This window comes from Hemicordylus capensis, chromosome 7, assembly GCF_027244095.1.
Source record: "Hemicordylus capensis ecotype Gifberg chromosome 7, rHemCap1.1.pri, whole genome shotgun sequence".
Taxonomy (NCBI): domain Eukaryota; kingdom Metazoa; phylum Chordata; class Lepidosauria; order Squamata; family Cordylidae; genus Hemicordylus; species Hemicordylus capensis.
This window is the reverse complement of record NC_069663.1, coordinates 10,086,666-10,229,812: the sequence shown is the minus strand read 5'-3', so window position 1 is coordinate 10,229,812 and position 143,147 is coordinate 10,086,666. Positions and strand designations below refer to the sequence as shown.

Sequence of the window (143,147 nt, the reverse complement as noted above, 5' to 3'; positions counted from 1 at the left end):
ATTCTCATGTAAACAAAACAAAACTCATTGCAATGCGGTGAAGTCTGTCTCCAAAATGGGTCTGATCCATGCGTATCCTCATCAAGGCAGATGTGTTAACTAGAACCAGCCCATTCTTTTTTACTGGTCCATTCAGAATTTTATTATCTTCTTGGCCAGTTCCCTGCATTGAAATATTCTCTCTCTCTCTCTCTCTCAATCTCTCTCTCTCTCTCTCTCTCTCTCTCAAATATTTACCATTTCATAGCAAACAGTACTATAGCAAACGCTTGTGCTTTGAACACCATGCCTTGTGAATGCAAAAAGACTGGCCATTAGCACAATTTCAGCATTACTTATCTGTGTCACGCAATAGGAAACAGAAGACCAAAGTACTGATAGCAAACATTAGTGTTCTCCAGCTCTGATTATTATAATGCATGCATTAGAGGATTCCTTCAGCTGTGCTGCTAAAAGCCTTCTTTATGGGCACAGTCCAGAAACATCCTTGCATACCTTTATCTTGTAAGACTGAGATAAAAGAAGATAACGATAGAAAATGTGGCGCAGAAATGGAGTTATTGGGCAGGCGACAAGCCTGACAGGTCACATGCTTGAGGAAGCTTTTAAGCAGAGAAAAGCTTTACATACAGATTTTGTCACTCTTAAACTTCCTTGGAACTGCAAATGTGTGTCTTGTGTCTTTATACAAACAGGAGCTGAACAGCCACAAGAATGTATACAGCAGGCTCAGAAATGACTGCAAGGGAAGGAGAGCTGGTCTTGTGATAAGTAAGCATTAATTAGCTTCTTTGCCAAGCAGAGTCCACTCTGGATTGTGTTTGGATGGGTGACTATACGTGAATGCTGTTTGCTGTAAGGTATTGGGGCTGTAGCTCTATGATAGAGAGCATCTGCTTGCTTGTAGAAGGTCCCAAACTCGCTCCTTGGCATCTCCAGGTAGGGCTGGGAGAAACTCTTGCTTGTAACCTTGGAGAACCACTGCCAGTCCATGTAGACCAGAGATTCTCAACGTTGGGTCCCCAGATGTTTTTGGACTCCAACTCCCATAATCCCCAACCAAAGGCCACTGGGGCTAGGGATTATGGGAGTTGAAGTCCAATAACATCTAAGGACCCAACATTGAGAATCCCTGATGTAGACAACACTCAGCTAGATGGACAAATGGTCTGATTTGCTAGAAGGCAATTTCCCATATTCCTATCTCAGACTGTTTGATGTATTTGGTTGGATGCAGTATCTAGTGGAGATGGCCACTTTCCATTAAAACTGACGCCCTAGATATCTGAGGGACTGTCTTCTCCCAAATGTTTCTGCCCACTGAACAAGGCCACAAATGATTAAAGAGGCTTGGTTGGCTTGTATGCAGAACAAGGCCTTCTTGGTGGCTGCAGCCAGATTCTGGAACACCCTTCCTAGGGTTGTTTATTCATAGCCCTCCCTTATTTCCTTCAGGAGCTGAGTGAAGACTATTTTGGTTGCCTCAGCTTTCAGCCCTTAGGAGGTTGTTTTTATTTGTTTGTTTATATTCATTTTTACATGTATATCCTGCTTTTCCTCAAGGAGCCCAGAGTGATGCACATGGTTATGTTTATCCTCACAACAACCCTGTGAGGTAGGTTCAACTGAGAGAGAAGTGACTGGCCCAGAGTCACCCAATGATCTTCATGGCCGGATGGGGATTTGAATTCGGGTCCCCCTGGTCCTAGTCCAGCACTCGAATCACTACACCACTGTTGTACTACTGCTGGTTCTGCTTGATTTCATGTAATGGTGTTTCCATCATGCAGTCACTCGCTTACAGACAGCAAGTGTAGGATTGATCTCCCAAATGAGTGCTTTGCTAACCAGACAGAGGTGCTCATTTGAATCAAAGAAGCTATACTGGTAGCTATTTCCCGCTACCATAAATCAATATTGCAAATGAACTTGCTGACACGGCATACCGTTTAAGAGCAATGCCCATGTTAAGAACTCTTCCTCTTGCAGTCAGGTAGGCTGATCAACTGAATATATGTTTAGCCACCTTATCGCAGGAAAGTATTAATAGTACAAAGACTTTTGCTGAGCCTGTTATGCCAGCCTGATCTTACTTTTTGAATCCCAATGACTAATTAGAGGCTAGGGACTCATTAGTGCCTCCCCCAACCTCTTTAGCCCATTCTATTTCAGTTTCAAAGAGCCAAAGCAACTGCCTTATCGGAAGGCTTTTTTCTCTGCATATTGAATATTTGATCGTTCTTCCGCATTGCAATGCTATGCCTTGGGCTGTCAAAAAATCACATTTGTCTCTGCTCTAGATCCAAGGTGAGGGAGCTGTTGATGACACTTCTGAAATCTAATTAGTGCCTTTCATGTCAGCTATGATAACAGCAGGGTGGGGGTGGAGAATGCACCTCATAGCAGCTGTTTGGTTACTAGACAGCAGCCGCCTGATGCACAAGGAGCAGATCAGTTATTTTGGGACCTAGAACAGTTGTTTTCTGTGCCTGGCCTAGAAACTTCATGGGACTCTCTGGAGGAAATGATACTGGCAAGCGAAGGGTAAATGACAGGTGGCCGCCAGACAACAGGAGGACCAGCTCCGCACCTTTAATGTCATGCACATTTTGCAGAGAGCAGCCTAGTAAAGATTCCAGTTTACATAAGTCCCTCTTCTGTGGCAAAGATGGGAGGGAGTCCTCTAGGTTCTCTGCATTTGAGAAGGATCTGTGATTACATAAACCTACTTCTTAAGGGACCAATATTCCCCAGAACAGCTGCCCTACAAGCTGGAAAATGAATTGCATTATTGCTCCAGCCCTGCCTCACCAAAAGCACAAAAGCTAATACACTGGACGTGGAAAGAAGGCCAGCTTTTATGCAGATTGAATGTGGCATGGAGGTTACAGAGAAGAAGACACAGACCATTAAGGTCCGTGGTGTCTTCCAGTTCTCTCTATAGCCCTGGCTATGCTGAGCACCGGTCGCATGGCCACCACTGGACAAGGGAGGACAAAGGTCCCTGGGCTGCTGGAGTTTAGGGAGCTGCCATAGTGCTCCCTTGTCCTTTCTTTCCCAGCAGGCTTAGGGTTAGGCACCCAGTCGGTCCTTCGTTCTGGAAAGGAGCAGGAGAGGGGCCACATGGCCCCGCTTCTGGGTGCTGGTCATGCCTCCTGTGTCGGCATCATCTTGCTGTGCTGACACAGGGGATGTGGCCAGCTGTTGTGCCAGGGGCACAGTCCCTTCTTGGGGCCAAGGCATTGAAACACACATAGGCAGAAGATGAAATAGATGGTGTCTTAATCAAAGAAAGACAAAGAGAGATAAGGCTTCTTACATCCCTCTAAGCCATAACTACCAGGGTCCTCTTGCGGTAGGGGATGTGCTCCAGCCGGGGTGAGATTGTGGTCCACACTGGTCCACGGTGAGATCCAGCTAGCATTCTAAGAAGGCTGTCTCTTTATACATGACTTTAAATAAAGCACGTTACATAATACAGTTTTCTTGGCTTACTTGTCTATAATGAGCAAAGAGCAGGTGCTTAGTGAGATGCGATTTGTTGCTTGAAGTTTTCAATGGCAGCAACGATAAGGAGCTGCAGCCTCTGATAAGAAGCCGAGCTTGTTGAAATTGACCCACGGATGAACTTCTGAGACAGGCACTAGAATTTTCCACGCCTTGCAATACAATGGTCTTCCAGTGAGTAAAGCTGTCCCTGTCAGTATACCAGGCCCCATTAGAGGGGCCACGCAGCTCTTCCAGGTGCTGTTTGGCCACGCCCCTGTGTCACCTGCGGGGGGCATGGACGGTGTGCGTGCACACGAGCATGCAGATTAGTGGGAGGAGCCACTGGCTGAGGCCTGTCACCAGGCCACCAGCTCTCCTCCATAACGCTCTAGTTTTCTGTAGAAAGTACACTTTTGATATTAGGAAGCAAGCACTCACACAAGTAATCCTCTACCTGGATTCTGAGGGAACAGCTGTACTTGTAGTAGTTCTGTAGTTTGGCTCTAATATGTGTGTGTGTGTGTGTATGCAGGATTTAATTCTTTGGGTGGGCCAAAGGGTTAGAGTTACAAATAACACAATGTTGAATAAATGCAGGGTGAGGCTGTAGACCTGGGGTGTATTACCAAGGGAAGCAGAGCTGCTCGTGGTAGCAGGCATTAATTGCCCTGTTTCCTAAGCAGGGTCTTTCTTGGTTTGCATTTGGATTGCTGACTACATCCAGAGTCACCTGCCCGTAATCTCCTTGGAGACTCCCGCCCTCTGTGTACTGTTAGAAAGCACAGCAATGCTTTGAGTGCTGGGAGATTCTAAACAGAGTAATTTTCTCCAGAGTTATGCAGAAATCTTTGGGGATGCTACTTTAAGATTACTAGTCATCATTGCTTCCCCTCCAGTCAGGGGCGTGGCTATAATTGAGCGAAAGGGTTCAAAGAACACAGGCCCCCAGCTCCTGAGGCCCTCCAGATCCACCCCTCCCTATTTTCCTCATTATCTCCCACACTCTGGGGGGCCACCAGAGAGAGGGATTAACACAGGCCCCCTCTCCCCTACCTACGCTCCTGCCTCCAGCAGGGGGCGTCTCAAGGCTTCTAAAAACCATACCACAGAGTGCCATCGTAGTAAAAAAGAAGCAACACCCCTATGGTGTCAATGTCCCAACTACTACCACAAATATTTATATACTGCTCTTCAACCAAAAGTTCTCAAAGTGGTTTCCATAGGGAAATAATACATAAATAAGATGGCCCGCTGTCCCCAAAGGGCTCACAATCTAAAAAGAAACACAAGACAGATACCAGCAACAGCCACTAGATTCCTAACACCAATCTCTGCTTATATGCATGGGATCTTGTGGCCATCATGTCTGAGAATCCCCCTACTTCAGAAATAACAATCGGTGCTAGGAACATACACAATGATCTTGGCTGGTCAGATCAGAAAAAGGTTTCTCTCTCTGATATACCCTCTATTAAAAGGCATTTTCAAATCAATATACCTATAGTTCACTGGGATTAAAAGGCTTGGGTTGTGTTAAAAAACCCCAAACAGAAGCCGCTTCTTGAGCAAAGAGTGCAAGCAGAAAGTGGGGCAAATACTCAGGTGCTCCACCTACAAGGTACAAAGTAAATCCTGTGGCTGCTTAGACAGACACAAAAACCTTGCAGCAGAGCAAAAAGTAGATTGTAACTGTGTAAGAAATGTGGGCATTACGTAGAGTTAAACCATGAAGAGAAAAACATAGATGACTGTGTAAGAAATGTGGGCATTACATAGAGTTAAACCATGAAGAGAAACGTGAATGCTAGGGAAAACATTTCAGAGTCTGTTGGAATGATTCTGAGGATCTTTTGAGGATGAGTGCTACATGGGAAAAATGCAGAAACCTGAAATTTCTGTAAAATATGTCTTTTATGACTTTGAATGTGCACAGGAGGCTGGGACTGGGACATACATTCCAAATTACATTTTTGCAAAAGCATTCCAAATGAACAGTCACAAACAGTCACAATACTTCAAAACTATAGCAAGAAATCATGCCCCCCAGCTGGAAAAAGTTGGGAATTTCGTGGGCAGTCATGCATGGCAGATTTCATCTACTAGTTAGCAACATACATTTTAAGAAGTGTTCCTTTATTGGTCACAATGCCTGAAGCTATGATGGAATTCTGGTTTGGAAACAGCTGATAAAAGCAAAGTTTGAGGCTGAATTGATTACCCAAGGAGCAAAATTGTTGTGTATCACTGTCAAGGGTTAGATATAAAATGTATAGATTCCCTCTGTCATTTACCAAAGGCACTAGCAAAATTGCCTAAATTTTGGCAAGAGGCCAAAGGGTATTTTCCCAATTTCTTTAACACAAAAGAAAATTGGAATTATATGAGGGGGGTGCCCAATGTAAAATACAATGGTATTAAATCTATGACGCCCACTGGAAAGGCAGAGTTCCCGGAATGGCATGAACAGAACAATTGAAAAAATTTTGACATGCAGAAAGATTTAAATATTTGTGAAGGAACGAGGCCTAGACCTCTTGGGTTTCTGTAAAGAAGCCCCTGTGTTATTAATAATCCCAAAATTCTTCTTGTAAATAAGCCCTGATAAATGAATTGTATTATATTATATTCCCCAAAATTCATTATTGTAAATAGATTCTGTGGTTGAAAATCCCTGTGCATGCAGAAGGCTGGCAGGGTCAAAGGTTCATTCTTGTTTCACTGTTGGTTTAGCATTTTGACAATTGATTTTTGGAGGGGAAAGAGGTTTTAAAAAAATGGAGGGATTTTTGTTGTTGCTGCTGGAGGTCTGAGAAGTCAAAGAGAATCTGCTGGAACAAGTCAGAGCTGGAGGTTGCAGAAGGAAGAGAGTCTGGAAGTCTGCTAGAGTGAATCCCGTGAATCCTTGCAGAAAGTGAGCAGCCAGTAAGAAGAGAAGCCTTCCAGCTGAAATCACTGGAAGAAAAGGAAGAACCAGGCTGGACTGAGTCCTAGACCTATGCCGTAATCAGAAGAATCTGCTCAGCAAGCCCGAAACTGAGAAGTAAGAAAGTACAAGAGGACTCTGAGTAGGGACCAGTATAGAGCCAGGTAGTGGTCACCACCCAACCACTTCCCTAGAAGATGGGATGTTTTTATGAGGACATGGCTGAATGTTCCAACTTCTGTAGCAGGAAATCGTACCTCCAGCGATGCTTTAGAATATCTACAAAATCCTAGTGGTGTGGCTCTGACACCTAGCACTTCTCACTGGGTTTCTTAAAAACAGAGGAAAACTAGCTGGGTAAAAATTTAATGTTATGTTTTTCAGATGTAAAATAAAGCTGATTGCATCAAATTTCAGGGTGCCAATTGCTGCTTTGAGGGTAACAGGGGAAAGCACACACACACATATACATTATTTTAGAGCCCTCTTGGGTGCTTTATTGGGTTTTGAAAATCCACACGCTTAGATGTTTTGAAAACAACATGAAAACAACATGTTTGGTCATGCACTTCTTTTTTCACAAACTGTTCAACCATTTAATCATTTCTTTCTAAATTACAATACAATTTTTGAATCTGCTTAAATGTTAACCCCTTGCCCCTCTATTATGGGGGGGGGGAACCACAATGGTAACCACAAGTCACAGAATCAGAAGCTTGTAGCTAGAGGGGTTGAAAAACCATCTTGTTAGCATTTTCCCCCTCTAAAAATGCACCATAGTTCTGGGAAATGGGGTGATTTGGGGGGTATCCATAAGAATAAAAAAATATCCCCTACTGTCCTGTCAAGTAGATGGCCTCTTCTGGGAGGAAGAGAGTGGGTGTTAACCACAAGACCAACCAGTCTTTGTAGCAGTCTCTTTCTAGGCACCCAGTCACTAGGATAAACTCCAGAGTACTTCAGGTGCAGGGCTTGCAGACAGCACATGTGTTATCTGTACACTATCCATGTCACATATAGTCAAAAAGGAAATTCCTCCAAAGATTTATCTCAATGAGATTATCAAATACAGTGCACACAATCATATTGATTGTTACTTGGAGGAGCTTGGCAAAACGTGTTTCAGCAATCAGGTTCCCTGTTTTAGGGAACCTGAGAATCAGGGAATAGTGACCCCCACATTCTTGGTCTGGAGTCAGATCAAATGCAAGCAGCGTGTAGTCATCCCCTTATTCTTCCCTATTAATTATCAGAGCACTCTCTTCCAAATGTTTGCCTGTGCCAGTCCCATATACTCATGGACAAAATTATGAGATTAAAAGTCAGGCTGGTAAGGCTTCATGGGACTTACCATAAAGAGGCATGTAAAGTTAATGTCATAATACTTGAAATTAAAGGGTTTTTTAGAGGAAGATTATGACAGGTTTTGGTAATTGCCTTAAATATAAATTTTCCTGATTGCTATGACACAGCTATCAGCCAAGATGCTAAACACTTTCATACCTGCACAGTCCGCTGGATATTTCACATTAGCTGTGAGCACAACTTCACAGCAGGTTTTAGGGAACATTTCTTGATAAAGAGGGAGGCTGACAAGATCTGCAACTTGAATGCACCCTTGTTGCACAATCGCTTAATTTTCACATCTACACCATATTAAAAGTGGTTTTTCTTGGGGGGAAACAGGACTATGTGAAGTTGCCCCAGCAGGTCTACCTTTTGGCTGTAAAGGCAGCTCTGCTAACAAGGCCAAGGTTAACGCCATCCAGGGCTGTTACTTCATGATGACATGCAGTATCCTTATAAAACAAGCCTGCTGAGAACTGGGTGGATAGAGTGTTCTCACTGTAATTCCTCATCACTTCAATTAATGCCCTGTAGGGATAGGTGCTGCTGTTCTGGCTGACAAACCAGTCTCCCAGGGTTACATCCACTTGAATAAACATGGCTGCAATAGGGTAATTCACCAGGCCCACTGTGGCATCCTGTGCAAGGTTGTTTCCATCTTTGTTGACCATTTTACAGCATACATATAAAAGGGTGTTAATCAAGTCCAGGTAAAAATCCACAGTCCCGGCAATGTGGAAATGCAGGGGGGCAGTGTCTGTCAGAGTAGTCTGGGGAGGCACTTCAACATACAAGTTTCTCTCAATACTGATCTGCACAGGGGCAATTTGGAGCAGATCCAGTTCAGATTTAGTGCACTCTTCAGAGCTGCAGTGTATAAAAGCCATAATGGCTTAAAATATATTGCCTGCAGAGTGCTTCCTTTTCCTCTTAGACCTTCTCTTGTGCTTCTGAGGCTTCTGCTGGCTCACAACCTTTCTTTGAAGAGGACATGGAGGTCCTGTTAGCTGCACATGTGATGCCTCCCCCCCCTTTTGATATACATCAGACCCGATCCTCCTTGTGTCAATGAGGCCTGGCCCATCTTATTCATAACAGCATGAGAAATGTGGCCCACCATGTCTTTAGCGATGCCCCGAGCTGGTGTTTTAACATGTGGCTTAAGGATCTGTAATCCCCATCTCAAAAGCGTGACTGCTTTCTGGAAAAGGCTCCTGAATATACCCCCAATTCATGCAGCATACATGAACGGTGCTCCTGTGTAAAAGGCAAGGGCACTTCCTGCCTGGGCATTGTAATAATTCTTGTAAAGGATAGAGTTGCCATAACTTTTCAGAATTGGCATTTAAAAAAAAAAAAAAGCCGTATACCTTCTGGGGGTGAAAGTGTAGCTTCACAATCACCTTGCCAAAACAGAATGGCACATTTTTGTTCTGGTCTGTCTTTATCTCCAAAGTGATTATGTCAATGTGGCGCTTGATCATAGGAATATAGTGGGGCTTGTCATAAACACTTGTCATGCTCACCGTTCTGCCCGTGAACTGGAATGTTTCACAAAAGGAGGACATAATGGTCTCCCACTATCTGATGCTCTACAATGTCCGTATAAACAAACAGAGTGTTGAACCCACCAGTTATGTCTGCAGTGAAAGGGAACAGTTTGGTGTGTGTGTTAGTATGGAGTCCTACTATGTGCACTAGTTCAGCTTCAGCAGAAAAGGTGACGGTGCTGTCACGACTCAGAAACTGAATACATGTACTCACAGGGTCATAAAGCAAGGTTGCTCCCTCTACGGTGCTGTTAATTTCATTAATATCATCCAACAAATCTGTCATGCTGGAGTAATACCCCTTTTTAAAGTTGAAGGTCTGCTTCTTCAGCCCCTTGACATATTCAAAGGGGGTGTCTTTTGTAATAGTGTTCCAGCTGTTTGAGTATATTTCAACCAAGCCCACTTCCTACTCCCCAGGAAGATCCAGGGCCTTTGCTAACTGGATATTGAAGACTGAACTAGTGTTCTGTGGGAAAGCCTTCTTGTTAGCATTACTGGGGAGAGTAACATAAAATGCTCTGTCAGCCATTCTATACCTGTTCGTTAAGGACTGAAGTAGGTACCCAGCTGTTGAACTTGTCAGGCCATCCCAGCCACTTCACTAAATGTTGTTTAACTTTGTCACATTTTTCCAACTCTGTACACCTTGTCCTCTTCCACTGTAACTCTTCAGGATAGAAGCTGCAAAGAACTGCCTCACCCATGTAATCTTTTAACAGACAGGCCTATCAGTTCTTCTGACGACTTGGTCCACTATAAACAATTCTGTGGTGTAGTTCTGTTCAAAACCTTTCTCAAAAACTTGAATCTTTGAAATCCTTACGTGTTCTCATTTTCTTAGCACAGGAGGCTTGGCTTTTTTATGGATCATGCTACTGTAAACTGTTTTCCAAACAGTCAGATCATTGGTAGGGTTGACATCCACAGGCCTGGTTTGAACGGTTCTGTGAAAGCTGTGGTTTCACAGCTGTGATAGCTCTCTTTTGTTCAGGCAAAACATTGATATACCTGGAGGTGTTTTGAGCTGTAAAATACCTCCACATTCTTGTTTTTAAAGTTAAATTAAAATGTTCCGCCACCCCTGCTTTGACATCATTGTTTGTGACAAAATGGTGAGTCCCTTGCTCCTTTAACAGGTCACCTACTGGCTTCTTTAAAAACTCCCTCCCTCTGTTGGTCTGGAGCTTGCTGGACTTCCAGCCTTCTCTGAAAATAGCTTTAAAAGCCATTGCCACTTCCCTGCCTGTTTTGTCTTTTAGAGGCACACCTCAAGAGCATTTAAACAGAATATCCACCATGGTCAAAACGTACTTGTAGCCTCTGTTGTATTTAGAAGACTGTTGCATGTCCTCTAGATCTGCCTGCCATTCTACATAAGCCCCTGAAACAAGTCTTGTTTCTTTTAAAATGAATCCTTGCAGGCTTGTGCAGAGTGAAAGCATCCTGCTCTGAAAGCCATGCCTCAACTTGTCTTTTCCTATGTTCTTTACTGTGCTGCCTGGCGTCGTGAAATAGTGGATTTACACCTCAGAAGCTCCCCACTCTTACTGGGGTGTAATATATTTCCTTTAGGATCTCTTATGCTCTGACATGGTGTTGCTTAACACAGGTATGAACACGTTTTTTAAAAAACAAAATTATTTTATGGGTCACCATCAGTACAAACACATGAGATGCAAGATACGCTGACATCCTCAAAGTGTATGTTCTCAAAGGCACGGGCCTGAACTCATGCTTCTGTTTCTTGAGTCAGTAGCTGGAGGCTCTCCGGCTTCAGTTTCCATAGCGGAAGTAGGATTAGTGCTACAGCTCCCACAGTCATCATACTGGTTCACTGGGAAGGCTGTTTCTGGATCCAGAACCTGACCAGCGGTAAAAACAGCTATCTGTAGTGGTAAGGATAGGCCCACAGGATGCAGTGGGAGCATAGGATCCTCCATGGCCCCTGCAGACCTCCTCTAAGCACTCTGTCATAGAGCATGTTCGCAGAGGGGCCATTAAGCCTTTCTGAAATTTGCTCCTATTGGTCCAGGTTAGCGGGGCGTGTTCATAGACAGGTCACATATCCACCTTCAGGGCATGCCTGGACATGTTCTGGGGTAGGGGCAGAACATCCAAGGTAAGACCGTAAGCCTGCTTCTGACCATTTCTGCTGATATAGGCCCACCTCCGACCATTTCCTGTGATGTTAGCATGCACATCACTTCTGGTGACATAAGCCCATGTGCTCTAGGGGGCAGGACCTCTGGTATGCAAATGGAAGTCCCACCTTGATGGGGAAATTAGATATAAGGTATGTAATGCTATACTACTACTGACATGCTAGTTTTCTACATGTAGGAATCTACCCCACCCCCATGGAAAAGCATTGCATCTCATGCACTCTCACCTGCATTCTGACATGTGCAGTCCAGGTCAAAGTTTACCATCTTGACTGCTGTTAATAAGAATGTTAAGAATTCGGGTTGTATGTTGAGACAGCAACGATTTCCAATATGCTGCTGGATTCTCATTTTTGCACATTCTCATTTTCTCTCTCTCTCTCTCTTCTCATGCACCCTGTTCTCACTCCCAGAGTAATTTGGTTTGTGATGAGTGTTATTTTTACTTTGGTTTAAAATGAAAGTCCTTCTGTGCCAGAATTACACACGTTTTTGTGTTTCTGTGTGTGTTGCAACATTATTTTGCTTGCTCTTGGTCACAGCATTGGGGATCAATCTGTGTGTTTGTTTCTTCTCTGTCGTCAATCATCACCATCACCATGTCACAGTTAGTTTTCAAAAGCTCTGAATACTCAGGTATTCACCTGAAGTCCATAGATGTTACTGGGTGCATCTTGATATACCTTTGAAATGCAAGGTTTTCCCAAACATTTGAGAAAAAGGAACTCAAAATGATGAGTGTGCTCCCTCTTCTCCAGACGTTGAAATGAGGAAGACGAAACAAGGCAGGAGGACCTCACATGAATTAATCACCCAGCCTGACCTAGCTGGCACTCTGATCCAACTGGAGTCACAGGCGTGCAGGAGGATACTTTTAGCCCATTTCCTTAGGTAGGAGAGGAAAATACAAATGCAAAGGGGTTCCAGTGTGTGTGGTCTGTTGAGCACTAACAATAGAATCCAGGCTCTATGCAGGTGTTGGTAATATGCAGTTTCCTGGCAGGGCTCCTAACTCAGGGCTGTAGCAGGGCTACTTCTGGATTGCTTTGACACTTACCCTTTCCTCTGGAATTGCTAACTTTTTTTTCACTCTCTCTTTATGGAGAATCCAGACGATGTAACATTTTAGTGTTCTTTTGTGTTCGTTCTCTCTCTCTCTCTCTCTTTTTTTTTTTTAATGAAGGAACTGATTTGTGGGATTTTAATTTTTTCCCCCAATAGTCTAGAACAACAAGGAGTGGGGAGGCCAGGTGGTCCTTAAGGGGACCTGTGCCCCTTGTACATACACTGTGTTTCTCCTTTAGGACTGACAACTTTGACTGAAGTGATTCCTGGAGATATTTTTCTCCAATATTTTTTTCCAAGCATTTTTCACCATATTAAGCAATTCAGATCTCTGGGATTGCTTTCAAGAATCACCTGGAGATTGATGCCAATTTCGGGAGGGTCGGCAACCCTATTCTCCTTGCATCCACATATGTTCCTCCTACAAAGTCAGAGTACATTATACTTCAGGTCATTAAAAAACCCAATGGAGTCTAACCATCTGCTCCTACCTAAATCTGCCTCCCCATGAAGATACTTAGAAGCTCTTCTCCAGGTGCTACTCCCTTACATCCTACCCAGGGCCCTTGGAGTATCCTACCCATTGCCTTTGGAGGTCAGATGAGTAACTACTAAAGTGAGGTTCTTTTCTGTTATGGCACTCAGATTTACAAGGTAGGGGGCATGGGCAGTGATTGTCTGCTAGTTTCCCACTGGGTGGGAGGACTCAGTCCTATCCAGCAGTGGTACCCAGCTGCTGAATGAGGGAGGAGAAAAAGCTCTGTTATCCAGTGGAAAGCCAGCAGACAATAGGCTCTTTCACACAACCATGTGTGGGTGGGCTGCCCCAGTTGCGTTTACTTACCCTCACAAGATCAGGCTGCCATGTGCTCGGGGGGGGGGGAGGGGTACGTCCTCCAGTATCCCAGAATGCATCATGTGAGCAGTGGAGAGGCAGCCCTCAGTACTGCAGCAGCTCCATTCTGCCTGGCCTTACAAGCCATAGGACCCTTTGAAAAAGATTGCCACCGACAGCCAGAGCTGCACTTATTGCCAATCATGCATGCGGATGACCGAACTCAAGAGAGGAGCTGTTTTCCTCCTACATCAGTTTGGAACTGAGTAATAAAACCAGGTTACTTAGGTCCGAACAGGGCAGGTGAGAGGGAGTTCCATGCACCTAGACGACTAAAACAAGCTGGGCTTGCTCTCTCCTACCGTACTTTTATGGTCATGAGAACACCCCTAATCATTGCCCCTGCCTTGTATTTTTACTAGCATATGAGCTAGTGGGCCTTGAATTGCATTCTATTATGTATCACTTGTCTTATATAATTAATGTTGTTTTATTTGGTTTTTTAAATTACGGATTCATTGCTTGTTATCTGCTGTTTTATTCTGCTGCTCTATTGTTTATAGTATGTATTTAGATCTTATTGTGAAGCTCGGGACTTCACATCCTCCGTGATGACCATAGACCTGCCTGAACTGATATCTGGTCCCACACCTGTGGCAAATCATACACTTGATTTGGTCTTTGTGTCATTGGTGGACAGTGGTGCTTTATGGATTGTTCGGAAGGTTTTGATACCATTGTCTAGTTCATCACTATCTGGTGAAGATTGGACTGAGGGTAGACTCAGCACACCTCTGCAAGGGTGGGGGACCAGTTAGGATGGTCTGCCCCTGAAGGCTTATGGATCCTAATGGATTTCTGATGGCTCTGTGGGATTTTCCTGCTGAGAGAGCAGAGGATCTCGTCGATGCCCTGGTCTCTCTCTGGTATGATGACATGAGTCGAGTGTTTGATACAATTGCATCTAGGCGCCCTCTTGTGACTCGCTGAGCCCAAGTGGCCTCTTGGTTGCCACTTGGCAACCAGGAGAGTTGTGGGTGATGAAGCAGACCAGTAGATGGCTTGAGTGCTGTTGGCAGAAAACTCAGAATGAACATGTTCAGACACAGGCTAGAGAGCCCATCTTAGAGTCTATTCTGTGACAGTGATGGCGGCAAAGAAATCTTATTTCTCTGCCACCATTGCATCCACTCAGTGTTGTCCAGTGGAGCTTTCTCGAGTCGTTCAGGGGCTACTCAGTGAGGGCCCTAAAGACCATCAAATTGAACCTTTGTCAGTCTTCTCTGTCCAATTTGCGTTACATTTTGTGAATAAAATTGCTCATATCCAGGCCCACTTGGATGTTAAGATTTTTGCCGAACCAGAACTGAATGTTGCTGATGTACCATCTTGTCCTATTTGATTGGATACCTTTCAGATTGTGTTACCTGATGGACCGGCTGCTTGGAAGTCTGAAACCTACATGTGTGCTCAATCGTTGCCCTTCATGGGTACTGAAGGCAGTCAGAGAGGGGCTGGGTCCATGGGTGGCAAGGGTGGTAAATGCCTCCCTGAATCAGGGGGTAGAGGCAGTAATTAGACCACTCCTGAAAAAAACCCTCTTTGAAACTGACTATCTTAAACAACTTCCGGCCAGTTTCTAACCTTCTATTCTTAGGCAAGGTATTGGAGTACATAATGGCATCTTAGCTCCAGGCAGTCTTGGATGAAACTGATTACTTGGATCCTTTCCATTCTGGCTTCTGGCTTGAATATGGGACAGAAACTGCCTTGGCTGCCCTAGTGGGCGACCTATGTCGGGAGATAGACAGGGAGAGTGTTGATTCGCCTAGCTCTCTCAGTGACTTTCAATATCATTGACCATGACATTCTTTTGGGCCTGTTGGAACTGTTCCTCCAGGTTGGAACTTGGGGACACGGAGATACAGTGGCTCTGGTCTTACTTTGAGGGTTGCACCCAGAAGGTGTCATGATGCTTGAAGATGCCTGCTCTACCCCTTGGCCATTGGCCTATAGGGTGCTGCAGGGTCTATTTGGGGGGGCCTCCTGCTGCCACCCTGCACCCACCCCGTCGAACCAGGGTTATCTTTAGTGACTCTACCTTAGCCGCCAATGTGTGGGGTAGGCGGTGAGCCAAGCAGGCCTCCCCCCACCCCGTGGTGGAAGTGGCTGGACCAGCTGCTGGGCCTGCCTGTCCTTGCAAACTGCAAGGCACTCCATTCTGCGCAGGTGTGCTGGAGCTCAAGGCCCGGGGGCTAGAGCACCTCTGAAAATAACATCAATAACCATTTATAGGCAGCATTCAGATATTACAGATGCCGGTGGAATGTCGATAATAACGACGAACCACTGTGCGAAGCACGATGGCCATTTCAACTACAGACGTTAACATGCAAACCCTGCATAGGAGCCTCGAGGTTTCTTTGAAGATCATAACAATTATTCCCAACACCATGTCCTCGTCGGGGGTCAAGTAGCTGAATTGCATCAGAAATACTACAAAGTTCATTGGGTTGTAAACAGCTGCTGGGGGTGGGGAGGGAGGGATGGCTGTTAACAATGATTCAGTCTGAAAATTCTAAGAGTTTGGCTGCCGGGTGCTGTTTCCATGGAAACAGACATCCAATTGGAAAGGGGAAAAACGAAGAGCTTTCAAGTAATATGTGTTTTGAAGGTTCCGTTGTTTCTTGTCACAATATTAACCTTCTCTAATACAGGAATGTGTGTGCAAAATGCTTTGCATTGTATAGAAAAGAATATACAGTATATCAGGATTCTCTAGATCAAGCTCACGTCTATGGATAATATAAGCGCAAAACCACTGAAATTAAGGGCTTGAATTTATAACACACCAGCGCAGCTCCTCGGTGGTCATTTGTCCCTGACAAATGACACATATATTGATTTCTGCTGTAATTTAAATGAAAATATCATAAAAGCGATCCATTAGCTGGGGGAGAAACCGCTGAGGTCTACAGCTTTCTCTTCTCCCATATATCTCATGCTTAATGAAATAGCGAGGGGTGAACAGCAGTCAGGTGCCGAGTGGTTCCTTAAGTTTAGAGTGTGCAGGTCAAATATTCCCTTTATCCAGTAGGTGGGTTGGGCTAGATTAACCCTCCACATAAACCAAATGCTTGTCTTGAAGCCAATTTAGTCCTGTCTGGGCTGCGGAATTTTAAGAAGGCTTAGGAGGAGTTGGCTCCTAGAATAAACTGTGAATGAACTGATCATCTCTTGGCGATTCTGCCTTTTCTCCATCTCTCTTTATCCCCCGCCCCAAGTGAGAACAGCCTAATCCAGGCTGCTTGCAGCCCAAGCACACACAGAGATGGGGCCTAGAGCGCCTGTCTCCCAGGGGTATCCCCAATGCACCATGCTCGACGTGCAGGGCATTGTAGGATACATGGAGGTCAGGACACATTGTCCCAGCCTCCAGAGATCTGCGCTGCATGAGGCAGTGCGGGTCATGTAGGAGCATGGTCTGCGCTCCCACCAACGCTGCAGGATTGTCTGGGGGGGGGGAGGTAGGTTTTGCGTAGGCTTCCTCCTCCCCCGCCCTTTCCACTGTGTGAACAGCCTTATTATATATTTGCTGAACCCGCACAGAGCATCTGTGTGCTAGGACATTGTTGCTTTCTTTGCCCCCCCCCCCACCATAGCCCCTGCTTTATTGCTCAGTGTCAGCCATCCACAATCAGCCGCTCACCCCCTCGTCCCTACCCACCGCTCCCTTGCTCCCTCCCTGCTGCTTGCCCACTCCCTTGCCCCTCCCCACTCATTCTCCCCTTCTCCACCATTCACTCACCCACTCCCCCCGCTCCGTTACCCAGTGCCCACTCACTCGCCCCACTGCCACTCATGCATGCTCTCTCACTCTCTAAATGTAGATTCTTCTCTCCTCTCCAATCTTCCCAGCAATAACTGCTGCATTCCAACTGACTTTAACTATAACTGCTGCATTCCAACTGACCTTAACCATCACAGGCTCCTCTTCCTTATCTGCATATGGAATTCCCACTGCCCAATCACCACAGTGCACCTGCTCTGTCACCTCTGACTGGTAAAGCACTGTGTGGGCGGAGCTTGCCACACACCGTTTGCCACGGACCACCTTAGTGTTTTATATAGAGAGATTTGTAGGGGGGGTCAGTTCAGACGAGGGCAGATTACTGCATAGGCAATAGAAGCAATTGCCTACGGTGGCAAATCAGTGGGGGTGTTAATTTTAAAAAAGAAAAACCCTTTTAAAACTGCTGCACAGTGGTGGCTCAGTGGAGACGGCAGCAAGAGCTCTGCCCACCTCCCAAACCATGTCAGGTGAGGTCAAGCACTGGATGGCGAGCGAAAGAGTTCCTCATACAGGCTGTCCTTCCTTCCAAACGACACAGCTTGGGCCCATTTTCAGCTTTTGCGTGCACACGCGAATCCTATACATACAGCATACATAGAATCCTATGTATGCTGGAGGACTTACTTCCTACATACAGGGCCAGTTCAGATATGAAGCAGAACCATGGTTAAATCTTGGTTCAGTGCAACCTCCCTGAAACTTGCAAGCCTAGCCAAATGGTTAAACTCTCCAATTAAAACTGAGTTAAATAGAGGTGAAAAGAGATGATGTTCTAACTAAACTGTCTTTAAAAATTAAAAAATCATCAGGGCCAGACAGCATCCACCTGAGGGCTCCTGAAGAACTCACATGTGAAATTACTGATCTTCCAGCAAAACTATGTAACTTGACCCTACAGCCAGGCACAGTAGCCAATGTAACACTGATTTTCAAAAAGGGATCCAGGAAATTACAGGCCAGTTAGCTTAACTACTGTGCCAGGAAAACTGATGGAAAGCATAGTTAAGGACAAAATTGTTCAACTCATAGAAGAACGGATCTAGCTGAAGGAGCATACTTGGGCTTCCAAAAGGCTTTTGATAAGTTCCTCACCAAAGGCTCTTGAGAAAACTTAGCAGGCATGGGATAAGGGGGCAAGTTCATGTGTGGATTGATAACTGGTTGAAGGACAGGAAACAGAAAGTCGGAATAAATTGAGAGTTTTAATGGCACAGCGGGGAAATGACTTGATTAGCAAGCCAGAGGTTGCCGGTTTGAATCCCCGCTGGTATGTTTCTCAGACCTATATCAGGCAGCAGCGATAGAGGAAGATGCTGAAAGGCATCATCTCATACTGTGCAGGAGATGGCAATGGTCAACCCCTCCTGTATTCTACCAAAGACAACCACAGGGCTCTATGGTTGTCAGGAGTTGACACTTACTCGATGGCACACTACCTTTACCTTTTACAATGGATGGAAGAGGAAGTGGGTTCCCCCAGGGAGCTACCTGTATACTGGGACCAGAGTGTTTTAAATTATCCATAAATGATCTAGAAGTTGGGATAAGTAGCAAGGTGGCCAAATTTGCAGATGACACCAAACTATTTAGGATAGTGAAATCCAAAACAAATTGTGAGGAGCTCCAAAAGGATCTCTGCAAACTAGGTGAGTGGGCAACAAAATGGCAAATGTGGTTCAATGTAAATAAGTAGGACTGTGCGCATCGGTAATTTTGGATCTCCAACATCGGAAATCCTGGGTAGTGCAATGGTGGTCATGGTCCTTTTTTCTGTCCATCCAGCCTGCCTTGGGGGCAGCTGGGCGACACAGCAATTCGCGGGAGTTGGGGGAGGGGCAGGTAGGGAGTGACACAGGGCAGCCTGGGAAGCCCAAGTGGCTGCTGGGAGAATGTGCGGGCATCTGGGGGTCAGAGTTCCACTCAGAGCTTCTCCACTCAGTGGGCCACTGTGTGCAATAGGATGCTAGATTAGATGATCCAGCAGGGCTGTTCTTATGCATTAAGGACTTTAAAGTCCTTAATGTTAGCTGAATTATGCCTTTTTCTGATATCCAAGAGTTAGCAGATTAACAGTTATCTGTTCAGATGTTTTGTAGATGTTTGTGGGACAGTTATTTAATGTTATTCTTTGATGTCTGTGTATATTTCACAGTGTGCCCTGAGAGGAAGGCAAGAAAGGAGGCATCCCTGGTGGTGCAGTGGTAAAACTGCCGCCCTGTAACCAGGAGGGAGGGAAAGGAGGGAGCCCCTGGTGGCGCAGTGGTAAAACTGCCGCCCTGTAACAAGAAGGTTACAAGTTCGATCCTGACCAAGGGCTCAAGGTTGACTCAGCCTTCCATCCTTCCGAGGTCGGTAAAATGAGTACCCAGAATGTTGGGGGCAATATGCTAAATCATTGTAAACCACTTAGAGAGCTCCGGCTATAAAGCGGTATATAAATGTAAGTGCTATTGCTATTGCTATCCCAGGCCAGGGAGCTCTTGTCCTCAGCTGCTAAAAAGACCAAAAACTTGAGACAATGTTTTATTAATCTTCTGTAATTTGTTTCTTTTAATATTGTAAACCGCTTTGGGTGCCTTTGTCAAGGCAGAAAGGCGGTATAAAAATGTAGTTAATAATAATAATAACAACAACCACCCCCAGTGAGGCACTACCTTGGCGTGGTTGTGGGGCTTGCGTGCTCTGATGGAGGTGAGAGCTATGCCAGAGGTCCAACCATACTGGACAGGTCTCACCAGAGGAGCCAGACAAAGAGTGCCTCTCCCATCAACAATATGGTGAGACGTAACTTTAATAAATCTATACCGGATCGGTCGTCGCCCAGGTCAACAAGGACCGCGCCAGATGCTATAGTCCCTGGACATCTGGTGGCAAGTGGGCAACAGGACTCAGGGTCTTCAGTTGAGCAACCAGGGCTAGAGACAGCAAAGTTACTGGAAGAAACGTCGCTTAACCGAAAAAATATATACAAAAAATGCCAACAAGGAAATAATGATCTGCTATTACAAGTCTAGTCCAACTAGAAGAGGTTATTTAAAAAGAATGTACCAAATTTGGAAAGAGAAGCATCCAGACACAGAAATAACAGAACAAAGGCTAGCAGACCAGAGAAGATTCATAATAAGAAATAAAGTATTCACAGGAGTTGAGCTGGAAGAACTGCAAAGAGCAACACAGGCTCAAGATATGGAAGAAGAATTATCACCAGTTGAAGAAGTTGCTCAGGCGCAGGAGGAGGAGGTGTTGGAAATAGAGGATGCCACTATTGCTGAACAGTTTCAAAATCAAAACCAGGCAACCTCCCCTTTGCCTTCACCTCAAAAACCCGAATGCCATCTAACAGAAAAGCAACAAGAACTAAAGCAAAAAATAACTGAGCACATGAACCAAACAACCACTAGGGTTCGACTTTCAGCTCTAAAAACAGTTGCCAAAAAACAACTTGCTCAGGCATTAAAAGATGTCAATGCTGCACTTGCAGAAATAACAACCAATAATTTGCAAGAAACAAACCAACTAATGTACAGTGCAGCAACAATAACAACACAAGAGCTCGGATATAAGATCAGTGGACCTGTCAAAAAAGAAAGCAGTACATCACCTAAATGGAAGATTAGATTAGAAAATAAAATCTCCAGGCTCAGATCAGATGCTAGTAAATTGAAAGATATGAAAGACAAGAAGCTGAAGAATGAAAACACCAAACAGTATCTGATCCAAAAATACCACCTAGATTCAAGGAAAATTAGAGAAGTCCTGGAAATAATAAAGCAGCAAATAACAGCAGTGTCAAAGAAGATTAGCAGATATGAAGCCAGAATTACACAACACAGGCAGAATCTCCAATGCCAGTCGAATCAGAGACGTTTCTACCAAAGCATAGAAGAAGAAACTGCAAGAAACCTAGAAACACTAAATAAAGAAGAAACAGTGCAATTCTGGTGGAAATTATGGGACAATCCAATAGATTATAATAAAAAAGCAGGCTGGATGAAGGAGGTCAAAAAATGTAACCAACAAATGCAAGATCTAATAATAACACCAGAATTAATAAGTGAAAGAGCAAAGAAAATTAAAAATTGGACTGCGCCAGGCGACGATGAACTGCATGGCTTTTGGCTTAAACACCTAACAAGCCTTCATAAACAACTATCAAAACAGTTCAATCACATTATGAAAGGCGGTGATATTGAACAATGGCTAACAACTGGGAAAACTCATCTCATCATGAAAGACCCAGCAAAAGGTGCAGTTCCAAGTAATTATAGACCGATCACCTGCCTGCCAACCATGTTCAAATTATTAACTGGAATAATAGCAGATTATTCTGCTATTATTATAATAGCATTATTATAATAGCAGATGAAGCGATGCAACACTTAATAACTAACAAACAGCTTCCAGTTGAACAGAAAGGAAATTGCCCGAACACCAGAGGCACAAAAGACCAGCTGCTGATTGACAAAATGATTTTAGAAAACTGCAAGAGAAGAAAAACAAATCTAAGTGTTGCATGGATTGACTACAAGAAAGCCTTCGATTCATTGCCTCACACATGGATACTAAAATGTTTAGAAACAACTGGTGTCAGCAAAAACATTCAGATATTTATTTTAAAAGCAATGAGCATGTGCAGTACACAGTTAAAAATAAATGGCGAGGCACTTGGACAGGTTAGCATTAGAAGAGGCATTTTCCAAGGGGACTCACTATCCCCTCTATTGTTTGTAATCGCCATGACCCCACTTTCACAAATACTAAACAAAACAGGCCTCAGATACCAAACATCTAAAACATCAAGTCAAATCAACCATCTGCTGTACATGGACGATCTGAAGTTGTATGGAAAGTCCCAGTCAGAAATCGAATCACTGCTAAACACTGTCTGTATATTCAGTAACGATATAGCAATGGAGTTTGGACTAGACAAGTGTGCTGCATTAATAATGAAAAGAGGAAAAATAACAAAAACAGAAGGAATAGAACTGCCCAATGGAAGCAAGATCAAGAACCTGGAAGAGAAAGAATGTTACAAATACTTGGGCATTCTCCAGGCTGATAACATCACACACACTGAAGTGAAAAGAAAAATTGGAAGTGAATACATCAGGAGAGTTAGAAAAATCCTCAAGTCCAAACTCAATGGCGGGAACACCATACAAGCCATAAACACCTGGGCTATACCTGTTATCAGATACACTGCAGGAATAATAGACTGGACCCAGGCAGAGCTAGAGACGCTAGATCGTAAGACCAGGAAAAGACCATCAATCATGCTCTGCACCCCCGCAGTGATATAGATAGGCTCTACCTCCCTCGCAGCTCAGGTGGAAGAGGAATGCTGCAAGTCCATCAAACAGCAGAGGAGGAGAAAAGAGGCCTTGAAGAATATATCAAGGACAGTGAAGAAGATGCACTTCAAATGGTCAAGAACGAGAAACTATTCAACACCAATGAAACAAAGCAGGCCTACAAGAAAGAACAAGTCAAGAACCGAGCAGAAAAATGGAGAAATAAGCCCCTGCATGGTCAATATTTGCACAATATAAGTGGAAAAGCAGACATCACCAAGACCTGGCAATGGCTTAAGAATGGCAACTTGAAGAAAGAAACAGAGGGTTTAATACTGGCTGCACAAGAACAGGCACTAAGAACAAATGCAATAAGAGCAAAAGTCAAAAAATCCGCAACAAACAGCAAGTGCCGCCTTTGTAAAGAAGCAGATGAAACAGTGGACCACCTGATCAGCTGTTGTAAGAAGATCGCACAGACTGACTACAAACAAAGGCATGACAAGGTAGCAGGATGATACACTGGAACATCTGCAAAAAATACAAGCTACCTGTAGCCAAGAATTGGTGGGACCATAAAATTGAAGAAGTTGAAGAAAATGAAGATGTAAAATTATTATGGGACTTCCAACTGCAAACAGACAAACATCTGCCACACAATACACCAGATATAACTGTAGTCGAGAAGAAAGAAAAACAAGTCAAAATAATCGACATAGCAATACCAGGGGATAGCAGAATAGAAGAAAAAGAAATAGAAAAAAATCACCAAATACAAAGATCTACAAATTGAAATTGAAAGGCTGTGGCAGAAAAAGACCCAAATAATCCCAGTGGTAATTGGCACCCTGGGTGCAGTTCCAAAAGACCTTGAAGAGCACCTCAACACCATAGGGGCCACAGAAATCACCATCAGCCAATTACAAAAAGCAGCTTTACTGGGAACAGCCTATATTTTGCGATGATATCTATAATAACCTACAGTACTGATGATAAAATTCAGCCATCCAAGGTCCTTGGGAAGGACTCGATGTCTGGATAAAACAAACCAATCAATAACACCTATCTGACTGTGTAAACAAGAAATAATAATAATATTCATTCTCATTAAAGCAACAGCACAAATTATGGTAACCCGTGTGCATGGTTTTCAGTTCATAATTAGACTTTTTAACAGCATCTTCCACCAAAGCATCTGCTAGCATTTTGCAAACATTAGTAAATGAACCCAACAATACTCCTTTGAATTAGCCATGATTTTTGAATTTCTATCAAGGAAGGGAAGGTACAAAAAGAAGAACAGCCAATACAAAGAAGGCTTCCCAGTTGTGATGAAGAAGCCTCACGCCTTAATTTTGTGGGCATCTGAATGTGCTGTGCACCTGCTGAAAAACAAGGAGGGAGTGACTCCCCAGGAACACCACTCACACATGCACACAGACAGTGCAAGGCAAAATTAGTGCAGTTTTGGGGCACCAACCCATCTCTATGTCCATAAGACCCAAGACCCATTGAACTCAGTGGGACTGACTTACTTCTGAGTAAAGATGCTTAGGATAGAATGGAATGCAAATGAAGGAGGCACTGCAGAAGCCATAAGAACAAAGGAGCCCTGTTGGATCAATTAAAGATCTATTCAGTCTGGCTTGCTGTTTGCTACAACGTCCCACCGGCTGCTTCTTTGAAGCACCCAAGCAAGCAGGGCAACGGTTCTGTCGCTGATTGCTGGGAGACAATCAGAAGATAGGATCTTCAGAGCCACTGCCTCTGACCATGGAGGCTCCATTAAGCAATTCATTTCCGTTATTTTATCTGTACCTGCCTCCCAAAGCGGCGTACAATAATGGCTAGTAGGTTTTGATAGATTTGCCCTCCATGATCAAATTGCCTAATACGGCCATCGAAACTCCTAGCCATCACTGCGGCTTGTTCTATCCTGGAAGGATGTTCCAGAGGCGAGCTTTGGAAGCGACAACCAACCAAGACGGAAGCAGAGAGAATAGGAAGAACAAAGGGACTTTCACGACGACTAGTCTACGCTCCTCCTGGCAAAGGTACTGATAATGAGCTGCGACACTCAAGGCTGCACAGAGTTTAAGACGGGCAGCCTACCCTGCTTTGCTGTACTTCACCTGTGCACCTACCCCGCCCCCGCCATCCACCCCACCCAGGTCCTTTTCTTCCTTGTGCCCCGTTCCGAACTACATTTCCCATCATGCCGACACCAGAGCCAGGAGAGTGTGCACGCGAAGACCACCCCCCGCGCCCGGCACGTGCCGCCTTTCTCGGCCAGCAGGGGCGTGGCCGTCGCGGGTCACGTGCCTCTGTTTGGCGCTTTTGTAGAGCGGGCAGGGCAGTTGGTCGCCCAGTCTTGGTGTCGCGGCTGCGGTAGGAGGAGCAGGTGGGTCGCGGGCAGAGGGAAAGAAAAGCCCCCTTCAAGCCGAGGCGGGGCCGCGGGTGGCAAAGCGAATGGTCGGTTCGTCTGTGTGTGAGGAGCGGGTTGCTGGGTCTTGTTTGTGGGGCGGGGGGCGCTTTCTTTCTTTACGGTGGTGGGGTAGCCCGCTCGCAGTTGTGGGGCGGCGGTTCGCTTTGTCTTGCTTTCGGCTTATCCGCTTCGGTCTCTGGTCACCTGGGCGGGCATGAAGGAGGGGGACCAGGCGGCTGTGGCTCGGGGAAGCCCTGCCGACGAGAGTGAGGAGACGCCGAGCCCGGGCACTGCTATTGTTCCCCGTTAAGCGCCCCCCCCCCGTCCCATTTCTCGGCGGGCAGGCAGACAGTGCCTCGTCGCCCGTGGTCGGTGCCGAGGAATAACAGCAGCATCCTCCCGCCTCTCCTCATCCCCCCCCCCCCGCAACTCCCGGCCAGAGGAGCAGCCCCTCGGCCATTGTTCAAGGGGAAGGGGCGGTGCCGCGGACGAGATGAAAGGGAGGGGCCGCCCTACGTGCTCCGCAGGGGGCTTCAAAGCTCCTCTAATGCGGAGGGCGGCGGGAGAGCGGCCAAAGAAACCAAACAAATAACCCCACGTGTGGCGCCTTCGGAACTGGGCGGGGATGGCGGACAGCGTGGCGTTGGCGCGGCTGCTGAGGTGTTCGTGTCGCCCTGCCGCGAGACTGTTTTGGCGGGACGGGGAGGGGGAAAGGTGGGGGGCGCGCAGCCTCTCCCGGCGGGCGCCTAGCGAAGAAGAGGGGGAGGGGGCGCGCTTCGCAGGTGCCCGGATGTTACCGTTAGCCCAGCCCTCCTGCCCCGCGCGCTCCCCCGCTAAGGGTGCTGCTCAGCGCGCGCGCGCGCGCTCTCAGGCCGTTTGAATTCGGTGCGGTTCTAGAACGGCCGGCGCGTGGGTGGGCGGGGCTTCGGCGGCGGGCGGCTTTCGAGCTCGTCTCCACTCCTCCCTTTGAGTTAATATTCCTCCTTATTGGCTGGGGATTGGCCTGTCTCCCCCCCACCCCCGTAGTATGTAAAGTGGGGCGGGGGGGCGCTGCTTCTCTTCGAAAGCCTATTTGGGGCGTTGTTTTTTCCCTCCTATTGTGTGTGCGTTTTTCTCCAGCCAGCTGCTTTGTCTGTCTGTACCGATAGCGAAAATGCACGCATTTACTCCTCTCCCCTCCCCATATTTTTGTAAATGTTCCTTTATCTAAAGAAGTCGCGTGTAGTTGAGGCAGGGATAACACTAGGCATAGCTTATTTGTTGGTTTTGACGCCGCCTCGCTTTGCTCTTGTGGTAGAGAAAGCGATTCTCTGTCGCCACCTTAACGAACCTCCCTTTGTGCCTTGCGCCTTCAACAAAGGTAATAAGAACAATAGCGTTTGCCTATCTTAGGCTGACAGCTCAAAGGGAATGCGTTGTCCTCCTGAGGATCCTAATTTAGGGAGGGCTTCTGCGAATTTGGTAGATTGTTCATAGGCTCTGATCGCTTTTAATCATCAACGTGGGAAGGGCAGATACACAAATGTGCTCTAGTAGCGAAGCATTTATGGCTGGAAATTAGTTTAAAGTTGTTGGGTACCAGCATCTTAATTTTAGGTGCTGCCTGCTGCAACTGAGCAGAAAAAAACTAAAATCCCCAGGTGCAAACATGAAACTTCTAGGTGCCCAAGCAACCTGCCCTCCTGAGACTTTTTCCAGCCCTCTGTATGCATTCATTTAAGTAAGTGAGGGGAAACTAGTCTGATTTTATTACAAATTACTTGTATTTTCAGAGATGCCTGCTTTGTTCTGGATAACTGTAGGTATTTAGAGATGCTGCTGTATTGGTTCCAAACAAAGAGGCTGTTAATGCACGCACAGATTTATTGTATGACATGGGCAAATGTGTGTTCAATTAAAACCATATCATATTAAACTAATGTAATCAAATGTCCATCTCCTATTTTTTATATTTTTAGTCTGACATAAGGCTGATTATGCATTTTATGCTGAGTAACAAATGGAATTGCTTGCCTCTGTCACTCGGTAAATGGGAACACATTGCCTTTGTAGTAGTATCTCTTAGTAATATGGCTTTACTTATAAAGGCATGTAGCAGGGAATCTTCCCATTAACACTGGGTTAGGCCTGAGGTAGAAAACAGGCCCTTGCTTAATCAAGAATATTCTGGTTTGATTACATTATTGGTTGTCTTTTTTGAAGAGATGTGAGGCACTACATCTTCTAAACCTGAAAGACAAAGGGTTTGAATGAAACATCAACTACATGAGACTTTAAAAGCCCAGCATTTTGAATGAGCTGTGATTTTCCTTGATATTCTTAGTGTCAAAGGAAAATGCTCAGTCCCAAGTAACTTTAATGTATTGCTTTTTTGTATATGGTTACTTCAATTTATCTGATGTTTCCATTTTCTCAGTACCCACTTACTGGAGTTCCTGGAGCATATTATTTTGAGGTCTACCTTCACCATGGCTTCTTCTGGTAAGTATTACCAGGTCATAAAGGGCACTATTCTACTAGTAGTGCTTTGACAACACTGTCAGATACAGGCATTGTTGATGGATGAACAATTCTAAGCTTATTTTAGTGGGATTTATTGATGTCAGTACTTTGGGGTTGTACCTTCTGAAAGAAATAGGCCAAATGAATAATGTATACCACCTATGTTCTCAGTGTTTTTGGACAAATTATAACGCTTTTTTGTCAGAGGTGGATCCTATGAAGATCAAATCTATAGTTGCCCTGGGAAGAATTACTTGAGGCCAAATTAGGCATGGTAAACATGTTTGTCCTTGTATATGGGGATATTGGGGGGATTTAACCCTTTGCTCCACTGCCATTCAGTGAAGTGGATTTTCCAGAAACTTTGAAAAATTTCTGGAAAGGGGTTGAAAACATTTTCAGGGAATTTTTCCATGCAATTTCTAGATGCCCTAAATAGATTGTGATATGATTTGACATGTTATATGTTAAAAATTTACTTTCTGTTCACAAATCAATAAAACATAAGTACTCACACATTTCCTAGAGATGGTTTTTTTGAAAGCCAGTAAGTACAACTTTGAAATTGTCAAGCTTGCCTGATATTGCATTGGTATCAATTAATTGTTACCAATGCATTTTATGAAGTACTGAACTTCTAGAAATGGAAAATTTCTAACCCTACACCTCTGCTGTCATTCTAATGAAGATTGGCAGTGCTCCAACATGGTACTGCTGATATTTAGCACAGAAAGAACCCATAAGAAAAGCCCTGCTGGATCAGGCCCAAGGCCCATCTAGTCCAGCATCCTGCTTCACACAGTGGCCTACCAGATGCTTCTGGGAAGCCCACATGCAAGAGCTGAAGGCATGCCCTCTCTCCTACTGCTGCCGCCCTGGAACTGGTATCGAGAGGCATCTTGCCTCTGAGGCTGGAGGTGGCCTACAGCCATCAGACTAGTAACCACTCATAGACCTGTGCTCCATGAGGACAAAATGCACAGAGCCAAATTATGTGTTAAAGTGATGTCTAATTTTATCCTTAGATTTGTCTTTACATGTAAGTGTTTCTGTCTAGTTTAACTGAAATTTTCCTGAAAGTGCACAGCATTTAAGATAGCTATGCAGAAATTGAGTCTTACTTCAGCAAATATCTGTGCTAAACTTAAACAAATCTTAACTGATTTATTTTCATAGTTTCTTTCTTGGTACTGTAGCTTTTGTGATGTTTGGAATAGTTCACTGTTAAGGTCCCTTGCAAGGGACTTCCAGGATACTATGCGTGGGGAGAGCTATGACTAACCTGTAAGTCTGTAGTGCTGCTATAGAGTTTATTTTGGTATAATGTCTCTAACGAGAATTGGCTTTGTCAACATGTGACTTGGAATACTTACTGTTCCTATGCAATGTCTCTATTAGACATACAGGTTAAAGAACTAGAAAAACGTGCTTCCGGGCAGGCATTTGAATTAATACTTAGCCCTCCTTCAAAAGAAGCTGTTACAGAGTTTCCGCTCTCCCCTCCAAAGAAGAAAGATCTCTCTCTGGAAGAAATTCAGAGGAAATTAGAAGCTGCAGAAGAAAGGCGTAAGGTAGATACTTATTATCATGATTTCTAAGTAATTATGGGTATATTTGTAGGTCTATGCAGTTTGTCTATGTGGTTGACAACACCCTCAGGCAATATTGTTGCACATGCAAAATATTTCCAACTGTGGTTATTCCAGCACTTCCTATTTATTGAATGTCAAGGGACAAAACTGTAGAAGGTGGTCAGTATTTCAAATAGAATTGCAGTAATTCCACTTTGAACTGCTCAGTTCTGTTAGGTATATTCACACACAAAATGGAACAAGAGCCCTAAATGATCTTCATATACTCTGGAAATGAGGAAGGACTTGAAGGGGATAGTTCCCAGGGAGTAGGAAGTAAGGGGGTGGTGGAGAGAAGGACTTGCCTATAGGCCAGGCCAGTGTATGCCTTGAATGGAGCTAGCCTTGCTGCTAGTTGACTGAGAGACCCATCAATGACTTGAATAATACTTAACAGTGCCAACAACTGTAATTGCATACAGACCACTCAACTAAACATGGAATGGATCTGTATTCTAGTCCCATGAAGCTGAGGTGTTGAAGCAACTGGCTGAGAAACGAGAGCATGAAAAAGAGGTGCTGCAGAAGGCAATTGAAGAAAATAACAACTTCAGCAAAATGGCAGAGGAGAAGTTGACCCACAAAATGGAAGCTATCAAAGAGAACAGAGAAGCACAAATTGCTGCTAAACTGGAGCGCTTGAGAGAGAAAGTAAGTCTGGAGTCCAAGCTTTCAAATAAAGAACAAAATATGAATTTATCAGTTCAGTTGAATAACTGGCCCTCTAACTTATATAGACCTTGATAATCTAGGTTAGGTATTAACTTTAGGTGCAGGAGAGTTCTTTATGATTTAAATCCTACAAAGGCATTGGACTTGCTAAACAGTTGCAATATAATATAAGCCACAAATAGCTGCACAATTACACCATTTACTGAAACTACAGAATGCAAGCAAATAGCCCATTAGTACTTGGCTTAACCAATTCACTGCAAAACTGGTTTCCATTAAAACAGCAGCCTTCTAAAACACATAGGATAGCTTGCAAATGAGAATTGTACTGATTGGAAGACATCTCTTAAAACGGGATTAAAAGCTTTTATGGGGTGGCTTCTTTGAGCACACAGCCAGCTGGGGTGGAAATTGTGCATCTCAATATGTGGTGCAGGTGTTAGAGTCTGAAACGCTTAAGATGTGTTCTTCAGAATCTACATACTTATGTTTATCAATCCCTTCTTGAAAATGTAATACATGCAGCTTAATCCAGCATTGGTAGGACTAACGTTCTCCTTAAGAATTTGAGTCTTGTTGAGTACTGTCTGGTCTCTGCTTCATCAGGACAAGCATATTGAAGAAGTACGAAAGAACAAAGAAGGAGGCAAAGAACCTGGTGAGACTGAAAGCGACTGACTTCATGAAAAACTGACTTTCTCCCCTTTGTCTAAATATCCAAAGACTGTATTGGCCAGTGTTTTTTGTTAAGTTTCTAGAAAACTGATGTAGAGCTGTATAGTTAAATCCAACTGTACACTTGCTTTGGGGAACTAGAGGGGAGCCCTTTCATGTTCACTCTTTTTCTAAAATGTTGTCTTTCCAGTGTAGCTATCTTGTTGCATTTCTTCTATTCCAGCGCATTTTGTTACTGGATTGATGGCTAGTGCTGTATTCAGCTCTGACATATTTGTGAACTGAATATATAGTGCAATGTTCATGCTGAATCTATTAAACATCAGAATCTGTCGGTTTTAAGATATTACTGTAACCAAGTGACTTAATAAAGCTGCAGTGCTGTTATCACAGGTGACTGTTTCTGAGACTAGCATGACACATACTAAATATGCAACTCCAACCATAGCTATGGCTAGAACACTTTGATGCAATATTAGAACAAACATGCCTGCAAACAATATTTCTATAGTTAGTGGCTAGTGATATCCACAGTGGCCCTTTTCGCTATATTTGTGCCTATTGTCCTAATTTAACAATAAGACCTTTGTCTTGCACCTCAGCAGTTGTCAGCTGTTTGTGTTCAAACAATTTGTAACCACCTCCCTCCTTAGATATGCTTGTACTTCCAACAAATAACGCCTTGTTAACATGTGACTATGATCAGTTTTTCAAAGCATTTGCTTGTTCACTTGAAGTCTCATTTTAGGGATATGCACTAAACTGTAAGCTTGATGAGATATCATTGTTGGAAATTCTGCCCTAGTGTTAATTACAGCAGCAAATAACAAGTTTGGATGAAGAACACGCTTAGCTGCTCTGGGTCATTTAGTCTTCACTGTTGACCTGACTTTCTAGTTAAAAGCAATATTGCAGTTTGACTTCCTATAGAAGTAATATGAGCTTCCTATAAATGAAGCATAAAAAGGGAACTCCAGCATTTTTCAGAATGTTTATAGCATTATTTAGTTTCCTGACTATGTAATGACTCATAAAATCTAAAGGTTATAAGGTGCAGCCTCATCCTAAACATGTTACTTTTAAATAAGCTAGTAAGTAGGCTAGGGTTTCATCCTTAGTTGGATATGTATCAGAATACCTGTTTTAATTGTTGGGTGGATATGGGGAGTGATTCAGGACTGTTCAACTTCTGGCCCTCCTGCAGATGTTGGCCTACAGCTCTCATAATCCCTGGCTATTGGCCACTGTGGCTGGGGATTGTGGGAACTGTAGTCCCAAAACAGCTGGTGGGTTGAAGTTGAGCAGCCAGTGGATAGCAGCTACTTGTGCTTTTCAGCTGTTATTCTCAATGTTTGTCACAAGCTTAATGGTGCCCCTATGTGGCAGAAATTAGGAACTACACGTCCCGAAAGGTATATGCTATACTTGGAAGTATTGAGTTTGTCTTTACACTTTCAGCATATAAACCTGCATGGGGAACAGCTTCTCCAATCAAAATCTCTTGAAGAGAAATTTAGTCATCTGGTTTTTCCTTATTCCAATATGGAAATCTGCCTATCTTTGTAGCCAGATTACCTTGATATAAAAGACATTTTCCCACAGAATGTTTCTTATTAAAGTAACTTGATTGGTGCTGGGTTCTTAATGCTGTATTTTTTTGATAGTATAAATGTGAAGCTACTTCCTGTGCATGTCTGTCCAGATGTGTATGCTTGATATACTTGCTCATTACATCAACATATAAAACTACTCATCTCTGTAACTTGGTAGATCTAGGCAGCCATCAATAAATACTTAAATAAATTGGTTCCTTTTCTTTGCTGTCTCTAGATAGCAAATGTGGTAGCACTGATGGGAGCTTCTTGTGACATTTTGGTGGATGGAGAGGAGTTGGTTAGCAGAAAAAGTCTGTGGAATAGATTTACATAGAGCCTATAGGCAAGACATTGAATTATAGTTTCATGAGGTTCAAGTTAACAGTTCTAGGACTTGCTAGAAAAAAAACATGGCTCAGTTGATTGCCTAATTTGGAATAAACCTGTTTCTTGTAGGCTGGCTACACTCTGCCACTTGGAAGCATCTCTTGCTAAACTACTGCTTAAAGCTCAAAGTTATTTGGCACCAAAACCCAAAGTTGTCTGCATGTGCTTGCTGGTGGGGTAGGTTGGGCAGTCCAATCCCCTAGCCAGAGTTTCACTTACAGAAAACAGGCCAGGTAAAAATGTGTAGCAAATGCTGTGGGTTTGGAGGAAAGGTAGAGATTACTATGCAGATGTCAAACCCTTAGTAAATGATTAATAGCCTTGGTACAGCATATATCTTAGCCTTGTGTAAGTTTACTAATATCAAAAGCTTTCCTGTCTTTGTTAAGAGCAGCATTTCTTATCTGGTGTGCTGCAGGACATTGGCCACTGTTTTACTGACCCTTTCCCAAATGCACAGGGAAGGAGGTGGCCACTTTGCCAATGTCTTGTAAATCCCTCCTGTATTCTACCAAAGACAACCACAGGGCTCTGTGGTCCACCAGGAGTTGACACCAACTCGGTGGCACACTTTACCTTTTATATTGTGTTAATACTGGTCAGTGACCAAAATAAAGGGGTTTACTGATTATGGGGTTATTCAGCTGCAGACATGGGGAATTTAACTGCTGCTTTGAGGGCTGACTCCTTTACATGGATAAAGAAGAGAGTACTCAAAACCATTGTGTAAAACAGTGAGTCAGCTAACGCATTTGCATCTGACTTGCTCCTTTGTGCACTGGTAAAGCTGAATCCCTCCTTTATACTCTTGGAAGGGGTTCTTTTCTGATTCATAAAGGAGCAAGTTAGTGCCAAATGTGATGGGCTTAAACCCCCAGTTTTGGAGCTGAGGCACCCCATCTTCTAAAGGAGCAAGTCAACTGCAGTCTTGGTCTAGGTGTGCCTTAGCACCAGAAAGGCTGCTTTAGGGACCAAGAAAAACTCTTACATTATTTAATGCTTTGGTTTGTCAGTTTTAACTTGGAAGACAATGGTAAGTTCGCTAATCAGTTTGGGTTCTTTTTAATTTTTTTATGCACTTGCAAGCCATTCTCAAATATCCATGTGTTACAAGCTGCTATTTTCCAATGTGTGAAATTTGTGGTCATTAGTTCCTTCCACAGTCCAATGCATGCTGAGGTCCAATCCTGTTCAAGCAATGTTTAACCTTGGCATGAGTTGTCAAGATTCAATTGCTGAGAACTTGTAGTGGTTGGCTAGTGGCACTCCTTATTTCCTTAAAAGCTGAGAAATATTCTAAAGTTCCCAAGTAGATAATTATGTGCCAGCATATTGGGGGCTGCTGAAAAAAATTGCATAAGTGGGGGTGGGTGGGAAAGGTTTAAATTACCCCTAAGGCATAATGTGTTTTAAAACAGTGAAGGATTACATGTGCTTTGATCGTATAAGATCTGTGGTATCGCAGCATTTGATGTCAAGAGTGTGTGTATACATAATGCTCCTCACTGCCATGTACTCTTTGATTAATCAGTTTAGGCTTGTAGAGTGGCTGCCCAGTTATCCTCTGCCTCCCTGAAGGTATGGCAGAAGTGGGGTGGCTGGCATTTTTAGAATTTTTGCACTCAGTACATGAAACTGGTTTGGATCAAAATTCAGGATCTCTAGATCTTAAAAAAATCAGGCTCTTTAAGCTCCTTGGGTGGGGCAAGTGGTTGAGTAATTATCCGGACCCATTTCAAACTGGTCTTTGAACTGGCTATGGGGGTGGAAACTGCCTTGGTTGGCCTGATGGATGATCTCCAAAGGGGAATTGAGAGGGAGTTGGTCCTTGTGGCAGCTTTGATACTATTGACCATAGTATCCTGAGGGGAATGGGAGGCACTGCTTTGCAATGGTTCCAGGCCTACCTATGGGGCAGATTACAGATGGTGTTGCTTGGAGACTGTGGTGTTCTTCAAATTGTGAACATCTATATGGTGTCCCCCAGGGCTCCATACTGACTCCAATGCTCTTTGAACTGTTGGGAGCTATCAGGAAATTTGGTTCAGGGTATTATCAGTATGCTGATGACATGCAAATCTCCATGTCAACATCAAGTTATGGCACAACTTTCCTAAATGCCTGTCTTGGAGCAGTGATGGGCTGGATGAGGGATAACAAATGGAGACTGAATCCAAATAAGATGGAGGTGCTTATTGTGTGGGGTTGGAACTCTGCAAACAACGAGGTACTTCCAGGTTTGGCTGATATGCCAGCTGTGTCCGTTTCCTGAGATAAACAACCTCAGAACAGTGGTGACCTCCAGACTTGACTACTACAATGTACTCTTATGTATGGCTGCCTTTGTAGTCCGGAAACTGCAGCTGGTACAGAATGGGGCAGCCAGGTTGTTCTCTGGGTTATTTGGGAGAGTTACTCCTATGTTATTTACTCCTATGTTAAAAGAACCACACTGGCTATTTTATGTTTCTTGGCAAAATACCAGGTACTGGTTATAACCTATGAAGCCCTAAACAGCTTAAGCCCTGGGTATTTAAGAGAACATCGTCTTTGCCATGATCCCCACCAATTGAGATGATCAAGAGGGATTTGTCTGCAGTTGCCACCAGCTTGTCCCCACATAGGATGAAATGCCTTCTGTTGCCACCCCAAGAATGAAATGTGCTCCGTGCTGAAATAAGTCTCCCCATCTCCGACAACTTTTAGCAAGTCTCTAAATACACATTTATTCACCGAAGCTTTTTAATGAGACTTGTGATTTTAATGTGTTTTATATTGCTGTAAATTGCCCAGAGATGGAAGTTTGGGATGGTGTACAATTATGAATAAAAGGATTTCTGAGTTGAAGGATAAATTCTACATCTTAAAAATGGATGCTGAGCAGTTGTAGAACTAAGTGGCTTTTCTTAGTGTTCCATGCAGTGCCACTATTCTCTGATACAAGTGTGTAAAACACCACACCCCAGCATGCTGCCATTCTTGCTTGTGGGAGAGTTGGTCCTGTCTGGAGAAGCAATCCTGATGGGGGAAGAAGCTGCAACTGGGCTCCTCCCATGTGGCCTGGATCTCTGTGTTACCAAAGTGCCCCTTGCACATGGCTGCTGCTTCTGTCAAGCCAGGGTGGGGAATGCTGTCTCCTTTGGGGGGAGGAGGAGAACTGGTCTTGTGGCAGTGAGCATGGAGTCTCCCCTTTCCTAAGCAGGGTCTGACCTGATTTGCAGGTGGATAGGTGACTACAGGGTGGGCCTTGTAAGATTTGCCCCTTAGAGGATGAGTCCAGTGGTAGAGCAGCTTCTTTGCATGCAGAAGGTCCCAGGCTCTGGCCTCTCCAGGTAGGCCTGGGATAGAATTAAGCCTGAAACCTTGGAGAGCTGCTCAGGGGTGTAGCAAAACTCCTGGGGGCCAGGGGACAAAATCTATGGAGGGGCCCCCCATCGTGCATGTGCCCCAGCACCTTAAGTCACGCCCCCTGTGTCTGACATCCGATGCAAGGGGCAGGGCAACCAGCATCTCCCCACCGCCACTCCTACATCCTCAGTGCTGCTGCCCCACCACTGCTTCTGATCTTGGCATCTCTGGAATGTAGGGGGGTGAGCCGAGTGGGACAGGCCTCTGTGGCCTGCCTGCCTCTCCAGCCCGCCTGTGCACCGTGCAATTCCAATATGGACATTGCATGCCTGTGACGCCACGGGCATGCGACATCCATAGTGGAGCTGCGCAGTTCCGCCAGAGAGGCAGGCTGGCCAGAAAGGCCCGCTGTTGCTGCTATGGGGGTTGGCTTGCCCCGCACAGCTCACCCCCCACCCCCAGAGGCCAAGATAAGTGGCGGGGCAAGGCAGGGCAGGGTGATGGAGGGTCAAACTGTTTGCAGGCCCCCTGACCCTCTGGGCCCAGGGACAGTTGTCCCTGCTTGTTTAGTGGACACTACTCCCAGGGAGGTGCTCTTAGTCCCTGGGCAATACTGAACTAGATGGACCAATGTTCTGATTTGGTATGAGGCAGCTTCCTATGTTCCTGTGTAGGATTCCTGCCAGAACAAAAAATGAGCTCTGAAGTCCATATTGATTAAAAACACCCGTGCCAGGCTACATTTTGGAGTCTGGACCTAAAGGCCTTTTGCACACACCCCACCATGAACATCACCCCCTGTGACACACACAGTATTCTTAACATGAGGGCACAAACAGCAACTGAACAATGGTCAGTCCTGCCACTTACATTAGCTGAATGCACTACTGTTCACGCCAGAACATGCTCAGGAAAGATGGAAACTTACTTTCTTATTTTTAGAATCAATCCTGAACAAGATGTTTCTCACTGACTGACCACATTTTGCATGGCAGTCCTTCCACTTAAATTAGCGGGCCCTCTGCAAGTCTGAACTGCCAAATGCTGCTTGGAGCACTGCTTTGCCTTAATGATTCACGCCTGGAACATTCCTTGGAATAGTGCCCCCAGTCAAGTAACAAGTGGAAGAGAATCGGCGTCAGTTTAAAGTGGAACGTGCGTTCTGACGCCCATGGCCGCTTTTTCAGTAAAGGCGAGCTCACACATTACTCTCCCCAAGATGTTACTGGATTTCTGCTCCCATAATCCCCACGCCCAGTGGCCTTTGGCTGGGGACTATGGGAGTTGGAAGTCCAATAACATCTGGAGACCCAACGTTGAGCATCCCTGATCTAAAGAACAAGGCACCCTGACTGGGCCTGTGCCTTTAAGAACTCGAATAGAGAATTTTGGCACGTGCCGCTTCTCGTGAAATGTGGGGAGAGAAAAGCTGCGCGTGCAGGCACGCGACACACAGCTGTGCAAGCTCGCGCGAGGCCTAGCGCATCTGGGCGCCCGGCGCAGGCGTGGGATCGCGACGCGGACCCTTCTCTTTTCTCTGCCGGCGTCGTCGTCGTCGTCTTCCGCATCAGGGGTCTCTCCTCCCTGCTCCACTAATCGGGCCCTGCCTGCAGCCTCTAGGGGGCGTTGCGGCTGCTTCTCTGGTCTCTCTGCCTGCAGCTGCGTGGGGGGAAAGGAAAACAGGCGAGGCGGGTCCCCCTGGAGGGCGGTGGTTGCCGCAGAGGGGCGGCCTTGGCTGCCCTCCTGGGCTGGCTCTCTTGTCTCTTCTTCCCTCCTTGCTTTTGTCTGCTTTCGGCGGCGCCGCTGGAGTTCTCGCAGCAGCATCCTCGAGGAGCAGCAGCAGCAGCAGGTCAGTGAAAGAAAAAGGGGGGCGAAAATGGGGTTTCCTCTCCCCCCCCCCGCCGCCAATATCTGGGGATTCTGCAGTAAAAGAGCAGAAAACCTGGAGGGCAGGCAAGAGAGGCTTCTGGGGGACCCGGGTGTTGTAGGTATTTCAGGGACACTCCTTCCCTCCCGAAAGCTCTACCCTTTAACGCCCAAGTGTGGCAAAGAGATTCCGGCGGCGGGGGGGGGGGGGAATCCTTTGCGGCTTCCTGGATGTTCTGCAGCGGGGCTGATGCATATTTACTCATCACTGAGCACCCCCGCCCCGACTCCCGAATAAGCGAACATAGGAGAACTGCGTTTTTCTTTGCAGTCCGTCTGTGCACCCTTAACTTGCGAGTGAGTCGCCTTGAACGCCGTTTACTGCTGACGCAAGATGCATAGGAGGATCGGGCTGCGTTGTTTTACCAGCGCAAAACTTTAAACATCCTAGAAATTTTAGGCGGCTTTCTGGTGTTTTTGAAACTGTCGGCTGATCAAGGAGAAGATGAGAAAATTTTGGAGGAAAATGCGGATGAGCGGGAGGAAAGAGGCTTTTGGCTCAAACCTGCCTTTTGTTTGGGTGCAAGCTGGTGTTGCCCAATATTTGGAGGACTCCTCTTCTAATCTTAATAGTGCCGGTGTCTGTGGATCTTGTGTGACTCTAGAGATAGTAGGCTGGCGTGTGTCAACCTGTGTTTGCTGCTTCGTGGTCTCTCACAACTCTAGAAAGCATGGGGGAAATTATAGACTCAAATGTGTTTACTCCAGAAACAAGTTGGGGCTTGCAAAATAGCAGTGGAGAGTTGAGGCAGCTTGAAGATCCTCTATTTAAATTATCTTTAATTCTAAAACATTGATCTCTTGTGGCTTTATTGTATTAAATGAAGAAAACAACAGAGTTCAGGTGTCTTCTTTAGAAGGCTGCTTACAGGTTGCAGTTAAAGAACCTTCAAGCCCCACTTTCATTGCATTATGTAATGGTGGGATGTTGTCCTAAATTCGTGCACCTGGTTTGGAGAAGGGCTATTCCTACTATTGCCAAAGGATGGAATGACTTTAAGTCAATTAATCAACAACCCTTCTAACAAACGATTGTGTGTGTGCAAACCTGCATATTGCCAAACCCTTAGCTTGAGGGTACTTTTGAGATACTGACAGTGTTCGTGTGAGAGAACTTGATAAACAAAAGTTTCTGTCACTGTTAGAAGAGCCAGTATGGAGAAGTGCAGGGCTGGTGTGGTTTCTTGTCATCTTGTTCCTACCAGAATATCTGTTGCTATGGAAGTGGTTTAAATTTTTTAAGCAAGGGTGCATCCTTGGGATCTTTTAGCATAATTAATATTAACCGGAGGGTTCAGGTCTTGCGGTAGCAAGCACGAACTGTCACCTTAGCTAAGCAGAGTCTGTCCTGGTTGCATTTGAATGGGAGACTAGAAGTGTGAGCACTGTAAGATATTCCCCTCATGGGATGGAGCCGATCTGGGAAGAGCATCTAGGTTCCAAGTTCCCCCTCTGACATCTCCAAGATAGAGCTGAGAGAGAGTTCTGCCCGCCAACCTTGGAGAAGCCACTGCCAGTCTGTGTACTGAGCTAGATAGACCAATGGTCTGACTCGGTATATGGCAGCTTCCTATGTTCCTAATATCTGTTCAGTTCTCCCGAGTGTACAGACTTGCTTAAGAACCACCCTTGCTGTCTTAGTATAGCATTCTGTCATATAGCATTCTTTGCAAGCATCTCAGCAACCAGGTCAGTTGCCCACCAGAAATTGGTGGGCGGTCCACCAGCAGATCGCAGTTTAGAAACATAGGAAGCAGACTTGTACCAAGTCAGAGCATTGGTCCATCTAGCTCAGTATTGTCTGCATCGGGGGTTGGCAAAGTTCACCAGCCACAGTGTATTGGGGAGTTGCCGCTCATCATCTGGAGAACCAAGCTGGCCTACCCGCTGGTCTGTACTGACTGGCAGTGACTTCTCCATGGCTTCAGGCAAGAGTCTTCTGAGCCCTCCCTGGAAATGCCAGGGATTGAAACTGGCACCTTTTGCATGCAAAGCAGATACTCTGCCACTCAGCTACAGCCCCATCCCCAAGCTATGGCCTTATCTACCTCCTGCCCTCCCCTAGTGTAGTGAATAGAGTATTTGACTGGCACTGACTAAGGAGACCGGAGCAGCCATGGTGCTTATTGGGGATCTTGTCAGCTCTCAGCCAAGCCTCTCTCCCAGGGTTGTTCTGAGAATAAGATGAGGAGCCCATGTAAGCTGACTTGAGGAGAGCTGGTCTGGTGGTAGTGAGCATGACTTGTCCCCTTAGCGAAGCAGGGTCAGCCCTGGTTGCATATGAATGGGAGACTAGAAGTGTGAACACTGCAAGATATTCCCCTTAGAGCATGGAGCTGCTCTGGGAAGAGCAGAAGATTTCTTCAAGTTCCCTCCCTGGCAGCATCTCCAAGATAGGGCTGAGAGAGGTTCCTGCCTGCAACCTTGGAGAAGCCGCTGCCAGTCTGTGAAGACAATACTGAGCTAGATAGACCAATGGTCCAACTCAGTATATGGCAGTTTTCTTTGTTCCTATGATCTCCCTGAAAGGAGGAATAGGATACAGATGAAATAAAAAGAGGGAAAAGAAATAAGAGCCTCCCTATCTCTGGCAATTTTAAAAAAGGCACTGAAGACACATTGATTCACCCACGCTATTAATTAGATTTATGGATTTGAATTTTTAATGTTGGTTTTAAATGGTTTTAATGTTTAAATGATTTTAATTGTTTAATTTAGTTTTGCTTTTAATTGTTTTGTTTTTGTTTTGATGTAAACTGCCCTGAGCCATTTTTGGAAGCGCGGAATATAAATCAAATAAATAAAAGATAACTTCCTTAGTCATTTTTCATTGATTGGATATTTTTTATTCTGTATTACAGGAACACGGGTTCCCCAAACTGCCCCCAAGGTTTGGGGTCTTAGGGTAAAGTAAACAAGATTATTCTTGGTCCCATCCCCACCTCCAGTGTTTCAAATTGGCCTCCACTGATTAAACCAGCAGCACCGTTAAGCCTAGCCTGTACATACAGCATAATAATAATAATAATAATAATAATAATAATAATAATAATAAATAAAAACAACAGCAACAACATTGATAATAAAATTCAGCCATCCCAGGTCCTTGGGAAGGACTTGATGTCTGTATAAAACAAACCAGTCAATAACACCTGTCTGACTGTGTAAATAAATAAATAATAAATGTATAGGGAGAGCATGCTGTGCAGTGTTAAAAACCTCTCTGCATGTAGAAATTTAGGCAAATTGCTACAGCAGGCAGAGAGCTGAGCTAGAATCCTCTTCCCTCATGTGCTAGGTTTTAGTTTGCAGGGAGGCTTTGTTTTTGTGTTTAACGTTAGGGAGCATTAAAAAATGGCACCTCCTTGCACCTGGAGCAACTGGCTGCATCCATAGTCCTGAGCCGACTAGGTTGATATAGCAGTTGATTAAACCAATTAAAGATTTCAACCTGTTACAGCATCAAGGTAATAAATTATGTTTGTGCTGATTTATGACCATTTCTGATAAAACCTTGTGGATTCTTGGTAGTGTTGCATGTTATATGCATGGTCAATTACGATATGCTTTCCTTTTAAAAAAAACAAACCCTTTTGCCACCAATGTATTAAATTATAGATAGTTATTCAGCGTGGAAAAGCCACTACTGAAAGGTGTTATGAATGCTAGCTGTTGAGTGACCATGTATATCGAGGACTACATATGTTGTACTACAACTCCTATCATCCCCAGCCACTGCGTGTTCCTGTGTGGCTGGGGATGATGGGAGTTGTAGTCCCACAACATCTGGGACCCAAGTTTGAGAACCCTTGATGTACAGGGTTTGAAGCAGAATAGAGGAGACTTTGGCATTTTTCCTATAAGCAATGCAAACCTGTTATGAAGTTGTTTCAGCTCTGTGAGGGCTGCTTATAACTAGAAACTCTTGCCCAAATCTGAATTAGTAATATCTGGCAGCAAATAAAAAGGCAGTTTCAAAAATATGAAGCTAAGGGAAGAGTTTCCAGGAAGAATGAGGCTGAATGGTTTGTAATTTTATGGAACTGGAAATCGAGGCCAGAATAATATACTCTGGCTTATTTCATTTCCAAAATGTTTTAGAGCTTCCTTCTCCCACCAAAAGCTTTCAAAAGAACATTTTTTTCTTGTGCAGCTTTATGTTGACTATTGAGGTTATCTGCCCTGCACCATATGGATTAGGCAGGCTCCAAATCTGCTATCAGGTTTGCCTTTCTAGATCAGATCCAGGTGAATCTAGTCCTGTATTCTGTTTCCTGTAGCAACTGGCCACTTACTTTTGGATTATTATAAACAGTCCATGATGGTAACAGACAACTCTTTTGTTTCCTTGCATCTGTTACTCCAAAGATATACTGTCTCTGAACATGGAGGTTCTGTTCTCTGCTTTTAATAGCCTACCTAATAGTGGCCATATCTATGTCCTGTGGGAATTAACTTCATATACATTGATTGTGTTGTCTGAAAAAATACTTTGTTTTGTCAGTCCTAAACTGCTTTGTAGTCAGTTTCATTTTGTGATCCTAATCACAAAATATTACGGAGAAAAATCTCTCCATGTTCTTTGTAACTTTCTCAACCTTTCCCATGTCCCTCTTTACCCATATTTTTTTTTCCTGCACTGAGATGCTCTGAATGGAACATAGGAGGCTGCCTTCTACTGAGTCACACCATTGGTCCATTCAGGGCTGCTCAACTTTGGCCCTCCTGCAGATGTTGGCCTACGACTCCCATAATCCCTGGCTATTGGCCCCTGTGGCTGGGGATTATGAAAGCTGTAGTTCAGAAACAGCTGGGGGGCCTAACCTGAGCAGGCCTGGACAGACTGATAGCAGCTTCTCCAAGGTTGCAGGCAGGAGTCTCTCTCAGCCCTATCTTGGAGATGCTGCCAGGGAGGGAACTTGGAACCTTCTGCTCTTTCCCATCACCTATGGGGAATTTCTTGCAGTACTCACATGTAGTTTCCCATTCAAATGCAACCAGGGCGACCCTGCTTAGCAAAGGGGACAATTCATGCAGCAGGGAAATGACTTGACTACTAAGCCAGACTAGGTTGCCAGTTCGAATCCCTGCTGGTACGTTTCCCAGATTATGAGAAACATTTATATTGGGCAGCAGCAATATAGGAAGATGCTGAAAGGCATCATCTCACACTGCGCGGGAGGAGGCAATGTCAAACACCCTCCCCCCTTCCGTATTCTACCAAAGACAACCACAGGTCTCCGTGGTCGCCAGGAGTCGACACCGACTCGACGGCACACGTTACCTTTTCACCACAAGACCAGCTCTCCTGGGTTAGTCTTCCAATCATAGAATGTTTTCTTGACTTGGGAGGGGCCTTGGAGGTCTTCAAGCTCAGTGCAGGAAATACTATAGTGTCCCTGTCAGTCTCTGTTTGAAAACCTCCAGTGAAAATCTCATGCAGCTCACCACTCCACGAGGCAGACTGTTCTACTATTGAACAAGACTCACCATTAGGAAATTCTTCCTAATGTGTAGCCTAAATTTGGTTCCTTACACTGTCAACCCTTTGGTTCTAGTCCTACCTTCATGGGGGAACCGAGAACGAGTTTCCAGTGTGATCGTCCTCTAGACCCTTGAAAGATGGCTCTCATCCCTGCCCTTCATGTTCGTTCCAGGCGAAACATACCCAGCTCCTTCAACCAATCCTTAGAGGACTTGGTTTCCAGGCACTTTTCTCTGTAGCAAAGCTGCGCCCGCTCCTTGATCAAGTAGATTGCTCTTTTCTTCCTTAGGCTCCAAAGGCATTGCTCCCCTGGGAGTGTCTTCTGTGCCGGCTTCATGTGGCTTGTGTCAGAGATGCTGCTGCTGGATGGTGCTGCTTGATCACAGTCAGTCACTCTCTTCTGTGGAATGGCAGCTTGCAGAAGTTACACGCATGTGGATTGTAGCCCCGATTCTTCTGTGGAACACTATATTTGCCTGAATGTAATACTAGGTTTTCCCCCAGTTCTTTCATGCTAGAAATCAGGGGGTCACCTTAAATGCAGAGTCCTCTTCCTTTTGGGCAAATGTAGATATAGCCCATATTTAACCTATTTTTTAAAAAAGGGGATTGTCTTAAATTCAGAGGAGTCGTGTGTTTGGGTAAATACAGTATTTCTTTTAAGCCAGTATGAATTTGGAAGGGGTCAAGGATAAACTCCTCGTCCTATGCTGGCTGTAGGGCTGGAAAGAGAAATCTTCTCTTCTGAAAACTGGAGAGTGTTGGTTTTAACCAAACAAATTAGGATGCTATGAGCTCTTTCCCCACCCCCACCTGAGGTTTGGGCAAGATGCCTGAGCAGCAAACTTGCATAAACTTACTTTTTGGAAAAATAAAAACTCTGTCCTTCCTTACTCATCACTGGGACAAAGAGCTGCATGAGCAGCCTCAATAAGGAACAACCTGAGCTGCTGCCAGAAAGCAGAGGCAGATGGGCCTCCTTTGGTGTGTCTCCCCCCCACCCACCACACATTAGGACTAGCTGCTACCACACACATGCATGCACCCTCTGGAAAAAAGGGTATAATTCTTGCTTCAGAACTCTTTGTGATTACAACTATGGTGAAGAATAGGATGCATAGTAGCCCAAAGCTCATTTTGGAATGCAGCAGCATAAAAACTTAGTTCCTCTCTCACCTGCAGGGCGGCCATTTGCCAGGTAGAGCTGTGTGGTTAACTGTGCAGCTCTACCTGATGAATGGCCAGCCTGCAGGCGGCATGGCTCTCGGGCAGGGGAGAGAGGAGCAATCTGAGCTGTCTCTTCTGGCTTGTTAGGATGAGCTGCTGCATGTATGGTCAAAGCAGTTCCCCTCCCATACAGAGGAACTGCTTCTTGAATAGGCTGCTCCTTCCGTGTTGCAGTGAGTCAGCTCAGATGCTGATGTGCAGAAGGCAGCTGGTGGTTGCTGTCCAATCAGCAGCACCTGGCCAGAGGTGGCACATCTCCAGCGGTCTCCTTTCTTGCCAGTGCTATTCAGTGAGCCTGTCTGCCTTTCTGAAGCTGCAAGCGCAGAGCCATTCGGAAGCTACTCGGTGCCCCGCATCTTGGCCTGCTGCCCTCACTAAGTGTCTGAGCAGGCTGCTATCTGGCTTGCTAATCTCTCCGCTTGCCAAGATGGCTAATTATTTCACATGGAAACATTGCACGCTTTAATGTTATGAAAATAGCTGTTCGTAAGAAATACCAGGGTTGCACTTTTTGCACCCAGAGCAGATGCCTCTGTTGCCTTCACTTAGGGCAATTCCAAGGGTAACGGAATCAGGCGTGTGATCACTTCTTCAATGACTTTTCAATTTTCAAGTTGATATTGTATGTACCTGCTGGCAAGAGCACTTCTTCTATTATAAGGCCACATTCTTACAAAACCCTTAAATATATTATCGTCTCCTGAAATCTGCAAAATACACATCAGTAACAGAATCAGAATTTTGGACATAACTTCTGATTATGTTAACTACATATTTTGTACATTTTTAACACTTCAGGGTTTTGTAAAAAATATGGCCTTATAGAAGATGTTCTCGTGTGTGACTTTAAAATTTGCTTATGGCTGCAGACATTGGAAAAAGTGATAACATGCCTGATTGTGTTACCCTTTGAATTGCCCCTCAGGATATAAAGCTTATCCCATTTGTTTAATTACAGCCCTCTATGCCAGGGGTTCCTGACCTTAGGTCCCCAGATGTTGTTGACTATGACTCCCATCATCCCCACCAAGCTCAGGAACCCTTGCTGTGTGCTGCTGCTTTGCCTCCAGGAAAGGTGCTCCCTTCCCCTTGGCCCCCTTTTGGCTTCTGCTTCAACTGTTAACATTCTGTGTGGTGTCCTACAATGCAAATGTTTTTAGAAAGCAACTGACTTCCTCTTCTCTCTTTTGAAGGGGGTTGTGTTCTGCAGAACCTGGCCTTCTGGTCATGGCAACGATTGTGGCAGAGAAGCTCAGCCACCTTTTCATCAATACTCAACACCTGTTGAAAGTCCCTCGGCTCCTGGAGAACGTCCTCCCCTCTCCTTCCTATACTGTGGAGGTGTCAGCTGTCCCCCGGCTCTTCCGGAAGCCGTACATTCACGCCGGCTACCGCCCCCTCAACCAGACCTGGAAGTACTACTTCCTGTCGCTCTTCCAGCAACACAACGAGGCCGTCAATGTCTGGACGCACCTGGTGGCTGCCTTGGTCCTGGTGGTCAGGTTCTGGTGGCTCTCGCAGATGGTTGACTTCCGCAGCGACCTGCACACACAGCCCCTCTTCATCATCTCCGCCTCGTCAATCATCTACACGACGTTCAGCACCTTGGCGCACCTCTTGCAGGCCAAGTCTGAGTTCTGGCACTGTGCCTTCTTCTTCTTGGACTACGTGGGGGTGGCCACCTACCAGTACAGCAGTGCCTTAGTGCATTTCTATTACGCCATAGAGCCAGAGTGGCATGCCAAGGTCGCGGGTTTCTACATCCCTGGAGCGGCCTTGCTGGCGTGGCTTTCCTGTGCTGGCTCCTGCTATGCCAAGTACAGATGTCCCCACCTCTCGTCCCTGCTGGGCAGACTCTGCCAGGAAATGCCCTCCGCCATGGCGTACGCCTTGGACATCAGCCCAGTGCTTCACCGCATTTATGCTTCCTCTTCCTCGGGGCCCACAGACCTGGCCGTCTTATATCACAAGTGCCACGTGCTCTTTTTCCTGATCGGGGCCTTCTTTTTCTCCTACCCATATCCGGAAAAATTGTTCCCTGGGAAGTGCCACTTTGTTGGCCAGGGACACCAGATCTTTCATATGTTCCTCATACTTTGCACCCTCACCCAGGTGGAGGCAGTGCTTCTGGATTACGAAACGAGGCGGCCCATCTACACCCAGCTGCATGGGGACCTGGCGCCCCTCTTTTCCGCTCTGTGCCTTCTCGTTCTGGTGTGCTGCAGCCTCACAGCCCTCTACATGACCGTCAAAGTGAAACGTCAGCTGGCCTGGAAAAAGGAGTGAAAAAGGCGGCGGAGAGAATCGACCTGCCAGTTTCCTTGTGATGCTCGCTCTTGGGCATGAGCGCCGTCCACATGGTTGGACTTTTAAGGTCTTGGGCATTCTGTCTAGGATGGCTGCGGGCCACCTCCCAGCAGGAGAGCTGCCCCTCCTCGAGCAACAGTGTGTTTCTTGTTTACTTCCATGGTGCTTGCTACACTTGAGGGGATCTGGATCAGGAGTTGCATGGTAAAGAGCCCCTGGTGGCGCAGTGGTAAAACTGCTGCCCTGTAACCAGAAGGTTGCAAGTTCGATCCTGACCAAGGGCTCAAGGTTGACTCAGCCTTCCATCCTTCCGAGGTTGGTAAATGAGTACCCAGAATGTTGGGGGGCAATATGCTAAATCATTGTAAACCGCTTAGCTTCCAGCTATAGAGCGGTATATAAATGTAAGTGCTATTGCTATTGCTAAAGGAAGTCATGCAAACAGAGCACTCTTGCAGGAGGAGAGAGCCTGCTGTCTGGATGCAATAGAACTTTGCTTCCAGGGGGCGGTTTGCTCCCCCCAGCAACAGTGCACTGCTTGTACATCTTCCTCACATTTGTAACCCACCCTTCCTATTGGTGGTCTTAGTGGTGGTAAAACTTCAGGAAAGTTGGATCAGGGATTTGACCGGGTGGGTGACCCCTTCCCATATTCTTGGCTCTTGGGCAGGGGTTGGTCTTGCTCTATGCAGGAGCTGGCCACAATGCTGTTTCAGCATACCTGACCTATGCAGTTGCAGGCACGGGATCCGGGATAGCCCACTGGTCCTCTGGTTCATCTGCATGGCTAACAGGGACTCTTGCCGGCCAGGCCAGGCTGTGATGCCTTCCCAGCTGCCTCCTGGTGTTCAAGGCAGGGAATGAAAACATTCCTGATCTTTCTAGAGATTCTCACAGGTGTGTGCAGCCGTGATGAACCAGCAATCCAAGAAGCTGCTGTGCGGATGTGCTTTAAGGCAGGGATGGCTCTATTAGCAGTGCAAGTGGGGTGAAGCTGTTGACAAGTCATGCTATTTTTTTTTTTTTAGTGCCGTTTGGTGGTGAAGAGCTATTTAGACAACTGTTACGTGGAAAGGAATGAACGGCAGGGGGGTGGATGGTCCTAAGTGGCTGTCCCTAAAAATATAATCAAGTGCTGCTCTCGGGCCAAAAGTCCATTTTGTGTAGCACTCTGTCCTGGCCAAATCCCCTGGGAAACTCTCCAGCATAGAAGAAAGCTGCCTTATACTGGGTTGGACCCCTGGTGCATCAAGCTAAGTGTTGTCTACACTGACCGGCAGCAATTCTCCAAGCTTTCAGACAGGTATTCCCCAGTTCTGCCTGGAGATGCTGCCAGGGATTGAACCTGGACCTTCTGCATGCCAAGCAGATGCTCTTCCATTGAGCTATGGTCCTTCTGCAACAGGATATGATGGAGATAACCCTCCCCTGTTGATTGTCCTTAGCATTTGCTAATCAGAGCTATACTGACTCCAGATGTAGAGGTGTCATTCACAGAACAGTTCCCCCTGAGTGTGTCTATTTCTGTTTACTCCACAAAGTCACTTGTGGACATTGTCTCATCTTGTGCCAATGAATTCCATGTCAATTTTGCATCGTGTGAAGAAGTACTTTGTTTCTGTGCTGTTTAGACACTTAAGTCTGGTAGTTGTGACCCCTGATTCTTCTGCGCTGGGTTGCACTTAACATAACTCAGTCAAGAAGTGCTCCAGAACATCTCCAACACGTGACAGATTTTCGGATCCTGAGAAACCCTTGAAAATGTGGGTGGTAGGATATGGTGAACCATATTCCTCATTCACATTGGAAACCATTGTGTTTCAAAATATGGCAATTTGTTGTACAGCCATCAACGTGGCTGTATGAATTGGTCTAGAGTTCTTCAGGGTTGTGTACTTTCATATAATGTTCAGGGGAATATTGGGAATTGAGTGATCTTCAACTCTGTAAATCTAAAGCTTGGGTTTAAACTTGGCCATTTCTATGGTGCTTTCCTGATTACCCGCTACAACAGCGGTAAAATATTTGGCTTGGGCAGATCGTATTGAAAACGTGAATAAAGAATTGAAGCTGTTTGTTGTGCAAAGCCAACAGCAGGGAGCAGTCTCTTCTAGTTTGCGCAAAACTCTACAGTGGGGATATACAGTTTTTTTGTGTGCCGCCCATGCGATGTTATAGGACTGCAACACAGCATTAAAACCCCAAAGAAGGCATCGGAAATGTGAGCGGCAGCTTGCTGACAGCGATGGGTCTGCGATGTCAAAACACAGGTCATTCTGAAACACACTTAAGGCACATAGTGACACTGTTGTAGTGTCCAATCTGGAAGGCGCCCATATGGCAATATTAGTGTACGATAGTCAATGCTTTTCTGCAAGTTCTGAGTGTGATCTTATTCCCCATACACATGTTGCTGTGGGCTTCTGTATTACTTCCTAGAGTCATCTTAGCCTCTGCACACATGATAAGCAGAGACCTTGAGCAATTTTTAAAGCTCCACCTGCTGGCCAGCTCTTGCATTCCATGAGAACTCCCCCTCTTCCCCGGTTGTCATAAAAGTGATCATGAAAAAGGGTGAATTCCTCTTGTAATGCACGAGCTGACCAGCAGGTGGAATTGTGAGAATTATGAGGCCTCTGATCAGCATGTGTACAGAGGGTAAGATCAAGCTAGGAAGTAGTGCGTAAGCTTGCAGCAACATATGTGGGGCGTAAGACCATGCTTTGAACTAGCATGAAAGCTTTGAATATCCTGCCCTTCATTGCCATTTGGAAATGGCCCTAGTTTGGCTCTCATTCTTCGCATGTTTAGAAAAAGAATGTGTTGCAGCTTCTTGGGATACTGGTGAGGGAGCTACATTTTTGGAATGGTCCCTAATTTCCCCTGTAAAAAGAGAAAAACACTCATGGCTCCCTGGTATGTTTGGACCAGAATGTTTTTAGTGTAGCCTTTTACTCTGGGAAACACTTCAGCATGCACACTCCTGTCTGAATTGCAAAGTGGGAGGTCCCTACCACATTTCTGTATGTGCAGCTTGGATCTAACATGTACTGAATATGGTGCAGTTGAGAAAGAAGCATAAAGAGAATTTTTTAGGCGGATGCTCCTATATAATTGTCCTGAAAGGTTCATGTACTAACACTCTTGTTCTTGTCTGTGTTTTTATACATTTATGGGCCTGATGATGCTGTCCTTTGTTTCTATAAACACTTTTCACAAGCCAAATGTGTTCTAGTTTTCTGTCTTGTTTATCCTCACAACCCTGATGATATAACTTGGGTGGAGCGATAGGACACCAGCCCCAACTGAACCCTGGCAGGGATGTAACCATTGCAACCGTCTCTTTAAGAAAGAGAGAAGCTGCCACAAAAGGCTGTGTTCACCTCCAGCAAAAAGGTCAGGTAATGGAGGACCTAAGGCAGCACACAGCTCCAGTGGGTTAGCTTTTAGCTCTTCAGAAGGGAGGGCAGGCCAACAAACAATTCTCATGGCTGGAAGCCTCACCTCTAGGTTGAATCCCCATGAAACTCACTGGGTGACTCTGGGCCGGCCATGTATCTCTCAGCCTAACCTACCTCACAGGGTAGTTGTGAGGATAAAAATCACCTGAGCTCTGCGGAGGAAGAGCGGGATATAAATGTTAAAAAAAATTTTTTAAAGATCAGCGGTGAGTAAGGCAGTTGAAGGAGATGAAACATGTCTGTCTGAAGTGGCAGTGTCCTTCACTCAGCTTTCAGCAGAGTCTCTGGCCATGGGCCGATAACCACCATGGTCCGAGAGCCCCTGGCTCTTTTCCTTAGGCCCATGCCACGAGAATCGCAGCCAGCTGGACTTGCAAAGGGAAGGGGGTGCAGAATGGGACCTCAGTAGATGACCGCAGTGGGTGGTGGATTCCTGTGGACACAGACGGACTGTGTGAATTTAGCTATTATATTGGACACTTTTTCATCTGATGATTTTTAGTCCTGACACTGTCCTTTAAAAGCAGGCAATTCTCATGTTACCGATGGGAAAGTGGTGGGATGGGGACTACTCGTGTTATGACTTGGTAAAGCCCTGCACCCAACTGTTTGTATTGTTCTTGCCTGTGAAGATAAGCAAACCGTGAGTAGCATGGAGTTTGCAGCAATCAGTACTGGAGACGACGACGACGAGGAAGACAAATATTTATATACTGCTCTTCAACAAAACTCTCAAAGCAGTTTACATAGAACAATAAATAATACATTGAGAAGATGGTCTACATAAGGTAGACACCAGCAGCTGCCACTGGAGGGATGCTGTGCTGGGATTGGATGGGGCCAGTCGCTTTCCTCCTGCTAAATAGGAGGAATCCTCTGTCCAACAGAACCTCAGGTTGGCCACTTCTGTTCAAGAGCTCCTTCCAAAGCCTTGTGCCACTGTGTGGCATGTGGCCTGTGAGAAGAAAACGGGTGGGTTTTGTAAAGGTAAAGTGTGCTGTCAAGTCGATTTCGACTCCTGGTGCCCACAGAGCCCTGTGGTTTTCTTTGGTAGAATACAGGAGGGGTTGACCATTGCCTCCTCTCGCGCAGTATGAGATGATGCCTTTCAGCATCTTCCTATAATCGCTGCTGCCTGGAATAGGAGTTTCCCATAGTCTGGGAAACATACCAGCGGGGATTCGAACCGGCAACCTCTGGCTTGTTAGTCAAGCACTTCTCTGCTGCGCCACTTAAGGTGGCTCATGCATCGGTTAGAATTCATTTTCAATGCCTTTCTTTATGCAAACGTTTCTCATTTGCATAGCTTGTTCAAAGTGTTGCCGATTATAGGGTCCTGGCAGCATAATGTTGGGATTTTAAAATGCAGAATCTAAAGATACAAAGAGCTGAACAGTAGTCCAGTGTTGCTCATTGTAAGGCCTGTGTGAAGCTCTGGCCAAAGCGGAATACTCTGCACAGTCCCCCGGGTGCCATGAAGAGATGGCCATTCTCACTGGGCACGGCTGTGTTTTGCCCAGTGCCGGGGTTGGGGCCCTTCAAGGGAAATGGAGTCCTCTGGAGCCCCGGCACCATCCTTGGAAAGCAAACAAAAAGTGTGCCCCTACCCAGTGTGTTCTTCCTGGAGCTCTTAAAAGGGGGCTCCATCTCTCTGAAAGGTCCTTCCCAGCACTGAGAAACGTTCTGTACAGCGTACAGCAGAAGTCAGCACAGTGGAAATGGCTCTCATGTTGAAGGCATGGTTTGTTTCTTTTTGCCAGAGTTGGCCTCCACTTGAAAAACAGTGAAGATCATAGGAAGCTGCCGTCTACTGAGTCAGACCATTGGTCTATCTAGCTCAGTATTGTCTTCACAGACTGGCAGTGGCTTCTCCAAGGTTGCAGGCAGGAATCTCTCTCAGCGCTATCTTGGAGATGCTGCCAGGGAGGGAACTTGGAACCTAGATGCTCTTTCCAGAGCAGCTCCATCCCCTGAGGGGAATATCTTACAGTGCTCACATTTCTAGTCACCCTTTCATATGCAACCCGGGTGGACCCTGCTTAGCAAAGGGGACAAGTCATGCTTGCTACTACAAGACCAGCTCTCCTCCACTAGCAGTCTCTGCCCCAAAAGCTTTGCATTGTTGTCTGGGCATGAGGACCAGCTCTCCATCACTGCAAATCCTTCTCTCACAAGCCCTGTTCAGACATTACATTGTATGTGCTTACACATATCTGTGCACTTGACCTGTTTTTGTGTGAATGAATGACTCTGTGTGTGTTCATTTTAAATTTAACCTGGGTATCTGCCTTCTCAAATGCAGGGCACAGAGGAGGCTTTCTAGCCCTGCTCTTTGAGATGGCTTGTCTGCAGCTGCCAGGATCTAAACCTGGGAACTTCTACACGCAAACCAGATCTGTCGTGGCTCAGGACCTCTGCATACCCGAGGCAAGGCATCAAATGTTGCTGCCCCCAATCCCCATGCACACCCTCCTGCCCCCTGCTTTAAAAAAGGGGAAGGGGGGTGCATCTTGCCACTTGACTGGCTCTCCCAGTAAAGAGGAGAGCTGGTCTTGTGGTTGCAAGCATGACTTGTCCCCTTAGCTAAGTAGGGTCTGCCCTGGTTGCATATAAATGGGAGACTAGAAGTGTGCTAGCACTGGAAGATATTCCCCTCGGGATGAAGCCGCTCTGAGAAGAGCAGAAGGTTTCAAGTTCCCTCCCTGGCAGCATCTCCAAGGTAGGGCTGAGAGAGATGCCTGCCTGCAACCTTGGAGAAGCCGCTGCCAGTCTGTGAAGACAATATTGAGCCAAATAGACCAATGGTCTGACTCAGTATATGGCAGCTTCCTCTGTTCCCGAATGATCTGCTGCTTGAAGCAACCGCCTTGCCTCATAGAAGGGCCGCCCCTGCCCTCCCACCAAGCTGTAGCCCTCCCCACGGAAACCTGGACTTAGTGATGTCTAAACTAATGTTGATTGCATGTGCTTGGGGTTGTCTGGGGATGAGGTCAGCCCTGGCCTTGGATGGGAGCCTATTCCTACTTCCTCTTCTCGGAAATAATTGTTTTGGTAGACATGCATCTGCTTGTGGTAGCCTGAGGATTTCTCATATCCAGGACTGTGTGTATTCTGTGTCCCAGCAGTGTGTGCTTATGGAGTTTATCATGCAGATGGTATATTATTGTATATTTATTTTATTTTATTTTATTTTATTTTATTTTATTTTATTTTATTTTATTGTTAGATTTCTATACTGCCTTTCACTAAAAACAACCCCAAGGCAGTTTACAAAAGTTAAAACACATAATAAAAATGAATTAAAAATATTTAGCTAAAAATTTAAAAACAATCCAATATTAAAATATATAATATACATGTATATGTGTTTGCCAGGAGATTGGCTGTGTTATTCAGGCTTTAAAAAAAAAAACCACAAAAAAACAAAAAACACAACTAGGTTCTGGGGTGATGGTTTCTCCTTTCAAAATGAACGATGATATTGCAAAATGGTTGTCCTTTAAAAAAAATGAGCAAAGGACTCTTAAGCTGTTTATATGAGCTTTACTGGCTGCTTCTTGTAACTGAGTGCTCCCCTGACATTCTTTTATGTGCACAGGAGAAGAGCTGCTCTTGTGCTTGTGAGCATGAATTGTGCCCTTTGCTAAGCAGGGGTTGCTTTGGTTTGCATTTGGATGGGAGACTATGTGTGGGCACTGTAAGACATTTCCCTTAGGGGTTGGGGCTGAAGCTCAGTGGTGGGAGCATTTGCATGTTTGCTTACAGAAGGTCCCAGGTTCAATCCCTGGCATCTCCAGATAAGGCTGGGAGACACTCCTGCCTGAAACTTTGGAAGGCTGCTGCCAGTCAGTGTCAGTGGTGCTCTTTGGACCAGACTTCTGGGCGGAGGTCCAGTCCCCAATAGGCCTGGGGGCCCTCCAAATGCTGCCCTGGAGGGCCTCCAAATGCTGAGTGGCCTGCTAATTTAAACAGCAGGATTATCCATGCAAAATGTGGTATCTCTCTGCAAATCAGTGGGAAGTATCTTATTCAGATTCTCTTCTAAACATAAAATAAAAAAGAGTTGCCAGCTTTCCCTGAGCCTAGTCTGGTGTAAAAAAAAAAAAAAAAATGCATTGCAGCTTCTCAAGAGGGTTGGGGGGCAGGCAAAAGACCTTTAGGTCCAGGCTCCAAAGTTACCTAGGTGCACCTCTGGTCAGTGTAGACAATACTGAGCTAGATGGACCAATGGTTTCATTCAATATAAGACAGCCTCCTATGTATACTTGTGTGTGGGTGTGTGCACATGCACACACGTCTGACGGAGTGAGAAATGAGCATTCTGGACCCCCACCTCAGTGATCAGCAAGGCCTTCTAACCTTGGGTCCCCAGCTATTGTTAGACTTCAGAGTTGTAGTCAAACAACATCTGGTGATCCAAGGCTGGGAACCTCCGATTGATTGATGGAAGCAAGCAAGGAGTGTAGGTATGTTGCACTTCATGTTGCTGGAGCAACTGGGATGTTTGCATTCCATCGCAAATGTGATTCACAATCAAAATGTAAGATTAGTAGGCTGTGTGTGTGTTTTTAACATATTTCAGGGGAGATTACTGAGGTGGCATCCAAACAGAGAGCTGGAGAGATTTCTGAGATTCCAGCAATGGTCAAGTATTAATCCATCTCACCTCTGGCTCTTTCATTTCATGAGAGCCAGCATGGTATAGTGGTTAGAGTGGGAATGGGAGCGGGGGAGACCTGGGTTCAAATCCCTGTTCAGAACTGAAACTCACTGGGTGACTCTGGACCAGGCACTTCTCTCTCAACCTAACCTACCTCATAGAGTGGTTGTGAGAATAAGCATAACCATCTACTCCAGGGTTTCTTAACCTTGGGCCCCCAGATGTTGTTGAACTACAACTCCCAGAATCCCCAGCCACAAAGGCCATGTCTGGGGATTCTGGGAGTTGTAGTCCAACAACATCTGGGGGCCCAAGATTAAGAAACTCTGATCTACTCAGTTCTGGGATCCTTGCACGAAGAGCAGGATATAAATATAAACATAAATAAAAATGTGTGCTCTGTCACAATATTGACAGGGCAGAGAAACTGACATAAGAACATGGAACCTAAGAACAGCCCTGCTGGATTAGGCCCAAAGCCCATCTAGTCCAGCATCCTGTTTCCCACAGTGGCCCACCGGATGCTGCTGGGAAGCCTACAGCCAAGAGGTGAGGGCACGGCCTCTCTCCTGCTCTTGCTGCTCCCCTACAACTGGTATTCAGAGGCATCTTGCCTCTGAGACCAGAAGTGGCCTGTAGCCATTTACAGACCTGATAAAACCTGAAAAGCAAGAAAGAGGCCGTGCATGCTTGCATTGGGAGAAGAGTTGCTCTTGTGGGAATGAGCATGAACTGGCCTCTTTGCTTAGTGGGTCCACCTTGGCTTGCATTTGGCTGTGTGACTCCAGGTGAGCACTGTGAGAAAGTTTGGATACATCCATAGCTCAGTGGAAGAACATCTGCATGCAAAAGGTCCCAGGTTCAATCCCAGGTAGCGCTGGTAGAAACTCCTGCCTCGAAGCTTGGAGAGCCATTGCCAGTCATTGTAGACCAGGGATTCTCACCGTTGGGTCCCTAGATGTTCTTGGACTTCAACTCCCATAATCCCCAGCCCCAGTGGCCTTTGGTTGGGGATTATGGGAGTTGAAAGTCCAGTAACATCTGGGGACCCAACGTTGAGAATCTCTGGTGTAGACAATACTGAGCTAGATGGACCAAGAGTCTGAATCTGACTCGGTGTAAGGCAGCTTCCTATCTTGCAGGCCATGACATGTGCAGTTCCACTATCCCGGCTTTGGATGCGAGGCTGGGGTTTGTGGTGTGGGTGGTCCTGTGTCAGCTGTGCTGGGTTTGAGGGTGTCTGAAGACACGAAGTTTGTTCAGGAGTTCTACCCTGTAGGTCAGCCCCGTCTTTTTTTGATCCTTTGCACCGTCTGGTGCTTTTCAAAATAGATATGCGTCATTGTGTGTATAGTACTGAATGTTCCTTCCTGTTGATTGCATGATAAGGACCTGCGGGCTGCCAAAAAAACCCAAAATGAAGAACAAAGTCACCAACTTTGCTCTGCATCCTGGTTGATCTGCAAAGGTCCAGCTTGCCTCTGCAAAACATTGCCCTGGGGGGAAAAGCAGAAGCTGTCTTGTAGCAAGCAGGAATTGTCCTCTTTGCTAAACAGGTTTGCATTTGAATGCATGACTACATGTGAGTGTTGTAAGATATCCCCCCGCCCCCGGGGATGGGGCCATAGGTCAGTGGAAAAGCATCTGGCTGCTTGCACGCAGAAGGTCCCAGGTTCACTCCCCAGCATCTTCCGCTAGGGCTGAGAGAGACTCCTGCCTGAGACTTTGGAGAGCCACTCTCAGTCAGTGTGAACCGTACTGAGCGAGATGGACCAAGGGTCTGACTTAGTATAATGGAGCCACCATGGAGCGAGTGGGTTCAAAGAACCCGGGCCGCCACCAATCGGGGGCCGTGAGCACAGCCCCACACGTGCCCCCGGGTCTGACGTCAGACGCGGGGGTGTTATTTCAGTCCCGAACGGGGCCACACAGCCCCCGTTTGGAGCTGAAATCGGCCTGCGCTTCATTGGCAGCGCAGCCAGAGTGACTTTCCTTGCCTCAAAGGCAGGGAGAGCTGCTCCTGGTCTCACTGCCAATGCAGAGGGGCCGATTGATCTCGCTCCCAAAAAGGGCTGCGCAGCCGCGTTCAGGAGAGAGCTCTGCCCACGCTGCATAGGCAGCACGTCCAGAATGGGGCTCTCTGCTTTTAAGGTGTGGAGAGTCGCTCCGGCCCACGCTGCCCAATGCAGAGTGGGCCGATCTCCCTTCCAAACAGGGCTGTGTGGCCCCGTTTGGGAGGGAGACCACGTCCCCCGCGTCTGACATCAGACGTGGAGGCGTGGCTAGCCGGGCCCCTGAGTCTGACATCAGATGCAGGGGGCGGGGCCAGGGGGCCGCGGTGGCAGCTGCAGACGGGCCGTCGCCAGCCTCCCTACGCCGCTGATTCAAATGCAGTTCTGCATAGCGAAGGGGACAGTCTGTCAAAGATGCTGCAGCAGTTTCCTGCTCTGAGCAGGGACCAGGAGACCTCGGAGGTCCCTTCCACTTCCGAAATCCGATGAGCTGGTATTCATGGGAATGAATCATCGGGGTACAGAGCTCTATCTGTGTACACAGTACGTAGATTGTATGAGTGCTGGATGCAACATTCATTTATTCGGCTTCTTTGCATTTATATTTGCCTTATACCCCATGGTCTCCGAGTGGGCTGCAAGAATTAAAACACGGTAACAACATTTAAAAATTCTAAAACATTAACCTTGAACAGCCCCCTGCCGCTGTGCTGTGTGCACAGATAGAAAGTGTACTGCTGTACCTGTGATCAACGTAATTGTAAATAACTGTACCTGTACCTGATAACTGTACCTGTACCAAATAACTGTACCTGTACCTGAGTACACGACACACTTTTATGAGTGTTGAGCTTAACGTGTGAATGGGGCTCTAGTCACATGTTCAACCCTTGTACAAGTCTGTACATAAAGATTCTTAGTAGTAACAGTAATACAGATTTTGGCCCTATTCTAGCCAGGTCTGTAGCTGGTGCGGGGGGGGGCATTAGGGAGAGCCCCCATGCCCCCTTATTTTTTATTTCTCTGCCCCTTTAAATTTTTGACAAAGAAGTTTAAGTGCTCCCGGCCACAAGCTGTCTGTCCCCAACCTTGCCACTTTTTGACACACACACCCCCTTCTTTGGCAACAGGCCTAATTCTAGCTCTAGTCACAAACAGACTAGGAGGAAATAGCCACACAGTTTTATTCTTATCCTCTCACTTTGGGCTGTGGAGCTGCCACACAGTTTCTGGGGTTGAGTGCGCCAATTACACTCTGGTTGGATTTTAATTTGCAAGAATAAATTGCTTGTCAGATGTGAGCCTGGCCAAATAGATGTGATCCCTGATGGACTTTGTGTCGACAACATGCTGCAAATGATGGGCTGCTTCACCCAAGGAGAGCTGGTCTTGTGGCGGCGGGTATGAATGGTCCCCTTTGCTAAGCAGGGCCTGCCCTGGTTTGCATTTGAATGGGAAGCTACATGGGGGCACTGTTAAGATATTCCCCATAGGGGATGGGACCTCTCTGGGAAGAGCACCTGTGTGCAGAAGGTTCCAAGTTCCCTCCCTGGCAGCATCTCCAAACAGGGCTAGGAAAGACTTCTGCCTGTCACCTTGGAGAAGCCACTGAGTGCCAATCTGTGTAGATTGGTGTACTGAGCTAGATGGGCCAACGGTCTGACTCAAGTATGTAGTATGCTCCTTGGAGGAAGAGAGGGATATAAGATGTAAAAATAACTAATACAACAATAACCCCCTCTCATAATCCGCGGTGGCCTTTGGTTGGGGATTATGGGAGTTGAAGTCCAATAACATCTGGGGACCATAGATCGCATCCTCTACCCTCCTGCAGCTGCTGGACTACAACTCCCATAACCCCTACCTACTGGCCACTGTGGCTGAGGGTGATGGGAGTTGTAGTCCAAACCAGGCTGGAGGCTGGAGTTGTGTGCAGCCCTGGACGAGAGCTTCTTCTGGGGAGGCGGGCCCTCTTTCTGCACTCTGGACCACCACCCTGGCCTGGCCCCTATTCTTCCCCTTACTCAAACGAGCGAGCGAGCGAGCACCCGCCGCGCTGTGCAAAAGTAAACTCAGCCAAGGGCAGCCCGCCCAGCAGGAGCGGAGGAGACGGGCGAGGGGGCGGCGCGTGTGGCCACCCAGCAGCCTCTCCTCCTATTGGACGGTGCGAATCCTGAAGGGGCGGGGCCTAGGAAGCGGGAATTGGGAAAGGAGAAACCTGGGGGTCCGACTCAGCCGCTGCTGCGGGGCGGAGGAGTCACGCTGCGCGGCGGCAAGTTTGCAGCGGTTTCGCGGGGCTTCCTCTGCCGCCCCGGCCCTGCGCAGCACCGGGAAGAGCAGTAGCTCCGCGTGAGTCTTTTTTTGCCCGTCTCGCAGATCCAATGCACCTTCCTCCGTTTGCTGGCGGGGCGAAGCCTCAGGACAGCTCGCGAAAATTAAAGCTTATTAATTAATTAATTGAATGAATGAATGAATGAATGACAATAAACCGCAAATAGCAGTGGGCGCCTCTTTCTCGCCTTCCCACCGGAGAAAGGGAGGGCGCGAGTCTGCAGCAGCTGAAAGGGTGCAGCTGGGGGAAGGGTCGTCCGCTGTGAGGTGTGCAGCCGCCGCCGCCGCCGCCCCCTCCCTCCTTCAAGGACACGTGTGGAGTGAGCTGTCTAGCTGCACGTGAAGAAGCTGGAAAGTACGCCCTTGCTCACCCTGGGTCTGTACTGACTAGCAGCAGCCCTAGATCGCTGCTGCCTGATATAGGAGTTTCCCATAGTCTGGGAAACATACCAGCGGGGATTCGAATTGGCAACCTCATCTTGCTATTCAAGTCATTTGCCCACTGTGCCATTAGGTGGCTTAACCTGGGGCCTTCTGCATGCAAAGCAGAAGCTCTACCACTGAGTTATGGCCCCATCCCCCTAAGGGGGATATCCTACAGAGGACAGCACTAATCACCCATCCCAATGTAAACCAAGGCAAACCCTGCTTGGCAAAAGGGGCAATTCTTGCTCACTGCTGCACTCCAAGAGGGTTCTTTCCCCCTTATTTTGAAAAAAAAAAAGGAAGCATAAATGAGGGGAACCAAACTTGAGTCATAGGGTTGCCAGTTCTGCATCTAGGGTGGGCTCCTAGGGCTTGAAGGGCATGTCTTGTGTAGCAGCTTGGATGCTAACCCTGTTGTAAACTGCCCTGAGCCATTTTGGGTTAGGGTTAAGGTATATAAATCAAATAAATAACAGAATGCATTGCCCTGTAATTGTGTTTAGGACTGCAGCCTTAATCTGTTTTTGTTTTGTTTTTTAAAAACATGTTTGCTTGTTCGAAGCATTCTGCAATAAAGGGACTAGCTGCAAAGGATGGGGTCCTTGCACCTTCTAATAGTTGGCTAGGGAGTTTCAGCCTATCTAGTGTCCTGTCCAGGAGTGAGAAAAGCTACCGTTGCTGAAATCTCCTCCTCTACCCCTAGCAGGGGAGCAGTGTTCCATCTAACAGGGATTCCCAGATGTTGTTGACTACAGCTCCCAGAATCCCCAGCTGCAATGGCTTTTGCTTGGGGATTATGGGAGTTGTCAACATCATCTGGGAATCCCTGTTAGAGGGAACAGGGCAGGGGAGATATTCTTCAGCCAGGGTTGCACCACTTTGGTCCTCCTGCAGATGTTGGACTACAACTCACATCATACCTGACTAGGCCGTTTTGGCTGGAGATGACGGTATTTGTAGAACCCAAGTTTGAGAACCCCTGACGTGTAGCAAAATGTCCTGGTGGCTCTTGCGCTTTTAAAATATAACCTTGTTTAGATCAAAGCTATTGCTCACAGAGGTTGTATCAAACCCTTGGGATAGGTGTGGAGGTTGCTGGCAAATCGCTGATGAATCCCAAAGGAGGGGATGAATGAAACCCATGCTACCTACTGAAAAGTTGAAGCACAGTAACTGAAAAAATAAACGTTGGACTTTAATTTGAACTGCTGTTACCATGCCACTAAACTGCACAATGATCTCAGTTTTTCCCATTATTTGTAACCACAAGATCTAGAAGTTTAGTATGCACCCTCTCCTCTCCTTTAGCTGCAGAAAATCCTTCAGAAGACAAATTGGAGATGAAATGGAGGGGCAGAAAACCTGCTGAGCAGCATCATGAGGCCTGTGGCATTTGGCTGGATACTTCAGGACTCAAAAAACAAAAAGTACAGGTAATGGATTAATTGGGCTAGAAAAATATGTTCCAGTTCCACATTTTTAGGTGCTAAATCTGCACAGGCCTGATAATATATGTCAGATCCTTAGATGCCAACTCAAAATATCTAGATGTTCAGTAAACCTGGCACCTGTGATTTTTCCACCCTTGACATTGTTCCAAGGATGTTGTGCATTTGTGTCAAGCTTAAAATGCAAAGCTCCTTGTCCTAATAATGTCCTCTTTGGACTACTCGTGAATGAATCAGAGCAGGAGGCTCCATTTCACTCCTCTGTGGAACCTTCTTTGAGCCTTGAGTGCACAGGGAGATCTGTATGGTGTGTGGTGTCCATTGGAATGGGTCCAAAATGCTGCTTCTTCTGTGCTCCCAAGATGGAGAGATCCCAGACTGTGCATGACTGGGAAGTTGTGAAGTAAGTGGCAAGACACCTTGGACCACACTGGACTATCTTTGCCCCTGAATGCCACACTAGAGTGGGATGGAATGACATTTATTTATTTCTATCTGAAGGATTTCATATAAGCACCTCAAAGTGCTACAAAAACACCCCCCCCATTACTTGCCCAGTGTGTTTTGGATTACTCCTTTTTTATGGGCTCTTATTGATCATACATCTAAATAAGGCAGAATGGACCTTCATTCAGCCTTTATTTAAGCCCTATAGGCAAACCTCTTTACTTACGGATTCATTATCTGCACTTTCATGTATCCACAGTCAGGAAAATGACACCCGACCTTGGCATAAGTGGGGAAAAAGGGGGGAAACATGCTGACCTCGTGGGTCGGGGGTGGCTGGAAATGACCACGGAGATCATTTCCAGTCGCCATTTTAGGGATTGGAGCCACAAAATGGTTCCCATCCAAAAAACAACACCCCAGAACCCGAAAAGACCCATGGTTTTCAACCATTTGGGGGGCACATCACGATTTGGGGGGAGCAGTAGAGCAAGGTTAGAAGCTCCCCCCTTGCTAAAATCGACCAATTTTCGGCCATTTGGGGGGCATTTTTGGCCACTTCGGAACTTAACCCCCACAATCCCATAAGGGATCAATGATCCAATATTCACGGTTTCCGTATCTGCGATACAGCCGCAGAATGGAACCCCTGCAAATATTGAGGACCACCTGTATTTGGACATTGTGGTACCCACATTCGGATGCCTGCACACATCTATGTGTTTCTATTGGACCATTCACATGTTATGTTCAACACTCGTATGAATGTACACAGGCACAGATCTGTACACAGGTGCAGTCATTCACATGTTATGCTGAATGCAGGTACAGAAATACGCTTCCTCTCTGTACCATGCATTTGAAGGGCCAGTATCCAGGTTCGCTTTTAAAATGAACACAGGTATAGTCATTCACACAAATGTGTACAGATATTATAACAACAACAATAATAAAGTAGACCATGCAAAGACTGAAGCCATTTTCCACAGGGAGCCAGCTGACTCTGGAGTAGTCATCAACTGCTATGTCAGTTGAGTAGTCATCAACTGCTATGGTTTACTGGTAGCTATTCCAGAGAAGATGCTGTTGGGCATAAAGGAGAAAACCAAATGAGATCCAATCGTCATATTTGGTCTTCAGTAGCTCAGTTGGAAAATAATTTTGTTTTGGTTGGTGGTTTTCGTAATTTGTTGCAAGCCAACTTAAAGACCCTTATGGGTAAAAAGGCAGGATACAAATGCTTAAAGGGAGGTCATTGAACAGAACAGAAACACATGAGCGGGAACACCTCATTGTTACAAAAAACCATTTTCGATGCCCAACCTATTGCAGATTACTCCTCTTCCAAGGGCTCTTATTGATCCCTGAAGCTACATCTAAGCCCTATTCACACATTATGCTCCGTGCATGTATACTCTGTATACAGGAATTGTATACAGGAATAATACTTCCTGTTCAGGAAGAGGTTACACTCCCCCAGAAAGAAGAGATTTGTAGCCTGGGAATGCTCTCCGTACCCTGGTGCCTCAGGTTGTGGCCAGGAGTGCTTTTTACCAGCTGTGATTGATTTGACAACTCATGTCTGTTCCTTGAGAATGACCTGAAAACAGTGGTGTACCAGCTGGTAACCTCCAGGTTGGACTACTACAATGTGCTCTATATGGGGCTGCCTTTGTATGTAGTTCAGAAACTTCAGTTAGTCCAAAATGTGGCAGGCAGGTTGGTCTTGAGGGTATCTAATTGGTCAACAATTATTAATCGTTTGACGTATGTAGTGACACAGCAAGGAGGCAGAGAGAGAGAGAAAGAGAAACTTGTTCTGTATAGAGAAGCTGGTCAAACAATGCTCTGTGAGTATGAGAAGAAAAGGATAAGGGGTGGCCCATCATGCCTCTTGTCATGCATAAACTGTGGCTGGGAATGTTTGTAGCTCAACTGCTGGAGCCAAGGTAGCCTATCTGGCCTGGAATCTATTGGAATTGGCATCGACCTCCCAGTGACTACTGAAAGCAACCCAGAAGATTGTAGTGGCTCAGTTTTGTGAAAAACAATCTCCCAAAACAGCTAAAGTCAGATGGCCCATTCACACGTTATGTTCAGTATTCGTACGACGAGTGTGCACTATATACAGGTACAGATGTGTACACAGGTGCATTCATGCACATGTTATGTTGAACGCAGATAAGTACACTTCCTACCTGTACCATACATTTGAAGGGCCTGTGTCCAGGTTCACTTTGAAAATGAACACAGATGTAGTCATTCACACAAACACATGGACAGACATCTGTACACTCAGCATAATGTCTGGATTGGGCTAGAGTTGGCATATGAATCTTGCTCTTCTCATGGATTTAGGACCTCTTGGGACCATAGGAATAAGTCAGTTTTAAGTAAAACAACTTGGCCTTAATTGTGTTGTGGGGCAGGCTGAAACTTCTGCATGCTGATGAATGAATTCTAATCTATTTCTCTGTTTCCATGCATTTCTCTCTTCCCACTCAGACCCGAATAGCAAAGCTACCATTAAGGGTACTGAATCGACTCTCTCCTTATTCTGCTTCCACAAAAGCTCCTCTTCCCTGCACTAAGCAAACCACCATTTCTACTTTCTTCAGTGCTCATCAAGGAGGTAGGTGTGATTTTCCATCAGAGGGCACATTGAGGGAGGTGATGACATTGAGGTAATTGGAACTGGGGTTCTGAAGACAGCCACGAGGCTTGGGAGACTTCCAGTCTTTTTAGAACAAGTTCCCTCTTGAAGGCTTATTAGACTTGGAGCCAAATTGCTCAGAATGAGTACACTGTTTTGAAAGTCAATTATTGTTAACCGCCCAGAGACGAAAGTTTGGGGTGGTGTACAAATTTGATAAACAAATGAATAAAATAAATAAAAATCTCTGGTCCTATTTGTAATTAGTAAATGCCACACTTGTCAGAGATATGTAGAAGGCATGGGTTTCCATGGAAACCATGCTTTCTACATGTTGTAAGTCTGCTTGGGTTTTGGTCCTCTACCTTAAGTGGTGCAGTGGAGAAATGCTTGACTAACAAGCAGAAGGTTGCCGGTTTCAATCCCCGCTGATGTTATATTGGGCAGTAGCGATATAGGAAGATGCTGAAAGGCATCATCTCATACTGTGCAGGAGGAGGCAATGGTAAACTCCTCCTGTATTTTATCAAAGAAAACCACATGGCTCTGTGGGTGCCAGGAGTCAAAATTGACTTGACAGCACACTTTACCTTAATCCTCCCCAAGTCAACTGTATTCCAAGGAAATATTTTTTTGTTGTTAGAAATCATATAGTGTGATTTTACTCACGTAGATGCCAGGGAGAGGAGTTCTGGTACAAGTGAATATGTGAAGGTACACCAGGACTTAAATCGGTTCAGTTTGGAGGAGAGAGAGGGTGCTCTTCTTAAGGAAGGAGAGGTGGTCTTGTGGTGGCAAGCATGAATTGCTCCCTTTGTTAAACAGGGTCTGCCCTGGTTTGCATTTGAATGGGAGTCTACATTTGTGAGCACAGTAAGATATTCCCCTTAGGGGATGGGGCTGCTCTGGGAAGAGCATTTGCATGCTTGCATGCAGAGGGTTCCACGTTCCCTCTCTGGCATCTCCAGATAGGGCAGAGAGTAACTCCTGCCTGAAACCTGGTAGAAGCCACTGCTAGTCTGTGTAGATCTAGATGGATTAATGGTCGGACTTAGTATAAGCCAGCTCCCTATGATGGGCCTGTTTGAACATGCATGTGTTAGACTGTGGACTTCAGTCCCCAGTCAGATGTTCAGCAATAGTGCTAGTAAGGATATTGTGTTCCAGACAGGTGGGTTATCCTACCATTCTTTCAAGGGACTCTGGGAAGTGTACATATCTCTTGCCCCAATTTTACCCTCACAAACACCCTTTAAGGTAGGTTAGGCCAAGTGGGTGTGACTGGCTCAAGGTCACCCCGTGGGTTTTATGACTGAGTGGTGGTTTGAACCTGCATTTCCCAAGTTCCCACTAACTGCTACAAGTTCCATAACAGCAGCCTATCTGGATCAGACTCAAGGCCTATCTGGTCCAGCATCCTGTTTCCCAGCAGTGGCCCAGCAATGCACTGAGGAAGCTCACAGGCAAGAGAGGAAGGCATGTCCTCTCTCCTGCTGTTACTCCCTGCAACTGGTATTCAGAGGCATCCTGCCTCTGAGGTTGGTGGTATCCTATAGCTACCAAGACTGGTAACCACTGATAGACCTGTCCTCCGTGAGTTGGTCTAAGCCCCTTTTAAAGCCATCCAAGCTGGTGGCCTTTGCCACATCTTGTGGCAGAGAATTCCAGATTAACTTTGCACTGTGTGAAAAAGTACTCCCTTGTGTCGGTGCTAAATTTCCTAGTAGTCAGTTTCATAGGATGACCTCTGGTTTTAGTGTGAGAGAATTGTGTGTGTGTGGGGGGTGTCTTTCTATCTACTTGCTCCACACCATTCATAATGGTGGAGGACTATACAGTCCTCTCTCATGTCTTTTCCCAAAACTAAAAAGCCCCAGTTGTTGTAGCCTTGCTTTGTAAGGAAGGTGCTCTAGTCCCCTAATCCTCTTGGTTGCCTTCTTCTACACCAGTTCTTTAATGTCCTTTTTTGAAATATGGTGACCAAACCTGTATGCAGTACTCCAAACAGGGCTGCACTATAGATTTGTATATGGGAATTATCATGTAATATTTGGGATTTGTATAGCATTTTCAAGTGTTCAGTGCACCTCACATTATCATGTAATCCTTACAGCACAGGGATTCTCAACGTGTGGGTCCCCAGATGTTATTGGACCTCAACCCCCATAATCCCCAGCCCCAGTGGCCTTTGGTTGGGAATTATGGGAACTGAAGTCCAATTACATCTGAGGACCCACACGTTGAGAATCCTTGTTACAGCAGTCCTGAAAGGAAAGTGAGGGGTAGTAGTGGCACATTTAAGGCTGAGACGGCGTGGCTGGCCTAAGGCTACCTACCAAGTTCATGGCAGAGGTGATATTTGAATCGACACTGCTCATGTATACATCAGTGTCTCGGCTGGTGTGCTGCATTAGTGGAATCCAGCCACCTGCCTCCTCTTCCCAATTAGCTGATTATCAGTTCTATTAGCTGGTTATATGTAGTCCATGTATACAGCCGTATTCAGATCAATGTACAAGATTAGTTTGTGTGCAGTTTCTCATCCAGCTGGGACTATAAGCACTGAGAGCTGCTTCTGCATGCACATAGCTAGATGACTGGCATGCTTGTTTCTAAATACGAACACTGTGCACAAAGGAAGCCAGTGGATTCCACGGAAGCTTATCAGGGGTTATTTGATGAGAAGGCCCATCATAGTGACAAGCTTCCCTAAAAGACATCTTGCTTACCACTGCCAGTTTTATTCTGTATTGTGCATCTGCAGCAGCACGTTATTCGTCATTGAGGACAACATAGTGTGTTAACTGATGCTGCATCCTAGATGATGATGATGATTATACATTTATATCCCACTCTTCCTCCAAGAAGCCCAGAGAGGTGTACTACATACTTGAGTTTCTCCTCACAACAAGTAGGTTAGGCTGAGAGAGAAGTGACTGGCCCAGAGTCACCCAGCAAGTCTCATGGCTGAATGGGGATTTGAACTCGGGTCTCCCTAGTCCTAGTCCAGCACTCTAACTACTACACCACGCTGGCTCAATAACGACCCATCATGACGACCCAATAACAACCTGGCAGTATAACAGTAGAAAGTTTGATACCCACTGGTGTATATATAGTGTGCAACCATAGGATGATCCATGCAAATATGTGGGATTCTGCAAAAGGTGTTCCTCTGTTTCTTGCTAACAGAGGCAAATTGTGTCTAATGGGGATTAAACAGGCAAAAGAGGAGGAGTTTCTCTGATGCTCTTCCCACCTTTGAATCCTGCAAGGTCTATACTAGGGCTTGACAAATCCCAGGTGCCAGAGGGCTGTGGTGCCTAGACTAGGATATTCAGAGGCAGAGTTACACATTTTGTCCCAGGCATTTGTCCCTGCTTATGTTCTGAGTATGTTACTTGTAATTGTTCTTGTATCATGTGTGGTTTGGAGACTTTCCTGATAAGAATGCAAACAACATTATAAGCAAAGCGTATGCAAATTAATATTCTGCTCAGTAAGAGGAAAGCTAGAAGCTAGGTGCAGTCATTCAGTTATCACCAAAGAGGACTACTGCTAGGGAGATGGTGGGTTTTGACAACTTATATACAGCTGCAAAGCTTTGTGAAAGAGGATTTATTATTCCATACCACAGTTTCTCAACCACCAGTCCCTGGACCGCTACTGGTCCGCAAAGGGTTGAGTGCCGGTCCCTGGCTGGGAGTCAAACCTCCCCCCCCCCCAGCAATCAAGGCACTCACTTCCTCGGTTTTGCACATGGCACAGAAGAGGAGTAACATGGAGGCGCAGAAAGGGAGTGCAGGTGGACCTTCCTTGGGGGAGGGGGAGCAAGCACGAGTACTAAGGAGCGCTGAGGGAGGCAGCATGGTGCGGGGGAGAGGCAAGATACCATTTTGTGCATTCATGCAAAAGGGTAATTGGATGAATGGCACTGGAATGAAGTGATCCACCCTTCGACCCATCCACCCACCCACCCTCCCATCGAACCTGGAGCACACACCAGCCTCCTGCTAATGGAGCAAAGAGACACCTCTTTAAAAGTGGTGATGATTCTCTTGATTGAAAGGGGGGAGCAACTGGCCCTATTCAGCCCTAGAACAAAATCCTTCGGGGTGGGGTGGGGTGTGTGTTCCTGGTACCCAATTTATGTATCTTTTTAGAGTGTGAGCCCTTTAGGAAAGTTCATTTTTGAACTATTGGCTCTTCCAGCTTTTGACCCTTCAAACTTTTGAACCTTTGAACTTTGAGCACAAATATATAGTACTCAATGTATATCACTATATATTGTGAAGTGTGTGTGTGTGTGTATTCAGTGAAATGTATTAATTGCGAGATTGGCCAGAGCAGTGACTTATATAGATATACAACAGCTGGGAAATACTTGACTAACAAGCAGAAGGTTGCTGGTTCAAATCCCCACTAGTACTATATTGGGCAGCAGCAATATAGGAAGTTGCTGAAAGGCATCATCTCAGACTGTGCAGGAGGAGGCAGTGGTCAACCCCTCCTGGGTCTCTGTGGATGCTAGGCGTCAAAATCGACTAGATGGCACACTTTGCCTTTAGTGCTGTATGAGGAGTATTTCAATAGTCACCCTGTGCAGAGATGTGACAGAACTTTGTCCTAACTGGGGGTCTGCAAAATGGAAAGGCTAGAGCAGTGATTCATGCAAAGCTGGAACAGGTAGGGATGTGCAAACTGGCTCGGAATTGAACTGGTTCGGTTTGGAGGCTCAACCTCAGACCAAACCAGTTTGGGCTGGCTCGAAGCCTTACTGGTAAAGGGGCAGCAGGAGCGGGGGGAGGGTGTGTGATCCTCTAACTCCCCTCCCCGCCCAAGCCTTCTACACATGTGGAGCCCATTTTTTTTACCTTTGTGCAGGGGGCAGCTCTGGCTCACAGGGGAAAAACCAAACTGGGGAAATCCAGTTTTGTGCACACCCCTAGGGACAGGTAACATGTCCTGGGAGTCAGTTCTTGAAGATAAACTTGTTCATGGTGTACATTATGGGAATTACTGTACTATATTGTATTACTGATTATTTACATTTGGTCTCAGAGGTGGGAAGGTTCAGTGTAGCCTTTCAATTGTAGTTGCCAGACCAGGCATAGCCTTAAGTTAAATCTATTTGACTACTCTGACTCAATTCAAATTCAACTTGTTCTTGCAGATGAGAGGAAAACCAAGGCCAACAAAAGGCTGCTGGCTGTTGCGCCAGGCGGTGCCACCCACCAGCAGTGCCGTGAATTGTCTCCAGGGGAGAGAAACAGAATGGCAGCCTCACTGCCTCAGCTTGTCCAGGAGCACCACCAACAAGCAGAACAGAAATCACAAGGCTTACACTTTCCCCCTCGTGCCTCTGCTCACGCCCAGAGTAACAGCAGAAGCAAGGATACAGCTATGCAAAGAGAGAATACTATTGAGGGAGAAGATCCTTTCTCAAGTGTTACTCGGCCGCTAGAAGAAGAGGGGTGTTGTGATCATACGGCTCTTTTCAGTTCACCTTTGAGAGAGAGAAATGGTGGTTGGAGGAGAGAGAGAAAGAGCACTGGGTGGTCTCACTGCAGCAGAAACCAGGAGGCCCGTCCATGTGAATCTGTTACAGCTTGGAGGAGATGCAGACACCCGTCCTCTTCCAGTGAGCACTGCTTCGTGGATTCCACTGAAGCGGAGAACATAAATCCTCAGTTGGAGGGGAACATAATGGAAGTGAAGTCTTTGAAGGGTTTTCATCAAACTGTAGCTAGACCCTGTGATTCCGATTACAATAAAGGGAACAGCCAGGGAGAGCTCACCAGCCCCTTGTTTACGCAGGACTCTGAGGGACACAGTGTCATTTCTCACAACCAAGGCAAACTCCCTTTGCAAAATAAACTGCTTCAGAACAAAGCCAACCCAGCAGTTTTGGTTGTTGCTGCACCCAACAAGGGTTGCAACTCTGCCCCCAAAGGGCCCCACTTATCTACAGAGGCAATCTTCTTTGGAGGAGCAGGCCTTAGTCAGTTGAGTTATGATTTGTTATTCACTGAAGATTCAGAAGGCAATAGAGTTATTAAACACCATTCCAATGAGTAATACAAACACCCTCAATTCCTAGTGAGAAAACTGCTGCATATCAGACTAGGATTTGAGGCCTAAAGATATACTGTGTTTCTCTGTCCTCCTACAATTTCACAGAGCATGATCAAACTGTTCTGCATGTTTGTTTCCTTGACTTGTGGTTGTGAAAGGGAAGATTTAGTAAGGAATATTGTAATGATTTTACAAGATTAAAGTTCTTAGCAACACAAGCAAGAGTATTTTTCTCAATAAACAAGTGAAAATACCTGTAGAATTTCCTCCTCTCACAAAGATACTGGCTGGCATAATGTACAATATTCTGAGCTGTTCTGCACTGCACACACTTTTAAGACAAAATGTTTCATGGTTATGCCAGCCATCCTTGTTGCATAAAGCCCATCACTGCTGTGACAGGTACTGCATTAATTGCTCTTACACTTCTCTGAGCCTTCACACTAGGCCTTCCTGTTTTCCAGAACTAGAACACTTAGTGACTACCTTTTTAAAGAGCACTAGAAAGAACATTAGACACTCCTTATTGATTGGCACTGTTTGGTCCCCTGAATTGCTGTCTATCACAGAAGGCAGGTGCTGGTTTGTGTAAGCAGCAAAGGCATGAACAAACAAGGCAACAGTCTCCCACACAAGTAAGGTTCTAGCTTTCTACAGCACAGGAAGGAGTCTTAACACTGGGGTAGGCAACCTTGGCTCTTCAGCTGTTGTGAGCTACAATAACTTGTGGCTGGGGATGGTGGGAGTTGTAGTTAGACAGCTGAAGAGCTAAGGGCCCTAACAGATTAAATGCACTCCAACCACTAGGACAGCTGATATTAGCAAGAACTAGAAAGTGTGATTTGTCTTCTCTTATGGACTGATTGGTTTTCTAGGGATGGTACCATAAGTAAAGTTTCACTCTGAAAGTTGACTAACAGTCTTTTAACCCCAAGCCTTTAGGAAGGATGCTAGGTTCTCCAGATTCAGCTGAATCACTGCACTGGTATTAATCCTGATGTGTGCTGGGACTTTAAAGGAGTTATGAATATCATTACTTCTAAAAGCTGCCAGGGGAAGGGGGGCTAAATTCAAATCCCAGCTTTTGCTAAGCAGCCTTGGGCATTTTAGGTAACCAGCTCCAAGTTTCTTGAGAGGATACTAACACCCCATGTTAGGATCCGCAAGTTATAAAAATGACAAAATAACTATTTCAGTCTCTAAATCACTAGGCTAAGACATTAGCAGCATGAAAAGGAAGAAAAATGCATGAAATAGAAACCACTTCAGTGCTGCACAGGAAACAGATACTAGCATGAGATCAGTTCTCTACAGCAACAAGATGTCCTTGGATAAGCAGCAGCAAATGCAAAAGTCACTATCAAGCAACATGCCACTATGCACAGCTAACTATATACACTGAAAAATAATTAAATGGCCACTGCTCTGCCTAGGATCTGCAAGGATAACCAATGGAAAACTACTATTTTATCTTCTCTCTCACTGTGTGCAATTCTTAAAGCCTTTGAGTTCTGAAGAAACTGAAGGTTTATCACAGTTTCAGAAAAGAAATGCAGGATTCTCAACAAGATGCCTTTGAAAGACATGTAATTAGTTGCTTTCTAAAATATTATTACATAAGTGAAAAAAGGAAAGGCATTTCTCACAGCATAAAGATCTACAACCAGCAAGTTTTTGTGAGAAGTGTCCCTCAGCTGCAGTAGCTGCTTTAAATACCTGGTTAAAAGCAGGCTAAATTTCAGAGTAGGCTGCCATAGTGATGCACAGACAGCTGCCAGGAAGAGCTGGAGTTTTCTCTCCAACAAGGAGCGTAGAAGGATGGATTCAGAGAGCCAGGAGAAGCCACATCCATTCTCGAGTGTGGTGCTTGCAGGGCATGGGAAGACGGCCTCTAGCCTAGGATAGGCAACCATTGCTTGCTGGCGGTTGCTGCACTATAACTCTCATCAGCCCTAGTGGCTGGGGCTGATGGGAGTTGTAGTTCAGCAACTGCTAGCGAGCCAAAGTTGCCTAACTCTGGGTTCGCCAAAGGCCAAATTTTCCATTCCTCTGAAATATGGCCACCGTCCATAGAAATAATCACGTGGTCAAAGGCTGCAGCGGGTTTCCTCTTCACACCTGGTTACAAATGCTACATGGGGAGCTTTTAAGCAGCTGCTGCATAGCTCCCAATCATTTCCGGACTAGGAAGAAGAAGAAGAGTGCCAATACAGGGCAATCATAGACAGCCCCATCCCTCCCTTGCGTTGAACATTAGCAGACTCTCAGCCAACTTCATAAGGTTTGTGATTTGCTAGAGCCCCTTTCCAGGGGGACTTCAAGGTGTTCTATCTATTATTACTCATTCAAGCTGCTTGGCCAAGGGAAAAGAGCAACAAAGTGAAGAGTCTGTTTTGGCTGAACTGTATTGAGGGTGGTGTTGGTATTGCAGCAATGATTTTCTTGTCTTGGGAAGGCTCCCAATGAGCCTAATGTGAGTTTCTCACTCACCCCTTAGATGCTAGTTAAAGGGAAAGCCTTCAGGGAAGTAAACAAGGTCAACAAACTAAGTTTTTGTGTTTTTTAAAAAACAAGGAATCTCCACCTATAATTAGGAACTTGGAAGCTTGTATCTCAATAGTTTACCACAGGCTCCAGAATGAAGGTAGCTATACTCCTTTATAGTACATAAACTGATATAGCTAGCTGTTGTATAGCAAAATTGTGAATAGATCAATTTTAAAATTCAACTCACCAATAAGTCAGTACCTGGTCACTTTCACTGTAGAAGAATCCTTACCAAGCCTCCGCTCAAAATGTCCTGGAAAACTATTTACCTTTTTTAAAAAAGTTGTCTCTAAGCTGTGTGGTCAACAGAGCAAATCCACAGTTCCTCTCACATAGGAGTTAATTCCACACCACACACATACACACAGAGGAAACCTAGTTCCTAAAGACAGGTTTGATGTTCAAGGAAGGCAGCCACTGTGGAGAAAAACCTTAGGAGCACAATACTTTGTTTACAGAGTTATAAGTTAGCATAATGTCAATTCTTCTTCGTGTTTATATCTTCCTCCTTCAGGGCAAATTTTCTTCTTAAAACTTCTGCTATAAGAACTGCAGGATCTTCCTCTTTCAGTAATGTTCGATTCCTAAGAGAATACAAGAGTATTAGAAGGGATATAAAAAAATTTTCCCCTTAGGGCCCCAGATTTATTTCTGTATTTATAAATCACCTTTTTGCCTGGCTTCCCATCACAACGGCCAGGAGAGTCAGCGAGCTCACTTCCTTGCATATGGCAAGCAAGCAAAGAAGTAGTAAATATTCACAATCTGGGAATCAGATTGGCTGGAGCGGCTTGGGTGGCAGCTGTGGCAGCCAGTGAGACTGGGGGAGGGGGTTGCAGGCGGGGAGGAGGGGCTGGAGGAAGCTCCCTGCTCTAGAGGATTCCCTGGTTGCTGGTAAGTCTTATCTTCTTCTAGCTTGTTTGGTGGGACGGGGGATGTAATCTCTGCTTTCTCCCTCTTGTCCGTCTCTCTGCCTTTTGCTTTTTGCCCTTCCTGCCTTTTGTGGGAAATTGCTTTGCTTGCTTGACCAAACCGAAGCCACTCTGGAGCTGCTCTGGGAAGAGCATTTAGGTTCCAAGTTCCCTCGCTGGCATCTCCAAGATAGCGCTGAGAGAGACTCCTGCCTGCCACTTTGGAGATGTTGCTGCCAGTCTATGTAGACAATACAGAGCTAGATGGACCAATGGTCTGACTCAGTATATGGCAACTTCCCATGTTCCTAATTGCTGGTTAATAACTTGTGCACATATCTGCAAAGCTGTTCTAAGGGACCAAAACTGTAACGGTGATCAAGAGAAAGGATCTTAAAAACCCATCTTGCAGGGTTCTGCATGATTGTGCAGCTGAAGTACTTTACATATTGATCCTAGTATTAAAGGCCAGTAGATTTATCTTCACACAAAGCATGCTGCAAGCTTCTAATCAGAAAAAACGTTTAGGGATGGAAAGAAGAACAAGTTGTCCTAGTAAGAACTAACCTGCCTACTTTCCATTCAGTATCCCTGCAACTGGAATAGATTTGGCCCAAACTGGTTAGGCAGTTCACAAGTCAGCCCACTTGCACCTCAAACTTTCATGCGTCTGCCATCTTGAATTGGGGTAGATGACATCAAAACTATGTTTGAGGTGTCCCTATGTGTCCCTATAACTGCACCAAATTTGGTCCAAATTGGTTCCCACTTGCACCTCAAAAGTTCATGTGCCCACCATCTTGAATAACCATGTATGACATTATTATAAACTATGCCCTTGAGGTGTTCCTACAGCTGTACTAAATTTGGTTCAAATTGTTTAGGCAGTTCACAAGTTACTCCACTTGAACCTCAAAAGTTTATGGGTCCACCATCTTCAACTGGGGTAGATGACATCATCACAAAGTACGCCATCAAAATGTCCCTACAACTGTACCCGATTTGGTTCATATTGGTCCAGGCATTGTGAAGTTGATGGGGGGCGGGGGCGGACACACATGGAATGCCGGGTGATCTCATAAGCCTACTGGAAAGTAGGCTAAAAATAAACTTACAAGTCTTTGTTCTGCTTCATCCTATGAATGTCTTTAAGAATGCCCATCATATCTGCAAAACTGCTAGCCTTCGACAGGGATACTGAATCTTCGTCGTCTGAATCCTTGGGGTCTGCTTTACAACATTCAGAAGTCGCAGAACAAAGCAAGGAAACTGAAGGAAGCTCTGGGCTTTCTAATTCTGCCTCCTCCTCTGTGATATCACTAATGACAAAGGAAGTTGTAGATTGGAATGAGGATCCGAAACAAGGTAAGGGAGAAGAGACATTTGAACTTCCTGGAGATAATAAATCCGGCGTTAATGAAGAAGCTGAAAGAGAGAACAATAGACACAGATGTAAGCCTAGTGCCAAACTTAAACTTTTAGTCTGCAGAACACCCCACGCCAAGTCTTAACCAAAGATACATCACTCAGTTCCTGACCCTCATACAAGAAGTCCTTCCACCTCATACCCACTACAACCACTAGTCTAACATCTCCTAAATGGCAATGCTACCGTGTGGTAGAGGAGTTTACTTCATGATTATTCGTCTCTTAACTACAGCCAGAGTTGCTATGAATTGTAAATGAAAAAAGGTGTCCATCATCAGTGACACAATTTTTGTTAATGAGCGTATATAGTATACTGGGATATGGTATACAGTATTAATTCATACATGCTATATTTGTATACCATATCTCACACTCATTAACAAGCATTGCATTGATTACTAATATTGTGTTGTAAAAGTTAGAAAGGCAAGGCACGTGGATGACTGTTTCATAAGAAGATTGAATAATGCAGTGGAATTCTAAAATACAGAACGTTGCTCCTTTATGGGAGAGTTCTATAATCTGTAATTAAAACAAGTAGTCTGAATTAGAAACAATGGGTATTTGGTATGCGAACAATTCAAATTACTTCCTTTAGATACTTTTTTGGGCATAGCCAGCGCTCCTAAAAAAAAAAAGACCACCAATGGCCTGAGACAAGACAATTCTGGCAAATCTTTATTTTGTTGTTGCTCTTTAAGTATTTATATAACTGTAGAACACCTTGGAAGAAAGGTGGTGTATATAAGTGATACAATTCAGTGTTTTTTCTTATATAATAAATAATGTTAAAAGAATAAATCTAGTTCTTCATAACTACATGGTTCCAGTCTCAGCACCTCCAAAAATGTACTGGGGTCCTCCGAAGGAGCAAGTTACCTATTCCATATAAACAGATGGGTTGGGGGGAGAAAACCGGTCAGAAGGAGGCAGCAGCCACTCCTGCCATTAACCAAGCTCCTTTCTTCTCTTTTCCAGTTAGAACCAGGCCTAACTTGAGACAATGGCCTCTACAAAGCCTCATCCTTATGTGGTGTTCTGAGAGCCACTACCTAGAACAGAAGGCGATTCTACACGACAATCTGTGGAACCAGGACCATCTGCCTTTTAACCTAGGAGGATAGAAATCTGCGAGATAATTTAGAGTATATGCACCTTCAGCGCATAATCTCTGATCACCGCCACAGTAATCTGGTATGATCTTTATATTTGGCAGGGGGAGAGCAGTTGGCCCTATTCAATCCCAGCACAGCATCCAGTGGCTGTTGCTGGTGTCTACCTTGTGGCTTTTTCTTTTTCAAGACTGTGAGCCCTTTGGGGACAGGGAACCATCTTGTTTCATTATTCATTTTTCTATATAAACCTCTGAGAACTTTGCACAAGCAGAATCATGAAAATGGCTACAGAACCAAGATAGCTGAAAGAGCACTTGGGTAAGCTCTTATACAAACATTGACCCAGCAGGGGCAGGCCCAGCTGCGATTTCCCTTCGACTCGTAGCTCTGTGAGGGCAGGATATAGCAGGTAAATAAATAAAGCCTGGGATGTGTGAGTCATAGGATCCTGGGCACAGGATTAGAATCTGTGGCAAACACTCAATCATTTATTCCAGCATGTTTCTCTCACTTATGCCCTGCTCATTCTAGGCAATATGCAGGGGTTATAACATTAAAATCACAACAGAACAAAACAAGATCATAAAACCAACTCAGTCACAGTAAAGAACCAAACATTATAGGATTTAGAGGGGGCTAGAAGTGTGTTGAACATCCACTGAACTGAGCTTTTTATTTTTATTTTTAAAGTTACTTATAGAAAGTTTTGAATATTTTGGGGGAAATCTGCAGGAAGCGGATTAACGAAGCAGGAAACAGTGGGTCTTTTTAAGCGACAGAGTGCTGAGGCCACATCCGAGAAAGTCCTGCTGTGTATCCCTTTCACTATGCCTTTTTGCATAGAGACTCTGGATCTCTCGGAATATCTTAATAGGGGCTCATACAGGAGGAGGATATTTATATACGTAACTGTACAGACTACGGCCTGGGTCAGACAAACACTAAACCATAGTTTAGAGTCTTGTAAATGAGCCTGAGGGAGCTGCGTTATCCCCATCTCCCCTCTTCTCTCACATGCAAAAGAATGAAAAGTTTTGCTTTCACTTTGTTCTAAAAGTGGAAAGCAACAGAGCTGTGTGACAGTTCTGTGTTACACGCAAACTTTGGGAACTGTGGTCTGTTTGGAAAAGCAAGTGGAGAAATAAAACGGCTCTTTTTGACACTAATGAACATGCCAAGGCAAGCGAGTTGACCAAATAACCTGTGCTACTTTGACAACCAAAAATGTTCAGTATGAGTCACAATATTCTACTCCAAACAAAGCAATGAGAGGGAGAGGATACTTAAGATGTAAGCTGTTTTAAGATGCAATCCAAGTACATATAGATTACATCTACAACACAGCCATACAAACTGTATAACTATAACTACCATAGATATTATATGGTAGAGAACAGAATGAGACATTAATAGAAAACTAGTGTACAGGGCCATGCCGGATGTGTGTGCACATCCTAAAGTATGAAAATGTGTGCTACCATTTCCTTACTATTTCATCATATTTGGCAGCAATTCTACTTCATTTGTTCACCTCTTGATATCAGTGCAAAGAAAATGAATGGGGTTGTCTGGAACTCCCTCACGAGATGAAAAACAAGAGCCATGACAGAAAACTGTCAAGTAAATACAAAGAAGATCCATGGAAAGAAAAAGGCCAGAAAGTGGCAGTGCATTTTACTCACTCTTATGTTCTTGAACTCATCATTTTGTTGCCAGCTAGTATCTCCACTAGGAGAAAAAGCATTCTATAGACTAAACCTTGAGAACTCAACTCCAAACATGGTAACATGCTAGCAAGTGCTCAAGCCGAATTCTGGCATAATTCACACAATCATTCAAATTCAAGTTTAATGTGAATGACCAACATTAGTGCGATCGTGTGAACTTGTGACAAGGTGGTTTAAGGCCCAAGATAAATCTGAGATTCCTGTCTTGGTGTGGGTTCACACAATCATGCTAATGTCAGAAGTCCACATTAAACTTAGATTTGAAGGACTGTGTAAACCTCTAAAAGTGACTGTGTTTGACCTCTAAGTCCTAGTGAGCAGGCAGCAAGATGAGAAGGGTGCATCAGACCTTCTGTGCAGGATGAAATGAGTTTTCTTCCAACCTCTTCTCCATAAAGGTTGCTTGCAAAAACAGATACCTAATTTTCAAATTGCTTCTATATATTATATATTAGTATTAACTTCTCAAATCTGATTTTAGAATGTTGTTTGACAGTGTTTGGATGCTGGGTTCTTACCTGGATCTGAAGCTACAATTTTAGCTATTTGGCTCCGTAGATGACTGAGCTCCTCCTGGAGTTCGGTTGTTCGACTCAAGGCAGGTAAACCTGGTTTCTTCAAAGCCAACAACTTTTCTTCTTGCTTTCTTAAATTTGGGACAGAGGCATTCCGCTGTATAACAAAGAGTGGGCTGGGCTTCCATTTGTGCTTTAGTGGACGAGCGTCTGTCCTAGAAGTTAAACATCCAAACATTCCAATGAAAACTGACCCCAGCAGGTAGACAGTCTTTAAGCAGCCAACTGCTTGGTCTTGCTGCAGCAAGACAGCCTTGTGGTAGCGAGCATGGTTTATCCCCTCTGCTAAGCAGAGTCCACCTTGGTTTGCATTTGAATGGGAGACTACATGTGAAAACCGTCGGCTGTGAGATATTCCCAGTAGGGCATGGGTAGGCAACCTTGGCTTTCCAGCTCTTGCTGAGCTACAGCTGGAGAGCCAGGGCTGCCTATCCCAGCCACAGTTTGTGACTGGGGATGATGGGAGTTGTAGTTCAACAACAGCTGGAAAGCCATGGTTGCCTACCTCTGCTGTAGGGGACAGGGCCACAGCAGAGTAGCTGCGTCCATACACAAGGACCCAGGTTTACTCCCAGGCATCTCCAGTGCTGGGAGAGACTCCTACCTTCAACCTTGTAGAGCCTCTGCCAGCCTGTGCAGGCAATACTGAGCGGCATGGACCAACGGTCTGCCGAAAGCCGTTTCCTATGTTCCTAACACTCCTGCCTGCTTGCTAGGTGGGCTGCCTCTTTCACTGTCATGGGATCCCATTTCTGACTGCTCAGTTCTCTCCCTCTCTACACCATTCATCCGCACATGGCTGAAACAGTAAGGATGAGGCTCCTTTTCTTAGACCACATGATCTCTGATGTGACCACTGCAAGTTTATGAACACTATGCTGCTCATTCTTTTAAGACAAATGGCATTTAAAAGACGGGGGCAGTCACCTTTGAGCAAGCCACCACATGCAGGGCTTTTCTATCACCTTAAACCATATTTTGCAATGGAGACAACTCACAACCAAATCATCACACACACATGAATGCTTGAAATTGCCTCTTCTTCCCCTTAGAATACCCATCCTGTGAACCATTCCTCTGTATCTATACATTCCCTCTCAGTAGCTCCATTTCCATATAGGATTCCTTCCTGCCCACAGAGATCCCTCTTTGTATAAGAGCAGATATCTATTCATTTCCAGCATTTGTGTTATCTCTGCACAGTGGACACGATTTCTGTGTTTCTGACCATATTATTCCTCTGGAGCACCTATCACAGTAACCCAAAATAAAAGGAACAATCTTATTACACACTGACTTTTAAGCAATTTTATCTTGACTATATCAAAGAGAAGAACCCCTGCCAATAGCTAATAGCACCTCATCTTTCCTAACCTGGGAAAGAACAAGTTTTTTTTTTGGGGGGGGGGGATTACTTGTCTATGAAGTCAATGTTGCCTCATTTTAGCAAGTGAGTACATGCTATATCAGCTGCTATGGCTCACTGAGAATTTAAAAAAAGGCAAGTCAGATGTGGCAAGGAAAAGGATGTATGGATGTAGAGGCAAACCTCGTTATCCGCAGGTTCAACACTCACGGATTTGTGTATCCATGGTTGAGGGAATAGGTACCCGACCTCAGTATACACTGGGGCGGGGGGGAGAACAACCACGCCCCAGTGGAACTCATGTATCTGCAGGTTGGTCACAGCCATACTTTTTAATGATTTCATTAGATTTCTGTTTGTAATTGTACACCGCCCTGAGCCATTTCGAAAGGGCGGTATAAAAATCAATCAATTAAATAAATAATACATAAATAATACTTGTAAAGGGGAATCCAGTAAGGACTCCCCTTTTACAAGCAAAAGGGCATGAGCTGAACGGGGGCAAGGAGAAGGAGGCGGTCACAGCAGCAGGGATGGTGGTAACTCCTACCTTTTAAATCTGCCGCTTTGCAGTGGGGAGGGCAGCGGGGGCAGCAACAGGGACTCCTGCCTCCCAAATGACCATGCGGGCAGGTCTACAGCCCGTTTCAGCCTCTGTGCACACACAGAAAGGCCCCAAATGGGCTGCAAATCGGCCCACATGGTCATTTGGGAGGCAGGCAGGCGGGGAGGGAGAAGGAATCCCTGCTGCTGCTTACACACACACACACACACACACACACACACACACCCGCTGCACAGCAGCGATTTTAAAAAGGCACATGGAGTCCCCGCCCCTGCCATCCCCGCTGTGACTGGGAACCTACACCCCCCCCCCCGGCAATCCCCCAGTCCTTTGATATTCATGGATTCCGTATCCGTGGTTGTAGAGTGGAACGGAACCCTCACGAATATGGAGGTTTTCCTGTACCTGACTCTAGCATAGGTTTCTTCATCATCAGAAGCTATCCATGCAACGTCTGCCAGAGTTGGGACAGGTGGCGTGTCATTCAGATAGAGATCAGATACATTTGGTAGAGCCTGAAAGAAAGAACATAAATGAAGTGAGCATTTGCTTTGTGATTCTGTACAGCAGCAGATCTGTGATTGGTCTCCACCTTATGAATCAGCTTCCTGTTAATTTCAGAGGCGTGTAGATCACTTGCTCAACATGTATGGTTGCACTCAAAACCATGAATGGACCTCAGCAAGTGTCTATAAATAACCTAGACAGGACTTGCTGACAAGCATTTTAACATGTTATATGGAAATCAAAGTGTCCATTCGCAGAATGTTGAAGTCAAACTACAGCTAAATGTAACTCTATACTGTACACACTTCAGATTGAGCAAAGATGATTATTCACACTTATACATACCAGACAGGATACTACAGTTACTACATGCATGATTACGTATTTTATATCGAGTCCTCCCAAGACCCGTGTGTTGGATAACAGTTGGGAAAGGCGTTGCGCTGTAACCTATGGCTACAGAAGCCTATAGTGATGCAAATGATTAGAGAAAGGCAAGGCAACAAGTTATTACAGCACGGAGTAATTCTCTGCTTTCCTACAAGCTTCTTAGCTGCTGCTGAAGTCCTTTGCAGAACCCATGTTTTTATGCAACAGAAGAATCCTGGAGCCGTAGCAAGACTTGAGGTAGTGCAGAGCTTCTGAAATTGTACAAGCACTCCACTGTGTATTATTAAAGGTCTGTATTACAATTAGGCTGTTAATATGGTTTCAGAGATAAACTTTGGTTAGCAGTGTAGAATACACACACACGATAGAGAGCTATGCTTCAGTATCATAAATGAGGCCAGGTGAGGTAGCCATCTCAGGTGATATACTGGTAGAGACAGTCAATTGCTGCTGTTGCCTCTGCTGGCCTGCTACTTCTCTGAAACCAACCCAGCAGTGGTACATGAGCCATCACCACTATCGGCATTCTCAGCTTTCCCATCTCTGGGCTTTGAAAAGCCACGGGAATAAAACAGAAGAGGAAGCACTTTCTCTATTCTGCTCCCGTCTCTTGAGTTTTCAGAACCCAGAGGCAGGAGAGCCGAGGAGAAGGATAGTATCAGCCCACACAGCACGACCAGGTAAGAGGGTGGGTGGAAGAAGGAGGGAAAGGGAAGAGATTGGAGAGCTGGTGGAAGAAGGAGGGAAAGGGAAGAGATTGAAGAGAGGAGAGCTGGTCTTGTGGTTGCAAGCATGACTTGTCCCCTTAGCTAAGCAGGGTCTGCCCTGGTTGCATTTGAATGGGAGACTAGAAGTGTGAGCACTGCAAGACTCCCCTTAGGGGATGGAGCTGCTCTGGGAAGAGGAGAAGGTTCCAAGTTCCCTCCCTGGCATCTCCAAGACAGGGCTGAGAGAGACTTCTGCCCGCAACCAAGCTGCTGCCAGTCTGTGAAGACAATAGTGAGCTAGATAGACCAATGGTCTGACTCAGTATATGGCAACTTCCTATGTTTAGTGCAGTAGGGACATCACCTTAAACCATCTCAGAAGCTGGGGCCGTGCTTTACCCTCAATCAACAGAGGGGCGCTCCATAGCACTGCTTATCACCTTTAAAAAGGAGATGACTCAGATAAAGCTTGGACCATGGGCTGCCTACAAGACAGACATAGCTACACTCCAAGTCTGAGAAAGTTAGGCCATTTACAGTGTGGAGGAAAGAGGCCTAAACCTTTTTTGTAAATAAAACTTTGCATTGTAAATTGCATTGTTATTCATTGTATCAAGTAAGCTGTACAGGGATCAAAGGTTCATGGCTTCTGCTCAACAGTTTCATTTTTGAGGGTGATGAAATGTACTGGTTTGATTTTGGAGGGAAATGGAAGTTTGATTTTATTGGTCAGGGTTTGAAAAATTGAATCTGAGTTATGCTGATCGGGTATTTTGAAAAATATAGGAGGGAAGTTTGTGTATATATAGGAGGCTGCTTTCAGCAGAGTTGTAGTACAGTTTGGAGAAGTAAAAAGTACAGAGTTGAAAAAGATAGAGTTCAAATTAAAGTTACGTGTTGGAGAGCTGGAAGAGTTCAAATTCAGAGGAAGAAAGAGGCACAGTTTGGAGTGTGTGTAAGTAAGAGCCCAGAAGAAAGCTGGAGGAGGAGTTCAAGAAGAAGTACAGAACTGAAGAATTGCCGGCACAGTCAGAGAGGATCAGAACTGGGGCTAAAATCACTGGCAGAGTGGAAACTCTCTGGAGAACTAAAATCACTGACATGCAAGAAGCTGTTGAATCCCCAGAACTGTGAAGGAGAGCAGAACCTGAGGCTGATCAAGGACAAGGCGGGTTGTTGGAAAAACCGAGGTGACTGCAAAGGACTCCAAGTTAGGGCGCAGTGAGAGTCAGGTCAGTTGGATGTGTTTTGACCACATTTTGTTTATGCTCTTTTGGTTGTTGGTTTTTTTTACTAAACTTTTGAAGCAACTATTGATTTAAAGTGAACTAATTGCAAAGAAAAAATACTTGTTTATCTGTAAAGAAAAAAGTGTAGCTTCTGTTTTCTCCACCTCATGCCTAATGCCCTGACCAAAGGTTTTTTTTTTTAAACGTAACAGAGGTTTGCAAGGCTATTGTGGTAGACTTAGCCATAGAAAGCCAAAAGTACTTGGTGGCAGCAGTTAAACTTAAAAAGTCGTGGGGTTGGTTGAGACCAGGCCATGATAAGTGGTAGCAGCACAGGGCGATTCTTGACAAACAGCATTAAGTTCTTCAAGTTATCTGGGTACTAAAGTAGTTCCAGCATAACTGACTCAAAATCTTCAAAGTTACAAGTTAGCCCCTTAAAATCTTATTATTGGTTTTCAAAACCATGAGGATGGTTTGGGGGTTTGTCTGGTTTTGCATCATTTTTACAGAACATGAGTCTTGTCTGGCTGGTTGGGCATCTAGCCCGGTATTCTCCTCCACCCTCCAACTTTTTATTCAGGCTTTTGACCAATGAGCTGTCTGTGCTATTCTTAACATTTCAGCTGCATTTGTCCTGTTTTTATTGGATTGTTTTAATCATGTTAACTGCCCTAAGGTCTTAGGATGAACAAACAAAAACAATTCTATCAACAAAAAGAAACAAACCTTAAATTTTTCTACACAGCTTTTAAGCAAGAAGCTTTAGGAACATAGGAAGCTGCCATATACTGAGTCAGACCATTGGTCTATCTATCTCAGTATTGCCTTCACAGACTGGCAGCAGCTTCTCCAAGTTTGCAGGCAGGAATCTCTCTCAGCCCTATCTTGGAGATGCTGCCAGGGAGGGAGCTTGGAACCTAGATGCTCTTCCCAGAGCGGCTCCATCCCCTGAAGGGAATATTTTACAGTGCTCACACATCAAGTCTCCCATTCATATGCAACCAGGGCAGACCCTGCTTAGCTATGGGGACAAGTCCTGCTTGCTAGCACAAGACCAGCTCTCCTCTCCTCTTTGAAGTTAGTGATGGGATTCTCAGGGTTTTTAGAGATCCTCAACCCATTCAAATTTGTCACCGGAACTGTACCCGATTGCCCAAGGCTGCATCTTAATGAAGAATATGTCCCTTTGAAGTCAACAGGTTTAATTTTTTAAAAACCAAGTGAATCCTAAGTCCCATGGAAATAAATGGGACTCAGGTTAGCTAACTTGTCTTTACTGATTCAGTGGTGTGTACACCAGGGTTCAGTTTCTTTAGATACATCACTGGGATTTACTTCTGCATACACATGCAGAGAATCTGGCTGCAAGTTTCATAGTGCTAGCACTTTCATTTTACATCAGGTCACAACAAACAACATACTAGCTGATTTTAAAGGGCAGCCCAAAAAAATGGTATGCTTCTATTTAGCATGTGTGCTGCACTCCCTACATAACCACCTCAGAGCCAGCGTGGTGTAGTGGTTAGAGTGCTGGACTAGGACAGATGAGAGCCGAGTTCAAATCCCCATTCAGCCATGAGACTTGCTGGGTGACTCTGGGCCAGTCTCTTCTCTCTCAGCCTAACCTACTTCACAGGGTTGTTGTGAAAGAGAAACTCAAGTATGTAGTACACCGCTCTGGGCTCCTTGGAGGAAGAGCGGGATATAAATGTAATAATAATAATAATAATAATAATAATGCCTTGATGCTATTTTTTTTAATCTAAGAGCCAGACCCAAATTTTAGGAGCCAGGCAATCTTGACAAAATTGCTGGACTTAGTGATGGACATTGTGGAGGGGGAAAGTAATTGGGTTTCTCTTTATCTCTATTAATGGAACCACCCCAAGGTGATTGGTGAACACTCCTAAATTTGTTCCTTTAGAAACAGGGCTCAGGGCTGTTCATCTCCTTTAAAAGCAGAAACAGGGCTGCCTAGGACAAAGAATTTATGAAATAACTCTTAGACTAAATGCCATGGTTAAATTACTAAGAGCCATGGTTCCTGGGCGTCAAACCCTTCCTCCTTAGCTAGCTTTTAAAATCATGATGTAAATGTTTTATAGAGTAAAACATTCACAAAAGTGGGTCTGAAGGTGAATAAGAACAGAAGTAACCCTGTGATCTATTGTGCTGCTTTTGTACAAAGAATTATTTGTCCTTCAGCAATAAAAAGCAGTCAGTGTTTTAACCAAACATAGACCAATGAGCAGCACTGCCCATTTACAGTTAATTTTTCAGACGTCGCTTAGTCCTGTGGAAGAATGGTCTTTTACCTGAAAACATGCTCTAGGACATGGTTTTAAGGGAAGATTCGTTCCAATTCTTCGGACAAAGCTGCGTGTCGAGCCATAAGGTTTGTTCTGCCAAATTGGGATAGTCTGGGGATCAAAAGCATATAACATCACTCATCTAGTAGAGAAGAAGCAGTTTGGCAAGATTATTTCCCTCTTAATTTCAGGCATATGACTAGGCAGGAGCCATTCACAGAGAACTATTATGCACAGTAGAAGCCTCTCCACTCTTTCCTCACATTGCAAAGTAATATCAGATGGAGATCACAAGCCTCTCATAAGCCCCATCAGCTCTCAGGTGGGATGCAATGAAGGTAGTTCTGCACAACTTTGACCCTCCTGAAGAAGTTGGACTACAACTCCCATCGTCCCTATTGACCACTGTAGCTGGGAGTGATGAGTGTTGCAGTGCAAAAACATCTGGAAAGTCAAAGTTGTGCAGTCCTGTATCAGGGGCACTTTGTGAATTCAGTGTCGGAGGCCTTTGCCTGAGAGTTGTAATCCATGAGTCAGCTGGGGTGATTGGTGCCATCTGCGGGGACAAATGCTCACTGTGATTTTGGACAAGGTCTACACCCTTAGAGATGGAAAAGAGGTCACAGCACTGCAAGACTTTCAGTGTGCAATCATGCTTTCATTGTCTGATCAGCGGGCCTGCAGCAGCCAAATTTGCAATGGTGTTTTAAAAGCTTTTTAAATGTTTTAAAAACACAGCTAAAAAATTTGATCACTGAATGGAAATAAAAATGGGCAGGAATGTCCTCCAAATATTACTCCAGGGAGAGAGTACAGCCATTTGTTCACTGTTATCCTCTATGCAGAAATGACTGCAATTTCATCCTGTTTGGAGGAGGGTAGGGATAAGGAAGGGGTGACCACACAAAGAAAGCTTTATGTGCAACAATGCTATTGCCTATTTTCCATTTCTAGGGGCATAAATATTGCCAAAGATTACTATAAGGATTAGTTCCCTATGATGGTACCAGTGGTGAAAATTTGTGGGCCTGGCTCACGGATGATTGCCTGAAACCCTTCTGCGTACTAGTAGCTTATTGGAGATGAACTCCAAGACTGTACCTTCTCCCAACATCACTGTCAAATGCACAGGCTAGTTGCTGCAAGTAGCTGACACACACACTGCACTGGATTGCACTCGAGTAATTGCAGAGCTGTGTGCAAAAGCCTGTTCCAATATGCAGATCAGAGCAAATCAATTCTAAGTGCTTTGGGGATTGAAGAATACAATAGCATGAAATTACAGATGAAACAAATGTTGAAAGCTCTCAGGCCTGACACGATGCAGGAGAGTCACTAAATGCTTATTACCAAGAAACACCATCATTTTTATATTTAAAGTTTTCCTGGCTGAACGTGCTTTGTTCGAAGCGGAGAGAACTTTTGTGAACAGAAAGTTCACAAACCAGGGAACAGTTGGTACTATAAGTACATCTCAACAGACCCTGGAACCTCTGCCACCTGTCAGTTTGTCTCTCACAGTATTAGAACGTTTATTTGGCAAAGCAGCAAAATACCTGTTTACAAATATAAAACCACATTAGACTCAATGTAGCAAAAGTTTAATATGATGTTTCAAGATTTATATTTGAATGTGTAGATCTTAAATCCAAAAAACACTGAATAATAAATCAGAACAAAGACAATTTCAAGATTGAAGGATGCCTCTCTCCCCCTGGTAATCATTTTTATTTTAAGAAGAGTAATTTATACTTTGCTTTTTGTTATAATATGAACTGCTCAAGAAGTGAACCAGATAATGCGAGAGAGGGAAGTCCAAATATCTACTTCTAATCAACACAAAGGATTGGTTGGTTGGTTGACAGAGCTCAAAATGAATCTAGAACATAATGCTTCCTCCATTCTGTGAAAGTTAGCAGCTCCTCTGCATGCATTCCTGGTTTAGGAAAGGCAGTTTAATCGACGAAAGATCCTCCCCACAGCTGTTCAGCACCCCAAAACCTCCTACTCCTGGCAGGCCTGGAATCGGAAGGCATGGGCAGAGCTGATATTTGAATGGCTTGCATATGTGGCAAAGCAAAAGGCAGGCCAAATACAAGGTTGGTCAGCCAGGGGCCATGTAGTGAATATGACGACAGCAAAGGAACACATAACCAGATTTGGTTGTCAAGGGTTCTCAAACTTGGGCCCCTGGATGTTGTGGGACTACAAGTCCCATCATGTTCAAAGGCCACTGTGGCCAGGGATGATGCGAGTTGTACTCCCAACAACATTTGAGGACCCAGGTTTTAGAACCTCTGAGCAACAGGATGATGCCACAGAGGGCCAACTGCACTGCTCAGAACTGGGGGTGGGGAAGAAGAATGTGTCCTAGTGCTGAGGCCACTGGACCAACAAATGCTGTTTTGTTATGCGGTGCTGAAGCAATGAAATGGGTGCAGAACAGGGAGCATCAGTCCACTCGCCTCAACAATGGGGCATACTCTCTCCCCAGCCCACCCAATACCCACTTGAAGCAAGGGCTAGCCCTACTTAAGGGATCAGGGGTGGTCCAAGACATTTTCCTGCCTGAGACAGAGCACAATATGATCCCTCCCCCCATCTGTGGGTGTTGGCTGCAGAGGCAGCACCCTCCAACCCTGGCACCAAGCAAGACCCCAGCAGGTGAAGAGGGGGACGTGAGCAGTACTCCCATCAGGGTGAGGAAGGGCAGACCCCAAGTCCACACTTGAGGTGACCACCTCACCCCGCCTCAGCAAAGGGCAGCCCTGGGCAGGATTATGCTGGCAGGCTGCAACGTCCTCATACTGGTTACCCACACTGAGTGCAAGAATGTTTTTACATAGTTACAGTTCCAAAAGTACCCAAGAAATTTGGGAGATTAAAATTCTCAGAAATCATGACAAGAGGCATATTCTCAAAATGGGTTTTCAGAAACATCAGTTTTTACAGAACTCAAGTATTCTGGACAAATTACATTAATAGCCCTCTACTTACCGCATCTGCTTCCATCTCAGACCAAACAGGAGGTGCAAGTAAATCAAAGGCCAAAACGGGAGCTCCGCAAATCATACAGTAGCTTCATAGTATTCCACCCCTGGAGAAAATTATTTGCTCATTATGAACTCCAGGAAGGACAGCTTTTACATTTGATTAATTAAAAGTTAAAGGGTGTTAAAGTTAAGGATCTAGGAGTGCTACAAACAATCCTAGTTATATCACAAGCAGCTCATATTCTACAATTTAGCTAACTCACAGATTTCAGGACTCAGAGAAATGCCAGCAATAATGTAGTCTAATACGAATATTGCAGCAGAAGGCACTCTTTTCCTGGCATATAGCCAGTGTTCCTCCTAAGGCATGTGCACGTGTGCACATGCTCACACGGTTTTTGCCGTCCAGTTAATTTTATATCCCACTCAGGTTGATTCAGAAAAGCTCCACTCTAAATGTGCATGCGCACAGACTGCCTTGATACTGTCACCCAGAACAAAACTAATTCTGCATACAGATGAAAACAATTAGAACCCTACATATGGGGTAATGACTTGACTAGCAAGCCAGAAGTTGCCGTTCAAATCCGCGCTGGTGTGTTTCCCAGACTATGGGAAACACCTATATCAGGCAGCAGCGATAGAGGAAGATGCTGAAAGGCATCATCTCATACTGTGCAGGAGATGGCAATGGTAAACCCCTCCTGTATTCTACCAAAGACAACCACAGGGGTCTGTGGTTGCCAGGAGTCGACACCAACGTGACGGCACACTTTACCTTACATACAGCCTGTCTTGACCTTTAATGCAACTGATTTCAGATTCCCCGGGTGATTTGCTTCACTGTCCAACAACTGCTTCAGTTACAATCTTTCCCCACATAATGTTCAAAGCATACAGGAACCATGTGTCACCTTTCCTCCCCCAAATGCCTAACTGCTTTTAATTTATAAATGTTTAACCAGATTATAAATAAGTGATATCATAATGCTCTCTCTCCTTATGATGCACTTTGATGGTATTTGAAAGCATACAAGGTAAACTTAAATGAACAACATGAGTCAAGCAGCTCAAGCCCCATAAATGAAACTCTCCCCCCCACCCACCATCCCTTCCACTCTCACACACACATTTCTGAAGATTCTCTTTCGGGCTCCCATCTCTCAGTTATAAGCATATATGCAACTTAAGAATCTGCCAAAGGAGGAGCAACAGGGCAAAGCTGATGCATCTTTAATGTCTGAGTCTGTAAGATACAGATGCTGATAATGGTTTTCTTTAGACCAGAGGGATGGATGAAGGGAAGCAGGGCCCTTCTTCCATTAATTCACTCTTTGCCTCAGTGAAACTGAGGCATGAGGATTACAGGACCTGCCCCCCTCGGATATTTCTGTGCTAGGACAGAAATAAAATTCTTCACGACACTCTCTTCACTCAACAAGAAACTTACAGGACAAGCAGGAAAAAACTCAGCTGTTCCTGTTGCTGAAGGTGGAGCTGACCAACATCACATTCACCACTGGTATGTGCAGGACAGATCGGCAGTCTAGAACTCTGAAGCTATTTCAGCCTTGACCTGTTTAAAAAAAAAGTTGAAAATATTTACTAACAGGAAAAGAATTAAGATTTCAAAACAACAACAGTAGAAGCCAAGGCTGTCTTATGAGAAATGCAATACTTTAAAAGTTTGGTGTTTTTTTAAAAAAAAAACAACTCAGAAATATACTCTGTTCCACAATTTCTCCTTTTCCACTACTTATTTTCAAGAAAAGTTATGCAGTTCCTAAAATCAGCCGAAAGAACAAAGTAGGATATTCATAACACATGACCAACTTGCAGCCTTACCAAAGATTTGTTGAATGCCAGACATCCAATGCATCTTTGGTAAGGCTGGGACACAAAACAACGATTTTGCTTTGGAGATTTGTCTGGAACATAATGGCTAACATCCTCACCAATGATGTGGAGGTGGTGCAAAGCTGTACTGCATGTGCGGTGCACAATTTCTGCTAATCTCACTCCCCACTGGAAGTGCTCCCTTACAGACCTACTTCCAGGTTGCAAGGAGCACTTCTGGGGGAAGGGGGAGATCCATGAAAATGGACCTCCCCCTTGGGCAGCACAACTCTGGGTTACTAAATATTGCAGAGATGCTTCGCTCAATGCAGCTCCACATCATTAGTGAGGATGTCAGCCAATACTCCAAAGCCAATTTCATCTCCCTGGTTTCTCAGAAGAACGGAGCAGGATAGCTGACCACAGCAGATTTTCAATATTGGCAGTAAGAAAACAGTAACACATTCAGAAAGAACCTTTTGTAATCTGCTTTGAGAGCTTCTTGGGGCTACAAAGCAAGATAAGGAGTCCAATAAAAGAAGCAGCAGACTCAACACAGGCAAGGGACATTCAGCCCTCACACTGGCCTCTGTCACAACTTTTACCTGAAATTGTCAAAACATGGGAAGTTGTCTAGATTCTACACAGCTCCCCAGTCTCAGGCATCAAGACACGGCGCTGAGAGAAACCACTGGGTCCAAAACTCAGAACAGCCAGCAAACCACTTGCTCTCAGCCCATCCACCTATACCACCCACATGAAAGCAGACAATCGCGACAGCATTTTGCACCACCACAAAAAACAATATTAGTGGTCAGCTAGATTTTAATAAGATCTGCTACTACGTTAGCCCACGGCTTCCTGCAGAGCTTTTCCTTCATTACGCTTATTATAATTTTCAGCAGCAACAGGTTCCAGAGAGCCAATCCTCTATTGCTCTGTATGAAGCCAAGGTCAACAGACCAATAGAGACAACCAAGGGCATTGTGGCCCAGCCAGCCAAGGATAACTATGCAGTGAGGGACTCCGACAAGTCACTCTGCCACAGGCACAAGCAGAGTTGGCCTTATCTATCCCAGCTCACATGCTGTTTACATTGAGTGTAAGCACTGATCTGTGTGGGAGCCTGCAGCTGAAGGACGGAGAAGGGAAGCCAGAGAGGGATTCAACAAGGTCAGCAGCAGCAACTGCAGATCAGAGATTAAAACCTATTTGCGAAGGATAACTCAGATGCTTTCTCAGCTGAAAAGAAATCAAAAGGCACTTATATTTCATTCAGCTTACACAGATGCACACAGAGTGCATGGGTATGGCGGGGGGGAGTGTGTGAGCGGGAGGGGAATTATTCCTAGAACTTTGTGCTCCAAGCCCCCCGCCCTGTATTTTTAATTTTTTGTTTTTGATTTCTGGTCCTGGACTGTAATAAGTTTAATCACTCAATCAAGCCCCTGTCCCACAAGCGCCGAAGCAGGAAAAGCAGCATGCATATATAGCTTCCACTACAATCAGATATATTTTTCAAGAAGCCCATAGACAATAACTTTATGACAAAAGAGCTATGTTTTGGGTAAATGAACATCTATTCTAGTTTAAACAGGCAACAGGTAACTCTGTTTAAAGAGGCACTGACAAAGTGCATGGCGAGCAGATATGCAACTAATACATTGCAAGGATGAACAAAGCCGTGGGCTGGTAATTGCGGGAGAAGAGCACCATTCCCTGCTTCCATCCCAACTCCACTGTGCTATCTGAATGCACCAACTCCTCCCATGCTCTGGTCTTCAGAGAAGGCTCTGTTTCATGAAGCAACATCACCTGAGGAAATGGTGGTGGCATCCAGGTCATGAATCTCCCTGCCAAATGAAGTCTTGTTAGTAACCCCCACCAGCATACACACACACTCCGCTTTGCTTTAGGAAAAAACTTTAGCATAGTAGGAAAACAAGGAAAATCATTCACTGATTCTGCTAAATAGTTGCCTCCATACAGAGGACCAACATAGGAAGCTGCCATATACCGAGTCAGACCATTGGTCTATCTAGCTTAGTATTGTCATCACAGACTGGCCGCGGCTTCTCCAAGGTTGCAGGCAGGAATCTCTCTCAGCCCTATCTTGGAGATGCTGCCAGGGAGGGAACTTGGAACCTTCTGCTCTTCCCAGAGCAGCTCCATTCCCAGTCCTGCCCTCAGGAGATGCAGAGAACAAGCCCACTTCTCCTTCTATAGGACCGTCCTTCAAACATTCAAAGACATCTCTCCATTTAGTCTTCTCTTCTGCAGACTAAACATACCCAGCTTCCACAACCGTATCTCACAGGACTTGGGTTCCAGAGGCCTCACCATCTTTGTTGCCCTTATCAGAACCCATTCCAATTCATCTAAAGTGTGAGGCCCAGAACTGGACACTGTATTTCAAGACAGGACTGACCAATGCAGAAAGGAGTAGAATTACTATTTCTCTTGATCTGGACACCATGCTTCTGTTAACGCCGCCTAAGATGGCATTAGCAATCTTAAGCCAATAAGATAATAAATTGTGGCTGGGAATGATGGGAGTTGTAGTTCAACAACAGCTGGAGAGTCAAGACTACCCACTCCTGGTTTAGGATATCAGATGAGTCCAGACTCTTCTTGGGTTTCATTTTCTGCTGTGGGGAGAGAAAGGGAAGCAGAACTCCTGAAGACTGGGGAGGACCGGTTGCTCAGAAATACCAGCTGTATTTTCTATACTTCTGAGCAACCTACCCTCCCAAAACATCTCTTGGATTTTTTGCAGGCACAGCTTTCCTAGTCCCTGCATGACAAAACAGCACCTGTCAGAATCTCCCCCTTTGCACAACCATTTAAATGCTAGTATTTGTTTTATGTCGTATTTCTGTTTGTTTGTTTATTTAAAAAGCTAAGATATAAGCTTTACAAATGAACAGACCAGTGAAAATACAGCCTCCTTTGCATCTGGTCATCTAGCACAGTGATTCCCCAATAAAGCCTAGGGTGGGTCATATTACAAGCGTTGAGCTGTGAAGCCACCATATTGGATGGATCCACTACTCTAAACTCCTTGGAGCTGCAAGGCCCAGTGCAACACGGATTCTACTACTACAAGTAAAGTGTGCCATCAAGTCAATTTCAACTCCTGGCACCCACAGAGCCCTGTGGTTTTCTTTGGTAGAATACAGGAGGGGTTGACCATTGCCATCTCCCCCGCAGTATGAGATGATGCCTTTCAGCATCTTCCTGTATCGCTGCTGCCTGATAGAGAAGTTTCTCATAGTCTGGGAAACACACCAGCAGGGATTCAAACCGGCGACCTCTGGCTTGCTAGTCAAGTCATTTCCCCACTGCGCCATTAGGTGGCTTTTCAGGGGACTACAACATGTAAAACATAACAATGAAGAAATCATTATAAAAAGAACTATTAAAAGGTAGATAAAAAGCCACAATTATGACCTTATTAAAAAAGAGAAAGATAAACTTCAAAAAATGGAAAGAAACTAACAACTTAAAACAGTATAACAAAGATATTTAAACTAACTGAACCAAGAGGAAAAATAGCTTACTACAAACAAAACTAACAAATTCAAACAAAGAAACTAACTAAACCACCAATTATAATAAATAGCTTCTACAGCATATCTTTGCTATACTGTTTAACTTGTTAGTTTCTTTCCATTTGAAGTTCATCTTATTCCTTTTACATGTTGTAGTCTCCTGAAGAAGTTTTACTCAAAAGGTGCTGGGGTCTACTCTTTAATTACACTGCTCCTGTTGCATTCCTTCCTCTTAATTTCAATCCAAGGGAAAAACCCTGCGCCCCAGTTTGGCAAATAGTGATCTAGTTATTGGTTGCTTCTAAAGGGTATGTGCTCACTTGCTGGTGTTTCCATCTCGGGGAAGGAGAAAGACAATATCATCGAGGCTGCAGTGCGCACTAGCTTGGAAGGAAATCCAACTGAATTCTGTGGGGACTTCCTTCCAAGTAAACACACATACAGGAACTAGCATCCACACTCTGCTCCCTATGGGAGATTTAAGATGCATAATCATCCTGGTTCAGTATTCTTTAAAAAGTGTTCTAAAACGCCAGACCCAAATGAGCCAGCCTTCTCCACCTTGCTACAAACAGGCCAACTGAAAAGTGGCAAGTGGGGTGGAGAAAGAGTTCTATAAAAGGAATCAAAGAGAAAAGCAACCCACTCACTGTACACAGACCAAATCCCCCAGTGCTGGTCCTTCAAATCCCTTTCCCCGTGCCAGCCCTGTTCTCTCTAGCAGGGATTCCCAGATATTGTTGACTACAACTCCCATAATCCCCAACCAAAGGCCACTGCAGCTGGGGATGCTGGGAGTTGTAGTGCACAACATCTGAAAATCTCTGTGGGAGGGAGCACTGCGTGCCAGTTACCTCTTTCCTCTCATGTACCAATTCACTGCATGCAAGAAGAACAGCAGGGCACCTCAACTAAAGGGACAACAGCATAAAGGCTGCAACCCTAAACGCATTTATTAAAGAGCAAGTCCCACTATAAGACTGTGCTATAAACGTATGTTCTTGATTTGCTTTGTGATGTATTGCTGCAACAGACTCGCACGACAACCCGAAGACTCCCTGGCTTGGGAGTCAGTCAGTCCCCTTGAACTCTACCGGGCTGACTTCTGCGGAATGCAGACTCCGGCCAAGGCAGCAAGACAACTCCTCCTCTTCTGGAACCTGTCTGGGCGAACTGATGCTCCCAGCATCAGCCCCCGAGACGGAGAAGCTGCCCCGAGCACTAACATACTGTGGAGGGGTGCACATATTTGAAACGAGCTCTCCCGAGTGACTCGCTGTGGCAACCGAAACAGACTTTCCTCTCCAGCTCAGGGACACTTCATGTCGTCTCTGGCTTCACACAGTTCCCAGGGCTGCTGCTGGGCCTTGCAGCACTCTCCACCCGCTACCAGAAAAGCGGAGCAACCCTAGAGCAGAAGCTGATTGAAGCCCTGCCCGCAAGGACAGCCGCCCCGCCCCCGTCCACACGTTCGCGTGACACGCCTCTCTGACTCTCCGCGGGCAGGCGCGCGCCTCCCTCTCCTTTGCCCCCCCCCTTACCCTTCCGACGAGCTGGAGGCGGTTCTCAGCCAACCCGCCGGAGCTCACTGCGTCGCCCCGACCCGGAAAAAAACAAAGAAAGGCGACGACGACCCAAAGCCGCCGCTTCCCAGAAGCCCCGCTCCGTCCTCGGCCCTTCCGCTCGGAAACAGCTGCGCCGCCTCGGCGGGGTCTCCCCACCCGCCCGGCTGTGCGCATGCGTGCCGCTGGAGGGGGCGGCTGCCTAGCCTTCCGCAGCTGCTGCTGCCCAGCGGGCGGGAAGAGATTCCTTCTCGGGCAAACCGCCCGCCGCCGGCTCGCCCCGCAGAAGAAGCGGACCGGAGAGAAGCCTTTTTTCTCCCGGCCGCTTGAGACGAGGCTGCTTCTTAGGCATAGAGGACGGCCTCAGGCGTCCCCGCCAGAGAGGATAGATTTAATGCTGTGGTGGCATGCGTTTGGGTAGACTAGGTCCGAAGCGGTACACACAGTCCGCGCAGACACATTATGTCGATATATTTATTTATATAGCCAGAAAATTTAATTGACCGCCTGACTTCCATAGGCTCGAGGCAGTTTACATAAATTAAAACAACAAAAACAAGAGGGTGGGGGGAAGGGAAAGGCAAACACACCTATACTATGTAGCACATACTCCCTTCTTATAAATAAAACGAGATTACTCAGGTGTTTAATAAGATTCTTGGTCCTGGATATAAGTGTGGATTTTAAACAGTGGGATATAGAAGGCTGAAGCTGTGTTGCAATTCCTGCTTTCTATGTTTTAATTGTTTTAAAAAAGGTCTGTAGAGAAGTATTGTAGCAGATCTAACATGCATATCTCTATTATCTCAACTAATAAAACGAGAAACAGAATGGTAAACACTGGGCCAGGAGCATCCACAGGAATTTTCCAGAGGGAGAACAAAGTATATACATACAGATATATCCATGACATATGTAAAATATAAATCTAAATGTTATACATGATAGTGGTAGACTGCTGAATCAGGGATAGAGGTCAACTACTGCATAAAGTTGGATTTTAGATGATTTAATCCAAACCCTCCTTGATGCAGGAGATCCTCAGCTAGAGCACTAAAGTAATTTATGTTTTCTATTTATGTCCCACTCTTCCTTGAGGAGCCCAGAGCAGTGTACATGGTTCTGTTTATCCTCACAACAAACCTGTAAGGTAGGCTAGGCTGAGAGAGAAGTGACTGGCCCAGAGTCACCCAGTGAGTTTCATGGCTGAGTGGGGATTTAACCTTGGTTCTCTCGTCAACACAAACCACGACCTAGGTGGTGAACCTAGGTAATTTTGGAGCCTGGACATAAAGGCCTTTGGAGCCACCCCCCGCTGCCTTGCAGGAGGTCCCTTCCCCCACTGCAAATTAAGCATTCTTCTATTCTTATCTCACATATTTCTTTCTCCACTCCCTCCTCTCTCTCTCTAAAGCACCGAGCAACAGGTCACAATCACACTTGGCCGCCTAGCCCAGTGCAGGCCAGTGGCGAAGTCCAGGGGTAAGAGCACCGCTGACCATGACACGCAACAGATGGCTGAAGCAATGAAAAGCCCACCACCTCTTCTGAAACTTCCGTTAATCTGTACGTTTAGATGAAATCTACACACTCCTAACTTGAGACCCATTAGATTGCTCTCTGGGGCAGTAGAGAACAGGTCTTTTCTTAGCCCTTCAGGTAGAGTGCTATCATGTCCTGGCCTCCACCCCCTCAGCCTTCTCTTCTCCAGGGTGCTTTCCAGATTATACGCTACAACAGTGTCACTATGTGTCCATTAAATGTGCTTCCGGTACTACCTGTGTTTCGACATCGCAGTCCCTGCACTGACAGCAAAGTGCTGTTCACATTTCCAAACCTTCTTTCGGGTTTTATCTTTGCGTTACAGTACTACAACATTGTAAAAAAAAAAAAGCTGTATTTTTCCAGTAACTTTCCAGATTACATGCTATTCAGTGGTAGTTTACTTTGGCTTGGCAGAATTGTCTTGAAACCATAAAGAAAGGGTGTTGTGCAAAGCCACCAGTAGGGGGAGCAGTTTTTCCTAACTTGCGCAAACCTCCTACAATGAGAAAATACAGCTTTTTTTTTCTTTTTAAAAATTACAACATTGTAGTACTGTATCACAAAGATAAAACTCTAAAGAAGGCATCAGAAATGTAAATGGCACCTTGCTGACAATTCAGAGACTGCAGTGTTGAAACACAGAACACTTAACGGACACAAAAAATCACCAAATACAAAGATCTACAAATTGAAATTGAAAGGCTGTGGCAGAAGAAGACCAAAATAATCCCAGTGGTCATTGGTGCCCTGGGTGCAGTTCCAAAAGACCTTGAAGAGCACCTCAACACCATAGGGGCCACAGAAATCACCATCAGCCAATTACAAAAAGCAGTTTTACTGGGAACCGCCTATATTCTGCGACGATATCTATAACAACTGACAATAAAATTCAGCCATCCCAGGTCCTTGGGAAGGACTCGATGTCTGGATAAAACAAACCTGTCAATAACACCTGTCTGACTGTGTAAACAAGAAATAATAATAATACAACCCAAGCACAGCATCCCTCCAGTGGTGGTTGCTCTGGACAGGGAGCCATATTATTTATTTTTCTGTGTAAACCACTTTGAGTACTTTTGTTGAAAAGCAGTATATAAATATTCATTGTCGTCATAGTAATAGTAAATGACCAGATGGTTGGAATATGAAAGACCAGAGTGAGAGAAGTTTTAATCTCCAGAATGACTTCCTGCCTCTCAACTAAAACACCATCTCCTGATCAGAGGTGGCAGCCATGCTGGCTAGACATGTATATGACAACATATACCCACCTTATGGGATTTATTTAAAAGGTCTGATTTAAATACATCCTTCACTGCAGGCCAAAACTTCAGGTTTGCCATTTCCTTTTCAAATGGTAATGAAAATTGCCATCGTATCAAAATATAAAGGAAACACAAAAATTTGAGTTTTATGTTTTTATTATGGATAAACAGTAAGCGAAGCAGTTACAGGAGGCAATATTGAAGACATTCCATACAAGAATATACCTATGAAGTTCTGCTAAAAACATCGAGTCACTGCTTGTGGAACTGGACAGTGTTTCACTACAGGAAAACGTGCATTAATGAAGTGTGCACTTGCTTTATGCACTTGGCTAACCATGTGAAGCCTTAAAAAAATTAGAAGTGTGTTGTGTATCTATATCTCTCTCTCTTTACACTGTACTGAACAATCATAATCAATGCACCAATGTTCAAAGTGACCAGAACATATCAGGGAGCATCAAGGGTACTTCCACAGGTTAAGGTAATAAATACAAGCCAGCCAGTTTTTTAAAAAAATAAGTAGCTCTCCACATTACTGACATCACATATATTCTGCCTTTTTAGTAATCTTTGAAATCTCTTCAATACCACTATATGAACTGCCCCGCAAAGCTTTTACTGTAATTTACAATTAGTAACACGGATTGATTCTAAAACATTCCCAGTGTAATTGAGAATGTACAGTCTTGAAATTAGCTGTCCCTAGAAAGTAAGCTCTTAGCAATAAAATAAAATAAAAAACCTTTAAAAAATAAAGAGTTAAAAAAGGAAGAGAATGAAATGACTGCAGCTCTTTTTCTCCTAACAGCAACTGTCAAAAATCAGGCCTGACCCCTTCTTGATTTAAGGTCAGACCATCACAAAGAACAGATGAACAAGGAGAAAAACACCTCTTTCATTTCCCCTCTCTTTGGAGTTATCAAAATAGCTATAAAATTCTTGAAATATAGAGAGAATATAAATATGAAAAGCTTGGCACATTTTTAAAAAAGTCATAAGACACCACTTTAGTTTAAAGTCCATTTGTCTAAACCCGAACAGATGAAATAGTTACACAAAAGTATCTGCTCGTGTTGTGTTCTAAAGGCTTTTCAATTTCCCAGGGAGACCTGGGATTGCTTTGTGAGTTCTTTCTTGCACTAGCCACAGGCTTATAATAGTGTCCCTGCCTACTCCCAATGCTGGCTTAGGTCAGCTGGTTTAGGACATGAATGCTGGACAGGAGAAAGAAAGTAATTTTAAAAAGTTGTTGTTTTTAAGCAAGGGGAGGGGGAGAGCTGGTCTTGTGGTAGCAAGCATGAATTGTCCCCTTTGCTAAGTAGGGTCTGCCCTGGTTTGCATTTGAATGGGAGACTACATGTGTGAACACTGTAAGACAGGCCTGCACAACACAAGGCCCGGGGGCCGAATCCAGCCCACTGGGACTTTTCTGCCGGTCCTAGGGCAGGCCCAAAGTATTGTGGTGCTTGAGGTAAGGTGCAAAATGCTGCCTTGCCCCAGGGACGTGGTGGGGGTCAGCCCCCTTTCAAAACTGACCTTTGAAGGCGCTGAAAGTACATGGGGGACAAGGAAGAGGAAAGGTTGCTAGGAGCCTCCTCTTCCCTCCTCATGTTGTGGGTAACTAATACTTGCTTTCATTAATATTTTTAGTGAGTAACTAATAACTGCTTTCATTAATATTTTTAATAATTAATTTTAATGTACTCATTAATGTGCTGAAAATTTACCTCGGCCCCTGCCTACCAAGTCATGGTTGGTTCTGGTCCCCCAGGGTATTTGACTTGCACAGCCCTGCTGTAAGATATTCCCCTGAGGGGATGGGGCTGCTCTGGGTAGATGATGATCTGCATTCACAAGTTCCCCAGTTCCTTCCCTGGCAGCATCTGCAGCTTTGGAGAAGCTGCTGCCAGTCTGTGTAGACAATCCTGAGCTAGATGGACCAAGGGTCTGACTTGGTATACGGTAGCTTCTTATGTTCCTATTTATTTATTTTGGAAATGATAGGGACCTTGGAAATGTTAGGGATACAAAATTGCCAGATAATTCAGAGTATACACACCTTCAGTATATAATCTCCAACCAACACCACAGTTGTTTGGTATGATCTCTGGACACTATTAAGGTAATGTTATGCAACACTGGTGCTCCCTCACCAGACCAAGGGTCTGTTGATAATGCCGCGTCGTCCGGCTTGAGAATCCTCCCTTAACCAGAGTTAGGGGGGTGGGAAACTCCTCCCGTGGGCTGCAATTCTATTGGCTAGTGCGGGCTATCCTTCCAGTGTCAAGAGGAAGCCCGCACAGGCAGTCCCGCCTCCGTTGTTGGCTTCCAGACTGGGATTGTGATCATCCACCCCGCACTCGCGTGGGATGGGGGAGGCAACCTGTGAGTCTGTTGGACCCGCCGTTTGCTGTTACATGAAACGGGGGCCACCATCTGTCCAGTGGTGACACCACAGCTCGGGAATTTAAAATAGCAAAACACAGGTGAAGAATGGGGAAAGGACAAGTGTTGTGCCTTGCAGCAATGTTATAGGTACCATTCAAGAGGTGCCTGTGAAATCCGGCCTGACCCCTGAATGGTGGCACCATCATTCCTACAGCAAAAATTGGGGTGGTGGGGGTGGCTTCTGTACTATTGCAGAATCACTTAGAGACTACGCCTGGAGGTATATATCCTGCATTTAATAATCCTCTGCTAGTTCATTGCACAACCCACCTCCTTTGCTTCTCTTCTGCCTGGTTGCCGTGCCTGTTTTCAATAGATTCTATAATTGTTAAAACCCACAAATATTTGCATTCGATTGGTAGCTTGCATATAACTGATCAACTCTTGTCCATTCTGACTACGAGTTCTGCCTAATACACCACGCCTCTTCCATGACAGTGTTTTTCTACCAGGACGGTATAAATAGCCTGGTGAGTCAGCTACACAAGGGTCATGCTTGGCTGCAGTTGGCTTACCTGCTCTGATGTCAGAGAAAGCCATGGGTCACTAACCGGTTTGATTCTACAGGCCAAGACTGCTGAACATTTTGCTAAATTAAAGAGCAACATGTATTTAATAACAGCAAGGGCTTCTGAATACTATGATCAGAAATTATCTCTTCTCCAGCCAGTTTGTATATCCATGAGGAGCAGTGTCAGAATACAGCATTCTGTATTCAAAATATTGTCTCTACACATCAGTTGCAGGAGAGCAATAGCAGGGCCATCTTCTGGCCTATCTGATCTGATTGGCCAATGTGGGAAACAGGATGCTGGACTAGATAAGTCTTGGCCCAAACCAGCAGCTCTGCTCTTAGGTACTTATGATTAGGGAAATTATGTGCTGTAGCTCCTGGATACCCCTCTAAACTGGAATCATATCTTCTACTCAATTCCATTTTGCATGCCTCAAGAAACAGATCTGGCAAATCCAGAAATATATTACATTGCTCAGACACAGCTGCACATCTAAGTTCCATTACAAAACTGATAATTACTTGAAATTTTAACATAGGGATTTTTAAAAAAATGTAAACATTAGCTTTTGTAAAAACCCTCGCAGTTGGATCTAGATTAATTCAGTGAACTAGAGTTTATAGAAATGATCAGCTGAACAACTAAATATAATTCAGAGCTAGGCTACCCTTAATTGTTTTTTAAATCCCAGACCAAGCTGAAAAGTGCTATTTTCAAACCAGAAATGCTGACAGCTTTGGCTCACACTCCAATGGCTAAGAAAAGTTGCATAAGGTGATAAAAGAATAACACTGTTTTGGGACATGAATACTACTTGCAAGGACCATCAAAAATGGTTGGACTGAATTCTATGATTTTTAAGCATCGGTCACTGAAGAAGTACAAATCCCACATAGAGGTTATTTATAAAATTAATGCTGGGAAATATCATGGGCCTAAGCAATCAAAATGAGCAGGGTTTAAAAGCCATTCCTTTATAAACTTGGTTCCTTGAAGGAACTGCGAAACAGACTGTCCTTCCAAGGACACAAAATATTGTTAGGCACCTTTATCTTGCTGTGCCGAACAGCTGCTTTTGATTGTTTACCACTGATGCCTCTCTGACCTACCAGCTTGAAAGAACATTACATTATATTTCTGCCAGAAATATAAGCATGCATGGAGACAGTTCATTTTTCTTGAAAAATAAACAGCAGACAAAGGAAAAGAGCAATACCTCTCCACCTGAGGTCCCCCTAGCTTTCCAAATCCTCTTCAAGGATTTTTGGACTATATATGTTCTCCTTGATACTTCATAATGCTTTGGAAATTTTGCATGTGGTTTTCCTGCCAGAGGAAAACATCAAAGTGTTCCAGAATTGCAACTGAAAAACCATGAGAAAATACAGCACACTAGTCCGATATTTCACAACAGAAAGAGAACTGTGGCAATTTCATCATGCAATTTTGGGGCCCTTGATAAAATACACAGTTTAATTGGTCTTTAAACTGCAAGTCTCTGCTCTCATCTCCAGAGTTGACAGGGGTATCATGTTGCTTGCACTCTCTCAGACTTTTTGATTGTCTCTAGATCATCTCTTGTTTAGGCTTTTTTAGAACACTGCTTCTCAAACACACTAGATTTAGGGAATCCTTTCCACATTGACTCATCTGCTAAGTAACCCTACATATCTGCCACTGAACCTCTGCTCACTGCAGAAGATTCTGGGAAGTGCTCTAGGTTGAACACTCTGTTCATATTGGGGCACTGTTCATATGGGACTAATATTACTGATCCTTGAAGTGAAGAATCCCAGATAAACATCTCTGGGTTTCCTAAATCAGTTTGAAGACCACCATCTTAGACGGATGTAATTTGCAAGTCTGTATTCAGCTTATGGAAGAGCTTGCATGCAAAGAGTATTTTTTCACTTACTCTAACATTTGAAATTGCACGTTACAAGTGGCCCAACAGTGTGACCAGGCCCTAAAAATTGGAGCACTTTCTTTTTACCAGATTCAGGAAGTGAAGGGCATTAGCACAGGATATCAGTGATTAAATATATTGATTAATTACTTTCTTTGCTTATTTAAAAGGAAAATATTTCCTTCTCTAGAAACTGAGGACTGATTTGCACATTATGTGGTGACAAATGTGTGTGTACTTATGCATGCATACATGGTAGGGAGCTGTAGTCAATTTCAGCGCCCTGACATACATCTTTCCAATGTGCACATATTACTGTTACATAGTGAACCAATACCCTTAAGAAACAGAACTCATGAAGGAGTGGGAATAGCTGAATTAAGGCCAAATTAGATGTGAAATCAAAACGTGTCATTATATAGTTTGCAGCTTATTTTCATTTTAAACTAACAGTTGTGCTGGGAGCCCATTAAGAAAGGGATTTAGTTGCAGGGGTCCCTTTACCTTTGTACCATATTCCCTGTGAAAATTCTTACCTCCAAAGCTACTTATGGGTCCTCAAAAGGTACCATTTGCTTCAATAGCACATTCAGAGGCCCACTGCAGCTTGCTGTAAGTAGGGGGAGGAATTTTCGAAGGGAAAGTGGCACAGAAGGTTAAACACTTCCTACCTCCACGTTTTGGTCCTGATCTAGATCAGGCCCCTGTACAACTGCTAGTTTAGATGTGGTTTTTTAAAAAGTCTGAGATAATAAGATATTTAACAGCAAATCTAGTTTTCCTTTTTCCTCCTTAGCTGCTCTTGACAAACCCATTTTCTTGTGTGTTCCATCCCTTCCTGGCTGTTTCTTATCACTTCTTTGGCCTGTACTCTACAGATGCATTTCTATGTGTATATTTTACTGACAACATCCTTTCTTGGAGCTGCCAGGTCTCTGCACTATACGCCATCACCCTGCCAGAGCCTTAAGTTCAGGCCTCTGATCTTGATGATTCCACCAACCTTAATGATACCTATAAACAGAAACATTCTGTCAGCAGCCCATAAACTATAAACATGTTTATGAGTAAGACTAGGCAGCTTGAATTTCAATGGCCATAAAGACGACATCTACTGCACCTTCGGTGGCTTGGTATAAAAATGTTGAATGCTTGTATAAAAGATTCCCAATTTGTGCCTTGCATCTATGCAATTTAAGCAGCTCTGTTGACACCACTGAGAGTGTAACACAAAAACAGTCTTGCCTTCTGAACCAGAATCATCAATGGAAGCTCCGATCCTGAAGGAACCTCTGACCTTCAGGATGGGACTGTAACTCAGTGCCTTGCAGCTGCTTTGCAAAGAGAAGGTCCCTGGTTCAATTCCTGGCATCTCCAGAGAGGGTTGCTGCTAGTTGTGTGGACAACTCTAAGCTAGATGGACCCATGGTCTGATTCGGTATAAGGTAGGGATGTGCACAGAACCGGGCGGGGGAAGTTCCAAGGTGCTTCAGGTACTTCCAGTGACGTAGAGTCCAATGAGGCAACGGGGAGGCAGGGAGGTACGCTGCCACCCCGACAGACCCTCTGCAAATGGAGCACCAGCGGGGGAAAGCAGAGGGAGGGGTAAATGCACCCCCCACAAGCACTTCAAACCAATGAAACCCTTCGAACCAATGGAATCGCCGGTCGTTCCAAACCAGTTCTGTGTACACCCCTAGTATAAAGGCAGCTTCCCATGTTTCTATGACCCACTGAGGACAACTTAAGCCAAATGGGTATTTGCAACACACATGTCCTAAAACAGGAAGCCTGGACTACATATATGCAATTTAGAGCCTTGAAAGGGATTAGAACCTATGTGAAAAGATGGTATCTGAGTTGTGAATCAACACAGCAGAGCCCAAACCCAAACCAATGGCAGGCAGCCCAAATGCATGGAGACCCAACTCCCACAATCCCATCTCAGTTTTCTGTCCTGCACCATCCCCACTCTATAGGGCTGGCAGCCCAAAGATCCAATTCACTGGAATCCCAGAATACACTAGAAAGAGAACTGTAACTTCAGCTCCTTCAAAAAGAACCCACATAACCCATTTAATTGCAATGACGCATGTTGCTGTTTCACGGTTTCAAGGGACACTTACATGTGTCAGCTCTGGAGAGCCCTTTCATTCAAGTACAGTGCTTTGCTATTCAATACTGTGTCGTGCCCGAGCACTAGGAGTGGACAGAAGCGAGAATTCTTGCATCTTTGGTGATCAACAGGACGCTGCGGGTTAGCCTGTCCATTTAGGCTTGCAGGAATGGCTTGGCTTTTTGAAGCCCTTCCTTCAGGAACTGGAGGTAGGTTGCCGTTGAAGGATCTTCAAAGCTGGCAGAGAAGCTAAAGATACTGCTCTCAATTTCTTCAGGCTTCATAGAAGTAATATCTAGGAAGTAGTTAGCATTGATGTGGTGGACCTTGGAAACAAAGCACATCTTTAGGAAAACAGGCATTTCAGTGCAGACTCCTTGCTCCAGATTATTAACTGGGACTGAGTCATGTGATGATATCATGCCAGTGCTTCATCAGCTGCACTGGTTTCCAGTCAGTTTCCAGGCCCAGTTCAAAGTTCTGGTTTTAACCTTTAAAGCCCTAAAAGCTTTCCTTGCCCAAACCTTGGACCCCTGCCAGATGAAGTGAGGTGAGTGGTGGCTACCAGGGAGAGGGACTTTTCCATGGTGGCACCCCATTTGTGCATTTGTGGAATAGCTGCCCAAGTGAGGCTCATCTGGCACCATCACTTTATTCTTTTAGATGCCAAGTGAAGACATTTCTGTTCACCCTGGCCTTTAAAAATAAAGTTTAATTTAAAAAAAAAAAATCTCAGCTTTCTTTTGTTTTAATGTGCTTTTAATTGCATGTTTTATTGTTTTTGATATGTGAGCTGTCCAGAGAATGGTTGTTATGGGGCAGCTAACAAATAAAATTATTTATTATTACTTATTTCTCCTGGAGGCCACTACAGGAGAATAGAATTTGAAGGCTGGCTTACTTCACCTTGCCCTGTGAAGAGGAGAAAACGCTACAGTAGCTGCTCTCCATTAAAAGACAAAGATATCCGATAACAGATGGAATGATGTCCTGCAGTTCTAAACAAAGCTAGAGGCTGCTCCTTCTCTTCCTCCTGCTGAGACAGGGCTCCCGCTTCTTGCCTCTGTCTCTGGGAGCCACAGGGCAAAGAAAGGCAAGTCAGTCTTCCTGTGCCATTTGCCTATAGTGGCTGCTTATAGAAGGAAAGCTATTCTCTTTCCACAATGGATGGAGGAGGGTGCAAATACATGCATTCCATCCCTAAGTAATATGGCCAATTTTTATATACCACTTTTCAACAAAAGTTCCCAAAGTGGTTTACACACACACACACAGAGAGAGAGAGAGAGAGAGAGAGAGAGAGAGAGAGGCTCCCTGTCCCCAATGGGCTCATAATCTAAAAAAGAAACATAAGACAGACACCAGCAACAGCCACTTGAGGGATGCTGTGCTGGGGATGGAGAGGGCCAGTTGCTCTCCTCCTGCTAAATAAAGAGTCACTACTTTAAAAAGGTGCCGCTTTGCTCAGTTAGCAAGGGACTGAGTCCCCTCAGTAAGCCTCCTTAGTAAACCTTATTAGTAAATCTATTATTAATAAACCTCCTAATAATATAAATTAGTAACATGAACCAGCTGAAAATGTTTATCAAATCTAATCCTTCAGTCCTACCCCTTGCTTTTTTTCACCCCAAATTACATTTGGTCAATCTTTTTGATATCGGCGGAAATACTCTTGAGAATATTAAGCAGCATAACTTGTGAACCTAAAGACTTTTTGCAGAACTTGCCGTCTGAGCTTTAGAGAAAGCAATCTCAGTCTCTACAAACTGCTGTTTTGGCTCCACTCAGCAGCTGCTTTGCTTAATGCAAGTACTTTTGCATTGCTCCACAGAAGATTGTCTTTCAGAAATACACATCAAGTGCTTGGCTCCTACAGAAGTGTATGAGAGTAAGATAAATGCCATCTTAAGAGGCATCGCCAGCTAAAAGCAGAACCACACAAACCTGGACAAATGATGAGGAGCATGAATTGACAAGGTAAAATGGAGTCAGGACATACCACAGTGCCGTTGGGAAGGCAGATCATTATCTCCACAGGAAAATTATATTTCTCAAGGTGTAGGTCTGCAAGTTTGCTGTTGATCTCATCCTCTCTCTTGGCCTGTGGAAAACACGTGCGTTGTTTTTAACCATCTTACACTTGTTAAAAGCATTTCTCTAATCTTAAAGGTAAAAGGTAAAGTTGTGCCATCGAGTCGGTGTTGACTCCTGGCGACCACAGAGCCCTGTGGTTGTCTTTGGTAGAATACAGGAGGGGTTGACCATTGCCATCTCCCACGCAGTATGAGATGATGCCTTTCAGCACCTTCTTATATTGCTGCTGCCTGATAAAGGTGTTTCCCATAGTCTGGGAAACATACCAGCGGGGGTTCGAACCGGTAACTTTTTGCTCCCTAGGCAAGTTACTTCCCCGCTGCACCAATAGGTGGCTGTACGATCTAATCTTACTTTGAGGTCAAATCAAATCCAATTCACTCATTGTTTCTTAAAAAAACTATAAATGTTCAGCAATACATTTTCACAATTTAATGTATAAATATTAAAATGTATCAAGGATTGTCATTTATAGTGGAGGGATGCAACTATACATGGCATCCTAAAGGAATATACCCCAAACACGGAATGGCTAACATTTTACATCAGTTTTACATCATAGGAGCTAAATGCTTACCTGTAAATCTTCTAGTTCCTTCACCAGTGACCAGGTGCTGATGAAGCTCTCGTTCAGGAAAGCAAGGATGGGCGAACTTTCCAGGACTGTTTCCCGGAGAGTCCGCCCCGAACCTGTCCAAATAAAGAATGCAGGGAAGCTCAAGGTGAACTCGCATCTAATACACTGCAGGTCTAGATTTATTAAGCTTGCAGTTCAAACAGTGATAGAGTACTGTTACCCATTCTGCCCTTCCAACTTGTGGGAAACCAAATGCCAGCTGAAAAACCTACTGAGACAACCCTTGTCATTGAGTTCACATTTATTTATTTAAAATATTTGTATTCCTCACCCCCAATGCAATACTGCTCAGAGTGGCTCAGAAGAACAACAAAACAATATAAAAAACTAACTAAAACAAAACCCAATTATTATTTATTCAAATCCAAAGCTCAGCTATGCAACAAATCCAAGGAAGAGGCATTCACTGATGGGCACTACTTTAAGTACGAACTACCACCGAGCCAAAAAGAAAAGTGTTAACCTAGTATGGCTTCAACTAGTGCTGGGCTGAATAATTTTGTCCTCAGAACTTTCAGCAAAATTTGCCCTGCTGAGGCACAACATTTATGCTTTAAAAGTAAAACCACAAAAGTGGAAATCCACAGAAGTGAAAAAACGTGTTTGGAGAAGTGGCTTACCAGTGGTGGCAGGGTGGTGGTATTTTTTTTAAACTAAAAAACGGCGCCATCTGCAGGTGGTGGTTGCCACAGTGCTATTCCCTGCCCTCTTGGAAGCTGCCATACTTTCCCAGAATTATTTATTTTGCCAAACATTTTGCCAGCTGATAGCACAATGTTACTAAGGTCTAGATAAACTCACTTGCACTTTAACAGGACATGTTTAGATTAGCGTTTTATTCACTGTCCTCATGTAAGATCCTTTACCAACAAAAACCAATGCTGAAACTTTATGGAGGTTTTGCAATCCTCCCTCCAAGGTTAATCAGTTAAATTAAATGACTGCAAGTGTACAGCATATTAGTTAAGTGGAAGGCAACTGCTGTTAATTTCTCCATTAATCCCCTGAAGCATCATCTCCCTCTCAGGAGGCAGAAAGGCACCATGGGTACTCTAACCAGCCCCTTAGAAACACCCCTTGTGAAAAAACAGCATGGTAACCACTTACCTCAACATGACTGATCATCCAGTGCGCCCCACAACAGTATGGAATGCACTAGTTTGCTCTCAGATTTCGCTCTCTCAAAAGCTTGGGTAAAGGGAAGGTAGGACACCTAGAAGCAGAAAGAACACAACAGAAGAGGTAGAAAACTCCACAAAAGAACAAAGGTAGTTATGGGGTGAAGATGCTTCATATAATGTATGCTACACATTAAAACAAGTGTTATTTTAAAACAAAGGCCACAATGCTTAGACAATTAGTTGGTTGATTACTAACATATAAAACCCCCAAACTGCATTGATCAACAGCAGGAAGCTTGGAACCACAGTCTGTACATTCTTAAAAGAATTGTAAACATCCATTAACAATGTAACATGCTCTGGTAAGCAGAGTTACAGTATCTCTATTAACAAGAATCTTTTGCATCCAATACACTGATTCGAGGAACAGTGCTCCCAGCAAGCTATCATGGTGGCAGTAGAAAAGGAACAAAAGAGGACGACACTCTAACCGTCTTTCTCAATGGACATGCTCAGCGCATGAAGGAGGAGCTTGTGACACTATATAAGGATCTTATGTTCTTATTTTGGATAACTTCATGGAGGAGAGGTCTATCATTGGCTACTAGTCGGAGGGCTACAGACCACCTCCAGCCTCAAAGGCAGGATGCCTCTGAGTACCAGTTGTGGGGGAGTAACAGCAGGAAAGAGGGCATTATAATATATTTATATATAAATATATTTTTATTTATTTATTTATTCGATTTCTATACCGCCCTTCCAAATATGGCTCAGGGCGGTTTACACAGAGAAAGAATACATAAATAAGATGGATCTCTGTCCCCAAAGGACTCACAATCTAAAAAGAAACACATGATAGACACCAGCAACAGTCACTGGAGGTACTGTGCTGGGGGTGGATAGGGCCAGTTGCTCTCCCCCTGCTAAATAAAGAGAATCACCACATTAAAAGGTGTCTCTTTGCCAAGTTAGCAGGGGTCATGCCCTCAACTCTTGCCTGTGGCTTCCAGCAGCATCTGGTGGGCCACTGTGCGAAACAAGATGCTGGACTAGATGGGCCTTGGGCCTGATCCAGCAGGGCTGTTCTTATGAGCTTCAAAATCTTCCTGATGAGAACAACTAGGCAGGCGCATTGCCCACGTACATGAAAGCACAACAGATCATGACAGAAATCTATTCTCTCATTAGCAAATTTAGGAAGATGTAATTAATCTACTAAAATAATATGATACATTAACATTTTTTAAAATCAGGTGGCATTCTGTTTAACACATATTTGCAATATGTGTACATGTAGCAGAGAGGTTCTGATTGGCTGCGGCTTCCTATGAATGTATCAATATTGGAAAATACACATTTCCCTCATGTAAGTTAGAACATAACCCTGCTTAGAAAAGCCAGACCTGCTATTTCGACTTCTTCCCTAGAGAAGATTCATACTGGTCTGCCATCTGTCTATGCCTCTCTTACTTCCCATAACAGAGAACTCAAAGGAAAAGATCTTGGAAACATATTACACAATTCTCTCAGAGCATAACGTCTCAATAGCGTTATAAGCATAAATGTCTCTCCACACATCTCCTGTTATATGGACTTGGCATATGGATGGTGTAATCCAATCCATTTTAAAACAGTGATCATAGACTGCTGTGGTCCACAGAGAACTTTCAGGTCTTTCCAAAGACCTCAGGCACAGCAGTCATAATGTAATTTGTAGTGGTCTACAAAGAATTTGGAACAGCGGGCTGCAATATGAGAAAATTAAAGAATCGCTGGAGCGTCAGCGATTTTAGAAATCTTAGGGGTCCAGAGAGAGAGAGAGAAGGTGATGTAAGGCCCAATCTGTTAGACTTTATAGGTCAATTACAGCACTTTAAAAAAAACTTGAGTTAAAGCCCTTGAAAATCATAGAAGGCAGCCAGAGTCCTTTAAGGTAATTCAGCCTTCTTAAGGAGTTTGCTGCCCAAAAACAATTTCTTCAAATGGCACATTTTTTCCACAGGTTACTGTTAGTGCTTTTTCTCTTCCCTTCCCCCAGCTGATGAATTAGATATAAGGAACAGTTCCAGCTGCTATAAGATTGTTAATAGCTCTCAGCAACTCAGGCTATAAATCCACTCTTTGTCTCAAGATGCAAGCCACACATGGCTTGTGTGTTTCCTGCTGATAAGGAAAGTGCCATCCCAAGACTGTTGCGTGCCTTGCTCTGCTTGCAGCAGCAAGATACTCTTAAGAGCATCACTTGCCTCTTTCAAAACTCCTGATAAGGAGAAGGATGGATGATACACTACTGAAAACTCTGGCTGCACCTAGGAGATCAGAGCTCAGTCACAGACTTTCTGCGTGACCTCAGCCAATCTTTACACCCACCTATCAAATAGATGGATTGTGCATTTATTTAAGAAACACCCAAACTATGGATAAAATGCTGAGCTATTTCATAAGCAGATAGCCAACTGCAAAACACAATCACTTTCACAACCCCCCAAATCAAGTTGGGAAGGCTCATTGCTTCAGTCCTTCCTTCCTGGGGCACGGGTAGAATAATTTAATCACCAAGAGCATGCTCAAGGGAATGCTGGCTAGGATCTTTCCCTACTTTCTTAAATGGATACATGGCAACTTCCAGTTTGCTGACTGCCTCTTCCCGGCTGATTTCTTGCTGCCAGGCAATCTCTTCAAATATGAACTGAATGGGCTCCCCTTCAGGGTCTCTGCTGTCAATCACATTCCCATTTTCATCATGAAGCACAGTAGGGATGGATGGTCCCAAAGACTCCAGCTCCATCTACAAAGCAAGAGAGACAGATGTGTCTATGGAAGTACATTGGACAGCTCCAAGAGAGATTATGCATTCCTCCAGAAAGCTGGTGCTGGATGCAGTGAGACAAGACCTTTGGAGACAGATCTTGGAGCAAGGCAGATATATGAGAACACAAAATATAGAATGCTAATCTTAGCATATCTATACATTGGTGGATCAGTGAGTGATCAGTGGCATCTACAGCCCATTATTAACGAGTAATTTGAAGGGGGAAGTAATTAAGGGGCCTTTATGCTGCACAAGAATCCAGGTCCCAGAAAGCAGGCTGTCAAAAGCTTCGGAAGGAATCTGTAAACATTCTTATACGATGGCATCCCTGCCCTGAGGCAGAAGGAAGCCTAAATTAAATTTATGCTACAGACCTGGGGTAGGTATCCTATATCCACCTCCATGTTGCTGCTCTCTAAGGCTCCATATAGCCATTCCATGTCTACGTTCAGAGACCTGATGAGAGAAATTAGCACAACAGAGAACTGCCTATGCACCAACACAAAAAGCTTTAAACCAACCAAACAGTACAACAAGCCTGATCTTATTATGCAAATAAAAAAAAAACCCCAAAATGTTTTAAGATCCTGGGCTTAACATACATTAAACAAATCAGTACAATACATTAACTTTGCAAGTCCCATATGGAACGTTGGTTTCCAGTCTGTAGACACTAAACAAGAGCGATGCTTCCCCCTTACCTGTTGTTAGGGACAAAGAGCTTGAATTCTCGAACGTGGGAGGAGTCTTTGGAGACGACAATGTAGCCAGTGAACTGGGCGGGGGAAAACCAGAATGGGAAATCTGGAGGCTCATTCAGCTGGAATTCTGCATGGATCCTGAAGCAAAAGACAGCAGTTAATCAAGGCATCTTAAGGAGGAGGGAAAGCAGGGTGCAAGCTGAAGAATCCAACTACTCTGTTACACAACGAGAGCTCTTTGCCTCCAAACAGTACTATGTTGGTCATGCTACTAAGACTCCAAGGACATGTTCATACAGAGCTTCCTGTGTTACTTGTTGCACAGTTCAGAGCGCTACTGGAATCATGACAATATCTAGAGAAGAGGAGGGGAGAAAGCTGCAGTGGAGCAATAAACCCTCGTTTGGACAGTCACATATCAAAGCATTTATTTAAGAGGTCAATAAAGTATACCTTATCTCAGCTTAAGCCTTCCTCTCCAAACAAAATGTATGCTTGCGGTATTAAGCTAAACTAATACAAGAATGGTTCAGATCAGTAGCGTGTCTCTTTTTATTGTCGGTTGACAAACTGTAAAACCAAGCACTGGCATAAGGCCAAGGTATAGTTCTTTAAATTTTTAAAAAAAAGGTTACAAAAGGAGCAGTGCCAGTAAGAAAAGCAAACGGCCTTCTTTCTCTCCGACTGGAGTAGCTAGCTGTACTCCAGTGTACTCCAGTCACCTCCAGTGACTGTTGCTGGTGTCTATCTTACGTTTTGGAGAACTTGCGTTTTGGGCGGAATATAAATGTATTAAATAAATATTAAATAATATCTTATGTTTCTTTTTAGATTGTGAGCCCTTCAGGGACAGGGATCCATCTTATTTATTTGTTACTTCTCTGTGTAAACCCCTTTGGAAACTTTTGTTGAAAAGCGGTATATAAATATTTGTTGTTGTTAAAAGATTTCAGGTTCAGAAGTTGGCCTATCTGCCCCAGATATTTTCACTCTCTTCCCATACAAGACGTTATCCTTCTTCTGCAACATTCAGTTTCAAGCCTCACTTAGAGCATTTTGCTCTCTCTCCCCTCCTCCCAATTCAAAACTAAAGTCAGGTGCAGATGTCCTAGTTGTTTCGACTAGGAGGGCCCAACAGGGCTGTCCTTAGGACAGGGCCACCCAGGTGATCATCCCTAGCTTCGCGCTCTCACAGCCCCCACACTCGGCACACTGGCTGAGCAGCCTGTCCTGCTTCCTCTTGCCTCTCCTCTCCTGGTTGGCAACACTGTGATGTGTGCGCGCGCACACTGGCACACATGCCACAGCAACATTAGCATCAGGCCACATGGCATGCACGACACACAAGAGTGAGCGAGGAAGAGAAGGGCAGCAGCAGCAGCAAGAGGGAGCCGAGCAGAGGTACCGTGTGGAGCCCCAAGCACAAGCAGCCAGGCAAGAGAGGCTGAGGGAGGCGGCAGCCATGGATCCTAGTCTTGGCGGCTGAGATGCTGCCGCTGGCTGCGCCCCAGGGAAGAAAGGAGGGCAGAGGCCCCGCAGGGGCGGTGCTGGCAGCCGGGCAAGCATACCTGCAGCAAGCCAGCCAGCCAGCCAGCAGCGCGTGCCTCTCGGGTGTTCATGGGACTGGGTTGCAACTTGCCACAGCGAGAAAGGGTGGGGGGGAACCCAGTCCAAAACTTGTCAGTCCAGAGAGAGAACAGTCCGAACAACAACAGGGAAACCAACTGTGCTGTTTATCCACTTGTGAGTGAATTCTCTGCCACGAGATGCGGTGATAGCCAACAACCTGGAAGGCTTGAAGAGGGGTTTGGATAACTTCATGGAGGAGAGGTGTATCAATGGCTACTAGTTGGAGGGCTACAGGCCACCTCCAGCCTCAGAGGCAAGATGCTTCTAAATACCAATTCCAGGGGAGCAACAGCAGGAGAGAGGGCATGCCCTCAGCTCTTGCTTGTGGGTTTCCCAGCGGCATCTGGTGGGCCACTGTGCAAAACAGGCTGCTGGACTAGATGGGCTTCCTTGGGCCTGATCCAGCAGGGCTGTTCTTATGTTCTAAGGGGGTTCTGTGGATTCTAGGCAGAGCCCCCTTTAAGGCATTTATTTACTCCTATGTCCTAAAGGACACACCTTTAACTTCACTTTAGAATAGGATTTTATCGATGCTTTGAGGGGCAATCTGGATGAAGCAACCCACTGCATAGTAACCTGCCTAGCAGGGGTGTTGTGAGGAAAACCGTCCATGTGCACTGCTCTGGGTTCCTTGGAGGAAGAGCAGGATAGACATTCAGTAAGGGTATCATTCAGTAAAAGGTTGGAATGGCTGGGACCAGGCAGGGCTGCACTGGCTTCTTTTGCAGTTTGAAGAATCTCGTGGAATAAAGCCTGCTCGGTGGGCCCTAACTCTGTGTTAGATGGTGCTGCTGTCTGGGTGTTCTTGGAAAAATAGGTTTCTTGGTATCACCGGAATCTCTCAGCCCCTGGTGGCGCAGTGGTAAAACTGGAATGAGCCCCTGGTGGCGCAGTGGTAAAACTGCCGCCCTGTAACCAGAAGGTTGCAAGTTCAATCCTGACCAGGGGCTCAAGGTTGACTCAGCCTTCCATTCTTCCGAGGTCGGTAAAATGAGTACCCAGAATGTTGGGGGGCAATATGCTAAATCATTGTAAACCGCTTAGAGAGCTTCCAGCTATAGAGCGGTATATAAATGTAAGTGCTATTGCTATTGCTACTTCAGGCTAGTCCACACTCTCAGCCAAGACTTCCTTTCTTGTTCCCAGAACTACTCCCCCTGCAGTATTCAGGTCCCATCCACCTGGTGGACTGATTGGTTGAGCCCTGGAGTTCACCAGCCTGCCAGTCAAGACAAGGGTTCACTTCCTGTTAATTCTTGCAGGGATGTCAAACTGTGGCCCTCCAGCTGTTTTTGGACTACAACTCCCACAATCCCCAGCCACAGTGGCCAATAGCCAGGGATGATGGGAGTTGTAGGCCAACATCTGCAGATGGGCCACAGTTTGACATCCCTGAGGGTGGGGAGGCTGGTCACTGCAGTATGATTCTGTAATCAGAGTGAACATTTTTTATGGTGAGATCCTTTTCTCTTTCTTCATAGCATACCATGGCTAGCACTAGCAGAGATAGAAACAGATGGAGAAAATATGACTTGGGAGCAGAAAAACTAACAAAAAAGAAGATAGGATAACTTGAAAATGCAACGAAGGGTTCTTTGGGAAAACTTCTGATTTACAAACATGCTTTGGTAGCTGAGGAAAACATTGAATTAATGGACTCCAGAGATTGTAGTGGCACTGTAGATCCTTCTGCCAAACCTCAGGATGACAATAGTCCAGCACAGCCTGCTGGAGTGGACAGCTCTGCTGACCTTATTTCTCCTGAAGATCTACATGATCCAGCCAATTGGCCAGATTTACTAGACATAGGAACATAGGAAACTGCCATATACTGAGTCAGACCATTGGTCTATCTAGCTCAGTATTGTCTTCACATACTGGCAGCGGCTTTCCCAAGGTTGCAGACAGGAGTCTCTCTCAGCCCTATCTTGGAGAAGCCAGGGAGGGAACTTGGAACCTTCTGCTCTTCCCAGAGCGGCTTCATCCCGAGGGGAATATCTTGCAGTCCTCACACACCAAGTCTCCCATTCATATGCAACCAGGGCAGACCCTGCTTAGCTATGGGGACAAGTCATACTTGCTACCACAAGACCAGCTCTCCTCTCCTGACAATAAGACAGTAGACCTTTTAGTGCAAAGAGGGCCTGCCAAAATATCTGGTCGTCGGTGTGTTTCCCCAAATAATTCGGACAATTGATTGTCCAAACCAATTGATGGTTTTCAGAATACTTTTACAGATGGAGCGTGCCCAATGGAGAAAGAGTTGAAAGAGAGTGGCAGTTATACTCTAAGAAAGCCAATGCAGTTTATTGCTTCTGCTGTAAATTGTATGGCTCCATCAAGGCACATGGATTAGTAAAAGAAGACTGTAATGATTGGAAGCATTCTCAATGAGAGGTTGAGATCTCATGAAGTATCCCAAGAGCATGCATTAAACTCAAAAAATGGATTTAAATGAAGAGAAGATTGTCTGTAGTGAAGACCACAGATGACTCTCCTGTAGCAAGAAATAAACAAGCAGTGTTGACACGTATTATAGCAGTTGAGCAGCAGTATCTAGTTGAGCAAAACTGTGCATTTCATGGAAAACATAAGAACATAAGAACAGCCCTGCTGGATCAGGCCCAAGGCCCATCTAGTCCAGCATCCTGTTTCACACAGTGGCCCAGCAGTGTGGGCTACTGTAAACTTGCAAAGCTTTATCATCCTGACAATGGAACATTTCTGACATTAAGATGTTGGCTAAGTATGATCCTACAATGCAAGAGCATGTCTGACACATCACAAATGAAGAAATCCATGACTATTAGACCTCATATTCAAAATGAGCTAATTTTGTTAATGGCATGGAAGTTGAAGGAAGCAATTCTTGAAAAGGTAAAGTCTGCAAAATACTTTGCAGTTATTCTTGACTGCATGCCTGATCTGAGTCATCAAGAGCAGATGACCAGAGTGCCTTGTTATGCTGACATTACATCTGAAGAAGTGGAGGTAATCGAGAATGTTATTGATTTTCTTCCAGTTCAAGACAAAAGTGGAGAAGGATTATCAGAATCTCTCATATCTGCACTAGATGGAGTTGGCCTCCATATTAGTGATTGTAGGGGACAGGGATATGACAAGGGGGCAAATATGAAGGGCCAGCATCGAGGTGTACAGGCACGCACCCTTCAGACCAACTGCCAAGCCTTTTTCAATCCATGTGGCTGTCACAACTTAGATCTAGTACTGTGAGATGTGATAAAGTGTAATTCTCAAGCCATTATATTTTTGGGGATTGTACAGCAAATTTACTGTCTATTTGTAGCTTCAACAAATAGATGGCAAATATTGCAAGCACATACTCCATCTCTAACTCTGAAGCCATTATCAGAAACTAGGTCGGAATGCTGAGCAGAGAGTGTAAAAGCAATCCATTACCAGACAAGTGGTATCAGGAATGCCTTCCTATGGAAGTAGTAGAAGAATGTGAGGACTCGAGTCTTTGGCCAACTATGAACTTGAAAAAAATTGCATTTTTGTTGGCAATGGTTGTGTAGTACAACATTCTTTTTGCTGTAAACATGGTGAGCAAGTTACTTCAGTCCCAAGAAGCTTGATGTGGCTCACACACAGATCAAAGGTCTCACTGACTTTCTGGAACACAGGAATACAAGAACAGTGAATTTCCCTCAGCCAAGAACACAGCAACTGAAGTAGTATCAGAAATGGATATTGAGTCTAAATTCAGAGGAAAATGCCAGGAAAAATCGAAAGAGAAAACAACATGCACCTAACACTGAGAGGAGCCAGAGATTTCACCACAGTAAGAATTCAAAACCAGCTACTTTCTGGCCATTGTAGATTAGGTTCCCATGTCACTGATGATGCAATTCAAACAGATGACAACTTCGGTTTCCTGTATGATTTGAAGAAACTCCAAGAAATGACAGCAGAGCAGTTGAACAAAGAGTGCATGGATTTGGAGAGTGCATTGTTGGATGGAGAATCTCATTATATTGATGGAAGAGACCTCATCCCAGAACTTCAGGTGCTACGAGAAGTCATCCCTGAAGGAACAAGTACAGCACTTCAAGCCCTACGGTTTCTTACAACACTAGGTCTCAGTTCCTCCCCTAATATACCAACAGCATACAGGATTTTGTGAACAATCTCTGTCACAGTAGCTTCTGGGGAGCAAAGTTTTTCAAAATTAAAATTAATCAAAAACTATCTACGAAAAACTATGTCTCAAGAAAGGCTGAATAGACTGGCCATTCTCTCAACGGAGGATGAATTAGCTTCAGCATTGGACTACTGTGTCATGAGAGAGGCAGAGAGTTATTTTTATCCACTTTCTCCATACCATGTGTCAGAAGTGCTGCTTGCTCACCCCCACCCTCAAGAAAATCATTAGTTTACAACAAATCCCAACAGCTAGCAGCTCTCAAATCTCACCCTCCTCTTCCCACCAATAAAGGATTTTACCTGAAGGCTATCTTATAGTAGAACTCAGCAACAGCTTGGACACAGGCCACGGCTCCTTGAGGAGCAAAGCGAGTTTTCACAAATGGCCGAGGATGGAACATATTCAGGAGCTTGTGAATGATGATCTACGGAGGAGAAGCAGAGGGGAGGGGGTGTGACGTGCCAGGGAGTGAACCAAAGGACCAACATCCACCCTCCTCTAAGGCCAGGTTCAATAACTAGCATCCTGGAACCTACCTAGGCTGCTGGTCTTCCCTGGTTTTTTAGCCTCTTTCTATAAATCGATAGCCTCAATCATCCTGAATATTTGTTATGACAATAGGAGTGTTCTTGGGCTTTAACACACTGTATCAAATAACTCCAGAACTCAACAGTCGAGGACTGGAAATTGATCTGTACATTTCCACAATGCTTTTCTCTCATGCTATATTGATTAGCAATATTTCTTTCAGACTTTGATTTAGAAAGTACTGCACCTGAAATATCATAGGCAAGCCAACTATCCTTCCCTGCCCCTCCATCCAATCACTCTTCTCTGCTCTCATGCCAGAAAACCTGCTGTGCATGGACCAACATTTGGGAAAGCAGGAAGCAGCCTTCACAGCTGGACTCCAGTGACTGGAAACACTAAGCAGAGCTGCTAATTAATAGGATTAGGGCCACCAAGACAAACCCCTTCTCCAAAACCGGGTCTCAACCATTGTCTCAAACTGAGAATTACCTTACAGGGCTGTTGTAAACATTACCAAAATAATGTGTATGGAGTGTTTTGAATAATTGAACTGTGATATATAGCTTCTTAATACCGTATTTACCCAAATTAGGACAACTCTGAATTTCAGACCCCCTTAAAAATAGATGGAGTGTTCCCAAGGTTCATTTGTTAGTGGGATGTTCATAACTCAGAGCGCATATAGTTTCCAAGAGGGACATCTGCATGTGCAGGTTGGGTTGGTGTTTGGAAGTTGGGGGCTTCCTTAATGTAATATGTTCTGGAGCTTTGTTTGTATGTACAAATGTTTGTAACTCAGAGGGGCGATTCTCACGATCAACAAAAATTGGGCTAGCAGAGGCTAGCCCGATTTTTGTTGACCGTAAGAACCACCCGGCTCGCAGCTGAGCCTGGTGGTTCTTGAGCAGGTATGCTAAAAAGCAGGTTTGCGGAGCGAGCGCTCCAGCAAACCTGCTTTTTAGGATTGTGAGTAGCCGCGGCGTGCCTTCGCGCCGCGCCTACTCATGAGTAGACCCCCAGCCGGGGGTCTCCCCAGTATGCCCTGCGCACTTGTGCAGGGCATACTGGGGCTTGCGGGGGCCACGTGGCCCCCGCTCCCCCCACCGGCTCCGTCACGGAGCCGGACATCATGTGGGCGGCCGATCCAGCTGCCCAGGGCTCCCTGACCACTCGTGAGCGGGGAGAGGGGGCTTAGCCCGTTCTTCCTGCTCACTGCCCCAAACCGGGTCTCACTGATCATGAGACCCGGTCCAGGGACTGCCTGTACATGTTATACCTGTTTTTACCCAAAAGGAACAAGCACTCTGGATGTAAGATGACCCCCCCAATATCTAACATCAAAGAACTTGGGAAAACCCTAGTTTTGGATTCAGGTAAATACGGTAATCATCATCATAAACAGAATTCTTACCTCTTTGCCTTTGGGAGCTGGAGGATAGAAGCGGTTATTGGGAAGGTATCCAGTAAAGATGTTTAGCTCACTGGGAATTACCCACCAAGGATCACCAAGTTCTACTTTATGCTTTGGGGGAAGGAAAGCCTTGAATTGCTGGGCAAACATCACACTCATGCGGGAAGCTGGGGCTGTCCAGTTGCGAAGCCCAGTAAGGGCAATGTGAGAAATCTGCAAGGGCAAGAATGTGGAATCAGTTACAAACAACATCCCTGCTAAATGAGCAAAGAAGCACCTTTTTAAAATGATGTTCTTTAACATTTTGTTAAAGAACACCCTGGATACCAACAATGGTAGAGAGGTAGTATATACATTCTTACACTAGATCAACAGGTTAGCCCATGGAGTGGGTCCTGTGTCCAGCATCCCGATCTGCAAGGACATGTTCAAGGTCTGTAAGGCTCACCTGCTTCCCCCAAGGTCACGGAAGAAATCCTCGCTGGGAATATGTGGCATTACTATTCAGCTGCATACAATATAGGGCTATCAACCTTAGCTGATTAAATTTAAACATATTTGCATACTGCTAAAATTTCAATATAGGTGCTTTTTGAAATACTGAAGGAAGCACAACCGTGGACAAGGTACACATGATCGAAAACCGGATTTGTGTCTATGGAAAGGAGGGAGGGGGAGGGAGGGAGGGCATGGAAGAGGAATCATGGAGGAGAGGAGAGGCTCTAGCTCAGGGATTCTCAATGTGTGGGTCCCCAGATGTTCTTGGACTTCAACTCCCATAATCCCCACCCCCAGTGGCCTTTGGTTGGGAATTATGGGAGTTGAAGTCCAATTACATCTGGGGACCCACACGTTGGGAATCCCTGCTCTAGCTAGAGCAGGGCTGTGCAGCTGCTTTTGCTCCTCCAGCTGTTTCTGGACAACTCCCATCATCTCCAGCCAGTGGCCAGTAGTCAGGCATTGTGGGAGTTGCAGTCCCACATCTGCAGGAAGGCTGCAGCTGTGCAGCCCTGAGCTAGATCATCTCTTCACCCTTCCTCTCCCCCTCTCCTTTTCACAACCAACAGCAACTCATAGGGGGAGGAGGACTTGGAACGGCTCTTTGCCAAGCAGGGGCACCAACCAACATCATTCTGCAAAGAGCTGCTCTGATGGCGGTGGGTAGCAGCAGCAGCAGCAAGAGGGGGTAGTGGAGGTTGTCCTACCACCCCCAATATTCCGCCACTAGAGAAGACCACCTCACTGGCCTCACTAAATTTATTTATTTATTTATTTATTTTGTATACTGCCCAAAATGCAAGTCTCTGGGCAGTTTACAACAATACAATAAAAACAACAAATAAAAAGGTTAAAACATTACAACAATTTAAAATTTAAGACGTTAAAACTATTAAAAACCACCAAACTGTTAAAACAGTATCTGATTAAAAGCCTGGGTGAACAAAAGTGTCCTGACTGCCTTTTTAAAAGTTGTAAGAGATGAGGCTCTTATTTCAGCAGGAATTGTGTTCCAAAGCCTTGGGGCAGCAATGGAGATGGCCCGTCCAGGGCTAAAGAGCCAGCCCTGTGGCATGCCCACTTCAAGCCATGAGTTCCAATTCCAGTTTGCCAGCTGTTTGCAAACCTCCATCTGTCAGTTCAGACAGCATGCCAAATTGCAGTCAAGCTCTATTTAAAATAATCATGACCCACCCCTCCGGCGCATTACTGCTTGGGGTGGCTCACATAATTAATAAAACAGACAGAATATAAAAACTATATTAATTATATTAATTTACTTAATAATACATTAAGTATTTATTTGTTGTTTCTCTGTGTAAATGGCCCTGAGCCATTTTTGGGTGGTATAGAAATCAAATAAATAATAAATAAAAACAAGACTCAATTAAAACTAAATTTAAAACTTACAAATTAGAAAATTAAAATTAAAACCCAACAGACATGAGTAATAGATAAAATATTTAAAAGCTTCTCTAGAAATATAGGTCTTTAGTTTTTTTTTTTTAAAAAAACACCCTGAGGAAGGGAACACAGCAAAGTTCTTCCGAATGGGCATTCCAAAGCCAAGGGGCCACAACCGAGAAGGCCCTGTCTCTAGTCCCCGCTAAAGGGATCTCCATTAGAGGCAAGGACCTGAGCAGGACCTGAGATGCTGAACGGAGAGCCCTGGCAGATTTGTATGGCTGAATGTGGTCCGACAGATCTCCCGGCCCCAAACTGTGTAGGGCTTTAAAGGGCAAGACCAGCACTTTGAGTCTAGCCCAGAAGCAAACTGGTAATCAATGAGGCTTATAAGCTGAAGCTCACTTTTAACTGAGCTGCTTTGGTGCGATGTCTGACTAAGCCATTGATAGAGCGAAGGGCAATCTAACATTCTCTTTTTCATTCTTCCTTATGACAATATAATTGAATCAGAACACAGACAAGTCTGCTCTTAATTCACAGCCCCACTAATTAAAATGCCCCCCCGATCAATTAACTAAAGCTTTAGTTGATTAATCTACTGATTAAAGCTTGCAGCCCTAATTAAATGCAATACTCACTCCAAGAAAACCATCTTTGCTCTTTGTCATTGTTTCCATTAGCAGGGGCTGGAATTTTGCAACTATCGAGAGAGTCTCCCCATTGGGATCCAGCAGCTCTTCTTCCTCAACACCAGAGATGGGAGCAATGCCTAAGCAGAGCAACAGCAACAGAAGCTTGTCAGGTTGTCAGAGGCCCGGCCCACTAAAAGATGGTTCACTCCCTCAATCCAAAATCAGTACCCTTCACAGAGAGACCACCAGCGAAACATTAAAGTACCCTGTGACACATTATCTATTTTGGGCTGGTTCAGATGAACAATGGCCCCTATGTCAGGGCTGCGGCAAGAACATGCCTCCCTGATGTCATGAACGGACATGCCCAAGCAATCTTGTGAGGCGTGCTAATCAGAAACGCAACTCTACATGTGCTACAAACCCCAGGGCGATTCTGGTGAACGCCCCTCACACATGGGAAGAGAGCTGGTCTTGTGGTATCAAGCATGACTTGTCCCCTTAAGCTAAGCAGGATCTGTCCTGGTTGCATATAAAAGGGAGACTAGAAGTGTGAGCACTGTAAGATATTCCCCTTAGGGGATGGAGCCGCTCTGGGAAGAGCAGAAGGTTCCAAGTTCCTTCCCTGGCATCTCCAAGATAGGGCTGAGAGAGACTCCTGCCTGCAACCTTGGAGAAGCCACTGCCAGTCTGTATAGACAATACTGAGTGAGATGGACCAATGGTCTGACTCAGTATACGGCAGCTTCCTATGTTCCTATGTAAATGTGCTGGAAGAAGCTATAGTTCACCCAAGACATTCCTGCCCTTTTAATACTTATTCTGTCCTTTCTGTTCTGCCCCAAAGGAGTCAAACACTGAGAAACTGCTGTACAACTAGTTCACAAGACACTGGCATGGCGAGGACACAGCCTGGGGTGATCTGAGCTTGTGGTGGTTGTGATACTGCTCCTTCATGCCTGCAACACAAATGGAACCCACTTTTACCATGCCATAACTCAGGCCTTAACCATTTTTCCTCTGATCTATGTGCCAGTCCCAAAATTTAGGGGCCAGACTTTGGACATTTGACAAAATTACTGGCTCTTCTTTATCCCCTTTACAGGTAACTTTTGTCCCAGAAACAAGGCTGCCTGGGACAAATAAAGTTTATATTAAATAACTCTGCCTCTGAACTTTCTAGTCTAGGCGCCATAGTTAAATTTCTAGGTTCCATGGCTCCCTGGCGCCTGGGATTTCTCAAGCCCTGCCATAACTAAACAGCCAGAAGTGGGCTGAGCAGCACGATGTAGCATACGTGTGCACAGAACTGTGCACATGTGAAGAAGCTGACTTTCCAGCTCTTTACCACAAACCCAATCTGAACATGCTCAATGCAAATTCTTACCACGATCATTTGGCTAGCCAACGACATAAAGCGGAGCGGTTCTGCCTCTGTGCACCAGAGGGCAGCAACGGATTGCCAATAATGAGTAGCTCACATTCTTCTTTCATCAATGTTCTTTTTTGTAGGTTCTCAGTTTGATTGTGTGATTGCACATGAAGGTGGTGCAGTGTTCTCTCTAACTTTTTTCATCTGTGTGCGGAATGAGTTTTGTTCTGGGCGGCTGTATCGAGGCAGTGTGTGCGCACCTGCATTCAGAGTGGGGCCTTTCTGAGCCAACCTGAGCAGGACCTAAAATGAACTGAGCAGGCATCAGAAAATGTGCGAGTGTGCGCACATGCACATGCCGTAGAGGGAACAGTGGGAGGCACCAATGGAAAATATTTGTGACATGTCACATTCCACTATGTGCCACATTCCATGATGCGGTCCAGAGCGGAAGCAAGAGGAGCCACTTCAGACTTAGCAGGCGCCCTTCTGAAAAGGGATGGATGCCTTCCAGGTTCTTCAGCTGGGGAGGCCAGACTCTGGGCTGCCAAGCCACTTGGCTGGAGGAAGGGTGCATGACATCATCACCAGAGGGACTTCAGCCCTAAGCAGCTTGGCTGGAGCAACCCTGGTGGCCCATGTTGTAAAAGCTGGCCATCGCTGTTTGGGGGCATGCCAGTACAGCAACTGCCTCTGCGATTTGTCTGGCACTGTAGCTAGCATGGGATTAGGAGTGTGAGTGTGTGTGTGTGTAGGAATGCTTACCACAGGAATCCAGTTGTACAGCCTGGGCAGAGGACTACGGTGGGGAACTAGTGTGCATGAATCGTCACCTTGACTAAGCAGGATCTGGCTTGGTTTGCATTTGAATGGGTGATTTCATGTGGACACTGTCAGCTGTAAGATATTCCCTTCAGGGGATGGTCCCATAGCTCAGTGGTAGAGCCTCTGCTTGCACGTAGAAGGTCCCAGGTTCAATCCTTGGCAGCATTTCCAGGTAGGGCTGGGAAAGATTCTTGCCAGAAACCTTGGAGAGTCCCTGATAGTCAATGTAGACAATATTGAGCTAGATGGACTAATGGTCTGACTCAATATATGGCAGCCTCTATGTTCTGAGTGCAAGCTGAATCTTCACATACATACCCACTGTGAGTTCAACCAGATCCAATGCCCAGCTGACAGTTGCCAAGGCCTCAAGTATCCAGTGGGTGGAAGCACTCCCAATTTCCACATGCAAGAGGCTTCTGAGATCAGAGCAGCCTGCTTGAGCTTCCCCAGTCGCTCTGGTCACATTGCTACAGAGCAATATCTCTTATATTCAGCTGTTCTGAATCCCCTTTAAGCCCCAGACAAAGCCAATGCACGCAGTTCCACAAGTCCAACAATAGGAAAGGCAGATTTAGAAAAATTGCCCTTTGTGAGAGAGGTGTCTGGTGCATAAGCCTTTTGAAAAACACAGAAAGCTTAGCAGCCTCTCGTTGTCTAAATCAGCCTAGGGCTTGAGCAAAGAGAATTAAAGCAAGAGCAGTTGCAAGCAGCTGACCAAAAAAAAAAAAAAAAAAAAAGTCAGCTTTTATGTGCTTATGATGGATTTACATGAAGCTTTTTTTTTTTTTAAAAAAAATATTTTTTGCAAGAAGGTCACACATATGTCCAAAGGGGACTTCAAGATGCACAGCTCTAAAACCACTCCTGTAAAAACCTTCAGCGTATTTTGAGGCCACCTGGCAACACGCCGCTTGATACGGCAGCATTAGTTGCTTGAGGGCTGCCAAACAGCTGCTCATGAAAAGCTTGGGCCAGCTCAAGCAACCTGGGCTCTCCAGATGTTGCTCAACTACAATTCCTGCCACCCCCAGCCACAATCAGTTATGCTGGGGATGATGAGAGTTGTAGTTTGGCAACAGCTGGAGCACCCAGGTTGCCTACCCCTGGGCTGACCACTGCAAGGCTGTGCTTTCATCTGGCCATCAAGCCTTCATTTTTGTTTGGGAGTCCCTGAAAATCCTACGGGTGTGAAGTCAGTAACTGAAGCAATGAGAGTGGCCAGCTCTACCTCTTCTGAATGGAGTCATACTCACCTTAGGAACATAGGAAGCTGCCATACACTGAGTCAGACCATTGGTCCATCTCGCTCAGTACTGTCTACCCAGACTGGCAGCAGCTTCTCCAAGGTTGCAGGCAGGAATCTCTCTCAGCCCTATCTTGGAGATGCTGCCAAAGAGGGAACTTGGAACCTTCTGCTCTTCCCAGAGCAGCTCCATCCCCTGAGGGGAATATCTTACAGTGCTCACACTTCTAGTCTCCCTTTTATATGCAAGCAGGGCACACCCTGCTTAGCTAAGAGGACCAGTCATGCTTGCTACCACAAGACCAGCTCTCCTCTCCTACCTTGAAGGAGATTGTTCACATATTAGGACTATTCCTGAATCTGGCTTTGCTCCTAGATTCCCAGGAGTCGCTGGTGTGGCCACCAGTGGAACCACGGAAGCTGCCTTCTACAGAATCAGAGTCTAGCTCAGTATTGCCTACTCTGACTGGCAGCAGTTCTCCAGGGTTTTAGGCAGGGTCTCTCCCAGCCCTACCTGGGGACTGAACCTGGAACCTTCTTCATGCAAGCATTCAAATGCTCTCCCACTGAGTGACAGCCCCATCCCAAAGGGGAATATCTTACAGCAGACAGGGCGCACAGGCCTAACCCATCCAAATACAAACCCTGCTTAGCAAAGGAGACAATTCATGCTTGTTACTGCAAGACCAGCTTTCCCACACCTGCCAACATATCCCTATGTTCCAATTCAAGTGAATGGAAAAACAGGGACATGTTGGCAGAAGTATTCCCTCTAACAGGGATTCCCAGAGGTTGTTGACTACAGATCCCAGAATCCCCAAGCAAAAACCATTATAAGCTGGGGATACTGGGAGTTGTAGTCAACAACCTCTGGGAATCCCTGTTAGAGGGAACGCTGGTTGGTAGATATGCTTTCCCCCTCTTTTTACCTTCATTTGGTATGCCAATTGTGGCCCTTTATTATCTCTCTCTCTCTCTATCTTCTATAACGCCCAAACTTTCATCTCCGGGCAGTTAAAATAAAACAATTAAAACACACATAAAAAGTTAAAACAATTCAACAATAACAAACCACTGTAGGCATATCCTAGAAATTCTTGACTTGACTACTGAATGCAATCTCTCAGAGTCTGCCCTTGAACACAGCTTGGAATTATCCTATAATTTGATGGCCTGGCCTTTGATACCCTTTACAGGATATTTGAGGAAAGAACTTCTCACATATGACTGCCTCCTGGAACCAAGGTCAAACTTGGAAGTATTTATAGGGGTTCCATATAAGAACACATGTAAGAGCTGGTGGAGGCAAAGCTGTCATCCAACAGGAACTCTATCTTCCCAGGAACGTCCCCCATTTGTGGAATTTCCTCTCTCACCAGAAGTGGGTAAGTATGCAAGAGGAGTAGGGATTTTATGACACAGTGGGATCTAGACCACATGATATCCAAGCTTTGAACAGATGACTGTTCAGTCACCTCTCACTTTTCACAAGTCATGCATTAAAAAAATGCTGTCCTTCCATATTTTTAACCTTATGTTTCATAAATTAAAACACTGATTTACATGATGAGTCCTATGCTGCCTTGCCAATGATACAGTTGAAAAGTGAAGCAATAAATATTTTAGTTTGCCATCAACCTGCACATGACATTTAGAGGCACGTTAAACCTGCAGAATACAGTGGTTATTCCCACTGTGGGATAAATTAGGTTTAGCAGGTTTAGGTTTAGCTCACTAGCCAGCCAAAATCTGTGGTCGCCACCAAACCCCTCTCTTCCCTCAGATCCTTTTCTGGCACTTGGGCAGAGGGCTTAGCAGAGAAGTGGGTCTTCTGTCATTTGCAGTGGGATGTGGAGATAGTAAGAACCAGTGGGATCCCGCTCAGGAAGGATTCCTGCTGTTTCTGACCTTCTCAGAAATGGTGGTGGCAATGAGACCTCTGGGGAGGAGATCTGTGTGGTGCTGGGTGTCCTGCTCGCCAGAGGGCAGGGGCACTTGTCACTGGCAAGTGGATTTACAGATGCCTGTTTACAAGCACTCTTACACTGCTAGAAGTGCCATGTTCGAATAAAGTTCGCACTTCCCTCATTGCCAGTTGGATTTCAATCTCATTTAGTCAGCACTGTAAGATCCACTGCCATTTCTAGCATGCCCGAGGAATAAAGGCAAAAAGAGACTCCTTCGGAGTTTGAAACAACTTTAGTTTCCCAGGTCTTAAACAGTTAGCTGGAGCACAGTGGCGGCCAGTGGAGGGGATGCGGCGAGTGTTACCTTCAAAAACTGATTAGCGGCGGTACCGCCACACCTGTAAGCTGCCGAAAGCAGCAGCAACCCAGCTGGCATCTCGCACGGTGGAGGCCCTGCCTATGCACTCACCTGGTTTCCATGCAAGCATGGCGGCCATTTCCGTGGTGAGCAGCACCATGCTGACCATGCAGATGGCCACCACATATGCACGGAGGCCAGGTGAGTATGTAAGCGGGGCCTCCACCGCGCAAGATGCCGGCTTGGTTGCCACTGCTCTCGGCAGCTTACAGGTGCGACAGTACCACTGCTAAGCAATTTTTGATTCCCCTGATTTCTTGCCACCCGCCTCTGCTGAAGCAGCATCATCTGTGTTTCCTGAGGACAGGACAACTAACCCCAGGGAAGGGATGAAACCAACACACATGGGAGTAACTACACCAGAATTAGACAAGCTGTATTCTGATAGCCATGTTTTTAAAAAATGAAAAAGATTCTGCCCTTTGAAAAAAAATATAATGGATATTTGTGTATTCATGATGCTTCAATACCCACCAGTGAGTTTTTCTGCAATTGGCTTGAACTCCTCAGGACTTATATACAAGTCGTTGTTAGTATCCAGGGAGGAGAACAGAAAAAGACCTTCATTCCCCAGAGATTTTAGAGCCGTCTCCTAAACAAGAGAAATTTTTAAATGAGTGTTAGTGAAATAATCCAGCCTCAGTGACAATGACCTGCTTGTAAATTTCCTGATGGATCCACTGCACAGGCACACTCCCATCAGCACAAATGATCAGAAGATCACAACAAAAATCACAAAATCTGCTGCAGCACTTGAGAAACTCTCTCTTTCTTTGACATGCACCTTTGCAGGCAAGAATCGACTTCATCAGATGTATGAAGTGAACTGAGGGCCAAACCAGACATGTAGGAGATCTGGGACAGATTTTTTAAAAAATATTATTTTAACTTTAAAGCAGCTGCAGGGGGTCTCAATTCTGATTAGAATAGCAGCACTGTCTAAAAAGGAATTTAACCCTTTCCCCTGATTGAACTCATCCCCTCAAAGCTATGAGCAGCTCCATGGGAGAAATTCAGTCATAGAAGCTGGACACTGCCTTGGAAGACCAACACAGGGGGAAAGGCAGCTGGGGAAAGGTGAATTTCAGTGGAATTTCTATTTTCATTCCTACAAGCCTATTTCCCCCCATTTTATTATTGTTTTTGGATGTTGTAAGGATGGCATTTTTTGTGACTGTGTTTTAATGTAATTGATTTAGTACTTTTAATCTTAATCTGTGCAGACTGCTTGGATAATTTTAAAATCATGCAGCAAGGTACCAATTTTAAAAAACACTGACAAAAACTATACATGACTCGGTCATATGCATTTTGGCTCCATGGAAGACAGGCCTTCGTGTTGATCAGCCTTTCAAATAGGATTAGCCAGGATATCTAAATGGAACCTCTATGAGGACCAGATGCTTGGTGTATATATACAGCCTGGAAGGGCTGTCATTGTACTTGAACTGACAAACCTCATCCTGCAAATCATGCCCAAATCCCAGGATCTGTATTGGAATTGCTCACAAGGCACTTGAGCCTGCACGTAGTTGAGCCTGCAGACATTTGCATTTGCCTCAGTCTTGTTAGTGAACCATGGAGCATTATTTGTGTGACTTATGTGACTAATCAAGTGCATGAAGAAGGTTACAGTTGCAAATCAACTTTCTAAAATGTGTCATGGAGCACTTCCAAATCCATATTAAAGCCGTACTCTCACTTGTGAATACAGAAAGTGCAGCAGCCCAGAACGGGGGTCCTCAAATAGCTCTCATCATCTCCAGCCTCTGTGGCTGCATGGTGGCAATAACTGGACACAGCAAGCTGAATCCACAGAAGGGAAAACAGAAGAGCAGCTGAAGCACTTGCAAACTGAAGTAATTGTGAGAAGGCAGCCAGCATGTCAGGACCCCCAGGTTTCCATGCTTCATCTTCAATACCCTCATTTTAAGAGAAAGGGTGGGTATTTAGAGAACATCAGTTCCATCATGAGGCAAGGTGAGGTGGCACCCTTTAGGGCAACAGTCAGATCTAACCCACTGGACACAATTCACCAGGAAACTCTCCTGCACAAGCCCCACTGAAGGGAACAGAGGCTGTGCAAGAGCATGCATTCTTCCCCCACGATAATTAGCATCCTCCACGCACAGATACTACTGTTTCTGGATTTTCTGCTTCAGGCACCAAAAGGTCTTTGGGCCAGCCCTCCTTCATTTTTATTAACCTGTTCAATAGCAGATTAACATTTGCTAACGCAAGTATGAGATCCCTCTTAAGAGAAGAGGCTGGCTATGCAAAAAGGAAGTAGCAAAACGAGTCCAATTACTGAACCCAAGAAACTGAAATTCCATGTAATGATTTGTGCAAACGGAAGATAATTTGTATGCCATTTGATCTAGCTACACCATTTATTATTTTTATGAAACGGGGATGGGGTTTCCAATGTTTTAAGCAAGCTTAAGCACTGCAAAGAAGGACAGAGGAACAAGAGGTAATGGAGCTTGAAGGCAAAGGTGGTGAAGAAAGAAAGAAATGAAGACCGGGGTGGGGGGCAGTTTGCAGAAATCATTCCTTCCTAAGTTACCAGAAACCCGAATGTAGCCAACCACAGAATTTAACAGAACCAGCAAAATCTATCTAGGAATTTCTATGGCACAAGCCCAGTTGATGAACACAATCATCCCTTGCCAACCGCAGTTTTCCCAGTCGCAGTTTTGAGTTTCCATAACTGGGAAATTGTGACAGGTTTCACCAACTGTGACCCAAGAATCCGTGGTTTGGTGAGATTTCTTGGTAATTTGGGGATTGGGGTGTGTGTGTGTGTGTGTGAGATTTTCAGGAGTTTGGGGGAGAATTTCGGGGATTCGGGGGTGATTTCTGGGGTCTCCTCCTCACTCCTCTTGCTAACTATTGCTGATTTAAAGGGATTCTGGGTGGTTCTTGGTGATTTTTTGGTCTCTTTTCTTTATTTTTTGGTCTTTTCGTGACTGCAATTCCCTCCAACCCTGTTTCCAATGTGTTTCAGTTGCTTGCCAACTGTGAATTCATTGACCATGAGGTTTCCCTGGAATGGAACTCTCGCGGTTGGCGAGAGATGACTGTACATCCTAGCATGTGTCTTGGGTGCAATAATGTCTTTGCACCAACTTCCATTCATTTCTATGGGTCACGCAAATGAGAAACTTCCAATGGATGGTGTCTACAGTCTGCACTCTTCCAAGCTAAGTGCAAAACTTCTGTGGTGGTTAAAGATGTGCTTCATTTTGGTGGTTTTAAGAATTTTAGAGAGGCAGGGGAGACCCTGGGCATTCCCATGAGTACAGAAGAGATGGAGGCTGCAACCCAATAATCTGGGACCCGAGAACCAAGAGCGGCTGAGGAAAGCTCACACAAGGCGGATTTCTTTCTGCTGCTTTGCAATCTTCCACACATTGGATTGAGACAAGGCAACACTCCCCTCCCTCTGCAAAGACCAAATGGAAGAGAATCAGGCTTCTTCCCTACACAAGTCAAGCCATGATGGTCCAGTGCTGCCTGCAACACCATTAATGTTCCCACAGCTCCCAAACCCATTTATTTCCCATTGCCTGCCAGCCTAAAAGGATGCTAATGCTTCCTAGAAAGCACTGCTCCTGTCAATTAGAGTCAGAAAAGTGCTCGAGAGGCTTGTAGGGCAGATCCAGGACTGCACCAGATACATAAAAAGCAGAAACAAGCTAGCAATAGACACAAAGTCTGGATTCTGAAGAGCTGGAAGTCAAAGAGCAGCCAGATACCGCGTGTGTGCACGCGTGTGGGCGCATGTAAGGGGGTGGACTTTATACCAGGAAGACACATCACTGGCATTTGATGAAGGTCACTGCAGGCCATATTAAATTGTCTTTGATCTCGGAGCCAGTCCAAAAATTTAAGAGCCAGACAATGGACACTTGTCACTGTATGAGTGGAGCAGGGTGAGTGGGCTTCTCTGTATCCCCTTTACAAGTAACCTACTTAGGATAGAAACAGAGCTGCCGGGACCTGTTTCTATTTTATTACATAATTTTACCTCTGAATATCCTAGTCTCAGCACTATGATTAAATTTCTAGGCACAAACAAATTTCTTTGTTTATTTAAAAACACATTATAAAAGGGATTTTTATCAGGCCTTCAAGGGGTAACAACAAATGCTTACAAAACGTCTCAGAGCTGATTTCTATATGATTTACTGGGTGGAGAACGATGAAACTACAGGCAAGTCCTGGGTATGGTCATTGATACTTGTTTCAATGATGAGATGGAAGTCCTTATGTGCTCTTTCCCCCTTTTTCTGTTTGTTTGTTTGTTCTATTTGTGTTTCCCTTTTTGTATTGTGGAAAAACTGAATAAAAAAACATTAAAAAAAAAATCTAGTCACCAAGGCTCCTTGGAACCTGGAATCTGTCAAGCCATGGGTTACTGTGAGGACTACTTCAGTATTTCTGGGAGACTGTGACTTCCCCCGCCACCCAAGAAGAACCACAATCTGGATTTTTTTAAAAAACCACATTGAAAGGTCCTCAGAGATGACAAAAATTCTATGCTATTTCTGAAAGTATCTGTAGGCCAGGACCTTCTTGACCACAGATACAAATCCACACAACCAAATATCTGTCTTGACTGAGCAGTGATGTTAAACTTCAGCAAATATCGGGTTTTCCACAGGTGCATATAAAGAGCATTCAGAGAATTACTGCAGAAATCTGTGAGTGCCCACAGAACGGCCAAGACCTGGACCCTCATACCAAAGTCTCTCCTTGACCAGGAGAGAGATCTTGGGGTCATGGTGGACAGCTTGTTGAAAGTGTCAACTCACTCACAGCAGCTGTGAAAAAGGCAAATTCCATGCTAGGGGTCATCAGAAAGGGGACTGAAAATAAAAATGCTAATATTATCATGCCATTATACAAATCTATGGTGTGGCCACATTTGGAGTACTCTGTACAGTTCTGGTCACTGTATCTGAGAAGGACATTGTAGAACTGGAAAAGGTGCAGAAGAGGGCAACCTGAGACACCTTCCTTAAGAGAACAGCATCTGGGTTTTTTTAGTTTGGAAAAGAGGTGACTGGGGGGCATGATTGAGGCTTATACAATTATTCATTAATTAGAGAGTGGACAGAGAGAAATTTTTCTCTCTCCCTCACAACACTAGAACCGGGAATCATCCCAGCAAACTCAAGGCTGGGAAATTTAGGACTGACAAAAGGAAGTACTTTTTCACACAGTATGTAATTAATCTACATAATACTCTGCCATGCGATGTGGTGATAACCACTAACTAGGATGGCTTTCAAAGGGGCTCTCAGAGGCATCTGGTGGGGCACTGTGTGAAACAGGATGCTGGACTATATAGGCCTTTGGCCTGATCCCACAGGGCTGTTCTTATATTATGTTCTTGAATGCAATTTGAGTTTCATAAAGTATGACCCTTATTACATGTGCAACACCGAGTTCTCCCCATGTGTTCCTAGTCAACCCGAAATTGCCTGCAACTGCGTTGCCCGTGGGCACTGACCAAACTATTTAGGGTAGATGCTAGGCTACAGATCTCCCATGCTACATCAATCCTGCTCCTGATAAGGGCAATAGAAGGGAGGCACTGAACAGCATAAGCACTTGCAGGGGGTAGGGAAAGAGAGGGCGACCCAGTGAGAAGTGAGAAAACCATTCGCTCCTCTCAGTCTGCATTACTGACTGTCCAAAAATATGGCATGTTTTGCTGCAAGCTGAAAATCTCAGTTCTTTAAAAATGAGGATGTTTCTCATTTTCATGGCTCTGCTTCCTAGCGCACAAGAACCCATGCTATCTAGTCTATGTATATTATTAACATTCTCATTTTTAAACCAGTGTCACTGTCAAGGTTTCCTGTAACAAATCCTGGGGATGACTCTCTGATGTACTGAGAATTATCTAATCCTAGCCCTCCCTCCCAGAACTATAACCCTCAGGGGTCTGTCAGAATAGACAGCACTGAGCTAGATGAAGCCATGGTTTGACACAGTGTAAGGCAGCTTCCTATGTATGTGTCCTTGACCCTCAGATTCTCCCCAGCTGTAACAAGACCACAAGCTCTCCCTGAATTCAGCAGTTCTCTTGATGTCCAATCACCACACTACTGGTAAGGTCCAAACCAGCAGCCCAGGGTTCTCAAACTTGGGTCCCCAGATGATTTTGGATTACAACTCCCATCACAACGGTCTTCAGCCACTGTGGCAGCGGATGGTGAGAGTTGTAGCCCAACATCATCTGGGGACCCAGATTTGAGAACCCCTGCAGTAGCCCAGTTTCTTCCCAGTCAGTCTCTCTCAACACTGATTAGCATATTCTACCCAGTCGTAAAGGTAAAGTGTGCTGAGTTTACTCCTGGCGAACACAGAGCCCTGTGGTTGTCTTTGGTAGGATACAGGAGGGGTTTACCATTGCCTCCTCCCACGCAGTGTGAGATGATGCCTTTCAGCATCTTCCTGTATCGCTGCTGGTGTTTCCCATAGGTGTTTCCCATAGTCTGGGAAACATACCAGCAGGGATTCGAACCAGCAACCTCTTGCTCCCTAGGCAAGTTACTTCCCTGCTGCACCATTAGGTGGCCCTTACCCCAATAACCACAGTTTATTAAGAAAGCAAGAAGAATCCTGCTTGATCAAAGCAAAGCATCACCCTAGTTCAGCATTCTCCCTCCAAGGAAGGCATGCCCGTCAATGCCCTCTCTGGGTATTGCTGCACCTGGTACTCATTTCCTCTGATATGGAGGTTCTATTTAGCCATCATGGCTTATCTCATCTATTATATGAGATAATTCTATCTCTCATCTATTCTATGAGAACTCTCTTCCTCCTCCTCCTCCGTCACTTCATGTCATCCCCATTTAAAGCTGTCTAGGCTATTGACCATGGCTATATTTGGGGGCAGTTAATTCCACCCAGTGGTGTGCAAAAGTACTTCCTTTTGTCTGTCCTGAATCTAGCATTTTGGAGGATAGGCAACTATATTTTATCTATTTAAAGTACCGCCCCCCCCCCCAAGCCCTCAATGCAGCTTACAAAACAAAATTACACAAATCCTATTCAGACATTACATCGCATATGCATACAGGTGTTTGGTGCGAACGTCTGTATATGCATTCATTTTAAAAGTTAACCTGGGTGCTCTTGGGGCACAGCCCCCCCCCCTCAAAGGCAGGATGCAGCTAGGAAGTGTTACACCGTTACCTGCACTGGACAGAACACGTGGAGAACTGCTGCATGTGCGTACAGATCTCTACACAGAGTGCATGCGCAAGGAATATACAGTCTGAACCGAGAGTCTGCACAACTTTTGATCCCGGCTGCTGCTTCTTTCCTCGGCCACCACCAGCACCTCTGGCTGGCTGGCATATCATCAACGCCTGGAGCAACGCCGAAGTTTACACCGCCGGAGCCCCTCCGCTTCTGGCCCGCCCCAGCGACTTTCTGGCCCCACCACCAGGCCCACTCCCCACCCCTCCCTCAGCCAGCCAGACCCCTTCGCTGCCCCACCACAACCCCGGCGGATCCTCCGGGAGCAGCAGGCGCCTCCTCCTCCCGGGGCCCCCCTCCCTGCCTCCCGCCTCAGGGGTCGGTACCTGCCGCCGGGCCGCCTCCGAGTCCCGGTAGTACTTCACGGCCAGCAGGGCCGCCAACACGGCCAAGGCCAGGCCCAGCCGGGGCAAGCGAGGCGGCGGGGGGCGTCGAGAGGCTCCGGCCTCCTGCTCGGCCTCTCGCGGCGGCGGCGGCGGCGGTGGGGAGGCCTTGGCCGCGGTCGGCCTGCTGCTGCCGCCGCCGGGGCTCCCTTCGTCCTCGCCCCCGGCGGCCATCGCCCTTTCGCCGCCGCCTCCTCGTCCCCGCTCGCCCCCGCCTGGCCCGGCTGAGGGGGCGCCCGAGAGGCCGCGGCCCGCGCTCCCGCTTTCCTTCCGCGCCCGCTACTCCAGCAAAGGCAGCAGCAGCAGCAGCCGGGCTTGACCCGCCTGTCTTCGCCACCCCGGGGCTGCGGGGGGAGCCAGTCGCCTCCCCTAGAGCGGGACCGACGTCCGAGTCAGCCTCCCGCCACAGGCGCTGCTGCTGCAGAGCTGCGGGGTCTTCTTCTGGTTTCCATCGCTCTTCCCGCCGCCGCCGCCTCCAGTCCTGCACGAGCAAGTGCTGCTGCTGCTGCTTCCCCAGCTGGGATTTCAGCCTGCAATCCAGGGGGGTCCCGTTGTGCAAAACAAAGTCGCAGAAACAATCCTTCTTCGCACACTCCGATGCCCCCCCCCCACTCCATTATCCCCCGCAGCTTTGGAGGACGCTTTCGATTGCTTATTTATTTATTCAATTTTTATACCGCCCTTCCAGAAAGGCTCGGGGCGGTTTACAGGACAGGCACGGTTGACGTCGTGTCTAGTCAAATCCAATCCAATCTTTATTGTTAGGGTCCTTCGACCAGCAAGACACAAAATACAAAAGCTTTACATAAAAGGGAAGGTGGTCAAATAGAGTAATAAACTATTAAAGCATAAAACAGAACCACAACACCGGGTTCATCCATTACATACAACAGAGGGCTCCGTGCATTATAATAATCTAAAATTTAATTCAATCCAACCCCATATCTCGCTTCTCAACATTTCTTATCCTAGTCTTGTTAACCAGAAAACAATACTTTGCCAGGTTATAAAACACTACATCCCAATGGTCTGTTAAAAGTAATTCCAGATAGAACTGCTCAGAACAACTGGGGTATGCTGTTAAAAAAGAACTTGTATATCTCCTGCAAAGTTTGATAAAACTGACCATTCAAGATAACATGGGCTGTTGACTCCACTTCCCCAGAACCACAAGGGCAGACCCACTCCTTAGAGGGGATCTTACAGTTTCTCCCCTCCCGGAAGTGTCTAGTGTGTAGTAGTTTTCGGCACACAAACACCAACTGAATTTTGAAACAACAAGAATAAATAATAACGTTGCTGCCGCCGTTGGATAATCAGCTTCTCCATGCTAAATCGTATTGGTAGTCTTATCCTTGAACCGGGAACATTTACCTGGCGCGTGAGATGCTCAATTACTCACACACCAAGGGAGTCGGAATCAGCCTTTATTTGCCACTATAGAGATAAATGAAGTGCAACTCTCAGGAACAGATTCCCCAAAAGGAGAGCAGCCCTGTAATAGCTTCTCTCCCAGGATACAAAATCCACACCTCTGGCGAATCAAAGGCCAGGAAGATGGTCTGGTGATCCATCACAATACCAAGCATCCACATCCAAACAATAGTGACATTGTTATTGCTTGACACTGCATAGAACCATTCTAAGCCAGAATACATCAAGGACACTTTGAAGATTAAACTAGAGGCCTACACAGTTTATGACTGTTGCTGGTTTCAAGATAACAAAGCAACACAAGACGAGAGTGTGAAGAAGGCGTGAGAAAGGCCTGGTATCTGGAGCCAAAGGCTCTTTATTAGGCCTCAGAGAATTCAGGTCAAAGCTTTGATTAAAAGACAGTTTCAACATCGCAGGACTCATGTCAATTCATAGGAAAACTTTGCCTAGGGGATTTTTAACTGGTGAAAGTAGCAGCATCAGAATGCCTTCTGGCTGCGATGATCCAATGCATGCTGACTTGGAAGCTGTCTCGCTCAGCAAGACTTTCCTCGGGGTAAATGTTTACAGGATCCAGCTGCCAAAGCACAGCTTTTCCTCTTTGTCGTTTTGTCACAAGGGAATCTTATGTACGCTTGCTTGCTTGCTTGCTTGCTTGCTTAAGTGCCTTCAAGTCGGTGTCGACTCTTAGCGCCCACCTAGCTAGATTCTCTCCAGGATGATCTGTCTTCCACTTGGCCTTTAATGTCTATCAGTGGTGCATTCGTGATCGCTTTGCTGCTGCTGGTCATCCGCTTCTTCGCTTTCCCCAGCATTACGGATTCCTCAAGGGAGCTGGGTCTTCACATGATGTGTCCAAAATATGATCGTTTGAGCCTGGTCATTTGTGCCTCGGTGAAAATTCTGGATTGATCTGTTCCATGATCCATTTGTTTGTTTTCCTGGCTGTCCATGGTATCCTCAAAAGTCTTCTCCAGCACCAAAGTCCAAAAGCGACAAACAATACTTTTTCTATCTTGCTTCTTCAAAGTCCAGCTTTTGCATCCATAGCGTGTCATGGGGAAAAACATTGTCCCAACGATTCTAATCTTTGTAGGTACAGACACGTCACGGCAGCTAAATATCCTTTCCAAGGCTAAATAAATTTCAGTGAAGCCCATAAGACAATCCCTAGTAAACTGCAAAATGTTGTAGCCAAAGCTTATGCTCCTTGGGAGTAAATATGCATAGGCTCAGGGCAGCTACAGAGAAAGAGCACGTCTAGTTCAGCACCCTGTTTCCCCCTATAGTACAGTATATCCTTTTTGATTCTGCAATATCCTTTTTGAGATCTACTCCTACTACAAATATTTATATACTGGTCTTCAACCAAAGTTCTTGAAGCAATTTACACAGGAAAATCTTCTTGTATATATATAAAATTGAATGTCTGTCTGTCTGTCTTTCCTCTATAAATTCCCCACACCCTTTGAGCTATTGGGACCAAACCTTTCACAGTTGCTTCCTAGGACCCTACAAGTAACATAGGGTACCTGTGAACCCCAACAACCACCTAGCATAGACAGATGGCTATACAACGGGTATATCCACAATGGATGCAATAACAAAGAGAAACTCGCACCATAAGCCCGAGTAACGCTGGGTACTTAAAGCTAGTACATAAATATGATGGTTGCCTGACCCCATAAAGGGCTCACACAGTCTAAAAAGAAACATAAGGTAGACACCAGCAACAGCCACTGAAGGGACGCTCTGCTGGGGTTGGATAGGACCAGTTGCACTCCTCCTGACTGAAAGAAGAGAAATCAGGAGTCACAGAGAACTTGTCTGGGGGGGCGGGGACAACTGCAGCTAGGGGCGGGGTGCATGTGTCACCTCCTAGCCACCTCTTGGCTATGGGTTTGTTGCTCTCCCCCTGCTAAAGATAAGATAATCACCACTTTAAAAGATGTATCTTTGCTCAGTGAGAAAGGGTAACTATAAACATAGTAATCCAAATACTTACTATCTATCTATCTATCTATCTATCTACACACACACACACACACACACATTTATTTTATTTTATTTTATTTGTATACCGCCCTTCCAAAATGGCTCAGGGCGGTTAATATAGGCATTATGATACTGCCGATTTTATTTGGGTCAGCCCATTTTATGTATGAGCCAGTGTAGTGTAGTGGTTAGCATGCTGGACTAGGACCAGGGAGACCCGAGTTCAAATCCCCGTTCAGCCATGATACTTGCTGAGGGACTCTGGGCCTCACTTCAGCCATGATACTCACTGAGTGACTCACTTCTCTCTCAGCCTAACCTACTTCACAGGGTTGTTGTGAGGAGAAACTTAAGTATGTAGTACACCGCTCTGGGCTCCTTGGAGGAAGAGCGGGATATAAAATGCAAATAAATAAATAATAAAAAATTTCAACTCAATTCCTTATAAATTGTAATAATCCTGCCACTACAGGACCCATTTGAGTATGTGTGAAACTAGTGTCTTTTACTTCAGTGTGCACCGCTTTATACTTATATTGAACCTCAGTTGCCATTTTGTTGCTCGTTTGCTTAGTTAGAGAACCTCTTGGAGCAATTTGCAGTCTACTTGGGTTTCCCTTAAATTCTGCCTCTCAGTCTCAGGCAGGCAACAGTCTTGATTCCACTGTGTGGAAGTGGAAAGTGGAGTTTTTAATCAAATGAACTTATTCAGAATTTTATCACTTCCCCAAGGTTATATTTTCTCCAGTGAGGAAAGCCAGCTGTTGAGTCCTTTTCTGCATGATGTGATGCAGCTTTTAAAGCCAAAAAACACATTGTTGGGAAAACTGATGTCAGTCCTAAACTCAAGAAGGAAAGAGGGTTCAGAGACCAAGAACAGAAGCAATGGGAATGGATGTACAGTAGTTCCAAATCTGGGCAGAGCATGAATCAACTTCTACCAACTAAATGGGCACAAATCTCCTTTGCCTAGCAACTTGAGGAAGCTCTGCATGAGATGTGGTTTAGCTGAGCTTTCCCTGGTCAACTACTTTCATATTCCCACCCCTCACACATTCTTCAATGGGGACTAGTAACTTACTCATTTTCTCAAACACAGCTTCATTCCAAGCCCTCTGAATGACTGGCATTGGGGGCAAATTTAATCAACCAGAGGGGGGGGGGGAGGGAGGGAGGGAGAGAGAACTGCTTCCATACAATTCTACCCAGCATGCAATGGCACCAGAGATAAATAGGAAAGCATTAAAATAAATTCCCCTCCCTCATTTGTAATTCTGGCAGTCGGATAAGGACAGACTTCCCTTCCCTTAATAGGCTTGTTCACACAACCCAAAAGAGAGTTGGAGGTGTGCCCAGCAAGGGTGGGAGAGCCAGGCAAGCTCCTGATCAGCGGCGGTGTGAACTGTGAGATAAAAGGAGGAGAGTGATTGTGTGGGAGGTGGGAGCTGGCTAGGACAGGCACCACCAACCCACATTTTGTCCCCAGCATTTTAACGAGAGTGGACAAAAAGCTGTCCCACACAGTTCCCACCTCCCACCCAGTCACTCTCCCCATATCCTAATTTGATCTCACAGTTCAGACGGCCGCAGATCGGGAGTGTGCCTGGCTCTCCTATCCTCGCTGGGCACTCCTCTGACCCTGATTTGGGTTGTGTGAACAAGGCTACTGTGAAATTAACTTATGGAATTCATTGCTACAAGATGTGGGGATGGCCAGTAGTCTAGATGGCTTAAGAAAGGGTCTGGACAAATCCGTGGGAAACAAGTCTATCAAAGGCTATGAATCATGACAGTTATGTGTTACCTCTAGGTTCAGGGACAGCATGCCTCTGAAGACCCGTTGCTGGAACAATGGAAGAGCACTATTATCTTCACGTTCTGCTTGTGGGTTTCCCAGAGAAGTCTGTCTGGCTACTATGGGGGAAAAGATGTTTGGTCTTCAGTCTGATCCAACACAGGATCTTGTGTTCTTAAGCTATGACCCTTGGATTCCAAGTCATCTTTTCAGTCTTTGAGGGATGCTTTGGAAGAAATTAAGACTGGTTCACATGATCCTCATCAGGTAGCGCTGAGCTAGGATAGGAGAACTAGGCACACTCTTGATCGAGTCGTATAAGCTCAAAAAGCAAGGTCGGAGAAGGGGAGAGTGATCGTATGGAAGGTGGGAGTTTCTCCCCAGTATTTAACCAAAAACTGTCCTACCCAGGAGGGAGATCACTGTCCCCTCTTCCTACCTTGCTTTCCCAGTTCACAATCAGGAGCATGCCTGGCTCTCCTACCCTGGCTGAGCACTCCTCCTACCCTGATTGGGACTGTCTGAGAACCTGCCCATTTGTCCAATGGCTTGAGGGATGATCCTGAAGGGCATCTAGAAGAACCCTTGGTATAGCCTGCCTCCTACTGGTCAGAGCAGACCATCACTCAGTGTGGAATAGCACCAAAAACTGTGAAAGCTTGATCTGCTAATTTTATGCTTATCAGTCTGTTGTAAAAGGCACCGAGGCCAGTAAAAATGTTGACACTCCTCTGTGTTTGAGCCACCTTGCTCAGAATGTGCCCAACACTTACCGGTCTAGTGCCTAGTAGACCCTCTTTCAGCAGCTTTGCAAACGAGTTAATGAATGTGGGGCACCTTGCATGAGGTACAAGGAAGCCGTGTGCTGAACACTGCACGGATTGTGTGCTGAACAGTCCCCATTCTTGATGCACCAGGCTTCACTTGCCCTCTGCATTAAGCAATTACATGGGGACTCTTCAGTGTGGCACGCAACACCCAACTGAACTGTCTCTGACACTGAGCGGAAAGATTTGTTTTCAACCAGCCTGTGATTAACTTCCTCCCATTACTCCTAGTAATTACACTTCTTCTATATCATCCCTTAAACAATCCCTCCCTACCTCTCATGTTGACACTCTTTGGGTCTTTCTGCATGAACGTCACACCCCTCCTTAGCAGGCCATTTGGCCAGCAATACATATTCAGTTCTTTCAATCTTCCTCTATCAATCACTGTCTTCCAGTCCCTCGTTGCATTTCACACAGTCCTGCACCGCCTATGAACTTTCCAGACTGATCGACAAGATTTAGTGCCATTTCTCTGTTGCTTTGGGGGCTCATAACATGAAATGTTGGGGTTTTGATCTGTATGGGGTGGCAGGAAGTGGGGCAACCGAGTGCTTTAAGGCCTTTCTGCTTCCTAATGGCTGTGAGTGCCATCTCTTCTCTGCCTGGCAATGAAAGTACAATCACCTGTCAGATATGATCTGTTGCAGCCCAGATCAAAAGAAGGCGGCATAATAATGCACTTGCACCCTC

At 45.2% G+C, this 143,147-nt stretch overlaps 5 protein-coding genes and 2 long non-coding RNA genes across 8 annotated transcripts in view; 4 read left to right on the top strand and 3 right to left on the bottom strand.

Moving 5' to 3' along the window:
• Window positions 1-6,823, top strand: part of LOC128332953 (uncharacterized) — an 11,451-nt gene extending 4,628 nt beyond the window's left edge. The window contains exons 2-3 of the long non-coding RNA XR_008310792.1: window positions 696-771; window positions 6,294-6,823. This is a non-coding gene — a long non-coding RNA (uncharacterized LOC128332953). The remainder of the gene's footprint in view (window positions 1-695; window positions 772-6,293) is intronic.
• Window positions 6,824-26,634: 19,811 nt separating this feature from the next.
• On the top strand, window positions 26,635-32,055 carry STMN1 (stathmin 1). Of its 2 annotated transcripts, XM_053267800.1 has the most exons (5): window positions 26,635-26,663; window positions 27,360-27,424; window positions 28,844-29,016; window positions 29,536-29,727; window positions 30,355-32,055. In XM_053267800.1, exons 1-5 carry the CDS (start codon window positions 26,650-26,652, stop codon window positions 30,424-30,426), a joined length of 516 nt encoding a protein of 171 aa, XP_053123775.1. In that variant the 5' UTR covers window positions 26,635-26,649; the 3' UTR covers window positions 30,427-32,055. The 2 variants fall into 2 exon arrangements, with proteins under 2 accessions (XP_053123775.1, XP_053123776.1); XM_053267801.1 differs by lacking the exons at window positions 26,635-26,663; window positions 27,360-27,424 and having other exon boundaries at window positions 28,831-29,016.
• Window positions 32,056-37,224: 5,169 nt separating this feature from the next.
• PAQR7 (progestin and adipoQ receptor family member 7) lies at window positions 37,225-49,923 on the top strand. Its single transcript, XM_053267756.1, has 2 exons — window positions 37,225-37,602; window positions 45,585-49,923. Exon 2 carries the CDS (start codon window positions 45,619-45,621, stop codon window positions 46,675-46,677), a length of 1,059 nt encoding a protein of 352 aa, XP_053123731.1. The 5' UTR covers window positions 37,225-37,602; window positions 45,585-45,618; the 3' UTR covers window positions 46,678-49,923.
• Window positions 49,924-59,005: 9,082 nt separating this feature from the next.
• On the top strand, window positions 59,006-70,429 carry LOC128332931 (aurora kinase A and ninein-interacting protein-like). The gene is made up of 4 exons (XM_053267754.1): window positions 59,006-59,180; window positions 60,897-61,021; window positions 63,989-64,115; window positions 69,310-70,429. Exons 2-4 carry the CDS (start codon window positions 60,929-60,931, stop codon window positions 70,212-70,214), a joined length of 1,125 nt encoding a protein of 374 aa, XP_053123729.1. The 5' UTR covers window positions 59,006-59,180; window positions 60,897-60,928; the 3' UTR covers window positions 70,215-70,429.
• Window positions 70,430-71,781: 1,352 nt separating this feature from the next.
• On the bottom strand, window positions 71,782-95,757 carry MTFR1L (mitochondrial fission regulator 1 like). Its single transcript, XM_053267757.1, has 8 exons — window positions 95,512-95,757; window positions 90,034-90,159; window positions 88,588-88,687; window positions 85,597-85,701; window positions 80,851-80,960; window positions 78,458-78,669; window positions 74,785-75,094; window positions 71,782-73,342 (listed from the first exon to the last, which is right to left on the bottom strand). The coding sequence occupies exons 3-8, from the start codon at window positions 88,660-88,662 to the stop codon at window positions 73,237-73,239; spliced, it is 918 nt and encodes a 305-aa protein (XP_053123732.1). The 5' UTR covers window positions 88,663-88,687; window positions 90,034-90,159; window positions 95,512-95,757; the 3' UTR covers window positions 71,782-73,236.
• Window positions 95,758-98,480: 2,723 nt separating this feature from the next.
• On the bottom strand, window positions 98,481-137,009 carry SELENON (selenoprotein N). The gene is made up of 12 exons (XM_053267749.1): window positions 136,344-137,009; window positions 129,214-129,331; window positions 122,978-123,108; window positions 120,435-120,647; window positions 118,792-118,916; window positions 112,696-112,833; window positions 112,369-112,450; window positions 111,782-111,970; window positions 109,169-109,274; window positions 108,002-108,114; window positions 107,330-107,431; window positions 98,481-105,656 (listed from the first exon to the last, which is right to left on the bottom strand). Exons 1-12 carry the CDS (start codon window positions 136,572-136,574, stop codon window positions 105,486-105,488), a joined length of 1,719 nt encoding a protein of 572 aa, XP_053123724.1. The 5' UTR covers window positions 136,575-137,009; the 3' UTR covers window positions 98,481-105,485.
• A 123-nt stretch (window positions 137,010-137,132) lies between these two features.
• Window positions 137,133-142,403, bottom strand: LOC128332928 (uncharacterized). Its single transcript, XR_008310785.1, has 2 exons — window positions 141,637-142,403; window positions 137,133-140,671 (listed from the first exon to the last, which is right to left on the bottom strand). It is a non-coding gene; the product is annotated as an uncharacterized LOC128332928 (long non-coding RNA).
• Window positions 142,404-143,147: the final 744 nt, after the last annotated feature.

Bases quoted from the DNA above. Each gene is read 5' to 3' on its own strand.
- LOC128332931 (XM_053267754.1), top strand. From the start codon at position 60,929: ATGAAATGGAGGGGCAGAAAACCTGCTGAGCAGCATCATGAGGCCTGT. The intron at 61,022-63,988 runs GTAATGGATTAA...CTTCCCACTCAG, and splicing joins TCAAAAAACAAAAAGTACAG to ACCCGAATAGCAAAGCTACC. The intron at 64,116-69,309 runs GTAGGTGTGATT...TTGTTCTTGCAG, and splicing joins CTTCAGTGCTCATCAAGGAG to ATGAGAGGAAAACCAAGGCC.
- STMN1 (XM_053267800.1), top strand. The intron at 27,425-28,843 runs GTAAGTATTACC...TGTCTCTATTAG, and splicing joins CTTCACCATGGCTTCTTCTG to ACATACAGGTTAAAGAACTA. The intron at 29,017-29,535 runs GTAGATACTTAT...TCTGTATTCTAG, and splicing joins CTGCAGAAGAAAGGCGTAAG to TCCCATGAAGCTGAGGTGTT.
- PAQR7 (XM_053267756.1), top strand. From the start codon at position 45,619: ATGGCAACGATTGTGGCAGAGAAGCTCAGCCACCTTTTCATCAATACT.
- MTFR1L (XM_053267757.1), bottom strand. From the start codon at position 88,662: ATGATTTGCGGAGCTCCCGTTTTGGCCTTTGATTTACTTGCACCTCCT. The intron at 80,961-85,596 runs GTAAAAGACCAT...TCTTTCTTTCAG, and splicing joins GTCCTAGAGCATGTTTTCAG to GCTCTACCAAATGTATCTGA. The intron at 75,095-78,457 runs GTAAGAACCCAG...TCTCTCTTTCAG, and splicing joins AATTGTAGCTTCAGATCCAG to CTTCTTCATTAACGCCGGAT.